General features: G+C 41.6%; 7 protein-coding genes across 23 annotated transcripts; 3 read left to right on the top strand and 4 right to left on the bottom strand.

Annotated features, from left to right (window-relative positions):
• Positions 1-15,524: 15,524 nt before the first annotated feature.
• On the bottom strand, positions 15,525-30,581 carry LOC115114379 (cytochrome P450 7B1). 2 transcript variants are annotated; one of them, XM_029642581.2, is made up of 6 exons: positions 30,306-30,581; positions 24,199-24,335; positions 23,359-23,958; positions 21,253-21,459; positions 19,983-20,161; positions 15,525-15,686 (listed from the first exon to the last, which is right to left on the bottom strand). In XM_029642581.2, the coding sequence occupies exons 1-6, from the start codon at positions 30,380-30,382 to the stop codon at positions 15,618-15,620; spliced, it is 1,269 nt and encodes a 422-aa protein (XP_029498441.1). In that variant the 5' UTR covers positions 30,383-30,581; the 3' UTR covers positions 15,525-15,617. The 2 variants fall into 2 exon arrangements, with proteins under 2 accessions (XP_029498441.1, XP_029498440.1); XM_029642580.2 differs by lacking the exon at positions 15,525-15,686 and adding an exon at positions 18,630-19,384 and having other exon boundaries at positions 30,306-30,577.
• On the top strand, positions 16,826-18,888 carry LOC115114380 (class E basic helix-loop-helix protein 22-like). The gene has a single exon (XM_029642582.2). It carries the CDS (start codon positions 16,910-16,912, stop codon positions 17,612-17,614), a length of 705 nt encoding a protein of 234 aa, XP_029498442.2. The 5' UTR covers positions 16,826-16,909; the 3' UTR covers positions 17,615-18,888.
• A 26,364-nt stretch (positions 30,582-56,945) lies between the features above and the next one.
• On the bottom strand, positions 56,946-63,675 carry LOC115114378 (armadillo repeat-containing protein 1-like). 3 transcript variants are annotated; one of them, XM_029642578.2, is made up of 8 exons: positions 63,189-63,675; positions 63,036-63,059; positions 62,692-62,860; positions 62,363-62,454; positions 61,597-61,786; positions 61,249-61,365; positions 59,949-60,023; positions 56,946-59,657 (listed from the first exon to the last, which is right to left on the bottom strand). In XM_029642578.2, exons 3-8 carry the CDS (start codon positions 62,851-62,853, stop codon positions 59,466-59,468), a joined length of 828 nt encoding a protein of 275 aa, XP_029498438.2. In that variant the 5' UTR covers positions 62,854-62,860; positions 63,036-63,059; positions 63,189-63,675; the 3' UTR covers positions 56,946-59,465. The 3 variants fall into 3 exon arrangements, with proteins under 3 accessions (XP_029498438.2, XP_064869481.1, XP_029498437.2); XM_065013409.1 differs by having other exon boundaries at positions 63,036-63,675; XM_029642577.2 differs by lacking the exons at positions 63,036-63,059; positions 63,189-63,675 and having other exon boundaries at positions 62,692-63,029.
• Positions 63,676-63,778: 103 nt separating this feature from the next.
• LOC115114377 (high affinity 3',5'-cyclic-AMP phosphodiesterase 7A) lies at positions 63,779-111,460 on the bottom strand. 14 transcript variants are annotated; one of them, XM_065013401.1, is made up of 14 exons: positions 111,346-111,460; positions 81,117-81,186; positions 80,180-80,269; positions 78,620-78,774; positions 78,440-78,503; positions 78,010-78,105; positions 77,765-77,865; positions 77,355-77,486; positions 75,657-75,748; positions 72,479-72,718; positions 66,463-66,607; positions 66,137-66,233; positions 65,927-66,007; positions 63,779-65,614 (listed from the first exon to the last, which is right to left on the bottom strand). In XM_065013401.1, the coding sequence occupies exons 1-14, from the start codon at positions 111,436-111,438 to the stop codon at positions 65,388-65,390; spliced, it is 1,683 nt and encodes a 560-aa protein (XP_064869473.1). In that variant the 5' UTR covers positions 111,439-111,460; the 3' UTR covers positions 63,779-65,387. The 14 variants fall into 14 exon arrangements, with proteins under 14 accessions (XP_064869473.1, XP_064869474.1, XP_064869475.1 ...); XM_065013402.1 differs by having other exon boundaries at positions 80,180-80,266; XM_065013403.1 differs by having other exon boundaries at positions 81,126-81,186.
• A 4,897-nt stretch (positions 111,461-116,357) lies between these two features.
• On the top strand, positions 116,358-123,576 carry LOC115113930 (dnaJ homolog subfamily C member 5-like). The gene is made up of 5 exons (XM_029641869.2): positions 116,358-116,480; positions 116,619-116,743; positions 121,713-121,926; positions 122,081-122,252; positions 123,124-123,576. The coding sequence occupies exons 2-5, from the start codon at positions 116,637-116,639 to the stop codon at positions 123,207-123,209; spliced, it is 579 nt and encodes a 192-aa protein (XP_029497729.2). The 5' UTR covers positions 116,358-116,480; positions 116,619-116,636; the 3' UTR covers positions 123,210-123,576.
• A 567-nt stretch (positions 123,577-124,143) lies between these two features.
• LOC115114375 (E3 ubiquitin-protein ligase TRIM63-like) lies at positions 124,144-134,145 on the top strand. The gene is made up of 9 exons (XM_029642566.2): positions 124,144-124,578; positions 124,929-125,104; positions 128,609-128,789; positions 129,118-129,213; positions 129,409-129,642; positions 129,937-129,959; positions 130,045-130,169; positions 130,407-130,798; positions 132,593-134,145. Exons 1-9 carry the CDS (start codon positions 124,411-124,413, stop codon positions 132,686-132,688), a joined length of 1,491 nt encoding a protein of 496 aa, XP_029498426.2. The 5' UTR covers positions 124,144-124,410; the 3' UTR covers positions 132,689-134,145.
• Positions 133,436-134,104, bottom strand: LOC115114376 (corticoliberin-1-like). Its single transcript, XM_029642567.2, has one exon. The coding sequence runs from the start codon at positions 133,949-133,951 to the stop codon at positions 133,436-133,438; it is 516 nt and encodes a 171-aa protein (XP_029498427.1). The 5' UTR covers positions 133,952-134,104.
• Positions 134,146-144,179: the final 10,034 nt, after the last annotated feature.

Genomic DNA, 144,179 nt, shown 5'->3' with positions numbered 1-144,179 from the left:
GTGGAGGTAAGATTTACATCCATCCTATGTTACACGACAATACATGTGCAAACTTTAATTGCTTTTCATATCTATTGACCGAGACCAAAACAGTGTAAGAGCCTTTTTATGTTTGCCTGGCCTAAAAAAGGCAGATACGTAGCTTTAGCTACTGTATGTTTATGCTCTTATTAAGAGTGCAGAACATGGATTTACCACCAGAGGACCAAACCACTGAGCAGGTCCATGTTGAGAACAATGATGTCACATAATGTATGCATACTATATGTATATGTTGTGGTTTAAATGCCTGACTGTAGCAGAATAGGAATATGCATCAAATTAACTGTCAATGCTCAAATCAAATTAAGAACAGGTGAAACATTTGACTCATAAGCTTTACAGTAGACATTATCATCATTAATTAGTGCTTTGATGTCTAAAAAGAAAGGGTTAGACACAAGTTCATAAAGAAACTGGATAAATTCCTGCTGATGTGGTCCCTGCTGAGGTTTTGTACAGTGTGTGTAGGTTAGTAATCCTTCTCACCCCCCCCCCCTTACTAGATTTAGATGCACTATTGTAAAGTGGCTGTTCCACTGGATGTCTTAAGGTGAACGCACCAATTTGTAAGTCGCTCTGGATAAGAGTGTCTGCTAAATGACTTAAATGTAAATGTAAATGTTTCCTGTCACTGTGGTTATCACAGCACAGTAGTACAGAGCAGAGTCTGTCACTACAGCAGAGGAGATCTCCAGATCCAAATGGTTTTTCTCTTCATTCAGTTTTGCAGATATTCAAGTGTTCAAAAGATCTACTTTCTTTATAAACTCTGATCCTGACTTTTTTTTTGCGTCACCGGGACGTTTGGGCACGCTGAACGTCTCGTGAGCGCGCGATTCTCACAGTTACACGCCTCATCGAAAGCAGGCTTCACGCTGAAGACGTAGAAACTGTTTCCATGGTTATAACTGCTTGGGAAGTGTGTATACGATGACGTTGAAGTGGTGGCAACTTTTTTCATTACAAGAGAGACTTTGGGAGAATGCATGCCCTGAGACTTCTGCTTTACATAGAGACAAAATTTAAACGGTTTTAGAAGCTTTAGAGTGTTTCCTATTCGATAATAATTTTTATATGCATATATTAGCAACTTTTGACAAAAATTTATCATGTTTTATATGGGTACCGAATTCCTCCAGAAGGGGCAGTATTCTGGGGTAGCCTTAACAGGTTTTAAGATGAGAATCCAGCACTGACCTACAAATGCTGAGAGGAGCAACAGTAATATGAGTGACATCCTGACACAGACAAGATAAACCAACTGAGAGACAAGACAGTGAGAGAGCTGAGTAGATCCTCTACAGAGACATCCTCATGGTTGCAGGTATACCCAGCCCATACCAGTGTTTATACCAGGGCTCCGGGCAGCCGAGCGGAAATGGAGGAAAACTCGCCTCCCTGCGGACCTGACATCCTTTCACTCCCTCCTCTCTACATTTTCCTCTTCTCTCTCTGCTGCTAAAGCCACTTTCTACCACTCTAAATTCCAAGCATCTGCCTCTAACCCTAGGAAGCTCTTTGCAACCTTCTCCTCCCTCCTGAATCCTCCTCCCCTCCCCCCCTCCCTCTCTGCAGATGACTTCGTCAACCATTTCGAAAAAGAAGGTCGACGACATCCGATCCTCGTTTGCTAAGTCAAACGACACCGCTGGTTCTGCTCACACTGCCCTACCCTGTGCTCTGACCTCTTTCTCCCCTCTCTCTCCAGATGAAATCTCGCGTCTTGTGACGGCGGGCCGCCCAACAACCTGCCCGCTTGACCCTATCCCCTCCTCTCTTCTCCAGACCATTTCCGGAGACCTTCTCCCTTACCTCACCTCGCTCATCAACTCATCCCTGACCGCTGGCTACGTCCCTTCCGTCTTCAAGAGAGCGAGAGTTGCACCCTTCTGAAAAAACCTACACTCGATCCCTCCGATGTCAACAACTACAGACCAGTATCCCTTCTTTCTTTTCTCTCCAAAACCCTTGAACGTGCCGTCCTTGGCCAGCTCTCCCGCTATCTCTCTCAGAATGACCTTCTTGATCCAAATCAGTCAGGTTTCAAGACTAGTCATTCAACTGAGACTGCTCTTCTCTGTATCACGGAGGCGCTCCGCACTGCTAAAGCTAACTCTCTCTCCTCTGCTCTCATCCTTCTAGACCTATCGGCTGCCTTCGATACTGTGAACCATCAGATCCTCCTCTCCACCCTCTCCGAGTTGGGCATCTCCGGCGCGGCCCACGCTTGGATTGCGTCCTACCTGACAGGTCGCTCCTACCAGGTGGCGTGGCGAGAATCCGTCTCCTCACCACGTGCTCTCACCACTGGTGTCCCCCAGGGCTCTGTTCTAGGCCCTCTCCTATTCTCGCTATACACCAAGTCACTTGGCTCTGTCATAACCTCACATGGTCTCTCCTATCATTGCTATGCAGACGACACACAATTAATCTTCTCCTTTCCCTCTTCTGATGACCAGGTGGCGAATCGCATCTCTGCATGTCTGGCAGACATATCAGTGTGGATGACGGATCACCACCTCAAGCTGAACCTCGGCAAGACGGAGCTGCTCTTCCTCCCGGGGAAGGACTGCCCGTTCCATGATCTCGCCATCACGGTTGACAACTCCACCGTGTCCTCCTCCCAGAGCGCTAAGAACCTTGGCGTGATCCTGGACAACACCCTGTCGTTCTCAAATAACATCAAGGCGGTGGCCCATTCCTGTAGGTTCATGCTCTACAACATCCGCAGAGTACGACCCTGCCTCACACAGGAAGCGGCGCAGGTCCTAATCCAGGCACTTGTCATCTCCCGTCTGGATTACTGCAACTCGCTGTTGGCTGGGCTCCCTGCCTGTGCCATTAAACCCCTACAACTCATCCAGAACGCCGCAGCCCGTCTGGTGTTCAACCTTCCCAAGTTCTCTCACGTCACCCCGCTCCTCCGCTCTCTCCACTGGCTTCCAGTTGAAGCTCGCATCCGCTACAAGACCATGGTGCTTGCCTACGGAGCTGTGAGGGGAACGGCACCTCAGTACCTCCAGGCTCTGATCAGGCCCTACACCCAAACAAGGGCACTGCGTTCATCCACCTCTGGCCTGCTCGCCTCCCTACCACTGAGGAAGTACAGTTCCCGCTCAGCCCAGTCAAAACTGTTCGCTGCTCTGGCCCCCCAATGGTGGAACAAACTCCCTCACGACGCCAGGACAGCGGAGTCAATCACCACCTTCCGGAGACACCTGAAACCCCACCTCTTTAAGGAATACCTAGGATAGGATAAAGTAATCCCTCTCACCCCCCTTAAAAGATTTAGATGCACTACTGTTCCACTGGATGTCATAAGGTGAATGCACCAATTTGTAAGTCGCTCTGGATAAGAGCGTCTGCTAAATGACTTAAATGTAATGTAAATGTAATGTTTGACTATGAGGCCCTTCCTCTGATAACTGGATATGTAACTCTTCTTCTATGGTTTGTGGTTAAGGGTTTTCAGTTCCTATTGGCCTCCTCCTCAGATTATTTTAGACGTAATTTCTATCTGGAAATGTCTAGGGAATGCTATTGTTTAATTTTCAATTTTTTAGATCTACAATACTATACCATGCTATACCATATGTACAATCTGCAAATAAAACTTATAATACAAATGTAATAATATTTGATCACTCTTGATAAGGATTAGGTTCATTTGTGTCAGACTGGCTTCTTTTTGTGTGACGAAGTTGTGTTTCCTGTCACTGTGGGCTCCAGGGCACAGGATTATCAATCAATCACATACATGTATATTTATAGAGCCCTTTTTACAACAGTTGTCACAAAGTGCTTATACAGAAACCGAGCCTAAAACCCCAGAGAGCGAGCAATGCAGATGTAGAGGCAAGGTTGTTAGGAAAAACTCTATAGAAAGGCAGGAAATTAGGAAAAAATCCAGAGAAGAACCAGGCTCTGAACAGTTCAGGGTTCCATAGCCGCAGGCAGAACAGCAGAAACTGGATCAGCAGCACGACCAGGTGGACTAGGGATGACGAGAGCCAGGAGTCTTCAGGCCATATAGTCCTGAGGCATGGTGCTAGGGTCAGTCCCCACATCACCAAGGCATATCAACAGGCCACTAACTTACTACCCTGAGACAATGCCAAGTATAGCCCACAAAGATCTCCCAACTGCACAAGCCAGAGAACAGGACGGATGGAAGAGCGCAAGAAAGCCCGTGACTCAGCCCCCCCATAATAGAGTCAGAGGTAGAGAATCCCAGTGGAGATAGCAGCTGGCTGGGCAGAGCAAGGGTGGGTCTTCACTCCAGTGCCTTGCTGTTCGCCTTCACACCCCTGGGCCAGACTACACTCAATCATAGGACCTACTGAAGAAATTAGTAGTCAGTAAAGACTTAAAGGTTGAGATCAAGTTTGTGTCTCAGATGGATCGGCAGACCATTCCATAAAAATGGAGCTCGCTAGGAGAAAGCCCTGTCTATAGCTGTTTGCTTAGAAATTCTAGTAACAATAACGAGTCCTGCATCTTCTGACCATTAGCGTACGTATAGGTATGTAAGGCGGAAGCAAATCGGTGAGATTGGTAGGATCATGTCCATGTATGCTTTTTAAGTTAGCAGTAAAACCCTGAAATCAGCCCTAGCCTTAACAGGAAGCCAGTGTAGGGACACTAGCACTGAAGTAATATGATCAAATTTTGGGGTTCTAGTCAAGATTCTAGAAGCCGTATTTAGCACTATCTGAAGTTTATTTAGTGCCTTATCCGGGTAGCCGGAGTGTAGAGCATTACAGTAGTCTAATCTTGAAGTGACAACAGCATGGAATAGCTTTTCTGGATCAAATTTGGACAAAACATTTCAGATTTATGCAACATTATGAAAATGAAAAAAGGCTGCTCTTGAATTTTTTTAAATATTTTCGTCGAAGGAGAGATGGGGGTCCAGAGTAATGCTGAGGTCCTTCACAGTTTTATTTGAGAAGACCGTACAGCCGTCGAGATTCAATTTCAGATCTGAGAGCAGATCTCTTTGTTTCTTGGGACCTCGAACAAGCATCACTGTTTTGTCTGAGTTTATAAGTAAAACATATTCCGCCATCCACTTCCTTGTGTCTGAAACACAGGCTTCAAGGATAGGACATTTTGATGTTTCACCATGTTTCATCGAAATGTACAGCTGTGTGTTATCTGCATAGCAGTGAAAGTTGACAGTGAGTTCCCGAATGACATCACCGAGAGGTAGCATATATAGTGAAAACAATAGTGGTCCTAGAGTGGAACTTTGAGGAACACCGAAACGTACCATTAATTTGTCAGAGGACAAACCATTCACAGACAAACTGATACCTTTCCGACAGATAGGATCTAAACAAGGCAAGTACTTGTCTGCGTAGACCAGTTATGGTTTCGAATCTTTCCAAAATAATATGGTGATAAGGTCTAGGAGCACGTTAATAGACACTGAGCCTTGGTCTGATGCCATTAAAATGTAATTTACCACTTTCACGAGTCCGTTCTCAGTACTATGATGGGGTCTAAAACCGGACTGGAGAATTTTGCATACCTTATTTGTCTTCAGGAAGGCAGTGAGTTGCTGACCAACAGCTTTTCAAAAATGTTTGAGAGGAATGGGAGATTTGATATAGGCCATTTGTTTTTTTTATTTTCTGTGTCAAGGTTTGGCTTTTTCAGGAGAGGCTTTATTACTGCCACTTTTAGTGAGTTTGGTACACATCCTGATGATAGGGAACTGTTTATTATGTTCAACATAGGAGGACCAAGCACAGGAAGTAGCTCTTTCAGTAGTTTAGTTGGAATAGAGTCCAGTAGACAGCTGGTAGGTTTAAAGGTCATTACTATTTTTGGGAATGATTTGAGAGATACAGGATTAAAAGACTTGAGTGTTTCCATTGATCCGAGGGCCTGGCAGTTACAGTATGTGTAGGCTCAGGACAACTGAGTTTTGGAGAAATAGCCAAATTCAATGATGGAGTCCGTAATTTGTTTTCTAAAGATCATGATCTTTTTATCAAAGAAGTTAATGAATTAATCACTGCTGAAGTGAAAGCCAACCTCGGGGAATGCTTGGGGAATGCTACTTTTTAGTTAACTTTGCTACAGTATGAAAAATACATTTTGGAATATTTTTATTCTCATTCAGGTTGGAAAAATAGGCTGATCGGGCAGCAGTTAGTGCTTTTCAATATTACACAGGACTGTCTTTCCAAGCTAGTCGGAAGACTTCCAATTTGGTGGAGCGCCATTTCCGTTAGAATTTTCTGTAAGCTTGCTTCAGGGCTCAGGCATTTTCTGTATACCAGGGAGCTAGTTTCTTGTGACATTTTTGTTTTGTTTTAGCTGTGACACTGCATCTAGGGTTTACGAAAGGTTACATTTAGAGCCCTGGCTAGGTGGTTAACTGATTATTTTACCCCAACGTCCTTGGGTAGGTGGAAGGAGTCTAGAAGGGCATCAAGGAATATTTGCGATGCCAGAGAATTTAATGCGCAGCTTTTGATAATCCTGCGGTCTAAGCATTTCATTATTTGTTGCAAACGTAATAAAATGGTGGTCTGATAGTCCAAAATTATGAGGAAAGTCATGCAGATCCACAATATCTATTCCACAGGACAAAACTAGATCCAGGGTATGATTGTGGCAATGCATAGGTCCCGAGACATGTTAGATAAAATCCACTGAGTCGATGATGGTCCGAAAGCGGTTAGGAGTGTGTCTGTGGACTTCTCCATGTGAGTATTGTTGTCACCAAAAATGTGAATATTATCTGCCATGACTAAAAGGTCCAATAGGAATTCAGGGAACTCAGTGAGGAACGCTGTATACGGCCCAGGGTGCCTGCAAACAGCACAGTGTGTCACGCCCTGGTCTAAGTATTTTGTGTTTTCTTCATGTATTGGGTCAGGCCAGGGTGTGGCATAGAGTTTTTGTATTGTGGTGTGTTTTGTCTTGGGATTTTGGAATGTGTGTATAGTGGGATTGTAGCTTAGTGGGGTGTTCTAGGAGAGTCTATGGCTGTCTGAAGTGGTTCTCAATCAGAGGCAGGTGTTTACCGTTGTCTCTGATTGGGAACCATATTTAGGCAGCCATATTCTTTGGTTGTATTGTGGGTGATTGTCCTGTGTGTCTTGATGTCCTGGTTAGAGGTTAGTAGACACTTATATAGGCTGTTTTCGGTTTTCGTTTTGTAGTGTTAGTGTTTTGTTGTGTGTTACGTTTGTTTATTAAAGATGAATCACAATAGACACGCTGCAGTTTGGTCCGACTCTCCTTCACCATTAGAAAGCCGTTACACAGTGGCTTGCAAAAGTATTTTGTATTTTGTGGGGTTTGTATCATTTGATTTACACAACATGCCTACCACTTTGAAGATGTAAAATATTTTTTCACAAACAGGAAAAAGACAAAAAAAACAGAACTTGAGAGTGCATAACTATTCACCCCCCAAGTCAATACTTTGTAGAGCCACCTTTTGCAGCAATTACAGCTGCAAGTCTCTTGTGGTATGTCTCTATAAGCATGGAACATCTATCCACTGGGATTTTTGCACATTCTTCAAGGCAAAACTGCTCCAGCTCCTTCAAGCTGGATGGGTTCCGCTGGTGTACAGCAATCTTTAAGTTATACCACAGATTCTCAATTGGATTGAGGTCTGGGCTTTCCAAGACATTTAAATGTTTCCCCTTAAACCACTCAAGTCTTGCTTCAGCAGTATGCTTAGGGTCATTGTCCTGCTGGAAGGTGAACCTCCATCCCAGTCTCAAATCTCTGGAAGACAAACAGGTTTCCCTCAAGAATTTCCTTGTATTTAGCGCCATCCATCATTCGTTCAATTCTGATCAGTTTCCCAGTCCTTGCAAATTAAAAACATCCCCACAGCATGATGCTGCCACCATCATGCTTCACTTTGGGGATGATTTTCACGGGGTGATTTGAGGTGTTGGGTTTGCACCAGACATAGCGTTTTCCTTGATGGCCAAAAAGCTCAATTTTAGTCTCATCTAACCAGAGTACCTTCTTCCATATATTTTGGGAGTCTCCCACATGCCTTTTAGCGAACACCAGAAAGAGGGCCATTTATATTCCAATTCCATCTTTTGGGAGGGGCAGAAAACAGTTTTCAAGCAGCAATTGAGTTGTGAGACTGCTGTGGAGCTCATCACTCCCCCTAACTGGGACAATTACTTGATGCCGGCTCATCTTTCTAGATAATTTACACACTGAAGCTATGTTGTGCTTGGTGACCTCTAACTGTTTCATCCTAACATCGTTGGTGCCGACGTGGATAACAATATACCTAAACTTTCTACACTTGCCAGTTTGAGCCCCAGCCAGCACCATCTTCAGATGAGCCTTTATGTCGGTAGCCCTGCCTCCTGGTAAACAGTGTAGGATCGTTGGATTATTATTTTTCAATCTATTCTTGCGGGTAATGCAGTCGCCAATGACTAGGGTTTTCAATTTTTGTGAGCTAATAGTGGGAGGCTTTGGCAGCTCAGACCCCGTAACAGGTGGAGGAGGGACCTAAGAAGGCATGGCCTTTGACACCGACTCGTTGCTTAATGGGGAAAAAAACGATTGAAAGTTTCTGTCGGCTGAATGTGTGACACCGTTTGAGCAGGATTTCTTTCCAGTAGTCTTGAGAAAATTGTTGGAGGGATAATTACCGCTATCTGTACTTACTGGTGGCACCGATGCTGTTTCATACTTTCCTACACTTAAACTGCCCTTGCCTAATGATTGAGTCTGAAGCTGAGATTGCAACTCTGTTATCCTCACCATAAGATGATTGTTCTGCTGCATTTTATGAGTACAGCGACTGCATTTAGAGGGCATAAAGTTAATCCTACGACTTAGCTTTTTTGTCTGGTGGAGGTCCTATAGAACCATGTCCAGAGAAACCTTCCGGGGTGAAAAAGTTTAATGAAAGAAGTTGAGGGAGGACGAGCAGAGTCTGTCACTTCAGCAAAGGAGATCTCCAGATCCACATGTTCCACATGATTCGCTGTAGTCAAAGAAAAGATAGCAGATGTTTGAAAATCCACAAACTGACAGGTCTGTATTCTGCTGAGCACCGGATGTTAGTTCCTGAAGTGGTCCAGTCCTCGGTCCTGGAGTGGGCCCACTCCTCCAGGCTTGCCTGCCTGCCTCCTCCAGGCTTGCCTGCGACAACGCTTTTGGTGACCTACCTTCGGCCCAGATGTTTCTCTGCCGCTGTCGTCGTACCTGGAAGAGAGCCCGGTCGGCCCCTCTCAAGAGCACCTTTAGGTATCGACGACAAGCGGATCGCCACCGGACCCCGGCTCCCCGTTATTGTCTCGGGCAGAAGGTACGGCTGTCCACCCGGGATCTGCTTCTCTGGGTGGAATCCCTCAAACTCTCCCCCCGGTTTATCGGCCTTTTCCCCATCTCCAAGGTCATTAGCCCCTCTGCTGTTCGTCTTCTGTTGGCCCGTACCCTTAGTATACATCACACTTTTCATGTTTCCAGAATTAAACCCATGTCTCACAGCCCTTTGTCTTGTTTTGTTGACGTTGAGTGAGAGATTGTTTTGCTGACACCACACTCCGAGTGCCCTCACCTCCTCCCTGTAGGCTGTCTCGACATTGTAATCAAGCCTACCACTGTTGTGTCGTCTGCAGACTTGATTATTGAGTTGGAGGCATGCATGGCCACGCAGTCATGGGTGAACAGAGACTACAAGAAGGGACTGAACACGCACCCTTGTGGGGTCCCATTATTGAGTATCATCAAAGAAAATATGTTTTTTCCTACATTCACCACCTGGGGGTGGCCCGTCAGGAAGTCCAGGACCCAATTGCACATGGCGGGGTTGAGACCCAGGGCCTCTAGCTTAATGATGAGCTTGGAAGGTACTATGGTGTTGAATGCTGAATGCTATAGTCAATGAACAGCATTCTTACATAGGTATACCTATTGTCCAGGGCAGAGTGCAGTGTCATGGTGATGGCATCGTCTGTGGATTTATTGGGGCAGTAAGCAAATTGAAGTGGGTCTAGGGTGACACGTAAGGTGGAGGTGATATGATCCTTGACTAGCATCTCAAAGCACTTCATGATGACAGAAGTGAGTATAATGGGGTGATAGTCATTTAATTCAGTTACCTTTGCCTTCTTGGGTACAGGAACAATGGTGGCCATCTTGAAGAATGTGGGAACAGCAGACTGGGATAGGGAGAGATTGAATATGTCCGTAAACACACCAGCCAGTTGGTCTGCGCATGCTCCGCGGACGCGGCTTGGGATGACGTCTGGGCCGGCAGCCTTGCGATGATTAACACATTTAATGTCTTACTCACGTCGGTAACGGAGAAGGAGAGCTCACAGTCCTTGGTAGCAGGCCTCGTTGGTGGAACTGTATTGTCCTCAAATCGGGAAAATAATGTGTTTAGTTTGTCTGGAATTAAGACGTCGGTGTCCGTGACGTGGCTGTTTGATACCATAGAAGAGTTTTAACGTAGATGGTGTAGTTGCAAGACAGAGTAACTCTGTCCCTTTCTGAAGCCACTTCTATATCAGTGTAGGGTGTTATTACCTGTTCAGAACTGAGACCTGTATGATTATAACACATATTGTCACGTTTGTTGTAAAGATGAGACCAAGGCGCAGCGTGAGTAGAGTTCCGCATGTTTTTAATAAAACCGGAACTCAGCAAAACAAAACAAACAAGCACAAATGAAACGTGAAGCTATAAGAATAGTGCAGACAGGCAACTAAACATAGACCAAGAACCCACAAACACCAAAGGGAAATGGCTACCTACATATGATCCCCAATCAGAGACAACAATAAACAGCTGCCTCTAATTGGTAACCATATCAGGCCACTATAAACATACAAATACTTAGACCTACAAAACCCTAAACATACAAAAACCCTAGACAATACAAACCCCTAGACAATACAAAACCCATAGACAACACAAAAACTAGCGTATCCACCCTAGTCACACCCTGACCTAAACAAAATATAAAGAAAACAGAGATATCTCAGGTCAGGGCGTGACACATATATTATGTTAATACTTTAAACCCACACGGAACATTTAATTAATTCCAAATGCAGTGTAAAGGTAAAAATGTTGTGCATTATATTTAAATTCTTTGATTTGAAAAAGAAATACACCTAAACATAATCACACTCAGTTTGAATGAAAATGTAGTTACCTATCAAGTCAAAGAAGAGTAAAAGTGAACAGAACAACATTGTAGATGGCAGGATGTATAGAATAATCACCAGCTGCTGATGAAAAGCACAGCATCAACTGGCTATGATCTTCATGGTAGTATCATGTCTTATCTTGAGGATTAATAATCTAATCTAATCAATAGATAGTATAGAATACAGTATATACATATGAGTTGAGTAATGCAAGATGTGTAAACATTATTAAAGTGGCATTATTCATAATCTGATCCTGAGTTTTATAGTCTAGCTCCACCTACTGACTATGTTGAAACAAATGTATTTTATATGTACATTTAATAGCAGTTTTAAAATGATTTATGCACTGAATACTCCACTTGATGGTGCTGTGGTCAAGCAAAATACATCAGATGCAGGTAAATCTATAACTGACAGGTGACAGGTCTGCATTCTGCTGAGTCAGTGAGTTAAGTGTCACTGGACATCACAGCACAGTAGTACAGAGCAGTCTCTCACTTCCACAGGGGAGATCTCCAGATCTGTACAGGTCTTTCTCTTTGTTCAGTATACCAGTGAGGTGAGAGTATGGAGGTTTAGCTCTCACTACAGTCCTAGAGGCATGGTGGATGAAGAGGAGGAAATGGGGAACTGATCCTGGATACTGTTTATACCACAGTACACTGTATGCTGAGGAGTAGTTGCAGGAAAGTTGAACATTTACTACCCTCCTCTCCATACACTTGGTTTGGCTGCACGGTCTGAAGACTGTCACCTGCTAATGTGAGGAGGTGATGGATAAATCACAAGGTAGATGTATTTGAAATTAGGAAAGATCTTGTTATTTACTCTAAAATCCCCCCCCAAAAACGATAAACTATACATTAGCCTAAAAAATGTAGTCAAAAGAATGACAGGTATACAGTCATTTACTAACCTGTCAGAGCAGAAAGTAAAATAACTGTGTAGAGAACTATCATATTGTAGCTGAAGTTTTATATATATATATATATATATATACATATATATATATACTGGAGTGAAGTCCAACACAGTATTTTAAAGGATAATTTATTTTCATGAACCTACAGTAGGACGCCTCACCCCTGCGCTAAAATATGCATTAGAGGAGTTTATTAGAGGGGTTTCCTGTCACTGTGGGCCTCAGGGCACAGTAGTACAGAGCAGAGTCTGTCACTTCAGCAGAGGAGATCTCCAGATCCACACAGGTTCTCTCTTTATTCAGATTAACAGACAGTCGAGGGTCATCAGGTTCAGCTCTAAATACAGAGGGCTTTAAGGTGACTGTAGTTTAGAGGATGAATTGCGGTGCTGATCTGTGATATTGACGATACCATTGAAGAGTCTACTGATCCAGAGTAGTTGCAAGACAGTGTAATACTGCTTACCTCCATGCCATGTTCTGTCTCTGAAGTTGGTTTTATGTCATTTTCATAACTGCCACCTGTAGTAAAGATTCAATTAAAATGTTCAGTTGACGGGAAATTATTACATACTATGTGTCATATTCAATACAAGGGAAAAGATCATCAGTTATTTACATGTCTTCTAGGAAGTGCTATTAACAAATGACACATGACAGTTACCTTGAATAAACTAAAAGTATGTAATGTCAGACTAATACTCACCAACAAGTGCAGAGAGGAGAAACACTGGCTAGAGAAACATGGTGATGGGTGTAACAGTGTGTTATCAGGAGGCAGAACTGAAGACATCCCACTGTTCCAGTCAGTTAGAGGAGAATCATCTCTCCATCTCTCATCGCAGCTCCACCTAGTCAGAAAATGGACCCACATTACATCAACATTATAATCTGTGATGAACAAATATGACTTAATTGATGAATAATCATGAACATGATCTCTGATTATTTGTATGTAGATTCTTGCCTGTTACATGGTGTTTACTAGTAGGAATGTATTACAGTCAGATTATTGTAGTGTTTCTGGGTTTCCTGACACTGTGGGTCTCAGATCACAGTAGTACAGTGAAGAGTCTGTCACTTCAGCAGAGGAGATCTCCAGATCCACACGTTCGGCCACTTTGTCAACATTAACGGTCAAAGCTGGTGTGTTGTTTTTCCAAGTTTGTAAGGAAGTAATTACACATTATCAATACTGTAACTACACATTATCATTATTGTTAAATTAATTTGACTTACCCACAAATTTAAAAAAAATAATAATAATAATAATAATAAAAGAGCAAGGTGGGGCCTCCTGAGTGGACAGGAGTCCCGTAGGGCGGCGCACAATTGGCCCAGCGTCATCCGGGTTAGGGGAGGGTTTGTCCAGGGGGCCTTTACTTGGCTCATCTCGCTCTAGTGACTCCTTTTGGAGGGCCGGACGCCTGCAGGCTGACTTCGGGCATCAGTTGAACAGTGTTTCCTCAGACACATTGGTGCAGCTGGCTTCTGGGTTAAGTGGGCGGGTGTTAAGAAGCACGGTTTGGTGGGTCATGTTTCGGAGGACGCATGACTCGACCGTCGCCTCCCGAGCCAGTTGGGGAGCTGCAGCGACGAGACAAGATTGAAATTGTGGCGCAAAAGGGGGTAAAATACAAAATATATATATATATATATAACAAGCTTACCATGCACTGAGGAAAGACCTTCATGCCATTTTGAGAGTCTCATTTTCATTCTCATACTAGCTCCTCCTCTAAACACAACACAACTTATTTTTCAGAGGATCATCTGAAGTGAATGAATAACAGGTATTCCCAAAGTATTTGGTTTCCATATTGATAATATGCTGGTGTATATGTGTATAGAATTTCCCCTATTATGCTAAATGTGTTTTTACTTACATCTTGGATCCATCAATGTTGAGGGATTTCCATCGCCTCCATCCGGATCGCCCTGCACCTCGTCCTCCGGGTCGACCTTGAGGCCCCTCCTTGTATGTTTATTGTTAGCACCTGTTAGTTAGTAATTAGTTGGGCCCGCCTGTTTCTTTGTGCGGGAATAATTATTGTAACCTTTGTGTATGAAGTAGACGAACGTGTTTGTTCCTGGTTGTGTATTCTGCTGTACTGTTTTCGTCCCCCGTGTTTGTTCCTGGTCGTGTATTCTGCTGTACTGTTTTCATCCCCCGTGTTTGTTCCTGGTCGTGTATTCTGCTATACTGTTTTCGTCCCCCGTGTTTGTTCCTGGTCGTGTATTCTGCTGTACTGTTTTCGTCCCCCGTGTTTGTTCCTGGTCGTGTATTCTGCTGTACTGTTTTCATCCCCCGTGTTTGTTCCTGGTCGTGTATTCTGCTGTACTGTTTTCGTCCCCCGTGTTTGGGGCATTTGTTTTTGAGCACCCAGTGTTTCGTGAGTGCATTAAATAGCACAGTATTGAACTCTCTGTTTCCTGCGTCTGACTCCACTCCCACGACACCCGGAGCGTTACAACAGCAGAGTCAGACAGCGGGAACCTCTGGATCATCAAGGGGTCTGATTTTTAATACTGATTTAAATTGAATTAAATTGAGATGGGCATCGAATCTCCCCAGGAATTCAATGGCATTAACTGATCCAAAAGTCACCTGCCTCGGCATATACTTTGGGAAGTCATTAGCTCCCTGCTTGTACCAGAACAGGTACGGGTTTGTATCAAGAGTATCAAATTGACAATCCATTGTGACCTGTTCTCCCTCAGTAGCGATCACATCTCCTGGTGGCTGAATGACTGAGTCTTCTTCTCTGCATTCTGGAAAATAATGTAATACACATTAGTATTAGGAGTGAATAAAAAAGTATGAAATTAATAGTAGTAAAGTATGAAATTAATAGTAGAACTATTGTACTAAAAAATATATGTTTGATAAAAGAAAGGAATGGGAGCAAAGGCAGTAAAAGAATATTGTACTAAAAAATATATGTTTGATAAAAGAAAGGAATGGGAGCAAAGGCAGTAAAAGAATAAGAAAAATATTATAATACCATAACAAAATGCAGCAAGAATCAGTACATTCCTCCTCCAGGGTTCCATGTCTGTTACTGTGAGATCCGTGGGAGAAGAGTAATATCACTCTGATGTAACTAGACAATGATGAGACGATGAAATCCTTGTCTCCTCCTCTTTCTGTGTGTCGTCAAACATTGAGAACCTTGTGACGTTGTCTGAACAACACTGTACCCTGAGTGTTTGTACAGTGACTGAATCTCCTGTTGTCACAGTGGGCCCCAGAGCACAGTAGTACAAAGCAGAGTCAGACAGCTGCAACCTCTGGATCGTCAAGGGGACAGAGCTAGAAGTGAAATTCAGTCTGGAATCAAACCTCTTCTTGAACTCATCACTATTGCTCCCTTCTGAATAACGATCTCTTCTCAGGACATACTGAGGAGAGTCCCTAGTTAACTGGATGTACCAGAAGAGATCAGCAGATGTACTACTGGTAGTGTAGTTACAGCTGAGTGTTACCAGTCCTCCTTCAAGGGCAGTAACATGTCCACTCTGCTGGTCAACAGCCTGCTCACCTTTGCAATCTGAAAAATGAATATCTTCAGGTTTTATAATACATAATAGGCTAAGGTTCTGAGAATGAGAATGTAGAAATGACAAGCACTATACCATACCAAAATAGCATGCAGCCAGGATAAGTAAAGTATTCCTAAGCCAAAGTTCCATTATGATTCATGTATAGAGGAAGAATAGACTGTTATAGACTTTATGTTCCATCCACTGTAGCTGAGAAGTCTCATAATTGTGGGGTTCTGCAGTATGGGAGGAGCTTATTGAATATTCAATTGTTTAGTTTAACTGCTAGAGGGATTCCTTGTTAAATGCTGCCTTTCTCCGGTTGATTTAGTTTGATATAATATATCATTATAAGATCACATTCTAAAAAAAATCGACATCATGCTTCCAATTCCATTACTTGGAAGCATGATTAGAAGCATGATTAGAAGCATGATTAGAAGCATGATTAGAAGCATGATTAGAAGCATGATTAGAAGCATGAAATATCACATTTTTTAATGTTTTTTTCTCCGTGTCATTTGAAAGTTCAAATTTTCAGTTGTTTTGGGCCTTGGAGAAAAATATTTTATGTTTAGGGCAAAATTGAGCTCATCTGACAAATAAAATGAAATCATACATCCACTCACTTGAGGATTTGCAACAAAATCAGGAAGAAGGCCACAGACCACAGTAGCCTGCTATGGACCAGTCCACTATAGACCTGTGCTATGCTGCCCAATACCACAATGAGTTAACTTTAAGATGCATTTAAAACAGTAGTCAAGTCAACTGATGATCGGTTTTATGATTGATACCAATGACTGACAGGGGATGCAATCATTATCTTCATCCCTGTCATCACAGTGTACATTAATATTAATGATGGTCAATGGCACCCCCATGTAGCCTATTACACATGGGTTGTTGTCTCTCCACTTGGTCCATAAAATAAACCTCTCACTCCTGTCTGGAGTTAATCAAGTAGAAAACTGCCTGCCTCATAATCCTGCGTCTCCTAATGTATTTTATTATCTCCTGAAGGTGAACCTCCGAGGGCGCACTTTACTGTATCATATTAAACCGCCACTGGACAAGTGTAACGTCAAAAAAGTGGCGCGCAGAATCCAGGGCAATCACAAGTGGTCGAGAAAGAGTGGGGGGTGGGACCACTGATTTAACAGGACTGCGCACACCAGAACTCTGTAGGAGAGAAGTTCTTCACAAAGGTCCAGCGTTTGGGCGCAAAAGGATGGATTCTTTCAGATCGGGCTCTAGCATAGGATTGTCTCCCTCTCCCAGAGATCGACAATCACCCATGAGTTTTGATCAGGAGCACTCACAACCGGGAACAATGGCCGGAGTTCAGGCGGGAACACTTGGCTTCCCATCTGAATCGCTGTGCGTAAAGTACGGGGAATTTTTAAAACACACCGCTGCCGCCGCAGCAGCCGCGGAGAGCAGTGGCGGGGAGCAGAGTCAGGATGATGACAGTGATGGCATTGGCAGGAGTGACATGGTGCTTTTTCCTGAGGAAAGGCTCATGGCATCAATGGCCAAATGTGACGCAGGTAAGAAACACAAAGAGCAGAAAGTGCTGCGGCTGAACATTAACGCCCGTGAGAGGAGGAGGATGCATGACCTGAACGACGCGCTCGATGAACTGAGGTCGGTGATCCCCTACGCGCACAGCCCGTCCGTACGGAAGTTATCCAAAATAGCCACTTTGCTCCTCGCCAAAAACTACATCCTCATGCAAGCGCAAGCACTTGAAGAGATGAGAAGACTTGTCACTTATCTTAACCATGGACCCGGTGTTACCGCGGCGAATACATCTGGTGCACCCGGATTAGGGCTCTATGACCAGCAGACAGGATACCCGTTCTCTGCTGGGACTCCAGACCCTTTCCATAGCAATGCAAATCTCTTTAATAAACACTTCAACCATAAACATTGAACAGTTGTGGCCGACGACACTAACAGGGGACTTCAAGCGTCATGCACACAACTGAATTGATGAATTGATGGGACCAGCGTGACTGACTGAGAAGTAACCACATTACCAAAATATGGATTCTTACTGTATATGATATTATATATTTCATGGTGATTATGTATCGAAATAGCTGTTGTTTTTGCAACGCCAAACGAAATGACAGCTCCATAACATGGTCAAAATGGTGAGGCTAATTTGTCTTTAACAAATTACAATGCAAGTCCAGTCTATTTATTTGACCATTATGTAGGCCTTTATTCAGTTTGATTCGATGATGTTCGATGAATAAATTGTATTGGTGATATAATAGAGATGTTATGGTCTATATTTCTGCATTATATTCCAAGTCGTGTATGTACAACCACACTTAACATCTGAAAGTCACAATTTATCAACAATTTATTTCCATCAATTTAAGATTGTTATTAATTGCCTGGTTTAAATTCCCCCTAAATACTATGTAAAAACTCAGCCATATAGCCTAACAAACATAAATGGGGTCTTTTCAGTAGCAAGAAAAACAACATGCTCAAACAAGGATCGGCAAGTCATAGCCACAGTGAGCTTGTCAAACAAAACAATTAGTCTTTGATCATAGTTGATAACCTTGCAGACTCCAATGACCCCATTAAAAGAATATAGGTCACTTTTAGATAATAAAAACATTTATGAATACAATTACAGCCATGTGCAGGACTGGTTTGTTAGGTTTTAATTTATTTGATTTTATGAATAGTAAATAGTAAGTATCCTGTTAGTGTCTTGAAATAGGAAAGACATTTGAATGTATAACTTTAAAATGGTCAGTTATTGTTATTATACGAATAAATATGTCATCAGAAATGTTTAGGGACACCACCATCTAATACATAAAGCTATAATCACATTGTGCTTTACCCTATAAAATAGTTTAACTATTTTATTCAACTACTGTACTGTAGGATACAGCTTATGTAATAATATAAGCAAGGCATAATAATAAACATTTGTATTTTATTTTAATAAAAGATATGGTAATCGTTTTTAACAGCAAAAACGGATAACTATATCTAATTATTGGCTCATTATGTCCTATGGAATAAAACAACAAAAGGTTCCTAGCTAGCAGATTCACTAGCCTTACCCACAGCTGGAGCTTGCCTATATAATACATTGACAAATTAGCAAGTCGATAACTTATCGTGTGAATAACCATAGAGTTAACATCAGTCTATGAGAAAATAGTCAAATACATGGGTGCGTCTCAAATGGCACCCTATTCCCAATATAGAGCAGTACTTATGACCCTATGGGCCCTGGTCTAAAATAGTGCACTATGTGGGGAATAAATAGGGTACCATTTGGGACGCAACCTATGAGAAAATAGTAAAAATCCATATGAGCTGCATGGGGCTCAGCCCTCTATTCTTCCTTTATACAGAGGTCCCCCTCTTCCTCTCTGGCCTGACGTGGTCTGTAGTGGATCTGGACGTCTGTGGCAGGGAGCAGGATACCCAGGCCGGCACGGCTAGAGTCCAGGGAACATGGCTCCTGCCCCTCCACCACCTCCATGTCAAAACGAAGCAGCAGCAGAGACAGGAACTGCTTTATCTCATTCACAGCAAAGTATCTTCCTGGGCACTTAGTGGAGCCCGAGCCAAATGGCATCCGGTAGTACTTCAGCTTCTGGCCGTCCTTATAGAAGTCCGTCTTTTCCTTTCTGTCTTCGACGTATCGGTCAAACTTGTACATCTGTTGGACGGGTAATAAATCATATGTTTCTAGTGCATTATTTTCAGGATTATTATTATTTGCCTGATCCCAGATCTTTTTATGCTCTTGCCAACTCCATTGATGTCATTGCCAAACCAAGTTCATGTTTGGCATGACAAGGAGTGACAAGGAGTTGGCATGATAACACAGACTGGCACTCAGGCTAATCTTATTTTCGACCTCCTATATTTTAAAGCTCCTTCACCCCAAAGGGGTGATTATAACAAAGGGTAATATTTCCTGTTTATTGCATATTCCAGGAAAGATTCCATTTTGTTCAGTCACCGATCATGGCAAGATTATCACCCATCACACCCTGATTACATTAGCATGCATGTTGTGACCTTCTGAAGGCCAGTGAGTGGATTCAATCACTCACAGTCCATGCATGCTTCTCATTAATCTAACCTGGGGACAAACACACACACATGCACGCACACACACAAATAGCAGGTGGTGTGGGTGGTGGAGGGAGGCACTACAGTAGAACATATACAACTCCCAGACTAGACTAGGCACAGTGAAGAAAGCCTACAGCTTTTCTAGAACGCCCACAGAATTCTGAGGTCTTCTTTACCTCTGGATTCTCATAGATCTCGGGGTCCATGTGCATGCTCTGGGGATACAGGGAGATGATATCTCCTTTCCTCACTCCGATGGAGCGCTCTCCCTCCAGCCGCAAGCTGAAGTCCTCCTGGGCCACACGGATGTTCATGGAGGCTGAAGACAGCCGCAGACTCTCGTTTATGGAGCTCTCTGAAAACAGAACACAGAATGCTTCAGTTAGTCACCATGGGTTTTTGTTTTATAGCTACCAACATTGGCCAGAATAAAACCCATGGCAATCTATTCTTTTTGTCTTTCTTTTTTTTTTTACCTTGAGTAGCCACAATACTACTGGTTCACTACATACATGTACTCACACAGAAGAGAAAGCTTGGAGACTTGAAGGCTATTAGTTAGCAATATGAACTGCTCTAGCAAAATGGCTATGGCTAAAGCACAAGCTGAGTAACCAAGTCATACATAGCTTTGTTTCCACATGTATCCATCAAGGAATCCTGACTAGCAGTGTTTCATTAAAACCATTACAATCTTAACCGAGACAAGACACTATAGGTCAAAAAAGAGAGAAGATTCCAAAATGTAACTAAGGACTCATCCAACCCCATATCACTTATAAAAACAAACAGATGTGAAATGGATATTTGACTGTCTTCCCCTGAGGAGATGAAATTGTCAGTAGTGTGTGTGTGAGAGAGAGAGAAGAGAGAGAGAGAGAGAGAGAGAGCCACAGCCAGCCTAGACTAGTGGCATTTGTCCCTGAGCATGCAGTTGTCAGAAGAGATGAGGCTACAGTCAGCATGGTGGGTGCAGCAGTGTGATCTAATGTGACAGGTACAGAGTCTGGAGGGATCCTTTGAAACTGGCTTCATTACTACAATCACAGACACTGGTTTGTTGGGGGGTGGGACAGGACGATTTGCCCTAAATTGTACACAGAGCCACACATAGAACACCTGCCACTATACAGTAGAAGTGTGATAAGAAGACGTATGGGTATATATGTATGCATAGTCAGCTATACAGAGGATTGGAAGGCCCTCTCAAAGCCACACTACCATAGACAACTGAACTATGTCTATACTAGTTGGGGCTGAGCCAAAAAGACCACTTAGTCAAATCAAGGAGGAATACATTTATACATTCTATCAGTCATAAAATGCTGAGGACAAATCGGACACTACGCAGACAGACCTAACAACAATACACCACAATTATAATCTACCCAGATAAAGTAGGCAACAATGATGAGCCAGATATAGCAGAATACAATGAAACCCTACCAAGATACAGTAGGCTGTCCAGCTGTTCTCGGGTGAAGGTGACGTCTCGGTTGTGATCTGCTTCTAGTCCGGAGACCTTCAGGACACAATGGATCTCCTCACGCACTACTGCAAGGGCCTCTGGGTGTGTCAACAGGTAATACATGGCCCAGAAGGTGGCTGGGACTGTGTTTCCCACCGACGCCCATAGAATGGCAAAATGATGAGCTGTGGCAGGTACAGAGAAGAGTGTCTATTAGTTAGGTTTGGGAGGTTCTGGTTGAAGTCAAAGTAGCACATGTTGTTATGTTGTAGGTGTATAGAGATGCAGCTACATGGTAATACCATATTGTTCCTACAGTTATTACTGTGTAGGTATAAGTGTATATGGTAAAGTTAAGGGTAATGTCGGGTATACACTACACAATTTCGCCACAATCTTTCCGTCCCAGACAAATTTTCATGATCGGGTGAAATCCTATGAACTTGGGCTAGGATCAGTACATCAGCAATAATTTCCTTTATTTTAGGGAATCAGACCTGCCTAATTATTACTTGAACATCTGTTTTGTGTTTAATAGGCTAAACTACACATTCTGTTAACATATGACCCCAAAGTGATCTGTCTTGCAATTTGAGGTCTACGACATTTCAGATTTACATATGATAATTTTTTACAAAGAAGTTTGGATGAGGTGAACTACTTTTTCAAAGTAATTTCATGTTTCTTTAGGGTAGCTTTAGTGTAGCTTAACCAGTGTTGTGTATTCATGGATGACAAGAGATGCCAGGCTTCACCAAAACATTTACCAGAAAAACAAACAAAGAAACATACAAAAGAATGTATCTTTCATCTCTCTGTGTTTCCTAAATGTACTTCAATTCCCAAGAGGCTGAATGTATCTCACTGGAATTAGAATCAAAACAGCACCCCTCTGTCTCAGTATGCGTAGCACATCTGTCTGATGCTTTCTGGTCAAAAAGAGTATGACATTGTTGCCGCCCATAGCATTGAATGCAAGGGAAGCCAACAAGCATTTGGCATCCTTTGATTATAAAAATTAATAAAAATTATAGCCAATCAGCGTTGAGGTAAACAGAGTGTGCGCAGCTGTGAATGGTCCTGGTGTACAAAAAAAAAGTGTCAAAGGAAGCCAGTTTGGATTTCTCTTCACACCAATCACATCACATCAAAAGCTAAATGTCATTGTCCCTTTCCTAAATTAGCCATGGATGTGGATAGGGATTTGGACTTGTGGTTTTACTTAATTCTCCGTACTGGCCAATGATTATAACAGCAATTCTGAACCAACCATAAATTCATAGATTGTGCCCCTGGTCTGAGAGGATGGAAGTTCAACATCTAGCTAGATATAGTAGCTTAATGTTAACAAGCTGGCCTGGCGCATCGTTGTCTATGAAAGGAAGTTCGGCTAGCGAGCAAGCATTTTAGCCAGGTAGCCTAGTACAACAAAAACTAAGAGCGTATACTGTACGACAGAGTCATAGACCGTTTAAGCAACATGAAAGACGAGGATGGCATTGGCGTTTTTCCTACTTGAAAGGGAGAAACCTGAACACACACACACACACACACACAGAAATCAGTGCCATGGACAGCCATATCCTATTAAGCTTACGTTGAATGGACTAAAACATTTTTTTTACCATCTTTTGGTTGTCACTGTTTTAGACTAATTATAGGTGAATAGATGATGTTGAATTATTGTAGTCGAAATGGTTCTCGAATAGTGAAGACAGCGCCTGTTTTCTTTGAGACTTGCGGTAACTCTCCATGGTTCTAAATCAATAGTTGTTTAGTAGTCTGAAAATGTCAGAATCATTAACTTGCTGGACCATGCTGTAGGTCATGTAACTGTTTGTTACATGCAATATGTTTTGTGGACTTCACCGGATAGATGTTGCTCTCCGGCTTTGTGATGAAACAAAGTTGTGGTTAAATTTGTTCTGCCATTATGTCTTCTTATTGTCTCGGCCTTAGGCCTATATATCACGGTGGCAAGGCATATTACTGAGATGGATTAACATATTCAAATGTAGGAAGTAAAGTACATCACAGAAACATATAAATAAGCCTAGGTACGACAGTATATCGGCTGTGTATACCTGCTTTATCTACGTCTCCCATGCAGTCATACTGTTCAAACAGTGCTGCTCTTTCCTTTATGAACCCAGACGTGTTGGACCATGTAGACATCCTCTGAGGGTGGAAGTAGTTGATGAGTTTATCCCGGATGGTTTTGGTTCCTCCCAGCAAAGAGATGGGGATCCTGGCGATGAGGAGGGGGAACATGTTGTCGAACTTGACAAAGTCCTGTCGGAGCATCACCATTCCGCTGTGTCTGTTGGTGTGGGCAGGTTTGCCATACATGGTCAGGAAAGTAGCCTCAAACATGACCGAATTGCAGAACTGGTACATACTTTCAGTCCTCCACTCGCTCTCCCCATCCAGGTAGTCTTTATGGAACACAAGCATGAGATTTCCCATCATGCTCTCTGTCAGGTTATCGAGGTTGTCGCCCTGCAGAAGGCGGAAGGACCTCTGGATGTGCTCGTCCATTCCGGGGAACTTGCCGCTCCTGACAGGGGGGTAGCCGAACGTCACGGGGGCCACTTGGTCAGAAAACTCATGGAAGTCCAGCTGTTTGCCATGTTTGATGACATACGGATACAGCAACGGGTTCATTATAAACGTCATGTATTTACCTGAGTGGAAATACGAGGACAGGATTGTATTTCAATAGACATGAAACACGTGTACTGTGTAAAACTTTACTGTTTTAAAAGAGCATTATCCCATAAGTCATAAGCATAAGTAATAAGCAAAGTAATAAGCACAATAGAATAGATAGATTTTGTCAACCATTTCAGTAATAACAAGAACATTGCTTATTTTTTCGAACTACACTATTTTAAAATGTATAATAAAACATTAGTATCCCTCACCAGCAATCAGCACAGTAAATACATCTCCATGTTTCTCCTTATGTGCTGCAAGAAATCCATGTGCATTCTTTCGAAACTCCAAAGCTTTCCCAAGGAATGGAATCCAACCATTTACAAGTGGAGGCTCCCCATCTCTCCTATAAAAGAGATTAACAACATGTCATATCATCAACAAAAATATGCATCGAAAATCTTTCAAATGAAATAAGAGATAAAGCATTGATCTACCGGTTTCAGATACAAATGAGATCTTATGGACAAAGGAACTGGTAACAGATACAAGGCGTATGCATGTGATTGAGCGTCTCCCAAACCTTCAAGCTGGACTCGTATCAGCTATCCCCAACATCTATTCTCTTTTAACACATACAGTATACAGTGTAACAGACAAATACAGCAGATGCTGGGTGGCAAGGTATAAAGGAAGAATTTAAAGACCGAGAATTGAGCACAGACACGACACAATAAAATGTATTCATAAAGCCCTTTTTACATCAGCCGATGTCACAGAGTGCTATACAGAAACCCAGCCTAAAACAACAAACAGCAAGCAATGCAGATGTACTGTAGAGGCACAGTGGCTAGGAAAAACTCCCAAGAAAGGCAGGAACCTAGGAAGAAACCTAGAGAGGAACCAGGCTCTGAGGGGTGGCCAGTCCTCTTCTGGCTGTGCCGAGTTGAGATTATAACACAGAGCATCATCTCAGGCAAAATGTTATGACAGAGCATGAATCACTCCCTTACAAATTGTATCCAACTCAAACAGCTATAAATAGCTGTAGGGTTGCAAAATTATTACAAATTCTGTGGTTTTCCAGAAATCCTGGTTGGATGATGCCAGATTTCCTGCTTATTCCCCCCTGATTCCAAGAAAACTCCAACTGGGATTTCGGGAAAACCAGTGATTTTTTTGGGAAAGTTCCCAGAATTTTGCAACCCTAACCCTTAAGTGAATACAGATGGAAGACAATTACAAAGAAGGCAACATGGGAGTTCTGCATAGCAATATAATCGCTTAGTGATTACAGGAAGAGTAGGCTGGTTATTTTCCCAGGGAAATGGAACACTGTACGTCTAACACTGCTCTGTTCTCTCACTGTCCATCCTACAGATCAAATTAAATATTACCTTCTAATCCATGTATGTGAGTGTGTGTGCCTGTGTGTGTCTGTGTGTGTGTGTGAGCATGCGCGTGTATGCGCATGCACGGGTGTGCAGTAAAAATCATCCATGCGTTAGCTTAAAGAAAGGAAGGGGCCGTTTTGACCCTGTCAACAGGACAGCAACACACACACTGGGCCCTTAAAACAAACACACACACGCACACAGGTCCTTCAGAACACATCAAATCAAAGTTTATTGGTTACATACACAGTTAGCAGGTGTTATAGCGGTGCAGGGAAACGTTTATGTACTAGCTCCTAACAATGCAGTCAAATGTCAAATGTACAAAACAAATACACAGAAAAAACGGCAAGAAATCAAGAATGGCGGACAAATTAACAACCCCAATTGCACTCTAGCAGTATCAAAACGCAATCTATACATATGTACACCGGGGGAATTTACACAAGATGAACTAAGAATGACATGTACAGCAGTACATATATTAGTTTGAGCTATGTCAAGAATCCAGTATATAAATAAATATGAAGTGTGAATAAACAGTGTAACTAAAATACAATGTACAGTAGTAGATATATTAGAATAAGCTATATCAGGGATAGAGTGTTTAAATACTGTGTAGCAGGATTACAAGATGATGTTATATTTATCAAATCAAATTGTATTAGTCACACGTGCCGAATACAACAACAGTAGACCTTACAGTGAAATGCTTACTTACAAGCCCCTAACCATGTCACGCTCGTTGTTAGAATAAACGGACCAAGGCGCAGCGTGCGTAGAGTTCCACATTTAATTATTGAAATTCACCAAAACAATACAGACACAAACGAAACGTGAAGTAATGGAGTACTCACAGGCACTACACAAAAACAAGATCCCACAAACAACAGGTGGGAAAAGGCTGCCTAAATATGATCCCCAATCAGAGACAACGATAGACAGCTGCCTCTGATTGGGAACCATACCAGGCCAGCATAGAAACGAAAAACTAGAATGCCTACCCTAATCACACCCTGACCTAACCAAATAGAGAAATAAAAGGATCTCTAAGGTCAGGGCGTGACAAACCAACAATGCAGTTTAAAAAATATGAATAAGAAATAAAAGTAACAAGTAGTTAAAGAGCTACAAAATAACAATAGCGAGACTATATACAAGGGGTACCGGTACAGAGTCAATGTGCGGGGGCACCGGTTAGTCAAAGTAATTGAGGTAATATGTACATGTAGGTAGAGTTATTAAAGTGACTATGCATAGATAATAAGAGATTAGCAGCGGCGTAAAAAAAAGGGGGGCGGGATGCAAATAGTCTGGGTAGCTATTTGATTAGATGTTCAGGAGTCTTGTGGCTTAGGGGTAGAAGCTGTTTAGAAGCCTCTTGGACCTAGACTTGGCGCTCCGGTACCGCTTGCCGTGCAGTAGAAGAGAGAACAGTCTATGACTAGGGTGGCTGGAGTCTTTGACAATTCTTAGGGCCTTCCTCTGACACCGCCTGGTATAGAGGTCCTGGATGGCAGGAAGCTTGGCCCCAGTGACGTACTGGACCGTACGCACTACCCTTTGTAGTGCCTTGCGGTCAGAGACCGAGCAGTTGCCGTAACAGGCAGTGATGCAACCAGTCAGGATGCTCTCGATGGTGCAGCTGTGGAACCTTTTGAGGATCTGAGGACTCATGCCAAATATTTTCAGTCTCCTGAGGGGGAATAGGTTTTGCCGTGCCTTCTTGCTTGGACCATGTTAGTTTGTTGGTGATGTGGACACCAAGGAACTTGAAGCTCTCAACCTGCTCCACTACAGCCCCGTCGATGAGAATGGGGGCGTGCTCGGTCCTCCGCTCGGTCCTCCTTTTCCTGTAGTCCACAATCATGAGGGGGCCCTGTGTTGAGGATCAGCGTGGCGGATGTGTTGTTACCTACCCTTACCACCTGGGGGCAGCCCATCAGGATCAGTCCAGGATCCAGTTGCAGAGGGAGGTGTTTAGTCCCAGTGTCCTTAGCTTATTGATGAGCTTTGAGGGCACTATGGTGTTGAATGCTGAGCTGTAGTCAATGAATAGCATTCTCACATACGTGGTCCTTTTGTCCAGGTGGGAAAAGGCACCAAATGGTTGTTTTATGAAATATAATAAGGTTCTTAGGACTCTCTCGCTCCCTTTCTGAGTTAACTGAGAGTAGTCTTTTGAAGCTTGGGCTGGCAACTGTTAAAGAGATGGTTTCCACTCTAGCTTCCTGCAGTTAGTCTGGGCGTAGGGTGAAGGAAAATGGGTTTTGCTAGAGATAGCATGAGCTGACAATGACTTGATCGATAAAAACCTAAAAGCTGGCATTCCATAGACAAACTAAGCCGGGTTGTGGGTAAAACACCATCCTGTATAGATAACCAAGGTAGCTTATGAGAGTTGGAACCAGTCTGACTAAGCATGTTTAGGTCCTATATAACATCGGCTTTTTCCTTATCAGTTAAGCACTCGGCAACGCACTTCAGAGTGTGGGGTCGACGGTTTCATTATTGCAATAATGAATCGATATTAAATAAAGATGATTGTTTGAAGAAATGACCAAGTCTCTCTCAGTACTGAATTTCCACAACAATACAGTGTGAAATGGGAAGTGACCAGTGGTTCAATGCCTTTACAACATCGGGGTGTGTTGGTGTGTGTGTGTGTTACATTACATTACAGACACACACTGAACACCCTTACATTATAATAACTCCACTCAAACGCTAAGCAAAGAACATCCTCTCTCCTTTTTTGTGGAAGATCTTGCAGTAGTGGACAGAAAACTGTAATACAAACTGAGCAGATTCAGAAAGCTATTATCAAATATTTGTTCAATGATTTTTGAAGCTTCAGGATATGGTTACCAGTCAGGGTTTATTTGACCAGTTCGAGGTTGAGCTGGCGAGACATTTGCTTATATAGTCTATAGCCACAGCGTGTGTACACAAGACTATTAGCATACAGTAACTGAGTTAGGGGAACAATGTTACCCGTCATCTTCTCCCATATTTACCCCATAGACACACAATGTCAGTGGGTCATTATGCTGATAAAATAGAGGCAGCATTGTAAGGTGCAGTATACAACAAAGTATTGTGTCACTGAAAACAAATACATAGACTAACTGTTACCATAGATTTCGACATCATTCCTGTCCTGTACTTGTTTTTGGAAACACAAAACACATAACGTCCTATGCAGGAAAATACTGTATCTAGAGCTGACGTGGTGCAGCACGGAGCACAGTGTCCTGTGTCACAAAATAATGCATGAGAATCAACAAAACAATACTAATCTGTGCAATGTCAGTGCTAAACTAACTCATGTGTGTGCTTATCCATCCAAGGGATACTATTCCATTTCTCCTGCTAGTGTGTGGAGAGCGCTGGTCATGAGAGACTATCTGCTATTTGTGAGGCCTCAAACTGACAAGTCTCAGCCCAGGCTTGCTTGTTGTTGTGCTTGTGCCCCCACCTAGTCCACACTGCCGCCTGCCTGCCTGCCTGTCTGCCTGCCAGCCTCTTGTCAGAAGCAATCAGGGAGGCTGATAGTGTCTGCCAGCAGTGAGCACATTTGGAGAGGACAGCATCAGAATAAGGGCCCCATGCGTCAGTAACAATATAACAACAGATGCCCACACTGCAGCAATGAGTGTTTATCAATTAGACCTGTCATTTGTTATACTTCACATTAAACAAAATAGGATGATACTGTATGTAGAATATGGAATCCCATTTACCTTTGCTGTTGAGGCCCTATTTGCTAGGAAGTTGCAACCCATTACTAAGTAATGTTGCAATCAGCTTGCAGGGGCAACAAAATGCAATCCATAACATGTTCCTCTTACTCAAGATTATCAACAGCAAGGTACTTCCCTTTTGCATAGATAAGAAGAGCCTGGTGGGGTGGGGAACACTGGAGATGATGACTATACTGGGTTCAAATACTAAATCATTTAAAATACTTTATCTGCCCTTGAATGAGCTTGTCTGGCACAATGTAACCAATAGAATAGTCCCAAAACTGTAAACCCCACCATCTGGCACTACAGGCAGTCTAGACTCTAGAGCAAATGCTCAAATAATTCAAAAGATTTCAAATAGTATTTGAACCCACCAGGTCTGATCCTCATTAACTGCCTCTCTGGGAGTTGACCAGCCATTGCAAACACTGCTGAAGGAAATTCCTTTAGAGACTGTGTTTGTGGCTGACCTACTTCTCACAGAGAACACAGTAGGTTTGCAGTCCTAAATGGCACCCTATTCCGTTTATAGTGCAATACTTTTGACAGGGCTCTGGTCAAAAGTAGTGCACTATAGGGGATAGGGAACCATTTGGGACGAAAGCGGAGTTTGCAGTCCCACGAACTCGCAGTAACAGCAGCAAATGGAATTTAACAAGACTTTCATAAAGGTATTTAAGATCATGAAAACTATGTTTATAGAGCAAACAACACTGAAGAAAAGGTAAAGGACTGTTTGTTTGGATATAGCTACACTCAGTGCATACATAGGCTACACTGTCATCGTATTTTTTAACAATGTAAGCCTTCAGTCTAATTGGGAAAACATTTCTCACTTATCTGGCCGTTGGCCAAAGCAGATTTTATCATTCCTAAAATAACGCATTTCATTTCAGCAAATTTGTACACGTCACATTTATGGTTGCTACATTGTTACAACATTGTCAAAACTTTTCACATGAAGATGCAGGTTATAATTTGTTGGCTACTGTAGCTGAAACTCAAATGAAGCAACAACAAGACGCTCACTCAAGAAATCTTCTTCATGTTTTTACACAACAGTTTGATAACCTTTGTGCAAATAATCTCCTGCATGAACGCTATACAAATAATGTTTGTGGTTTTAAGAACCTTGAACAACTATCAGCTCAATGTCTTTAGGCGAAAGTTATATTCCTAAACAGTAACGCGAACACCACAAACTTCAAATAAACTCGGAATTCATCCACCACTTGCCTTGTTCTGCTGAACCGCACGCTGATTAAGTAGAGTGCCAAAAAGCCAAACAACAAAGGTAAAACAAACTCTAACATTTCCTTGGGAGATGACAAGACGTTCCACAATAGGGAAAACTTCGGAAAGTTGTAAATCAATAGTTGTAATCGATAGTCGAAGTCAACTGCTCTCCTTCATATTGCCACAGTTCGGGTTTGGTCATGTGGGCGCGCTGTTTCTGACATGACCACTATCTAATTCTAACCAGACCTGTGTTATGCCGGACGATGTGGCTTTTATTACAGGAAGTACAGTAGTTCAAAGAGTTGAGTAATGAAGCAATGCTGTTGAGCAACAGTGTGAGAAAATAAATCAAACGTGACATTCAAAGCGCAGTTCAAGACATGTTCCAGATGAACAGTTTTTTTGCAGTCTCTAATTGGTAGCATTCATTCCATGCACACACACCCTTCTATCTTGTTGCTGCATGTGCTCAAACAATGTCTAAATAATTGTGGCTTAGGGCCCCTAACCTACCTGCCTTGCCTACTAATGTAAACACATTTTTAAATGAGCCATAATAGAAATGTCACCATCTATGCACAGTTACTGGAGGCTTGCCATCTGATGAAAATATCCCTTCCGTTTGACTCAGATGTATCTTAACTTTATATATGCTTTACTCTTGATTAACCTACAACTAAAATATTTCCTAGTTTGGTCAGATCTGTCCACAAGAGATTATACAGGCTTCAACCCTTCAACAAATACCATTGATTCACCACATACTGTGCAGTATCTCATCATTGATGTCTAAGTTGGTTGTGTTGTGCTGCATGTAAAATTGTAATATCCATTTCTCTATGAAGAAAGAATTACAGAGAATACAGAAGTGATGTCAACATCATACAGTTCAATGTATGATTAATGCATTTTGTGGCTAATACAAATAGAGAAGTATTTGCTGGAAAGGATGAGTGTATTGACGAATAGTGGAAGTCATAGTGGAATTCATAGGACAGAGACAGAGGCCATTACATTTTCCAAGAAAACTAACAGAATGAACCTCCAACTGACTAAAGGCCATGGTAAACTGTAAGGGCATAAACTGTTCATTTTAACAAAGTCCACACCTTCCTGAAATGCTTCTCTTGTAACACCATGTCTAGACAAACATCCTTGAAAACCTGAGAAAGAATGCTTTCCGTGCCGAAAATGTACACATATTTATAACCTTTATTTAACTAGGCAAGTAAGTTTAAGAACAAATTCTTATTTTCAATGACAGCCTAGCAACAGTGGGTTAACTGCCTGTTCTGGGGCAGAACGACAGATTTGTACCTTGTCAGCTCAGGGGTTTGAACTTGCAACCTTCCGGTTTCTAGTCCAACACTCTAACACTCTAACCACTAAGCTACCCTGCCGCCCATATCAAAAGAGCCTGTTCTCCATTGTCTCAAACAAACACCTAGATACAGATTATTAGGCCAACTAATATGGCCTACTAACTACTGTAACTAATCAGGGCAGGAGGTATGTCATCAGCACACCTCATATGATTAATATAATTCAGATTAAGGTTGCAAATAGGTTGCAATAAAGAAATTCACTGGTTTCCAAGAAATCATGGTTGAAAGATTCAGGATTTCCAGTTTATTCCCTCCTAATTCTGGAAACCCAGGGAATTAATTGAAAAACAAATTGCAACCCTAATCCAGATACCCAGTCTGCCCTACAGGCTCTATATTAGCATTATAATAAATAGCATTGATTTCAGACCATGTGCATTTATATAGTCTTATTAGAGGTAACATTGCCTGTGTCCCAAATGGCACCCTATTCCCTTTGTAGTTCACTACTTTTGACTAGGACTTTGTGTCCCACTTATCATGCTGTTTCCAGTTTCCAGGAAAGTGTCTTCTGTGCTGAGGGTGGTGAGGAGGGGTGTTGATGGTTTATTTCATTTAAGAATACATTTCTCCTCATTACAATCTGCAGTGATCTCATCTCTCTAAATATAAATTCTTCAATAATAGTCCTGTACAAACGTAAAACAATTGTGCAGATTCAATTTACATCTCTCTTTGTTTGCTATTTGCACAGTAGATTAAGTTAATACAAGAATAGCATGGAACATGTCCTGGCAAACAACATGACAAATTAGAACACATTCAACCACTGTTCATGTTGTTAGTGAGTAGTAATCTCTCGTCTAGTGGACAAATTCTCGTTGCCAGTGAAATGGCAAGAATCCGTCAAGAAAAAAACTATTTTCACACAACTTCAATACTGACAAAGTGACTTTATCGTGGCAGGTTAGGAGAATTAGGTTAAGGTTAGGAAAAGAGTTAACATGCTGACCCCCCCCCCCCCCCCCCCCGTCATGCCAACGAGCGTCTGCGTTGCCAAGCGCTAAAATAGAAGTCAGTTCTATTTGTGACGCTGAATGCGATGCAAGTCTCCTCATTGGTTTATAGAAGCAGATACCCACGTGCCATCTCCTCATTGGTTATACCCACGTGGGTGATTGAAAGATTAACTGAGTTTGGTCAGTTGTCATGGTAACTATGAAAGTTAAATGCAAATTACCATATAAAGTCCAAAGAAGAAAAAGCATGGAAGGAGGAGAGATGACTAGAAACGATTCGGTTGACCGTTTTATGTGTGGATTAATTGTCGAGTAGAGGACCTTGTGCATTTCAGGTAAAATAACAACTCAACGTTTATATCCCAAGACAAATTAGCAAGCAACTGCAAGCAAGCTAGCTAAATTGCCACAAATGTTTAATGCTTTTTGACCTGTACCCAAATTAATATAATTGGTTCAGAGTTTGTTTTGATATTTCAACCTGCGTGTCATGATCGAGTATGGTGTTGGGGGACAAAATCAATTTGCGCACGATGGCGCACGCACGCGGCCGGTTTGGGTACGGTGTTATTAGGGTTAGCGAAAATGCTCTCCAAATCTGCTACGAAAATCACTTCCGGACGTAGCTGTATCGAAGTGGCATGAAAAGAGTATGTCCCAGTCTGTCAAGGCTCACATAGAATTTGAAGTATTTTTAGAGAGTCTTAAACACAATGTTCTCTCTCCTAAAATGAGTCAGGTGTTAATAACACTGATACCTAAGCCTAAAAAAGAAGTGCTGCTCATCGATAACTGGCGTCCAATTTGTCGTCTTAATAATTACTATAAGATATTAGCCTTACTACTTGCAAAAATAATTAAAGAAGTCCTGGATGCAATCATTGACGAAACACAGTCTGGCTTTATGAGGAACATACATATTTCTAACGATATCAGACTAGTATTAGACATACTTGACTACTCAGACCTAATAACTGAGGATAGCTTCATATAATTTTTTGATTTTTATAAAACATTTGACACAGTAGAGCATCAGTTCCTCTTCCACTCCCTTGAGAGACTTGGCTTTGGGGATTTTTTCTGTAAGACTATTACGACTCTCTATACAAATGGTAACAGCTCTATCAAATTGAAATATGGCACCTCACCTAGATTTGAGTTAAAGAGAGGAATTAGGCAAGGTTGTCCTGTTTTTATTAATCACCCAACTTCTTACAAATTATTTAAAAAATAGTCCTGTACAAGGTATTTCCATAGCTGGTAAAGAAATTATCATAAGTCAGCTGGCAGACGATACTACACTTTTTCTGAAAGATGCTAACCAAATTCCCATATCGATAAATGTGATACAATCCTTTTCCAAAGCATCTGGTCTATATCTTGACATTAATAAATGTGAACTCATGACTGTCAAAGATTGTGTGACACCTTCATATTATGGTATTCCAGTAAAATAATAACTTACATATTTAGGCATAACCATTACAAAGGATCAGAAATCTAGAGGCTTACTAAATTTTAACCCTCATGTTTAAAAAATCCCAGAAGAAGCTAAATCAATGGCTACAGAGGGACTTATCTTTAAAAGGAAGAGTCCTAATAACCAAGGCTGAAGGTATCTCTAGACTAACATATGGTGCTCTATCTTTATATCTTGACAGTAAAATAAGCAAGTAGATATATCAGATTATTTTCAACTTTCTGTGGAGAAACCGTACCCATTACATTAGGAAAACTGTTGTAATGAACACTTATCAGAATGGTGGACTGAATTTTCTGGACTTTACTACCGTAAATCATACTTTTAAGATCAATTGGATAAAACAATTCCTAAGAAGACCCACTTCTATGTGGATTTTTATTCCTCATCATGTCTTCTCTACTTTTGGTGGCCTTAGCGTCATGTTTGTTTGCAATTCTAATATTGACAAAGATCCAGTGAAACTTTCTGCTTTTCATCGGCAGGTTTTCTTGTCAAGGTCCTTAATTTATAAGCATAATTTTTCTCCACACAAATATTATATATGGAATCATCGGGATATATTGTATAAAAATACTTCTTTGTTTTCAGAATATTGGTTCCAAAATAATATCCTATTGGTGAGCCAACTGGTAAATGCAGAGGGTCTTTTACTCAGTTGTAAGGAATTCTTATCACTTTACAAGGTCCCTGTAACACCTAAAGATTTTGCAATTGTTTTAGATGCCATTCCCTCAGGTGTTGCTTTATTATTCAGGAACATGTCAAGACCTGACCCTCAGAGGCTACCTTCCGTTGACCCTGCTGACTCATCAGTAGGAAAGATTTGTTTCTCTTTTTGTCCATTCAACAACAAAGCAATATGAACCTTGTTTCAATAGGATGTTTTATCTACACCTTATGTCATGCCTCATTGGAATGGATTTATTGATAATATCTGTTGGAAAAAAGTTTGGATGTTGCCACACACATACCTACTTGTTAATAAAATTAAGTAAGTTTCCTTTAAAATGATTCATAAATATTATCCTGCCAAACACTATATGAACAAGTTTAACCTTTTTGGGATAGGGGGCAGCATTTTCACTTTTGGATGAATAGCGTGCCCAGAGTGAACTGCCTCCTACTCTGTCCCAGATGCTAATATATGCATATTAGTAGTATTGGATAAAAAAACACTCTGAAGTTTCTAAAACTGTTTGAATGATGTCTGTGCGTATAACAGAACAGAACAGGTGAAAACCTGAGAAAAATCCAACCAGGAAGTGGGACATCTGAGGTTTGTAGTTTTTCAAAGCTTAGCCTACCGAATACACATTGAGATATGGATGAGGTTGCACTTCCTATCCTAGGGCTTCCACTAGATGTCAACCGTCTTTAGAAACTGGTTTGAGGATTCTACTATAAAGGAGGGGCTCATGAGACCTCTTTGAGTCAGTGGTCTGGCAGAGAGCCTCGGTCTCATGACGCGCGCTCCTGACAGAGTTACCTCTCGTTCCAATGCTTTTCTGAAGACAAAGGAATTCTCCGGTTGGAACATTATTGATGTTTTATGTTAAAAACATCCTAACGATTGATTCCATACATCGTTTGACATGTTTCTAAAGGACTGTAATCAAATCAAATAAAATGTATTTATATAGCCCTTCGTACATCAGCTGATATCTCAAAGTGTTGTACAGAAACCCAGCCTAAAACCCCAAACAGCAAGCAATGCAGGTGTAGAAGCACGGTGGCTAGGAAAAAATCCCTAGAAAGGCCAAAACCTAGGAAGAAACCTAGAGAGGAACCAGGCTATGTGGGGTGGCCAGTCCTCTTCTGGCTGTGCCAGGTGGAGATTATAACAGAACATGGCCAAGATGTTCAAATGTTCATAAATGACCAGCATGGTCAAATAATAATAATCACAGGCAGAACAGTTGAAACTGGAGCAGCAGCACAGCCAGGTGGACTGGGGACAGCAAGGAGTCATCATGTCAGGTAATCCTGAGGCATGATCCTAGGGCTCAGGTCCTCCGAGAGAGAGAAAGAAAGAGAGAAAGAGAGAATTAGAGAGACCATACTTAAATTCACAAAGGACACTGGATAGGACAGGAGAAGTACTCCAGATATAACAAACTGACCCTAGCCCCCCGACACATAAACTACTGCAGCATAAATACTGGAGGCAGAGACAGGAGGGGTCAGGAGACACTGTGGCCCCATCCGAGGACACCCCTGGACAGGGCCAAACAGGAAAGATATAACACCACCCACTTTGCCAAAGCACAGCCCCCACACCACTAGAGGGATATCTTCAACCACCAACTTACCATCCTGAGATAAGGCCGAGTATAGCCCACAAAGATCTCCGCCACGGCACAACCCAAGGGGGGGCGCCAACCCAATGGAACTTTTCGAGTTTTTGTCTGGACGAAATGCTCGCGCCTCATGAAGATGAATTACTGGGCTGAACACGCTAACAAGTGGCTATTTGGACATAAATGATGGAACTTTATGGAACAAATCAGTAATTTATTGCCGAACTGGGATTCCCGGGAGTGCCTTCTGATGAAGATCATCAAAGGTAAGTGAATATTTATGGTGTTGTTTCTAACTTTGTTGATTCCAAAATGGCTGTTTTGGGCTCTGAGCACCGTTCTCAGATTATGATTTTTCCGTAAGGTTTTTTGAAATCTGACACAGCAGTTGCTTTAAAACATCAACTCTAATTGCTCCTTTTGTAATGACCACCCAGAAACCGTGTTGCATCTTATTTGGCCAATAGTTTCCATTTACCACGGAGGAGACTTTGCTTCATTCCTTTGCAAAGGAAATGACAAACTTTCTCCAGATAATGCTACTTTTGGGTCACCGAGATTAGTGAGTAGTAAAATGAAAGTAAAAATGGTTTTCTCCAAAGATGATCATAGCTTTCAGAACATGTCACATCTTTTGGTTAGAACATTCTGTCCTGATACCCCTATACATTGTTCACTGAAGTCACTAGCAGTGGGCGTGGCTTGATAGCCTTGTTCACCAGCCAGGTCCACACTGTCATAGTGTCTAGAATCACATGAGGCTTCTGGCTCCTAAATATCTTATCCAAAAAGTATAACAACATTCAGAGGGGATACCATTGCTTATTTAGTATTACTTTGGGTGCCAGTGTTTGTATGTGTAAACCAACCCATAAATGGATGTGATCTCATATATAGAATATCTGATATCAAACAGTATAATTTGCTCCTCACATCTTCGGGCATAATTGAAAGCTACATGAAGCTCACAGTTTTGACGCCAGATGTCAGATTATTCTGATTACAAAATTTCACTCAGTCAGAGATCTGACAAGATGCTCATGTCTCCGCCATAACAATGGGGGTAGTTTTCCAAAAGACGGGAAGGCAGGCGACAGGCTTAGGTCTGCATATTAAGCCAATAGAAATGCATTGGGCTTATTCTTGAGAGATTTTGGCGAGAGTGAGCCCTCTCCCTTTGCCTCTTCCTCTCTAACACAGTGCCATGTTTTGATCACTATGGAATGTGGAAGCCCGTTCCCTCCACCCCAGAAAAGTATCTGACTACGAGTTATAAGTCATAATTATGAGATTTGTAAATCATAATTTTTACATAGTAAGTCTGGATCAGGGACATGGAAAAGGTCCTTTTACATTTTATCATGGTTGGATGACTTACAATAGTGAAGTATTAAATTATCTCAGGGGACAGTACCAGAGACTGTAAGGCTTTTGCCTGACTAGAAGTTTTCAGAAGTTATTTTTAAAATAATTATTTTCTATTTTGTTTAGGGTTCATCTAATCCCGACCTGACAGTGTTCCTTTTCAACTAATCTATTTTGTTTTCCAACCCTCAGGAGACTATGAGAAGGGAGTGGGCCACCTGACCAACACCATTGCTGTGTGTGGTTAACTCCGGCCCCTCCTCTAGGTGCTCCGCAGACCTACTCCTGTCTTTTAGATCCTGCTGAAACGGTCCACTGTCAGCCAGGTGAGTCTGCTCTCCCATGGAAAGGAAGGGCTGTTGTGGCACCTGACAGATTGTAAATTACTGTTTTGTATTACTGTTTTATGTAGTTACTATACAAGCATAAATTGTAAAGATTCAATTTACATACATTTACATTTACATTTAAGTCATTTAGCAGACGCTCTTATCCAGAGCGACTTACAAATTGGTGCATTCACCTTATGACATCCAGTGGAACAGCCACTTTACAATAGTGCATCTAAATCTTTTAAGGGGGGGTGAGAAGGATTACTTTATCCTATCCTAGGTATTCCTTAAAGAGGTGGGGTTTCAGGAGTCTCCGGAAGGTGGTGATTGACTCCGCTGTCCTGGCGTCGTGAGGGAGTTTGTTCCACCATTGGGGGGCCAGAGCAGCGAACAGTTTTGACTGGGCTGAGCGGGAACTGTACTTCCTCAGTGGTAGGGAGGCGAGCAGGCCAGAGGTGGATGAACGCAGTGCCCTTGTTTGGGTGTAGGGCCTGATCAGAGCCTGGAGGTACTGAGGTGCCGTTCCCCTCACAGCTCCGTAGGCAAGCACCATGGTCTTGTAGCGGATGCGAGCTTCAACTGGAAGCCAGTGGAGAGAGCGGAGGAGCGGGGTGACGTGAGAGAACTTGGGAAGGTTGAACACCAGACGGGCTGCGGCGTTCTGGATGAGTTGTAGGGGTTTAATGGCACAGGCAGGGAGCCCAGCCAACAGCGAGTTGCAGTAATCCAGACGGGAGATGACAAGTGCCTGGATTAGGACCTGCGCCGCTTCCTGTGTGAGGCAGGGTCGTACTCTGCGGATGTTGTAGAGCATGAACCTACAGGAACGGGCCACCGCCTTGATGTTAGTTGAGAACGACAGGGTGTTGTCCAGGATCACGCTAAGGTTCTTAGCGCTCTGGGAGGAGGACACAATGGAGTTGTCAACCGTGATGGCGAGATCATGGAACGGGCAGTCCTTCCCCGGGAGGAAGAGCAGCTCCGTCTTGCCGAGGTTCAGCTTGAGGTGGTGATCCGTCATCCACACTGATATGTCTGCCAGACATGCAGAGATGCGATTCGCCACCTGGTCATCAGAAGGGGGAAAGGAGAAGATTAATTGTGTGTCGTCTGCATAGCAATGATAGGAGAGACCATGTGAGGTTATGACAGAGCCAAGTGACTTGGTGTATAGCGAGAATAGGAGAGGGCCTAGAACAGAGCCCTGGGGACACCAGTGGTGAGAGCACGTGGTGAGGAGACAGATTCTCGCCACGCCACCTGGTAGGAGCGACCTGTCAGGTAGGACGCAATCAAGCGTGGGCCGCGCCGGAGATGCCCAACTCGGAGAGGGTGGAGAGGAGGATCTGATGGTTCACAGTATCGAAGGCAGCCGATAGGTCTAGAAGGATGAGAGCAGAGGAGAGAGAGTTAGCTTTAGCATTGCGGAGCGCCTCCGTGATACAGAGAAGAGCAGTCTCAGTTGAATGACTAGTCTTGAAACCTGACTGATTTGGATCAAGAAGGTCATTCTGAGAGAGATAGCGGGAGAGCTGGCCAAGGACGGCACGTTCAAGAGTTTTGGAGAGAAAAGAAAGAAGGGATACTGGTCTGTAGTTGTTGACATCGGAGGGATCGAGTGTAGGTTTTTTCAGAAGGGGTGCAACTCTCGCTCTCTTGAAGACGGAAGGGACGTAGCCAGCGGTCAGGGATGAGTTGATGAGCGAGGTGAGGTAAGGGAGAAGGTCTCCGGAAATGGTCTGGAGAAGAGAGGAGGGGATAGGGTCAAGCGGGCAGGTTGTTGGGCGGCCGGCCGTCACAAGACGCGAGATTTCATCTGGAGAGAGAGGGGAGAAAGAGGTCAGAGCACAGGGTAGGGCAGTGTGAGCAGAACCAGCGGTGTCGTTTGACTTAGCAAACGAGGATCGGATGTCGTCGACCTTCTTTTCAAAATGGTTGACGAAGTCATCTGCAGAGAGGGAGGAGGGGGGGGGGAGGAGGATTCAGGAGGGAGGAGAAGGTGGCAAAGAGCTTCCTAGGGTTAGAGGCAGATGCTTGGAATTTAGAGTGGTAGAAAGTGGCTTTAGCAGCAGAGACAGAAGAGGAAAATGTAGAGAGGAGGGAGTGAAAGGATGCCAGGTCCGCAGGGAGGCGAGTTTTCCTCCATTTCCGCTCGGCTGCCCGGAGCCCTGTTCATCTCTCTCTGTTTGCTATTTGTACCATAGATTATCATTCTATCCTCTTAATTTGAATATATTGTTTTTATATATTTAGAGTTTGAAAGTAGTGTTAGGTTAAAGCTCTTTGTGCATGAGAACAGTACAGTTAAAAATGACAAATTGTTACTGGCAGTCATTAGCAGCCGTCAGAATGTATGTTCCTTTTTCCTTCTTCCTTTTTGTCGGAATAAAACAGGATATAATGAGGACTAGATGAAATATGTCTCTCTGCCGATAGGTAGAGTGCATGTAATCGACAAAAATAACTGGTCTTGTGATATTTATAGCTATTTTTCTTTTCATTTCTTAAATGAGCATGAATTTATCATATTTATTTATATTATATTATATTTATTTAGAATTTATAATATTGTGCTGTTATTATTTCCTTTAATATGATCTATTATTGTTAATATTATTTTTAATATTATTTTTTTTCTGACTGTTTTCCATGGTATTTGGTTGGTTCTCTCTTAAAAAGCACCCCCATAGATATACAATAGAGCTATGGGGCTTTGAATGTGTGGTGGCAGTACTTAATTATGTCATCATGGGACTGCCCATATTTCCCTCTGGCCTGCGCCAACTGGCAGCCAAGGGTTTGCCTTAGGAAGCAAGTGTGCATCGTGAGTCAGGGAGATGGTCTGATGGTCTTAGTGACAACAGACCTAGATATGGGGGTGGGTTAGTGGGTGGAATATTAGGACAATTGAAGGTTTACACAGTTGCAGCTACAGTATGTTTAACAGTGAAAATATTATGGTACATGTGGACACTATGTGGACACTTAATCATCATGGTACTTTTTGATGGTAGGTTTACAAACATTGGTTGTGGTAAGTATAATTGAAACTTGGTTATGGTAAGTGGTGAAATAAGAATAGCCAGTTACAATTGTAATGGCTTAGCAGATCATAAAAAAATATCAATTTTTACCTATCTGAAAGGGAGAAATATATTTCTGTCATGGGCAAGGAAACTCAAAAGGAGTGATTATATTAATGATCAACTATTTTAATCCAATTGTGCAAACTGTGCAAACAGATCCTCAAGGAAGATGGATCCTTTTAAATATGCTATTGGACCAAAAAACAGATCTGGCTAATTCATCTGTATATGGGCCAAATAATGACGATCCACACTCCTTTGAAAATATATATAATAATCTATTGAGCTCACAAGCAACGAATGAATCTATTATTATGGTGGGAGATTATAATATGGTTTTAAGTACCTCATTCTTGCTGGCATCAAAAGTTTATGAGTATTAATAGGAGACCGAATGATCTGAAGGCTGAAGGAGCCTTCAGGAGGCTGAAGAAATTCGGCTTGTCACCAAAAGCACTCACAAACTTCTACAGATGCACAATCGAGAGCATCCTGGCGGGCTGTATCACCGCCTGGTACGGCAACTGCTCCGCCCTCAACCGTAAGGCTCTCCAGAGGGTAGTGAGGTCTGCACAACGCATCACCGGGGGCAAACTACCTGCCCTCCAGGACACCTACACCACCCGATGTTACAGGAAGGCCATAAAGATCATCAAGGACATCAACCACCCAAACCACTGCCTGTTTACCCCGCTATCATCCAGAAGGCGAGGTCAGTACAGGTGCATCAAAGCTGGGACCGAGAGACTGAAAAACAGCTTCTATCTCAAGGCCATCAGACTGTTAAACAGCAATCACTAACATTGAGTGGCTGCTGCCAACACACTGTCATTGACACTGACCCAACTCCAGCCACTTTACTAATGGGAATTGATGGGAAATGATGTAAATATATCACTAGCCACTTTAAACAATGCTACCTTATATAATGTTACTTACCCTACACTATTCATCTCATATGCATATGTATATACTGTACTCTAGATCATCGACTGCATTCTTATGTCACTAGCCACTTTAACTATGCCACTTTGTTTACTTTGTCTACATACTCATCTCATATGTATATACTGTACTCGATACCATCTACTGTATGCTGCTCTGTACCATCACTCATTCATATATCCTTATGTACATATTCCTTATCCCCTTACACTGTGTATAAGACAGTAGTTTTGGAATTGTTAGTTAGATTACTTGTTGGTTATCACTGCATTGTCGGAACTAGAAGCACAAGCATTTCGCTACACTCGCATTAACATCTGCTAACCATGTGTATGTGACAAATAAAATTTGATTTGATTTGATCAGACCATCATCTAATTGGCCTCCATGTAACTCTTACAGAATTTCCACGTGGATGGGGATATTGGAAATTTAATCAAAGCCTACTAGATGTCGATTTGTTCTTAACTAAGACAAAATCATTCATAATTGACTTTCTTCTGCATAACATAGGTACAGCATATCCCCGTATTGTATGTGACACTTTTAAATGTGCCTTTAGAGGCCATGCAATGAAATACTCATCTTTAAAGCAAAAGCAATTTAGGTCAAAGGAGATTAGACTAATAAAGGATATAGAGGAAATAACAGTGCAGGTAGATGGTAATGGAAACTGTACTATAGAGGCACAAAATAGGTTAGAGGAAAAACAAAAAGGATTGCAGGGACTTATACAAACACGATGAAGTGTAATGTTTTTTTTTTTAATAGAGCGAATATTCTCCTTAATAAATAAACAGAAATGCTACCACAAATTTACAGAAACTAGTTACAAATGACAGAGTCATCCATGGTTCACCAAATTATATTTTGAAAGAGGAAGCAAAATATTTCAAACATATGTATTCTTTTCAGTCTCCTCCATCTCCACTGAATGATGTTAACTGTAAGGATTTATTTCCTAATAATAATCATGTCAAATTAACACATTTACAGAAAGACCTGTGTGAAGGCCTACTTACAAGAGGAGGAACTTTTTGAGGCAATTAAATATTTTCAGTCTGGAAAAACATACAGACATACTTGGTATTCATATTTAAAAAATATATATTAACTTACTACAATCCATTTCAATAGAAAGTTTGCAAAAATAGATAAGATTATGCAACCATGGAGAAGTAAGTACTTGCCTATTTATGCAAAAATCACATTGATTATCTCTTTGGTCCTATCACAGTTTACCTACTAATGGCACTGCCTACACCAGACGACTCATTTTTTTAATCATATGAGCAAAACATATTTCACTTTATTTAGAATGCTAAGCCTGACAAACTCAAACATGCCTATTTATATCATGAATATGAGTTTGGGGGGCTACAATGATTACATATTAAAGTATTAAACCTCTCACGAAAAGCTTCACTCATACATAAGTTATACTTAAACCCCAAATGGTTTTCCAGTAGATTATTAAGTAAGGTTCATCCTTTGTTAAAAAAAATGCCTTTTTGTCTTTATACTGATAACAACTGCTCATTTCCGACTAATTGAAAATGACATTTTATTTAAATTATCGGCCTTACTTAAACAAACCATACAAAGCTGGTCACAATTTCAGTTTTATCTTCCAGAAGAAATAGAACAAATATTACAACAAATAGTATGGTTAAACTCAAAAATACTGATTAATTTAAAAAATATATGAAAAAAATTATGGATTAAAAAAATTGTATTATAGTCATTAATGATATTATGAATTGAATTGAAACGGTGGAGTTGTGTCACATATGCAGCTATCGAAAATATATGGGAACGTCTGCTCAATACAAACTTATAACCAAATGAAAAATGGAGGAGGCAAGTGGAAGAGGGAGAAGGTAGGGAATTTGTTTGTCTGCCATATATTATAGACCAAAACAGGCTGAAAGAAATTGGCATAAATAGAAAAATATATCCGTTTCAATTGAGGGCAAAAATGTTGACAGCTGCTCCATACTGTCCGGTCCTCTGGCAGTCTCTATGGGGGTGCCACAGGGTTCAATTCTCGGGCCGACTCTTTTCTCTGTATATATCAATGATGTTGCTCTTGCTGCGGGCGATTCCCTGATCCACCTCTACACAGACGACACCATTCTGTATACTTCCGGCCCGTCCTTGGACACTGTGCTATCTAACCTCCAAACGAGCTTCAATGCCATACAACACTCCTTCCGTGGCCTCCAACTGCTCTTAAACGCTAGTAAAACCAAATGCATGCTTTTCAACCGTTCGCTGCCTGCACCCGCACGCCCGACTAGCATCACCACCCTGGATGGTTCCGACCTAGAATATGTGGACACCTATAAGTACCTAGGTGTCTGGCTAGACTGTAAACTCTCCTTCCAGACTCATATCAAACATCTCCAATCTAAAATCAAATCTAGAGTTGGCTTTCTATTCCGCAACAAAGCCTCCTTCACTCACGCCGCCAAACTTACCCTAGTAAAACTGACTATCCTACCGATCCTCGACTTCGGCGATGTCATCTACAAAATAGCTTCCAACACTCTACTCAGCAAACTGGATGCAGTTTATCACAGTGCCATCCGTTTTGTTACTAAAGCACCTTACACCACCCACCACTGCGACCTGTATGCTCTAGTCGGCTGGCCCTCGCTACATATTTGTCGCCAGACCCACTGGCTCCAGGTCATCTACAAGTCCATGCTAGGTAAAGCTCCGCCTTATCTCAGTTCACTGGTCACGATGGCAACACCCACCCGTAGCAGGTGTATCTCACTGATCCTCCCTAAAGCCAACACCTCATTTGGCTGCCTTTTGGCCGTCACAGGCAGCAGAGAACTGGAACGAATTGCAAAAATCGCTGAAGTTGGAGACTTTTATCTCCCTCACCAACTTCAAACATTTGCTATCAGAGCAGCTAACCGATCACTGCAGCTGTACATAGTCTATCGGTAAATAGCCCACCCAATTTTACCTACCTCTTCCCCATACTGTTTATATTTATTTACTTTTCTGCTCTTTTGCACACCAATATCTCTACCTGTACATGACCATCTGATCATTTATCACTCCAGTGTTAATCTGCAAAATTGTAATTATTCGCCTACCTCCTCATGCCTTTTGCACACAATGTATATAGACTCTCTTTTTTTCTTCTTTTTTTTTCTTTTTTTTCTATTGTGTTATTGACTTGGTAATTGTTTACTCCATGTGTAACTCTGTGTTGTCTGTTCACACTGCTATGCTTTATCTTGGCCAGGTCGCAGTTGCAAATGAGAACTTGTTCTCAACTAGCCTACCTGGTTAAATAAAGGTGAAATAAAATTTTAAAAAATATAAAAAATAAACAGGTAGCAAAATACATGTGAAGAGATTTTTGATGTACCGATTCCAAGACACATGGTTTATGAACTGATAAAAAAACAACACTTGATTCAACACTTAGATGTTTAAATTTTTTATTATTACACAAAATTCTTGCCACCAACAGAATGCTATACTGTATATATGGGGCATACAACAATCTCAGCTCTATAGATTGTGCTGCGAAGAAACAGAATCACTAGATCCTTATTCTGGCACTGACCCTATGCAGCTTGTTTCAGGTCACAGGTTCAGAAATGGTTAAAAAAAATCATTAACTTCAAATTAACCTTACCAATAGCAGTGTTGGGCAATTTGGAAAGCCATAGTCAATCAATCAATAATATAATAATACTAATAGGAAAGGTTTTCATCTTTAGCTCACAATCTGTGGATTCTATGCGATTTAGAAAGGTTAAAAATGTAAAACATCACAGCACAATTGAAAAATATGGAAACCACACGAGGGTGGTCTATGGTGATAGGTGGGATGGGCTGAGAGTGTCTGAGGGGTGGGATTAAAGATCTTATGATTGGTAATGTATTATTGTTATGTGATGCTGTATATAAAAGTAACATATATGTCAAAGTATGTATATGTAGCTGAAAAGCTGTAAAAACAAAAAAAAGTGTCCTTCGAAGAGGGATGTTAGGGCAGTGCGGGGAGCAGGGACGTGACCATGGCACTTGGGTCCAAGAAAAAAAGCTGTCGGTCCAAACTACAAATGTCTGAGCTGCAGAGCTCTGGTTGGAGCTAACTACAATCTTGTGTCTGTCCCAATATAGTTTGCCCTGCATTCATGGTTGTCGGCTATCGTTGTTTTTGTAGTTTTTGCCCCAAGCACTACTCCACGTGCTTCCCTTGCTTGGTGTGATGGTGACTTCGGTAAGATATTTATTATGATTATGAAATGTAAAGTAAAGTAACTTAATGCTTTGTAGTCCAAGCTATTTAAAGTATTGATTGAGTGAAGCGCAAGCCACCATCTGGGTAGTCTTGGAAAACCAGACCAAGGCAACAGCAGTGATTAGGTTTGGGATTAATGACAGACTCTTTCGGTGACTTCAAAAAATTGTTCCGGGGAGGGTCCTCCTCAGACAGACAACTCTCCTAACAAATCACACGTTTGGGTGGGAGGGGCTTAAAATGCCGTCAGGAATTGAGGGGATTTGATTATCTGGCCCGGGTTACCCCGATGGCGAGAGTTTGCACCGAGTGAAAAGTGATTGCATTTCTTTTGGATTTGCCTCTTGGACATAAGCCAGGTGCCCCATTCAAAGCCCATTGCAAAGTTGGCTCAAAACACAAGTGACGTAGCCTAGGCTAAATTAAGCATGTGGAGTATTGAGTAAGATTCTGTGTTTTCACATGCAAAAGTGATTGCTTTAGATAAAAACACTTTAGCTGCCTTCCCAATGAAAATTAGTTTGAACATTTTAACATATATTTTATTTAATATACAGTACCAGTCAAAAGTTTGGACACACCTGCTCATTCAAGGGTTTTTCTTTCGTTTTACTATTTTCTACATTGTAGAACAATATTGAAGATATCAAAACTATGAAAGAACATATATGAAATCATGTAGTAACCAAAAATGTTTATTTATGTTATATTTGAGATTATTCAAAGTAGCCACCCTTTGCCTTGATGACAGTTTGGCACACTCTAAATATATACAATATATTTGTATGTGTTTAACACTTTTTTGGTTATTACATTATTCCATATGTGTTATGTCATAGTTTTGATGTCTTCACTATTATTCTACGATGTAGAAAAGGGTACAAATGAAGTAAAACCCTTGAATGAGTTGGTGTGACCAAACTTTGACCGGTACTGTAGGTATGCTTCTGGATGATGCACCATGCTGCCTTGTTGACAACATGACAGAGCAGCCCAGATTATTGTTCGATCTGAGAAGGGCACTCCTCCCTCACCATGTTTGCCTGTTAACGCCACGGGCCACAGACCCGGGCACCACAGCTCAGGTTAATAGTACTCCCTCATTGTGCTGGGACAGTGTTTCTAAACTCCAGTCCTCCAGTACCCCCAACCATACTAATGTACGTTGTAGCCCCGGACAAATACACCTCATTCAACTCATCAAGGGCTTGATGATTAGTTTACAAGTGAAATCAGGTGTGCTTGTCTGGGGCTACAATACAAATGTGTACTGTTGGGGGTACTCGAGGATTGGAGTTGGGAAACGCTTTGCTAGGACAATTGGATGAGGCAGTGACGTAGGAAGGTCGGATGTCCCAACTCCGCCCTTTCCAAACTGACGTTCTTTACGTACAGACATGTAAGCCGAAATATTGGTTAATTGTGGGAGTCAACCTGTCTGTCTAGAGCAGCCTTTCCCAAATTCGGTCCTGGGGACCCCAGAAGGTGCTCATTTTTGTTTTTGCCCTAGCACTACGCAGCTGATTCAAATAATTCAAGCTTAATGATGAGTTGATCATTTGAATCAGCTGTGTAGTGCTTTGGCAAAAACTAAATGTGCACTCATTGGAGTCCCCAGGATTAAGTTTTGGAAACGCTGTTCTGGAGACCGGGTATGTATTATTGATTGATAACTGTTGGTACTGGCACACAAACAAACAAAAGGTGACAGTGATTTTAATCTTGTAACTTAAAGAGAAACTTACACTGAGTATACAAAACATTGAGGACACCTGCTCTTTCCATGACAGACTGACCAGGTGAATCCAGGTGAAAGCTATGATCCCTTATTGATGTCACTTGTTAAATCCACTTCAATCAGTGTAGATGAAGGGGCGGACACAGGTTAAAGAAGGATTTTTAAGCCTTGACAATTTCTCGGATTGTGTACTGATTGTGTACTGTTTTTCATGCTCAACAGTTTCCCGTGTGCATCAAGAATGGTCCACCCCCCAAAGGATATCCAGCCAACTTGACACAACTATGGGAGGCATTGGTGTCTACATGAGCCAGTGTCTCATGTAGGTCCATGCTGAGATGAATTGATGTTGTTCTGAAAGCAAAAGGTTGGGTTGCAACTCAATATTAGGAAGGTGTTCTCAGGGTATATATTTTATGAAACATACTAATTATAACCTGTTTCTTGACCACAGGGGCTTTTTCTAGGACAATAATTACTGTAACCTTTAGGACAATTTCTCCATCACAGGTCCCCATGTGTACAGTAAGGGTATATCGTTAACATAACTTGTGATGGTTTAAATGTTCCGATTAGGCATGACAAATCAATTACCTATTGACATTATACTTCACACAAACATTTCATATGCATTGAATGTAGGATTTTCACCATTGTGTAGTAAGATGTATCTTAAAAAGTATTGACTCGAGCAAATATGATGTAACAATACTGGATGGGTAGCGCAAGCAGGTTTTTTATTAATTAATTTATTTTATTTCACCTTTATTTAACCAGGTAGGCTAGTTGAGAACAAGTTCTCATTTGCAACTGCGACCTGGCCAAGATAAAGCATAGCAGTGTGAACAGACAACACAGAGTTACACATGGAGTAAACAATTAACAAGTCAATAACAAAATAGAAAAAAAAATTTAAAAAATAAAAAAAGAGAGTCTATATACATTGTGTGCAAAAGGCATGAGGAGGTAGGCAAATAATTACAATTTTGCAGATTAACACTGGAGTGATAAATGATCAGATGGTCATGTACAGGTAGAGATATTGGTGTGCAAAAGAGCAGAAAAGTAAATAAATAAAAACAGTATGGGGATGAAGTAGGTAAAAATGGGTGGGCTATTTACCGATAGACTATGTACAGCTGCAGCGATCGGTTAGCTGCTCAGATAGCAGATGTTTGAAGTTGGTGATGGAGATGAAAGTCTCCAACTTCAGCGATTTTTGCAATTCGTTCCAGTCACAGGCAGCAGAGAACTGGGACGAAAGGCGGCCAAATGAGGTGTTGGCTTTAGGGATGATCAGTGAGATACACCTGCTGGAGCGCGTGCTACGGATGGGTGTTGCCATCGTGACCAGTGAACTGAGATAGGTGAGCTTCCTCCATCTTTAAGGGAAACACTGAGGGTGGAATTTCAGAGTCTCCGACTAGGTCGAGGTGAAGTCAAGGATAGTTCACTCAGGCCGTTTACCATTGTCTACTTAAGAGGGTGGATCTCCCCATACATAGACACCCAATGTGATATCAGCTGGGTCTGGTCTACTTAGTTCATTGACATTTAAAAAAAAAATGTTTACCTTTATTTAACTAGGCAAGTCAGTTAAGAACAAATTCTTATTTTCAATGACGGCCTAGGAACAGTGGGTTAACTGCCTGTTCAGGGGCAGAACAACAGATTTGTACCTTGTCGGCTCGGGGGTTTGAACTTGCAACCTTCCGGTTACTAGTCCAACGCTCTAACCACTAGGCTACGCTGCCGACATCCACTGAAACAGAAAAAATGAGGGAGTGGTATGTCTCGCTTCATCTTCCGTCTCTGGTGAAGCTCTTGATTCACCTGGCTTGACCAAGAGGTTATGCGATGGGGTCCAGCTGAGGTCACTATGAAGGAGATGGGAGACCACGCACCTAGGGAGACCACGTCAGTTGATACTTAAAGGGATACTTTGGGATTTTGGCAATGAGGCCCTTTATCTACTTCCCCAGAGTCAGATGAACTCATGGATACCATTTTTATGTCTCTGCCTGCAGTTTGAAGGAAGTTGCTAGCTAGCGCAATTGCTAACTAGCGTTAGTGCAATGACTGGAGGCTAACATTAGTTAGCATTGGCTAGCGAAACTACCTCTAACTTTCTTCACACTTAACACCGAGACATAAAAATGCATCCACAACTTCATCTGACTCTGGGGAAGTAGTTCAATTAGTTTAAAGTATCCCTTTAAAGCATAGTCTACCTTGGTCAGTAGAGCATTACTTGGCCTCTACTTTGGCTATGTCACGCCCTGACCTTAGAGAACCGTTTTATTTCTCTATTTGGTTAGGTCAGTGTGTGATTTGGGTGAGCATTCTATGTTTTCAATTTCTTTGTTTTTGGCCGAGTGTGGTTCCCAATCAGAGGCAGCTGTCTATCGTTGTCTCTGATTGGGAATCATACTTAGGCAGCCTTTTCCCCACCTAATGTTGTGGGTAATTATTTATTTTCTGTGAGTGTTTGTGTGCGCCACAGTTGCGTCACGGTCGGTTTCTGTTTACCTGTTTTTTCGTGAAGGTTTCACTTTATTAAAGATGTGGAATTACATGCACGCTGCGCCTTGGCTCATCTATGACAGGGAGTTTGAAGACAGTGAACGTGATAGGCTGGCAGACTTCTTCCTGGCCTCAGCAATGGTTGCCCCAAAGGCTGCCCCAAGAGGTGAAGGAGAGCAGAGGGATCTGATAGGTGCTCACCGCTCCTGCAATAGAAGTGTTGAATACAGAATAAAGCATCTCTCATGGTGATTGGATGTCAAATAAATCCTTGCCAATAGTTTAGAAGAGCTTATGTTGCTAGGCTAGTCCCATATATGTACGTCCAATCACCCACATCTACTAATCATAGACCAGTGGGTCAATCTGAAGTTACAGAAAGGATGAGGGGGATTGGTCATTTGCCATCAGAGTAGGAGTGCTGATCTAGGATCAGGTCCACTCTCTATATAATAGTATTGTAGTATTCATTATGATCTTACCTTTTGCAAATGCTTAGTCTGGATTGTTGTCTTGGGTCAAATTGGACCCCTATATTAATAAAATATTATCAGTACTGTAAATCCATATGTACATGTACTAGCTAGCTATCATTGTAGTAGTATCTAATATAGGATACATGTATTAACTGTATAGATTCATTTCATGACCATGAGCTCCTACATGCGCTCCAGTATTAAAGTTGCCATCCAGCGGTCACCACTATTCCTCCAGCCACATCTGGAACTCCAAGAAAGACAGGCTGGCGGACAGACACACACAAAGGGCCAGCTCTAGCTTTTTGGGGACCCAAAGCGAGATTTGGTTGGAGGAGGGGTCCACCCCCCCCCTCCCCACACACACACACACCTCCCCACCACCAAGCGGGGGGAATTGGCCGGTTGCCAGCTGGACAGTGTTTCCTCCGACACATTGGTTCGGCCGGCTTCTGGGTTAAGCGAGCAGTGTGTCAAGAAGCAGTGCGGCTTGGCAGGGTTGTGTTTCGGAGGACACGTGGCTCTCGACCTTCTCCTCTCCCGAGTCCATAGGGGAGTTGCAGCGATGGGACAAGACTGTAACTACCAATTGGATACCAAGAAAAAGGGGTAAAAGGACAACAAAATAAATTGCATAACCATGCTAGTTAATTGTTTCAATGGACCTTCCAAAGGTGAAATTACATGTCCTATTGGTTGTGAAGGTTAGGTAGCTTAGCTAGCTAATCTCGATCCCACTCCATGGGGGTCTAGAATTTTATGAAGTAAACGACTGACTGTGTTTTGGGTCACCAAAAAACCCGCTTGGATGCATTTAAGATGCATTAGTTTGTATCCATGAAGCTTCCCATGTCAGCCCAATTGATCAATAAGGAATAACCCTATGTCAAGGAGGTCTTGATTCATTTTTTTCGTATGTAGAGCCTTGAAGAACACAGAATTCTCTGCAATGTACGTATAAACACCATTTATATTGCTCAATGACACTAATATCTCCCAATGCCTTAAACCGAGGAGAAAATTTAAGTTGATCAACTCAAGCAGACTGGCCATAATGTCAACCTGTGCATGAGAGGAAGCAAAGCTTGCCAAGCAGCCTTTGCTAACGTTTCATCGTAATAAAATATATTTCTCATCATAACGGATTATTTAGTAATAATAATAACAACTTTCTCGTTATGAACGTGATCTTTCTCATAATAACGAGGTAATGGATTATTTTCTTATACCAAGTTATTTAATTGTTTTGTAATAATGTGATCTTATCTTGTAATAAAATAATAATCAGCAATACACCACCATACTCATAAATCGTTTTCAGATTATTATTTTTTTGGGGGGGTGGGGGCAGGAACGGGCTTCCGTAGATCACACATCTCATCCACGATTCCTTCTACAAGAAGAAAAAAAGTCATTATTTGAAGGGGGCCAAGGACCCATGATGCCAGTCAGAGTTTAATGAAGGTGAATTTGGTCTCCTTGGTGAGGCCGCAAGCAGCAGCGTTGCCATCTGTCACCATAATTGCATGGCAGCCGGCATCTCTGGAGAGTCATGATGGTACAGATTGGGCTCTGGCCTCCAGTCGGACCACATGCACGGAGCCAGATGGTGGTGGGCACACACACGCACACACACTCGCTTATTTTGAGTCTTTAGAGTGTACAACCATACCCCTTAGGAGCCTCACTCCTCCGTACACCCAAGCTGTTCCTCCTCCTACATACACAGACAGACAGGCCTCCTAGCTGGCATGGGTTCTGCCATGAAAGATGATTCACACATCGCTATAATCAACGTTGTTGTTTGCTTTGCATTTCTCCCAAGGCCTGGATGTACTGAATATTTAATCTGTTGTTTATTTAATGTGAGTTTCAAATCATTTTAAATGATTGTGACTTGTTTACTACTACCTACAGATGTACACTGAGTGCACAAAACATTATGAACACCTGCTCTTTCCATGACATAGACTGACCAGGGGAATCCAGCTGAAAGCTATGATCCCTTATTGATTTCACTTGTTAAATCCACTTCACTCAGTGTAGATGAAGGGGAGGAGATAGGATAAAGACGATTTTTTAAGCCTTGAGACATTTGATAAATTAACGGGGTATGGTAGTAGGTTTGTGTCAAGAACTGCAACACTGCTGGGTTTTTCACACTCAACAGTTTCCCTTGTGTATCAAGAATGGTCCACCACCCAAAGGGCATCCAGCCAACTTGGCACAACTGTGGGAAGCTTTGGAGTCAACATGGGCCAGCATCCCTGTGGAGGGAGGGTGTTCTTGACGTGAGGAAGGTGTTCTTAATGATTTGTACACTCAGTGTATACCTTCACAATAGGAGAACGCTCCGGTCATCATGTCCTAGACATTGTGTTGGAATGTGTTCGTGAGTGAAAAGGCCAAGATGTTCATATTTAACGTTGGCCTTTTTTATTACAGTTCTATATGCATTAGCCTTTTGTGTGATTAGAATTATTTTTTGGTCTTAATTCATTTGAGATTTTATGAGTTAAGTCAGTCAACTGCCTTAATGTTGCTGGACCCCAGGAAGAGTAGCTGCTGCCTGTCATTGTAAATAAGAATGTGTTCTTAACTGACTTGCCTAGTTAAATCAAAATAAATAATAAATAGAGAGGTGATATGTGAGAGCTGTGTTTGTTTTGATTCATATTGGTGTTTTTTTTTTGTATTGACATTTAGTTGTATTACATGTTATTGTGTAAGTTCATATTGTAAGTTAGACCCTGGTCTCAATGGTGACCCACCCTGTATAAATAAAAGTTATTATCTGGAATGTGAAACATGTTGACAATGGCCACGGAAAGATACAGAAATCCTGGAATAGTGTCAAAAAACCCTTTACACCTCTATTAGTCAGTCACAGGCTGTTAGAAAACAGCTGGCCATCACTGACAATAACTGCTTTCGAATGACTCCCACCCAAAACTACATCTTGGCTTGGCTCAGGTCCAATGACACTTATGGCCAAATTGATGAGGTTGAGAGGTATAAAGATTCTGGCCTCTAGTAAAATGGCCATGGGGGGTGGCTAGCTCTTGGAACAAAATGTAAATGTATACAAGTGATGCAATTTAATGCACAGTTTTACAGTACCATCTGCAAATATTTGCATTCCATTGTACTCTGGGTAAAATGAAGCATCAGCTTCACTAAGGCTATTCTAAGTAAGCCAAAACCAATCTGTTAACTATGAACTGCCTGGATGATGGCATGGTACTATAGTCCATTAACACACACTTACTGTAGTCACCTCAGCAGAGTCCACACTCTCTCTATAGCCTATTGACTGTCTTTGGTTCAGACACAGTAATGACTAAATAAACACACTCTGCAAGACCTGAATGGTAATCGTTTGTGTGTGTGTGTGTGTGCGTGCGTGCGTGCGTCCGTGTGTGTGTGTGTTCCATGCATGTTGCAGTGTGTTGCCGCCACACATGGCGAGCCCAGCTGGTTGTGGGAGGAGTGCCATATGGGTTGGGACTTCATTGGTCTGTTCTCTCTGCTTCTTCTACATAGGCTCCCCTCAAGATGAAACCAGGCATGAATGACCTTCAATGTGTCATGATCCTCAGTTTACAACATTAGCGTCCAACAGACAAGCTACAAAAAAAGACCTGTATGTAAATTTGGATTAATCTGCCCAACACAATAGAGGCCGGTGTTCAGTATTTGGACGTTCAGATACAGGATCACATGTTGATCTTATCACTCAGATCTAAATGGTTGTTGTAAAGAATCAACTTCAGGGGGGAAAGATGTAATACTCTGAAAAACGGTTTATCACAACAAATCTGGAGCGCAGGAGATTAAATATACAGCAAAGCTAATGAGCCATTCATTTTCCAAATAGCGATAATTACCTAATTACCTCAACTAATGATAATGACTTTAATGATTCAACATTTTGGTTAATTGATCTTGATTGATTGCATACCACCAAACAGGGAAAGGGGATAAACAAGGTAATTTAAGGAAGTGCAGGTCATGGCTATGATGGCATTCATAGCATTGCTAAAACATAAATATTTCAAATTTTAGGCTACTTCACCCCCTCTCATATTTGCATGGTGATATATTATTTAGATACTCTGAGCTATGTGCTCCCCATACTCTAGCCCCTCTTGAAGGACACACTTGCTGTGTCAGCAACAAATCATCTACAACCTCTATTGAGATTTCAGTATGGCCATTATCATTTGCTTGTTCCACCCACAGCAAGTTCAGACAGGCTCTGAGAGTTAATACCAATAATGGTGTTAGTGGTTCTCATTCAAAATAATGTTGCATGTACTCACCGTAAGTACTATTCTATTTAGCATAGCTATATCAACGTCCTGTGGCCTCTCTCATGCCACCTCCCTCTTGTCCCTAAACCCCCCCTGTGGTAGTTTCTGTGTTGCTAGGTAACAGCTTTCAGTAGGTCTTGGCACAGGTCTCTCTTATGCCCCTCTGACGACAAAAGTATTCTCCTCTAGTAACTATGAATAGAGGGTACTAAGAGGAAGCCTAATACATAACAGCATTCATGCACACAACATATTGTATTGTATGGGAATAGCTATTGTCAGGGGGTAAATTGCCACCTTCTTTTTTAACATATCATGGCTCTGCATGTTTCTTTCTGCTCTTTTTACTGTAATATCACAAGATTAACTGAAGTATTATATTCTACTGTTATTTATGGATCATTTTGCATGACTTTTAAAACAAAATGTATTAACATTACAAAATAAAAGAGAATATATATAGGCACAGTCTATATGATCAAGCATTTCTCAGTTCATTCACCTCAAGCGGCTTGGTGGCAAACTGCAGTGGTGATGCAACACTGACACCTTATGTCTATTTCATTGTATTTCAGATGAAGAGGTAAGGTCCTGAATACAAGGGTAAAAAGCAGAGGCTTCCTTTTTGATTGTTCTTACAGTATGCATGGAGTGTGCTGCTGAATCGTTTGCCCATTGTTGCAATGTGAATAAAAGGGTCGCTATGGGGACGACAGCAGGCAGATTCCCAAAGGGAATCCCATTGATGCTGTCACATGGGACTTCGCTTCCTCTGCATTTTCATTGGGATTGTCAGTCAGTTACAGTCTGCCAAGACGACGACGGCATTGCTCTTTTCTGTCTGTCTTGCAACTGTTTCACATCTACTTCAATAAACTATCAACCCAACAACATCAAGACTTGTTGTGTGGACATAGCTGTCTGGAAGTGCAAGTTGAAACACGTTTGTCTTCCAGTTGAGCAGGTTGCAGTTGAGCAGCTTCCATGAGCGCTGGGATTGCAGCAAGTCAGTGGCGAGAGCTGTAGTCTAAACCTATAAATGAGGGCCTTGGCCAAGACAGACAATAGCATAATCCTCAGTTCTGTTCTCCTCTGCAGGGCCCCTCTAGTTTCAGATGTGGGAGGTTGGACATTTGCCAAGCCTATTGGCAAATGTAATAGCAAGAAGAACATGCATTATGGGAAGGAGCTCTAAGACAAGGCCCTTTAGTAATGTCCCAGGGGACCAACATTATGTTTCTCTCCACTTTTATGGGAATGGAATCACAAGTGAATTATACTGTACAGTACATTAGAGGGAAGCCAAGTCAGTTGGTTTGACTCTCTTTCGATACTGATAAGAGCATTAGTTATCTACTATACAGAACACTAACACTAAATGAAAGTGATAGACACTTCTCAGAGAAGGACACCAGTTAGTCAGTAAAAGGGACATTTCATTCATTGAAAGCAAACATGGTCAACATCTTTCATCATTTATTTTGTTGAATAAACGGTCATGTCCTCCATTTGAGGCAGTACCCTATCCCATCAGTGTCAATAAAAATGAACAATTACATATTTCATATAATAACATTGTTTTTTAATATTATTTGATGTAACTCTTAGGAATCATAACTCACATCAAAAACACAATGGCCCACAACCCTACAGACAAACTGACAGCAAACATACCTGTGATGCACATACATACTGTACATAACATTCCTGTGCGATAGGTGTTCATTCTGTATTGGTGGAAAGAAACAACTCCAGCATAAATAGGTTGTAATGTTAAAAGAGCAATTCACTTTTCAACCTCATTCATTATCTACAGCACCAAACCAGTGTCTACGTGTCTGAAAACAGTGTTTCTATTATCTATGGTTAAAAAGATAAGGTCCTATAAAATGCTTCTTTGTGACATCACAGTGCAGGATAAAAAGGTTTTATTTATTATTTTAAGTGATTTTCAAAATCTGCAATGAGTTTCTAGCCAGAGAGAGGGTATTTTATTGCCGGTAGACACTGGTACTGTGCTGGAGATAATGAAAATGAGGTTGAAAAGTAGTGGAATTACCCATTAATAGTCAGCAGGGAAAGGAAATATTTCATGTTTGGGGGGTAATTTAAAATGCATGGATTATGTGATAGAAATGTCACCTGAGTCAAATAAAGCTGACAAACAAAAGGCTGACTTAAATCATGATAGTTTACCTAATAATGGTTTCTGAACAAAAAGCATGTCAATGACAAGACAAATATATTTACATATTTCTTTGTGAATGACTTCATTGGCAACCAATGCACAGTATTGATGAGTGTGAACTAGAGTATTCGCAAATAAGATGCATGCTGCCCTGGCATGATGAACACAATCTAGACAGGTGTGATTGTACGAGATGGGAGTCTTTACAGGATGAAACAACACAAATACATGAGTGGACAACAGGACATTGCTTGACAATTCTATACAAAGACCCCCCCCCCCCACACAGACAGATATTGACTTTCAAGAAACACTTTCAAAAGGTAACCTCTTTTGAAAGTTCTCCCACTGAGAGGTTGTTACCTGTAAAATGAGGTTGTAAATGAGGTTGTTACCTATAAAATAGGTGGTCCAAACTGAATACTTCTTATGCTGAGATTTACTTTGAACAGTAATAAGCTCATAATAATAAACATTTCCCATTCATACACTAACATGCACTGATAGCATAGCTATTTCAGAGGCTGGGCAATTGATCCACTATATAGACTGAACCAAAATATTCAGAATTCTATACTTACAGACAACCCTAAACTATGGCAGCATCCACTTGAGCTCCCTTTAATGACAGGTTAAGGACACTGCTGGCCAATCCATCTCCAATGAAATCTAACCACGTTTGTTTCCATCAACATGTATTCAGAGATGATTAATGTTAGGCTTAGCCTAATCTTGGTTAAACCAGAACTTAAATCTCATGTAATTTGGTCAGATGCTTAACCATTTCTGTTTATGTAGTCTGTCCACGAGAGATTACGTTTAGCCTTGTATTATTTTTAACGCTGTTAAATCATACAAGACATTGGGGAAATGGCAGAGGCTGTCCCTAAAAGAGGAACAATGCTCTTCCTTAGGAAAGATATTCTAATATTGTCCTTCGAATGAGTAATACTTAACATGAAACAAGCTAATAATGCATGACACCACGTTGTTAGAGAATACCACAGTGGTCAGACTGTAAAATCTCCATGCTGTTTCTGGAGAGAAAACGGTCTCAACCAGCCACCCAGTCCTGTAAACATATCTCATAACTCACGACAGATTCCATTAATGATTTCAGTAGGCATTGGAATTGAAGAGTACCTAGATTGGAGTTTATCCAATGTCTACATCAGTAACCTTTGGAATATATCAAAGCAGGGAGCCTTACAGGCAGAATACATTTCAGATCTAAAGCTGACAGTCAGTCACAAGGGTCTACATGTAAACAGAATGAAACGAAAGGCACGATAACTGAACACACGTTGATTACTGCATATTCTGGAAAACCCATTGCTAAAAAAGGGGAGGATGAGTCAGTTCTTGGTCTAAAAAGTCAGATAAAAAGGCAGGGAGAAAAAGACCCTTAATGCAAACACGCTTTCAGATCCTTAAAAAAAAGTGCTCTAAATACAGGAAATTATTTTTGTGGTAACGTTTGGACCCTTTCTGATGGATCAAGTCGTAATGCTGCCACAATAATGCTCCTCACAACAAGACAATTTGGTTTTCAAAACATTTACATGAAAAGAATAGTCTAGCTCTCAATCAGAACCCTAAAGATAAGAAATAAGAATCAATTCCGGAAGCCAGTCCTCTCCCTTAATGGCTTGGTGATTCTGTATGGTGCAAGGTGGGTGTGAGATTGTGAGTTTGTTGTTACACATTGCCTTTGGCAGTCCAGCTCTTTGGCAGCTGGGAGCCTGATTCTGTATCTGTAGTATCTGAAGAGGTGTGGGTGGTCTGGGAGTGTCACCAGTAGAACGAGCGGGACAGGAAGTTAGCTGCAGTGCCTAGCCAGCTTGCTCCATCCTGCCCTGTGCCCACACAGGTCACAGCCTTGTCTGGCTCATGGGACAGGCTCTCCTCCTCTGGAAGGTAGTCTGGAAGAGCCACATTCTGCTCCACTGCTACCGAACCATCCTCTGGGAATGGGATGATTACCTGAACAGCAAAAGGAAGTGTTCAATTCAATGTGCAGCATAAGGTAGATGACATTCTTGCATACAAGGTCAAAGAGCATGGTATTTGAATTTAGATTCGAATTAGATACCCAACTCCTTTCCGTAAGCTTTATCCTTGAGATAAGATAATTCCTTGATAATATTTGTAGACCAAAACAGATCTTCTCCGGGAAATCCATTGCAACAGAAAGTATATAAAACATTGATTCAACCAAGGCTGTTGTTAAGACAACAGAAACAAAACACTGGGAGTTCATTCAGAAATACAAACCTCTTCTCCATCCTCTCCCCTGACCACCTGTTGAGCTTTCATTACTTCAGTTGAGGCGATGGCAGAACCCAGAGCCTACAGAGGAAGCAGAGGTTTAAATGAATACCAACAACACATCAGCCATTATTCCCTCGTCCATCCCCTCTCCAGAATGTTCTAACAGAACAGCAGGTTGTCTGCCACCTTAATCTCTCGTGGACTAATCTAACGAAGCAGGCGTAAAAGAAACGCATCAGCAAAGTTGACTTCTTACTGGTCCTGGCGAGAGAAAAAGAACTGTCGGGGGAGGTTCTCTTCTGCACTGTTCAACAATCCAGTAAATGTGGAGGAGTTAAGATGGAGTGTCGCCTTGTTAACGCAGAAATACTGGTTCAGGTCCAAAAGCAGAAGGCACATCACAGGCTCTCTTTCATTTCCCCTGAAAACCGGATGCGTCAGGTTTCCGAGCACGCTGAGGGTGCACGTGGACAGGCGTTTAACGAGGAGCAACTGCTGGATATATAATTTGGACAAATCAAGACTTTGCGGGTGTGAACCTACACCTGGCATCTTCCAGAAGGGGACTTTTGGCCCAGACACCTGCCCAAGACTTGCAGAGAGAGTTGGGTTGACCTACCAAAGGGGAGCCATTCTGGTTCTGCCACTCACTCAAGGTTTATGTCTTTTTTATTGAACCTTTATTTCGACAGGGAGTCATGCTGAGACCAAGGTCTGTTTCGCAGATGAGCCCTATATACACATCAAAACATCTATATACCCTGTGCACATCAATATATACATTAATACACTAAAAGCAAAACACAATCATAGAAAACATACATTCTTCAGTAAAAAGGTCCTCCATCCGTCTTGTTGAATTGCCCTAGAAGCACCAACTCATCCAATTTTAGAGAGCCTTGAAGATTTTTCCATAAGTAAGGTGCAAAAAAAATCTAAAAGCAGATTTACCTAACTCAGTGGAGTTCGAAGGGATCTCCAGAGTTAGCCATCCCTGAGACTGGTTCTGGTATCTCGTACGTCTATAAGTTAACAATGAAGTAAGGTACTGCGGAAGTTCATGCAGAAGGGCTTTATAAACAAAAAGAGTACAATGCATCTATCTACGTGACTTCAAGGAGGGTGAGCCTACTTCCTGAGACAGAATGCAGTGATGTGCCTTCATACCTCTCCCCCCAGAACCTAAAAGAGTAGCTGCGAGATTTTGGTTCTGGGTTGCCTAGATTAGACAGACACGCCTCTGGCCTCCATTGCCTCCCTAGAACATGCTGTTGGCTAATAGGACAGACAGGATGCGACTCACCTCTGCCTTCAGGTCTGAGCGGATTCTGACGATGCACCGCTTAATGCCCATCTGGAATGTAAAGCTGATGACGCCTCGGATCTTCAACAAGGACTCTTCACAAAGGCTCCTCCGGCTCTGGAGGAGATTAATGGGAATAACTGTATAAACTCACTTTACCCCTTATAGTGGACTACAAGAACTGTCACCTGAGCTAATAGCTACTTATTGACGCATGATGTATTACAGAACCCATAATGCTCTGTGTAACATATCCGGTTTCATCTTAGTAATTATGTTACTGGAGCTAACATGACAGTGTCCCGTCTCCTTATTGATACACTTATTGGTCAGTTTTGGGGCACTCACAGAGTCATCCAAGCCATGTATGTGGAGGACCACTGTTTTGGCCCGCTTGTTGGTGGATCCCAGGAAGAACTGGTCCTTGCGTCTGCAAGAGGGCCCCTCCTCAGGCGTGTCTGTATCCTCACCGTTAGAAGCATGGAGGAGTTCATAGATTTCTGAGGCCAGCATCTTAGTCTCTCCTGGGGTGGTTGTCCTAAGGGGGGGGGTATAGATTTTTAGATGACTAAAATCTTTAGTCTCAACAGTATTAATGTACAGGAACTGAATTGTGAGACCCAATTAAATTACAAATACAGTTTTGCAGCACTTACAAAAATACCTTCTAGCTCTGGCTCAGAATGTTTGTTTCTCTACTTATTATTTATTTAACTAGGCAATTCAGTTAAGAACAAATTCTTATTTATAATGACGGAAGCAAAAGGCCTCCTGCAGGTTCGGGATTAAAAATATATATATTGAACAAAACACATCATGACAAGAGTGACACCACAACACTACATAAAGAGAGACCCAAGACGACAACATAGCGTGGCAGCAACACATGACAACACAGCATGGTAGCAACACCACATGACAACACGGTAGCAACCCAACTGGGTCTAAGAAGATGAGCTATGTAGTGTTTGACATGAGTTTAGGACCAGTGGATTTTTGCAAAGAACAGTTGCAAAGAATACCAAATATGTTCTATTTGACAAATATATCAACAGACAAGATGAGTGAGACTACACAATCATGATCTGGGCTTTCGCAAGGGTCAAATACTCACTTTTGCATGACATTCTGAAGACTTAACATCATCCCCAGCTCTGCCTTCATTTTCTCCCTGTTTTGACGACATTCTGCGAGGTAGCGAACAGCCTGAAGGGGACACAAGAAACACAAGAGAATACATTCACCAACAGCAAAATGACATCCTCACTTACAAGGTTAAGGAGCATGGTATTTGAATTAAGATTACGATTAGACACCCAACAACCATTTATTTGTTGTTGGGTGTAAGTAGCTAGTACACAGACTTCAAAGCAGCCCAGTCACTTCAGTAACCAGGTGCATTGACTTTTAGAATGCAATGCATCCACTACAGGGGGGCTTTACCAGGAGTGCTGAGTAGACAACCTGGGGATTGGGATGGTCCAGAAAAAGGATGAGTCCCGGTAAGCAACCTTGGTCTTGAACAATAGCTCTTCTGTTCATAGGATCTGCAGCAAGATCCCTCAACTGGTTCACCACAGCCAAAGCGTCTGGCTCCCTACTCATGATGCCTCTTACAGACCCATACAAGACAATCGACAGAGAGAGAGAAGATATGGAGGGGATGACATTCAGAAACAAGTCATCAACTTTCGCTATTAAATGTATTAGCTAGCTCAATAGTAATTTCAATACTATACTGTAAACACAGTATGTAGCTAACGTTAGCTAGCAACACAGCCGTTTACCTTCAAATAAATGCCTCTTCAGACCTGCACAATGTGCACACAGCGGACAAGAAAGACAGGATGAACAAAATCCAACGGGTAAAATAACACAAATGTAGCTAGACGCTTTTATTTTCTGTTATTATTACATTACAAAATGTGGTATTCAGTTACCGACAAACTGGACAGGACTGTTCCAAGCGGCCACTCTGCAATATAAACGTCTCCGATTGGACGTTGGGGGCGACATGCCCACTTCACAAGCCATTCAGCTGCATTGTTCTTAGACCTGGTGCGTGATGTCAGATGATGCCCCGGCATGCTGATTTAAGATCAGTTGTAACACGGATCCTCAATGCACTGATCCTAGATCTGTATTGTCAGACCTCTACAAAGTGATATTTTTAAACAAAACACAGATCAGAGAGAAAGCTTAGTTATCTGTGATGTAATCATTAGTCTAAATAGTTGCAAAACGTTCTCAACTATAACGAGTTTCTTTTGGACAAATTCAGGTAGGTCCCATAGATATCCTATTAAATTACTAACATTTAATTATGTCTAGGTCCCTCCTGATTTAGTTCCGTTTGATTTAGTTGAAGAAACGTTTTGTAACAGAGTTGGCCTAATGAATATGCCCCAACATCTTTAATAAGACATTAAATATTTTCTCGAATTTGCAAAACACCACAGAGAATATAACATTATTTGTAGAACTGTAAAGAACGACTGAGACTGCTTAAAAGAGAGGAAAAGAAAGCAAGCACGTGTGACAAGTTGTTTTAATGAAAATGTAACTGCAACTGGCAAGTATCAAAATATCAATTTGGCAAAGCTTTTCACAAAATAGTTTGCCACGCAAGTTTCTAGCCAAAAACGACTTACATAAAAATGGTAAACAGTTATATCAAACAGTCTTTCAGTTACCAGAAAATACATTTTTTTTTGCCATAATGAAAAGCACCGGTTTTCATTCAATGTACTGAACGTCCAACCAGAGACACGATCGTGCCGTGTATAGAATCAAAAAAACAATACCAAAAATAAATTAAATATGGAATGTTTCATGTTGACTGAGTCACTGACCAATCTACTAATGCCTAGTAATTTCCTTCCACATCAGAGGCAAACAGTCGGACAATGCATTGAGAATACATGATCCACCTTATTAATAAACAACTGGTTTGTTCACTTAGTTTTGTGCATAGCTTAAAAGGCATCCGTTGCCAGTCTTAAATGTTGCCTGTTTGCATTTTAGAAAGGGCTTCAACTCTCTAAAATAACATTGTATGTCATGGCACAGCTCTACCAGAGGCAGACCTCCCAATTTCTCTTAATAAGTAGTCATGCTGTTTATACCTTCAACACACGTAACTCTGGTCATCCGTTACTAATATGGAAGAGTGGTTATTCAAGTGTTGAAAGAATGTTACGGTCATAGAAATAGAATCTATATTCTATTTCTATGGTTAAGGCCACATGCATTCCCCCATCCCCTAACAAAACACCAGACTATGGTTAAATCCCCAACACCATACAGGTAAAGAAAGAAACTGATTTCATACCACATCCAATATACTTTTTTTTTCTTCACACAATTAGTCTCTGAGCTGACTGAGTCTTGGGTCATAAAGACATGTTATAGTTCACAGTGCAAGTAGCAACAAACGGACCAAAACAGTCGTTTCAGGGCATTTGGTGTGTTGATCTGCAATCAGATGTTTGTTCAGTGTGTACAGGACAACTATTTCATGTGAGTGGTTATTCACATACAGTATGTACTTTTTTTTTTTACAGAACCAATGTTTAATTTGTAAAATACAACACAAAGTAGATGCTTGTAAAGAGGCAGCAGTGAAGTGGGCTCTTCACATTATTTATTGTAATGAGGAAGTATTACTAAGTCTGAAATAGAGAAACCCACAGAAGCTTGTCTCAATCACTCAACATGAACCTCTCTCTGAATACAAGGTTTCCTCACTTTAAAAACATTAAAACAAATTGTTTGCAGATGGCGCTATAATCAGAAGGGTATTTTTTAAATCATTCCCTTCAGGTCTCTATTCAAAGGGTGGCATGTCAAATTAGGGATGTCAGAGCAGAACTACGGTAAAAATAAATAAAATATGAAAAGAAAATGGAAAGAAAATACAGCAGAAGCAACATGAGGTATCTATGTATTGCTCTATGTTGTTAAAGTAAAGGGTCCAAATGTAATAAATTAAGTTAAATTATGTGAAAAACAAAAACAGTGGTTAACCTAGATGGGGAGCATGTGGCTGAGGTGCTGTGGTGCGGGGAGTGATGGGTAATGTAGTTTTTGTCCGGTGAGGAGATTCTCTTCGCTTCCTGACGCTTCACTCTCTTGGCGAGTCATGACCGTTTACTTCCCTGAGGTAATTCTTTGGAGTTTGAGTCCTTGGCAGCAGAAGTCCTCTGTTCCTCTGAGGCCCTACTAGTGTTAGCCTCCTGCTTGTCTCTACCCTCCTTCCAGCCTTGCTTGTTCAGGCTCAGGTGGCCCATCATGGTCTGGGACAGCCGTGTGTCGGAGAAGCGTGACCATTCCACAAACAGAGGCTCCACCACGTACGTCATAAAGCCTGCAGGGGAAGGAGACATCTCTCATTCAGAGCAAGTTCTGACTAATAAATCACAAAATGCTGCTAAAGTCAGGAGGAGAAAAACCCAACCACAAGCAAATGTACAAATATTAAGTAGGACACATTTTAAATCATTACAAGTACAGTAAATAGCCTTGTCCGAGCCAGAATGGCCCAGAGGGCAGGAAGATCTATTGTTTCTGTAGCGTGAGTCAGCTTGACGTACACCCCCTGGACAGGAAACCAAATCATAATCAAATCTAAATGAATCATATGCTTATAGTGGACTTAGATTAAGAGGGGTAACTTTACCAATCTGTATATTGGCAACTGAGTTGGATTGCCTGTCACAGAGTGGGGTTACTTCAAGATGATGTTTCCTCTCAATGTCACCTGATGAAAAGAAGTATTGGTTAATACTCATTATATAAACCTTACTGTCACACATAGGTGCACTCTTAATAAACACCTGGATTAATATTAAATGGGATTAGCCCAGTACAGAGTTTCATGATATAGTACCTTGATGGAAGAACTCCTCTGTCACTTTCTCGCTCCACAGTTTGCTGAGTTTCCACGGTCGGCAGGGGTTGCAGATGTCCGCACACTTCAGAGCTATCTTTACAGGGTCAATGGGGAAAACAGAGCGGAGACTCAGGAAAAGGACAACATATCGCTCAGTCTGTCTCGCTCGCTCCCTTTCCTCCATCAGCCTCAACCGCATGGACGACTCACTTTTAGCAACACTTCATTGCCTCTGAGATGATCTCAATGCCACAACAGTGGAAAAGGGTGATGGATAACACAGTTATGAATGCTCTTTTTGTTATTTGGCACACATTGCTCACCTGAAGGATAAAGTGCCGATGTCTTCCGTTAGTGAGGCAGAGGTCTCTCTTGTCCAAGTGTGTCCTGAACTCTGACAGATAGTTATTCTGCCTGCTGATGTCCGTGGCCAGAATCAGGGATCCAAGCCGCTCCTCCATGTTCAATCTAAATGACAACAGCATCCAATCAATATTCATTAGCACATACTAATGAAGCTGAGTCATTTTCATAAACATAAAAGGTAAAGCCTTTTTTTACTGCAATGTTCCAATGGCAATGGGTGATTACACTGAAGTCTGAAGATGCATTTAAATGTGCTAAATCGGGGACTCCATAGTTAGTATTTCATGAACTAAATGTCTTAGTGGATGTAGATGGAGTTAAATATAGACTAGATCTGACAGCGAACAAGGGTTATGCCTAATGAATGGATTAAATTATACTTTGGAAAGAACCCTAGCTCTTCACTAATATACCTCACTAGATAAAATCAATTTAATAAAGTTAAAGAAAACATGATGAAAAACTCCAAGGACTTAAACCTATTCATATTTTTCTACCAAGTTGTGGCAAATGAACTGCTGCAAGAAGTACCGAACACAACAATAAGTCTATGCTAGCAGTAATCACATGGATCTGATAAAACAAAAATCAACCACGTTACATAAAGATTCTAATCCAATCAAAATGTTTTCATGGCATGCAACAAAAAAATCCAGTCACAGAGGATGTCCTGTCTCCAGTAACAAAACAAAAACATCTCTCCTACAGGTGCAATATATACAGTGCTTTCGAAAAACATGTTTCTCGAAAACAGGTTTATAGAAACTTTTCCAAATGTATTAAAAGTAAGTACATAAGTATTCAGACCCTTTGCTATGACACTCAAAATTCAGCTCAGATGTATCCTGTTTCCATTGATCATCCTTGAGATGTTTCTACAACTTGATTGGAGTCCACCTGTGGTAAATTCAATTGATTAGAAATACTTTGGAAAGGCACACAGCTGTCTAGATAAGGTTCCACAGTTGACAGTGCATGTCAGAGGAAAAACCAAGCCAAGAAAGAATTGTCCATAAACCTCAGATACAGGACTGTGGGTCCGCAAGAACGAAGTGGCCGCCATCATTCTTAAATGGAAGAAGTTCGGAAACACAAACTCTTCCTAGAGCTGGCCGCCCGTCCAAACTGAGCAATCGGGGGAGAAGGGCCTTGGTCAGGGAGGTGACCAAGAACCTGATGGCCACTCTGACAGAGCTCTAGAGTTCCTCTGTGGAGATGGGATAATCTTCCAGAAGGACAACCATCTCTGCAGCACTCCACCAATCAGGCCTTTATGGTAGAGTGACCAGATGTAAGCCACTCCTCAGTAAAAAGCACATGACAGCCCACATGGAGTTTGCCAAAAGGCACCTAAAGACTCTCAGACCATGAGAAACAATATTCTCTGGTCTGAAGAAACCAAGATTGAACTCTTTGGCTTGAATTACCAAGTGTCACGTCTGGAGGAAACCTGGCACCATCCCTACGGTGAAGCATGGTGGTGTCAGCATCATGCGGTGGGGATGTTTTTCAGCAACAGGGACTGGGAGACTAGTCAGGATCGAGGGAAAGATGAACAGAGCAAAGTCCAGAGATCATTGATGAAAACCTGCTCCAGAGAGGTCAGGACCTCAGATTGGAGCAAAGGTTCACCTTCCAACAGGACAACAACTCTAAGCACACAGCCAAGACATTGCAGGAGTGGCTTCGGGACAAGTCTCGGAATGTCCCGGACTCGAACACGACCAAACATCTCTGGAGAGACCTGAAAATTGCTGTGCAGCAACGTTCCCCATTTAACCTGACAAACCTTGAGAGGATCTGCAGAGAAAAATGGGACAAATTCCCAAATAAATCAAATGCAATTTTATTGGTCACGTACACATACAGTACCAGTCAAAAGTTTGGACACACCTACTCATTCAATGATTTTTCTTTATTTTGACTATTTTCTACATTGTAGAATAATAGTGAAGACATCAAACCTATGAAATAACACAAAAGTATTCAACAAATCAAAATATATTTTAAACTCTTCAAAGTAGCCTCCCTTTGCCTGGATGACAGGTTCAATGTCCATTGCTCGTGTTTCTTGGCCAAAGCAAGTCGTTTTATTGGTGTCCTTTAGTAGTGGTTTCTTTGCAGGAATTCAACCATGAAGGCCTGATTCAAGCGGCCTCCTCTGAACAGTTGATGTTGAGATGTGTCTGTTACTTGAATTAATGAGATAGCGTGCAGGCCAGGCAGCAGGCTGTTAGCCAGCCTGTCAGCTTAGTAGAGTCTGCCACTAGTACAGGCAGTGTAGTCAGCTCAGCTATCCCCATTGAGACCGTGGCTGTGCCTCTATTTAGGTTGGGCAAAACTAAACATGGCGGTGTTCGCCTTAGCAATCTCACTGGAATAAAGACCCCCTCCATTCCTGTCATTATTGAAAGAGATTGTGATATCTCACATCTCAAAATAGGGCTACTTAATGTTAGATCCTTCACTTCCAAGGCAGTTAAAGTCAATGAACTAATGACTGATCATAATCTTGATGTGATTGGCCTGACTGAAACATGGCTTAAACCTGATGAATTTACTGTGGTAAATGAGGCCTCTCCTCCTGGTTACACTAGTGACCATATTCCCCGCGCATCCCGCAAAGGTGGAGGTGTTGCTAACATTACGATAGCAAATTTCAATTTACAAAAAAAAAAAAGAAAACGACTGCATTTTCGTCTTTTGAGCTTCTAGTCATGAAATCTATGCAGCCTACTCAATCACTTTTTATAGCTACTGTTTACAGGCCTCCTGGGTCGTATACAGCGTTCCTCACAGAGTTCTCTGAATTTTATCGGATCTTGTAGTCATGGCAGATAATATTCACATTTTTGTTGACTTTAATATTCACATGGAAAAGTCCACAGACCCACTCCAAAAGGCTTTTGGAGCCATCATCGACTCAGTGGGTTGTCCAACATGTCTCCGACCTACTCACTGCCACAGCCATACCTAGTTTTGTCCCGTGGACTAAATATTGTGGATCTTAATGTTTTCCTCATAATCCTGGACTATCGGCCACCATTTTATTACGTTTGCAATTGCAACAAATAATCTGCTCCGACCCCAACCAAGGATCATCAACAGCTGTGCTATAAATTCTCAGACAACCCAAAGATTCCTAGATGCCCTTCCAGACTCCCTCCACCTACCCAAGGACGTTTAACCTTGCATAATACCCTAGATGCTGTCGCACCCCTAAAAACATTTGTCATAAGAAACTAGCTCCATGGTATACAGAAAATACCCGAGCCCTGAAGCAAGCTTCCAGAAAATTGGAACGGAAATGGCAAGACACCAACCTGGAAGACTTCCGACTAGCTTGGAAAGACAGTACCGTGCAGTATCAAAGAGCCCTCACTGCTGCTACACCAAACTGGAAGTCTTCCGACTAGCTTGGAAAGACAGTACCGTGCAGTATCAAAGAGCCCTCACTGCTGCTACACCAAACTGGAAGTCTTCCGACTAGCTTGGAAAGACAGTACCGTGCAGTATCAAAGAGCCCTCACTGCTGCTACACCAAACTGGAAGTCTTCCGACTAGCTTGGAAAGACAGTACCGTACAGTATCGTAGAGCCCTCACTGCTGCTACACCAAACTGGAAGACTTCCGACTAGCTTGGAAAGACAGTACCGTACAGTATCAAAGAGCCCTCACTGCTGCTACACCAAACTGGAAGACTTCCGACTAGCTTGGAAAGACAGTACCGTACAGTATCAAAGAGCCCTCACTGCTGCTACACCAAACTGAAAGACAGTACCGTGCAGTATCAAAGAGCCCTCACTGCTGCTACACCAAACTGAAAGACAGTACCGTACAGTATCGTAGAGCCCTCACTGCTGCTCAATCATCCTATTTTTACAACTTAATTGGGGAAATAAGAACAATCCAAAATGTATTTTTGATACTGTCGCAAAGCTAACTAAAAAGCAGCATTCCCCAAGAGAGGATGGCTTTCACTTCAGCAGTGAAATTCTTTTTTTTTTTTTTTTTTTTTTTTTGAAGAAAAGATCATGATCATTAGAAGGCAAATTACGGACTCCTCTTTAAATCTACGTATTTCTCCCAAACTCAGTTGTCCTGAGTCTGCACAACACTGCCAGGACCCAGGATCAAGGAAGAGACTCAAGTGTTTTAATACAACATCTCTTGACACATTGATGAAAATACAGTTGAAGTCTGAAGTTTATTTACACCTTAGCCAAATACATTTAAAAACTCAGTTTTTCCTTATTCCTGATATTTAATCCTAGTAAAAATGCCCTGTCTTAGGATCACCACTTCATTTTAAGAATGTGAAATGTCAAAATAATAGTTTAGAGAATGATTTATTTCAGCTATTTTCACATATATGCATATAATTGGTAGATTTGGATAGAAGACAGTCTAACGTTTCTAAAACTGTTTGAATAAAGTCTGAGTATAACAGAACTGATTTGGCAGGCGAAACCCCGTGCACAATCCATCTTGGGAAAACATTGGTCAATCTGTTTTCCATTGGTTTTCTATGGCAAGGCCGTTTTAATAGAAATATGCTTGCAGTTCCGATAGCTTCCACTAGATGTCAACAGTCTTTAGAAATTGGTTGATGTTTTTCTTTAGAGAAATGAAGTAGCCCTGTTATTTTCCTGTGTCACTCCAGGTGCACTCTAATAATTTTGTGCGCACGACTTGGAACATGCTTTCTTTGTTTTCGTCCGGTATTGAACACAGTTTATCCCGTCTTAAATGTTATTGATTATTTATGTTAAGGAATACCTACAGTTGTATTACGAAAGTTGTTTGAAATATTTGGACAAAGATTACAGGTAATTTATGTGAGATTTTCTAGTCATGTAGCGCGAGTTGGAACCGGTGTCATTCTGGATCAAACGCGCCAAATAAATTGGCATTTTGGATATATAACGACGGAATTAATCGAACAAAAAGGACCATTTGTGATGTTTATGGGACATATTGTAGTGCCAACAGAAGAAGCTCGTCAAAGGTAAGGCATGAATTATATCTTTAATTCTGAGTTTTGTGTCGCGCCTGGCAGGTTGAATTTTGATTGCCTGTCTTTGTTTGATGGGGTGCTGTCCTAAGATAATAGCACAGTTTGCTTTCGCCGTAAAGCCTTTTTGAAATCTGACACTGCCGCTCGATTAACAAGTGTAGCTTTAATTTGGTGCATCTTTTACCAAATAATGTGATCTTCTGTATACCACCCCTACCTTGTCACAACACAACTGGTTTTCTCAAACGCCTTAAGAAAATAAATTCCAAAGTATCTTTTAACAAGGCACACCTGTTAATTTAAATGCATTCCAGGTGACTACCTCATGAAGCTGGTTTAGAGAAAGCCAAGAGTGTGCAAAGCTGTCATCAAGGCAAAGGGTGGCTACTTTGAAGAATCTCAAATATAAAATATATTTTGATTTGTTTAACACTTTTTTGGTTACTACATGATTCCATATGTGTTATTTCATAGTTTTGATGTCTTCACTACTAAAACCCTTGAATGAGTAGGTGTTCAAACTTTTGGTTGGTACTGTATATAGCAGATGTTATTGCGAGTGTAGAGATATTATTGGGTTCCTAGCTCCAACATTGCAGTAGTATCTAACAATTCACAACAATACACACAAATCTAAAAGTAAATTAATGGAATTGAAGAAATATATAAATATTAGGATGAGCCATGTCGGGGTGGCATTGGACTAAAATACAGTAGAATATAATACAATATATACATATGAGATGAGTAAAGCAGTATGTAAACATTATTAAAGTGACTAGTGTTCCATTATTAACATGGCCAGTGATGTCATGTATATAGGGCAGTTGCCTCAAAGGTGCAGGGTTGAGTAACCGGGTGGTAGCCGGCTTGTGTTGGCTATTTAACAGTGATGGCCTTGAGATATAAGCTGTTTTTCAATCTCTTGGTCCAAGCTTTGATGCACCCGTACTGACCTTGCCTTCTGGATGATAAGAGGGTGTACAGGCTGTGGCGCGAGCGGTTGAAGTCCTTGATGATCCTTTTGGCCTTCCTGTGACATCGGGTGCTGTAGGTGTCCTGGAGGGCAGGCAGTGTGCCCCCGGTGAGGCGTTAGGCTTACCACACCACCCTCTGGAGAGCTCTGCAGGTTGCTGGCGATGCAGTTGCCGTTCCAGGCGATGATACAGCCCAACAGGATGCTCTCAGTTGTGCATCTGTAAAAGTTTGTGAGGGTTTTAGGTGACAAGCCAAATTTCTTCAGCCTCTTGACGTTAAATAGGGGCTGTTGCGCCTTCTTCAACAAACTGTATGTATGGGTGGACCATTTCTGATTGTTAGTGATGTGTACGCTGAGGAACTTCTCCGCTTCAGTCCCGTCGATGTAGATAGGGGCGTGCTCCCTCTGCTGTTTCCTAAAGTCCACTATCAGCTCCTTTGTTTTGTTGATGTTGAGAGGTTATTTTCCAGAGCCTTCACCTCCTCCCTGTAGGCTGTCTCATCATTGTTGGTAATCAGGCCTACTACTGTGGTGTCGTCTGCAAACTTGATTATTGATTTGGAGGCGTGCATGGCCACGCTGTCATGGGTGAACAGGGACTACAGGACGGGGCTGAGCACGCACCTTTCTGGGGCCCCAGTGTTGAGGATCAGCAAAGTGGAGTTGTTTCCTACCTTCACTGCCTGGGGGCGGCCCGTCACGAAGTCCAAGACCCAGTTACATGGGGCAGGGTTCAGGCCCAGGGCCCCGAGCGTAATAATGAGCTTGGAGGGTACTATGGTGTTGAAGGCTGAGCTATAGTCAAGGATCAGCATTCTTACATAGGTATTCCTCCAGATGGGATAGGGCAGTGTGCAGTGCAATGGTGATTTCATCGTCTGTGGATCTATTGGGGCGGTAAGCAAATTGGGTCTAGAGTGTCAGGTAAGGTAGAGGTGATATGATCCTTAACTTGCCTCTCAACGCACTTCATGATGCCAGAAGTGAGTGCTTCGGGGCAATAGTCATTTAGTTCAGTTACCTTTGCTCTCTTGGGTACAGGAACTATGGTTTACATCTTGAAGCAAGTGGGGACAGCAGACTGGGATAGGGAGAGATTGAATATATCTGTAAACACTCCAACCAGCTGGTCTGCGCATGCTCTGAGGACGCAGCTAGGGATGGGCCGACAGCCTTGCGAGGGTTAACGCTTAAATGTCTTACTCACATCGGCCATGGAGAACGAGAGCCCACAGTCCTTGGGAGCGAGCTGCGTCATTGGCAGTGTTTTATCCTCAGGGTGAAAAAGAGCATGACGTCGGTGTCCGTGACGTGGATGGTTTCCCCTTTGTAATCCGTGATTGTCTGTAGACCCTACTACATACGTCTCGTGTCTAGGCCGTTGATTTTCGACTCTACTTTGTCTCTATACTGACGTTTTGCCTGATTGATTGCCTTACGGAGGAAATAATTATACTGTTTGTATTCAATCATATTCCCAGTCACCTTGCAATGGTTAAATGCGGTGGTTCACACTTTCAGTTTTGCGCGAATGCTGCCATCTATCCACAGTTTCTGATTTGGAAAGGTTTTTATAGTCACATTGGGAACAACATCCCCATACACTTCCTGATGAACTCAGTCACCTTGTCCATGTATATGTCAAAGTTATTCTCAGAGGCTACCCAGAACATATCTGCGTGATCAAAATGCATTCCGATTGATCAGACCAGTGTTAAATAGACCTTAGCACGAGTACTTCCTGTTTGAGTTTCTGCCTATAGGAAGGGAGGAGCAAAATGGAGTCGTCATCTGATTTTCCGAAGAGAGGGCGGGGGAGGGCCTTGTAGGCATCTCGAAAGGGGGAGTAGCAGTGGTCAAGTGTTTTTTCAGAGCAGGTACTACAGTCAATGTGTTGATAGAACTTCGGTAGCACTCTCCTCAAATTTGCTTGGTTAAAATCCCCAGCTACAATAAATGCGGCATAAAGTCTTTGCATAAAGTCCAGTGTAGTTCCTTGAGGGCCATCGTGGTATTGGCTTGAAGGAAAATATACACGGCTGTGACTATAACCAAAGAGAATTCTCTTGGGAGGTAATACGGTCGGCATTTGATTGTGAGGTACTCTAGGTCAGGTGAACAAAAGTACTTGAGTTTCTGTATGTTATCAATCACACCATGAGTAGTTAATCATGATACATACACCACCGCCTTTCTTCTTCCCGGAGAGTTCTTTATTCCTGTCTGCGCGATGTACTGAGAACCCAGCTGGCTATATGGACGAGGACAGTATATCCTGAGAGAGCCATGATTCCATTAAACAGAGTATGTTACAGTTCCTGATGTGTCCCCGGGAAGGAGATCCTCGCCCTGAGCACGTCTACTTTATTGTTCAAAGACTGAACGTTAGCGAGTAATACACTCGGAAGCGGTGGATGGTGTGCACGCCTCCTGAGTCTGACTAGAAGTCCACTCCAAATACCTCTCTCCGCTGGCGGTGTCTTGGAGCAGCGTCTGGGATAAGTTCAATTTCCCTGGGAGCTACGAATAAAGAATCAAATTCGGGAAAGTCGTGTTCCTGGTCGTAATGCTGGTGAGTTACCACCGTTCTGATATCCAACAGTTCTTGTTGGGTTCCCGAGTGGCGCAGCAGTCTAAGGCACTGCATCTCAGTGCAAGAGGGGTCACTACATTTACATTTCCGGCTTTATGTAATAACACGTAAAAATGTTCTATGCTAATATTGTAAGAAGAAAAATACTGCAAAATTGCTGAGGAGCAAGAAGCAGTGTTGCCATGTCTGTCGGCACCATCTTCCTTGTCCAAGCATGTAGCGTTATACCCAAGAAGACTAGAGGCTTTAATCGCTGCCAAAGGTGCGTCAACAAAGTACTGAGTAAAGGCTCTGAATACTTATGTAAATGAGATATCAGGTTTTTATTTTTTATAAAATTAGCAAACATTTCGAAAAACCTGTTTTTGCTTTGTTATTATGGGGTATTGTGTGTAGATTGATGAGGGGAAAATACGATTTAGTCGATTTTAGAATAAGGCTATAACCTAACAAAATGTGGAAAAAGCCAAAGGGTCTGAATACTTTCCGAAGGCACTGTATAGAATTGCCCGGAGGGCACAAATAAAGAATGTTATAGAAGATGCCCTGTCTCTGAACTGACCTGTCTTCAGTGGGAAGGTGGGACAAGAGTGCTGACTCTCGGAGCAGGCCCACAGCAGACTTCCAGTGGTGATTCTCCAAAACTGAGCTATTCTACAATGGAAAACACAACCCAAAAAATACTCAGAGTATTAAAGAGGTAATTATATTGTACATGGGCTAGATGATGTCTGATGCCAACCATTAAGATGTATTTTAAAGTCATTCAACATTTTATGGACAACTATATCAGCATCGTATCCATCAAAGAGACTAAAATAATGATGAGTAGAGAGTAGGGCTAACCACATTTAGCTGACTGGTCGATTGTTTGGTCGATAGGCTGATGGTCGGCCGAGATTTCTTTAGTCGAGCAGTCACAATTAATACATTTTTTCATGGTACACAAGACACCTGTCTGAGTGGTCTAATAAATTGCAGAGGCCACAGGGATGGCACAGTCCATCACTCTAAGACATGTGATACTGCAATTGTATATGTCAAAATAATGGTGCAATCTAAATCAAATATATATATTTTTTAAATGCACTTTCTTCCGGGTTGGATATGGTAGCTGCCCGCCGTTCTGAAACAGAATCTTTAGTGCGCTGTAGAATTGGCGCCTTTCCCTATGTTGCTATGTGCATAACAGCAAAATTAGCATATTGGGGTTGAGAACAATGCAGCAGGGGTAGCAGCAGAGGCGAGGAAACAGCCCTTGCCTTAAGCCCTATTCGGACACGATTAGTTTTACTGGGGTTGGTCGGGTAATGTAATTATGTGCACAAAACATCTGTTATTTTAGTCCCGCCGAATCTGCCATGTCAGTAATTTGTACATGGTAGGAGAGTAACAATTCCAACCACAATAACCTACTGTTTTTTGGCAAACTCCAAGGTCCACTGATAATACTAGTGCCGTGTGAATCAACATCCCTGTGTGTTGCTCACGGTTTGAGCAAGAAAACAATAACTGATTTCATAAATTGAACATAGTGCTGTGTATAGCCTAAATATGAAGGGCCTACATGTATCAACTTTCACAGTGAATGCCTTTGTTTATATGTTTTGTGCGTATGAATTGAATATTGCCAAATGTATCAGTAAAAAATATTGTGCCTATTTAATGTAACCCTTGCTGTTAATTGATCGCAAAGCAGCATACAACTGACCTAAAGTTTTGGAAATGATAAGTTCACATTCTCATCCATAGCCTTAGAACGCATCTCAAATGCTGTAGGCTGGGGGACATTTTGGACGTCTACTGCGGATCGCTAAAATATCCTAATGATTATGATCATACTTCCTCTATTCAAATATTATTGCGACACTACTGTATACCAAAGACGGTTTGGTATGGTTTAGAAACTTGGGAACCAAGCTCAAGTTATCAGTGTAGCCCAATTATTGCCTAACACAGCGTGACCATCGGGCTCTTTCTTGAGTCATTTGCGTGTCTTAATTATTTAATAAATAAACAGTGTGCTTAAAGCGTCAGACAAGCTCAGCGCATATGTAGTTGGTTTTATTCAAAACACAGGGTGTGTCTGTATATATATGGAAAAATAAGTTTAAACGTTTAGACCAATCGAGTGGTCGAAAGAACAGGACGACTCTCGTGGAGTGGAGTAGTACGTTATTGATCCCAGTTTGGAAAATTGGTTTTATCACCACAAGCGTCAACATTGAGCCCAGAGGCTATTTTCAGTAAAGGGCCTTACCTTGTACAGTGCTGCTAGATAATGGTTTGTTTTTATGAGGAAAGGCTGGTTGACACCTGGATGGTCCAGATCATGGGTGGCAGCAGCCAGCAGACCCAGCAGGAGATCACAGGAAGTCATCGTCTCAGCAAGCTGCAAAACACAGAACCCTCCTCAGACTCCTCATGAAGAGGTAAAGTTGGAACAAACTTCTCCAGGTGTACTTGTAGGTTATACTTTTTTTGGTCCACACATTTTGAAGGCTACAGCACTTACAAAAACCTACACATCTTTCTACAAAATAAAACACTACAAAAAATAAACACAATTTCAAAAGAAATGTGAAAAGCTTAAGAGTATTGATCTGTTTTGAGGACATTCAGTTGTAGATTAGTTATTTGTTAGTGGTTAACAGTGTAATTTCCCCTCACCTTGGGCTCCTGCAGGTAACAATACATGGCCTGAGTCACGTCCGCAGCGTGGACTGCATTGTGGTAGGGGTTCAGGCTGCGGTAGTCCTCTTGAATCATGACTAACAACAACAACAACATTACGTATTCATTTCACTTGGGGAGAGTTTCAACTATGCATTACCACTTCATTCAAGTATACAATATTGGGTTTAAATAAACCCATGTCCCAGTGCAATACGGTGTATTTAATTTAATTTCAATACCTAAAAATCTTCTAAGTTTAACCATGTCCAACTGAAAGAGCTCAATTAACCCATAACTGTTGAATAAGTGAAAGGTCAGGTTGACGAGGCTGTTCCCTGTAAGTAAGCAGAACAGAAACAATGAATCAACAAATGCATAATAACACTGCAGTTTGTAATAACAGATAAAGGAAGGGACACATGATGTAATAGTCCTCCTTAATCTAAAGCTGAACTCTAACCACATCTACTTAGTCTGACTAGCAAAACACCATCCACAATAAAATCACGTCATTCTCCATCCACATTTATAGAAAACTATTATGTGATTGAACATTTTCCAAATGAAAATAGAGCAATACATGTCAGGGTGAGAAAATAAAGCAGGCATGCATTGCATTTACAATTCTTAAACAGTAGAGGGCAACAATCACCTAGGAAAACACCTTACCGTTTGTAAGCCTATCAAAAAGGAACATGTCAAAGTTCCAGTTTCCAACCTTCTCCAGCATTAACTGAAATACATGAAGAATTATATTGGGTTACAATTATCACCTGACCAATTTTTACTCAGTGATACTACAATACTTACATATTTAGGAAGTATTGTGCTGGATAGATTGCCACTAACCTTGGCTTGACCTGTGTAGTCATCATCAAGGATGTAGCCTAGTGGGTTGGAGGCTGGGATGCCGCGGATGAACCGTGACGAGTGGAGGTACCGCTGAAAGCTCAGCAGCCTGCGGACATTCCTGGCAGACACAGGCCCCGCAGACTGGGGTCGGGCTGTGGAAACAAAAGCACAGGATGATTAGCTATGGTTGAAATGTACTCACTTTGCACTAAAGCTAGGCCGAGTTTATATAGCTAACAACTTAATTCATTTCCAGGTAAGAGTAACATGATGCTTTGTTGCATTATTTTTCAAGTCGCTTTCAAGAGATGTCCATCTCCACAACCGCCAGAAGTTCGCTTACCACCTTTTTTTCCCATAGCTAAGTAATATTTCAAGTTGCAGTTGGCTAGCTAACTACTTCACATGCGTTGGTGTTATGATTTTAAAAATATTTTTAAAAAACGAAATCAGTTGGCTTTTGGAGCTCTAGAACACTGAAAGGTTTTCAAACAGTTCTATTACAGAATTCCATTCTCCGTATGTGCACACAACTCTAATCTACACTCTGTACTAAAAGCAGAGCACAGCATATCATTCAGGACAAAGTGAAAAAACACGTTAAAAAAAAAGTAAATAACATTAGGGTTAATACTGTACTGTAATAACCTCAATATAGAACAGATGCATTCCACGAAAGTTAGAATGATAACCTGTTAACTGTGAAACGTTTTGAAAAGACGTGGGGTTAAGTGTCAAGAGTCCCAAGTCAATTCAAACAGTGAGTAGCATTGACAGAGGACAAACACCAAAGAGGATTTGAGCCCGCCATGCCGTGGCCACCCCCCACCACTGTGACTAGTGCAAAGAGGTGTGAGTGTGCAGACATGCTGCTGACACAGCAGCCCATTCTCCAGCCAGCTGGCAGCCCACCAGTCGGAGTACTGCATTGTCAACGCACACTCACCAACCATGGCACACTAGCAAGCCTCAAACAGCCTTTTGCAGCAAACCTGCATTCTAGAAAACTCTTGGAAAGATCAAGGCATTAACAAACAAAGCCAGGATTAATGTCTAATAGGCGATGGTCCCAAAACATTCTAAAATGCAATATTGATGGCTGGAAAGTTTTACACAGTCAGCAAACACATATGATCACGTCAATAGGACAGCCAGCTAGATGGCTTCCATTGATCAATTTGTTAGAGAGACTTTGTACAATGGTCTTTTCATAGACCTTCTCAGAAGATCCAATTTGACAAGTGAATAATATCAAATGCTTTAATTTCATTAATTCAAGCACATGACCGTTTTAAATGTCATATTAGTTGAAATTATATAATCATATCCACTACAGTATGTGGATGTGAATCTTGCCTACATTTAGATGAGGGATTGTTGAGTGTCCACTTCACATCTGCCATTTAATTCATAAGTCAAGTTATCATACAGGGTTACTTCAAATCATAAGAGTTACAAGCAACAAATCATGGGTTGTAAAATGGTTCAGCTTCTTTACTGATAGAAGGGGTTTAAGTGGTGGTCACACAATGAATGGGAGTTTTGGTTCATACTTACAGTGCAAAGTTCGGAAATCGACATACAAGTAAGGATGGGACCCTCTTGGTTCCGGTTCAAACCCCACTTGGCTTCTGACTCTCACATCTCCTAGAAGGAATGGGAAAACACAGTCCTCAAGGTACTGGCAATAAAGAGGTGTTTCATTTAATAAAGCATTGGGCCTGCAGAGACTGAACTGTGTCTCAAATAGCTCCTTATTCCCAGGACCCATAGGGCTCTGGGACCCATAGGGCTCTGGTCAAAAGTAGTGCACAACATAGGGGATAGGGTGCCCTTTGGGAGGCTGAGGCAACACAGACACAACTGAAGAGGAAGCATGGCTGTGACACATTAGTATTCACACTGGTGTCAGTGAGTTGAATAGAGAGGCAGGCTTCTCTATTCAGACTAGATCAAAACAGACTCTGCAGTTATATTAGATAGAGTTGGGTAGTTATCTAGTTGGGAGACATCTTACATTCCTCGCCTGTGATATAAAACATCTTAAGAACTGTTAGCCATACTGACTAAGAAAGAGTACGTGTTAAAGAGCCTGTATTCATAAGAGACAGGATCGTAAAACAGAAACACATACCCTTTCTTAGTATGTCTAAAGTACTATTAGACCTTATATTTACATTTTTAGAAGACGCTCTTATCCAGAGCAACTTTCAGGAGCAATTAGGGTTAAGGGCCTTGCTCAAGGGCACATCGACAGAGCATTGTCGGCTCGGGGATTCTAACCAGCAACCTTTCAGTTACTGGCCCAATGCTCTAACCACTAGGCTACCAGCCACCTTGCTGGGTAAGATTACCCATAGGACAGCAATAGAGCTATTGCTTATCTACTAATTAACATGCATCAAAACATTACTTAAATCATATGGGTGGTGAAAAGGGTCATACGATATGTTTCAATATATATGGATTGAGAAAAATCAAGTGAATATCATACCATACGTACCGAGCATCCGAATGTAGAGAGCTGTTTGATTCTCACTGTCATAAGAGATCGCCCCTCGTCTCTGAAAGGACACAAGGAAGGGATCATTAAGGCCTCAGACACACCAATAGAGTTTGCTGGCCGAGTGCGCACCGATTTTACATGTAGAATCGTGTGAAGAATTTCGCAGTCAGACTACAGTGGGTGGTCTTACAAAAGCATTTACGACGCACATTTCACAGAGTTGGTAACATAATACGCAGTAAAAACAGAAACATTGAACGAACCGAACCGCCTCTCCTCCCCTAGTGACTGCTCTGCGGCACTTCTACTGTAACAGTCAGGGGAGGTGAGGGGTGCCCTTCTGCTGTGTCACATGCAGCTGTAGCCATGTGACAGTGGAGGACATTAAAGCCCTCTGCAGGACCCAGTCATTCTTTACACTTCAGGGGTCATGCAGAGCTCCCTGCAGTGAGAGAGAGGACCCTGGAGCACACAGTTTCTTCCAAACACCAGCAAGTTTGGTAAATGAACAGAAATGCACTGTTATTCCGTGTTACTATTTCTTCCAACTCAACAAAACATTCAGATATTTTATTTCAACTCTGTTGTCCCAATTCAGTTATCCATCTCGTCAAACTCTCAAGACAAACTCACAATTAAATGTGCCTCTTCTTGGTAAAGTACGTATTTAAAAGGATCTGTGATAGATTCCCAGTACTGTTGTCCAAACCCTTGACCAAGCAAGCTCAGTTTCAGCTAATGAAGCTAAAACACAGCTGGCCTGTGGGAAATTGCTCACCCAGAGAATGCGGTCTAATTAGCAGCAACAGGATGGGTTTCAGTATTGGCCACTGGGAAAATCACACAAACCACATTGAGCAAAGAGAACCACTCCAATGTCACCACTCACTTTCCCACCACCCAAAGACACCTCAATGATTTTGGACATAGTCTTTAATGATAAAAGCTCTCAAATGATGGAACCCTAACAGGTCCCCACTGGTGTCCTAAACCATAAACAACAAAAACTACAACATGACAAAACTTTTAACAGTATTTATTTATTTATGCTCCTCCCCTCCCCCTCCCTTCCTCTATTTTTCTGCTCTTCCCCTCGCCTTCTGATGCAAATGCTCTCTCAGCTCACCGGGGTGTCCCCAGATGGCATAAAATTCGAACTATGACGTCAATCTGCTCAACATATTTGCATAATTGATATTTCTCCATCAGCCAAGCCCTAGCCGCATAAGCGCTGTTGAATGCAAAGGCTTAAGACATATGCCATACCGGCTTCTCTGGCCAGTGGCTGTACTTATACAGTCTTGCATGTGACTTTGCACTGAGTTTAGATTACAAGACCTGAAATGTGTGGTACTTGTAGACAATGTTTCCTCATTTTTTTCAGCACTGAGTACAATTCAAGTCTGCTGAATGCAAACGTGAAGGTTATAAAAATTCTATGCAACTTCTGGCGTGCATTTTATGTGAACACAGACTGTACCCGCTTTAAGTTACAGTTATAACCATGGCCAAGTAGGCTACTGTGGCTATTGGATCATAATGTAGGCCTATCAGAGTGCCCTAACATTTAAAAGAAATGGAGAAAATGCATCCCATAACATTTTAACATGGAAATAGCTGTTCAATCATTCAGCCTACAGTAGCAGCCAATGTGTGGTGTTCAATGTAGACCTCGATTCCGTGAGACTTTTGGAAAAAATAAGCAGGGCTTGACAACCTGTTTTTAGTCCACTTGTCTTTTAGACAAGGAAGTGACTGAAGATTTGTTGTTTGATGAAAGAAACCACTTTACAAATTATTATTATTATTATTATTATTATTATTATTATTATTATTATTATTATTATTATTATTCCCGTAGCATTATTACAGTGAATCAGACAAACTATGCTACCCCCTGCCTATTGGCTACTTAGCTTATTCAAGCCTGTCTCAAAATACAACACTGCCCTTTTAAGACAGAAAAACATTTCTTTACCTAACTCGTTTTTTAAAGATGGCTAGAAATGCACACGTTAAGTGCTCTGTTCGGAAGCAACCAGTCCCCCATTTATGACTAGAAATGATCTATAACTGGGCTACTAACTCACTTATTATCAAAGAATATAAACAAATGTGCACACGTGGCTACATGCAGATCTCAAAACAAGCGCATCTACTTGCGACCACTCATGCTGTAAACACAGTCCAGTTCAAAGGAATGGCACAGATCCATATACTGTATGGCAATGGTCTATTTGCATATAGAGATACTGCAGCTCTGATTGGTTATGCTGCACTGGTCTGTAGAATCATGCCTGTCAATGCAATAGAATCCTTCTCCGGTGCGTTCAGCCTACAAGAAAATCCCTTGCATACTAACTAAGTCTTGCATAGTTAATTTTGTTTCTGTGTGTTTTATTGAAAGTGGCTAATATTGGCAATATTGGCAATTCCCACAGTAGAAGAAAACGTTGTTAGGTGTTAACTAAAGGGGAAATTTAGAAGGTTGCGTGAAATTCAATCTTGTGCAGAGCGGCTGAGGGTACTTTAAAGATATGTACATATATTTTTTAGTATCCATTAATGAATGTACAGAAATTGTATTCTTTCTCTAAACAGTACTTACAGTCCAGAGCACACAGTAAGTTTCAAATGAGACCAAAGACTGGTTTTGTAGCATCTACAGACTCATCATTGTAGTGTCTTAAAGAAGTCATGGGTAAGGCCAAAATCGCATTTCCCAACTTTAATTTGTTATTTTTCAATAGTTATTTTGGATTCAGATTTTAAAAAGGTATGCCAAATGCATCCTTCCACTAACTGACCTCTCTATGGATTTCATTTCAGGAAGATCCTAAACATCATAAATATCTTTGGGCCAACCTCGTTTGGAATGGCCCAGCTGACAGACGACACAAAACTGTGGTGGAGGGTCATCAAGCGCTTCTACGCTATATGAAACCAACTGACCATGAGTAGCAGGCAACCAGCACAGCAATGAACTAGAATCAACCATGTTAGTGCATGTATGGACAAGCCTGTGTTGTGTGCTTAGTTTAGGGCATCACACGTACTGTAATTTGTTACTTTAACCCTTTACACTCGTGGGAATTGGCCTATATGGATAGGGCTAAATTGAAAGTATGAAAAGTATATGCATAACCATGGTAGCAATTAAAAGGCAACAGTTTGGAGATAATTGGGAAATGATTAGATCAAAAGGTGAGAACACAACAGTTCAACTGACAAGACTGAATCCAAACATTAAACTGTTGATTTTATGTGCATTTTACATTTACTGTACTTTGTTGATAACGAAATCTGAGAATACTCTGGATACATTCAGTAACACGATAAGACTACACATGTAAAATGTGGGCTAGGTACAACATAAGACAAAAACATGACACGGGTTGGAGTGTGCTAAGATCCTAAGCAATTTAAATCAATTTTTATGACACAAAGAAAAATCTTCAACTATATTTTACCAAATGGGGCTATCTTCTGTATACCACCCCCTACCTTGTCACAACACAACTGATTGTCTCAAACACATTAAGGAAAGAAAATCCACAAATTAACTTTCAACAAGGTACACCTGTTAAGTGAAAAGTACCTCATGAAGCTGGTTGAGAGAATGCCAAGAGTGTGCAAAGCGGTCATCAAATATAAAATATATTTTGAATTGTTTAACACTTTTTGGGTCACTACATGATTCCATGTGTTATTTCATAGGTTTGATGTCTTCACTATTATTCTTCATCACGCAAACACACACAGTGTATTTGGAAAGAATTCAGACCCATTGACCTTTTCCACATTTTGTTACGTTACAGCCTTACTCTAAAATGTATTAAATAGTTTTTTTTCCTTCATCAATCTACACACAATAGCCCAGAATGACAAAGCAAAAACTGTTTCTTGAATTTTGTGCAAAACATTACAACTGAAATACCTTATTTACATAAGTTTTCAGAGCCGTTACTCAGTACTTTGTTGAAGCACCGTTGGCAGCGATTACAGCCTCCAGTCGTCTTGGGTATGACACTACAAGCTTGGCACACCTGTATTTGGGGAGTTTTTCCCATTCTGATCTGCAGATCCTCTCAAGCTCTGTCAGGTTAGATGGGGAGCGTCAATGCACGGCATTTTCAGGTCTCTGCAGAGATGTTCGATCGGGCTCTGGCTGGGCCACTCAAGGACATTGAGACTTTTCCCGAAGCCACTCCTGCATTGTCTTGGCTGTGTGCTTAGGGTTGTTGTCCTGTTGAAAGATGCCACTGAAAAACATCACCAAATGTATGATTTTACCACCACCATGGGATGGTGCAAGGATTCCTCCAGACATGACATTCAGGCCAAAGACTTCAATCTTGTTTTCATCAGACCTGAGAATATTGTTTCTCATGGTCAGAGTCCTTTAGGTGCCTTTTGACTATGAAGGCCTGATTGGTGAAGTGCTGAAGAGATGGTTGTCCTTCTGGAAGATTCTCCCATCTCCACAGAGGAACTCTAAAGCTCTGTCAAGAGTGACCATCGCATTCTTTGTCACCTCCCTGACAAAGGCCCTTCTTCCCCGATTGCTCAGTTTGGCAGGCAGCAGCTCTAGGAAGCGTCTTGGTGGATACAAACTTATTCTATTTAAGAATGATGGAGGCCACTGTGTTCTTGGGGACCTTCAATGCTGTAAAACGTTTTTGGTACCCTTCCCCAGATCTGTGCCTCGACACAATCCTGTCTCGGAGCTCTATGGATAATTCCTTCGACCTCATGGCTTGGTTGTTGCTCTGACAGGCACTGTCAACTGCGGGACCTTATATAGCCTGGTGTGTTCCTTTCCAAATCATGTCCAATCAATTGAATTTACCACAGGTGGACCTATCAAGTTGTAGAAACATCTCAAGTATGATCAATGTTAACAGGATGCACCTGAGCTCAATTTCAAGTCTCATAGCAAAGGGTCTGAATACTTACGTAAGTAAGGTATTTCGGTTTTAATACATTTGCTAAAATTTCTAAAAACTTGTTTTTGCTTTGTCATTATGGGGTATTGTGTGTAGATTGATGAGGAAAAACATTTATTTAATACATTTTATAATAAGGCTCTAACGTAACAAAATGCTGAAAAAATCTAAGGGTCTGAATACTTTCCGAAGGCACTGTGTGTGTGTGTGTGTGTGTGTGTGTGTGTATGTGCATATATACAGTGGGGCAAAAAAGTATTTAGTCAGCCACCAATTGTGCAAGTTCTCCCACTTACAAAGATGAGAGGCCTGTAATTTTCATCATAGGGACACTAACTATGACAGACAAAATGAGAAAGAAAAATCCAGAAAATCACATTGTAGGATTTTTAATGAATTTATTTGCAAAATACTTTTGTTATTGACTAAATACTTATTTTCCACCATAATTTGCAAATAAATGTATAAAAAATCCTACAATGTGATTTTCTTGATTTTTTTCTTCTCATTTTGTCTGTCATGGCCCCATTCATTCTTTCCTTTGAAGTGTTTACCTATGATGAAAATTACAGGTGCTTGTTTGTAGGTGACCAAATACTTATTTTCCACCATAATTTTAGTCCCTGTGATTTTTCCAGAAAGCCTCATCTGGATCATTTTTAAGTGGGAGAACTTGCACAATTGGTGGCTGACTAAATACTTTTTTGCCCCACTGTATGGCCGATTCATGGCCCGATTTCAAGTTTTCATAACAATCGGTAATCTGCCTTTTTGGATCCCGATTATGGCCGATTACATTGCAATCCATGAGGAAACTGCGTGGCAGGCTGACCACCTGTTACGCGAGTGCAGCGTCAAAAGGACCTTGTGGCTGCAAGGAGCCAAGGTAAGTTGCTAGCTAGCATTAAACTTATTTTATACAAATGTTCACATAATCGCTAGTTAAATACACATGGTTGATGATATTACTAGGTTAACTAGCTTGTCCTGCGTTGCATATGATCAATGCGGTGCCTGTTAATTTATCATCGAATCACAGCCTACTTCGCCAAATGGATGATGATTTAACAAAAGCGCATTCGCAAAAAAGCACAATCGTTGCACAAATGTACCTAACCATAAACATCAATGCCTTTCTTAAAATCAATACACAGAAGTCTATTTTTTTAAACCTGCATATTTAGTTAAAAGAAATTCATGTTAGCAGGCAAAATTAACTAGGGAAATTGTATCACTTCTCTTGCTTTCAAGCAGAGTCAGGGTATATGCAACAGTTTGGGACGCCTGGCCCGTTGCTAACTGTGTGACCGTAATTAATTTGCCTGAATTTTACATAATTATGACATAACATTGAAGGTTGTGCAATGTAACAGCAATATTTAGACTTAGGGATGCCACCTGTTTGATAAAATAAGGAACGGTTCCGTATTTCACTGAAAGAATAAACGTTTTGTTTTCGAAATGATAGTTTCTGGATTTGACCATATTAATGATTAACGTATTTCTGTGTTTATTATAATTAAGTCTATGATTTGATATTTAATAGAGCAGTCTGACTGAGCGGTGGTAGGTAGCAACATGCTCGTAAGTATTCATTCAAACAGCACTTTATTGCGTTTACCAGCAGCTCATAGCAATGCCTGATTCACAGCGCTGTTTATGACTTCAAGCCTATCAACTCCCGAGATTAGGCTGGCAATACTAAAGTGCCTATAAGAACATCCAATAGTCAAAGGTATATGAAATACAAAATGGTAGAGAGAAATAGTTAACGCGTCATAATTCCTGGAAAAACTAACCTAAAACATCTTAACTGGGAATATTGAAGAACTGGGAATATTGAACCACCAGCTTTCATATGTTCTGAGCAAGGAACTTAAACATTTGCTTTTTTACATGACACATATTGCACTTTTACACACACACACTTATTTTGTTTAGCTCTCCTGGCTGTGACATTGATGAACTTGCGCAAGCACATTTGTAGTTGATTCATTTGGAGCACAACCCTGCATCCTCGCCATCACACAATTACTGTTGTTCATGCAATCCAAAAACAGCCCATTATAAATTGCAAGCTGGGTCAGGTGGGCATGATTTGAAAGCTTGTTCTATTGCCAACATGACTAGCTAAGTTATAAAATACGATCTTACAGTGTTAGGCTTTCAAAAGGCAATTCTGACAAATAGATCATAATTATGGTGCTCATAGAAAGGGGTCATGAGTGCATTCAGTTGTGCCGCGGCACATTTTCTTCACAACAACCCATGGTATTTATGACGCCATGTCATCTTGTAACTAACTGTACACCACACATAGTGATCATAAACATTGACACTGTATATGACATGAGTTTTATGACATGAAATGTGAAGTGCACATTTTGACTCATGGATGTTTGGCTTGCTTGTATATGACATCAAAGAGGTATTCAATCCTCAACGTCTCATCTTACAAAATACATAGTGATCTTAATTTATAGCATTTCCCTCATTCCCAATTAACAGAAGGGATGGGGCAAATCAGAATGGATGTCAGTCAAAACCCATACAGCGTATAGCATGTTACTGTACAGCCACCACATTCCACTTAGTACCCCAATCTGCCATTTTCAACCTGTATACGGGTAGCAGTGTAAAGGGTTCAACAGTCAGTTGTATGAACTATGAGACAAGAAAACGTGCCAAAGATTTTGTTGACACATCAAAGCATGTCTATTCCGCTTGATTATCTTTGAGAAGAGAAGCCTTGCCAAAGTTTGACAGTGTTATTGTTAATACTGGCTGCTCCCTGTGTCTGTTAGCGGAGTGTTATCCAATTGTGTTTATGTGGCAGCTAATGATACAGTATGCTGACACAGATTGGACATTGTACTACTTCACTATTCTTTTATTGAGTGAGAGTAATCTATTCCATCATAATGTATGGGGCTGAATCAGTGTCAAATCAAATCAAATTGTATATTTGCCACATACACATGGTTAGCAGATGTTAATGCGAGTGTAGCTAAATGCTTGTGCTTCTAGTTCCGACAGTGCAGTAATATCTAACAAGTAATCTAACAAATTCACAACGACTACCTTATATATACACACACACACACACACACACACAATGCAAGGGGATAGAATAAGAATATGTACATATAATTATATGGATGTGTGATGGCCGTGCGGCATAGGCAAGATGCAATAGATGATATAAAATACAGTATATACACATGAGATAAGTAATGTAGGATATGTAAACATTATTAAAGTGGCATTATTTAAAGTGACTAGTGATACCATTATTAAAAACATTTATTAAAGCGGCCAGTGATTTGAGTCTACGTTAGTGATGGCTGTTTAACAGTCTGATGGCCTTGAGATAGAAGCTGTTTTTCAGTCTCTTGGTCCCAGCTTTGATGTACCTGTACTGGATGATAGCAGGGTTCACAGTGAGGGATTTAGGTGACAAGTCATATTTCTTCAGCCTCCTGAGGTTGAAGAGGAGCTGCTGTGCCTTCTTCACCATGCTGTCTGTGTGGGTGGACCATTTCAGTTTGTCCATGATGTGTACACCGAGGAACTTAAAATGTTCCACCTTCTCCAGGACTGTCCCGTCAATGTGGATAGGGGGGTGCTCACTCTGCTGGTTCCTGAAGTCCACAATAATCTCCTTTGTTTTGTTGACGTCGAGTGAGAGGTTATTTTCCTGACACCACACTCCGAGGGCCCTCACCTCCTCCCTGTAGGCAGTCTTGTCGTTGTTGGTAATCAAGCCTACTGCTGTAGTGTAATCTGCAAACTTGATGATGGAGTTGGAGGCGTGCATGGCCACGCAGTCATGGGTGACAGGGATTACAGGAGAGGGCTGAGAACACACCCTTGTGGGGCCCCAGTGTTGAGTATCAGCGGGGTGGAGATGTTGTTTCCTACCTTCACCACCTGGGGGTGGCCTGTCAGGAAGTCCAGGACCCAGCTGCACAGGGCCGGGTCGAGACCCAGGGTCTCAAGCTTAATGATGAGTTTGGAGGGTACTATGGTGTTGAATACTGAGCTGTAGTCAATGAACAGCATTCTTACATAGTTATTCCTCCTGTCCAGATGGAATAGGGCAGTGTGAAGTGTGACGGCGATTGCATCGTCTGTGGACCTATTGGGGCGGTAAGCAAATTGGAGTGGGTCTATGGTATCAGGTAAGGTGGAGGTGATATGATCCTTGACTATTCTCTCAAAGCACTTCATGATGACAGAAGTGAGTGCTATAGGGCGATAGTCATTTAGTTTCCTTAGTTTTTTGGGAACAGGAACAATGGTGGCCATCTTGAAGCATGTGGGAACAGCAGACTGGGATAGGGATTCATTGAATATGTCCATAAATGCACCAGCCAGCTGGTCTGCGGATGCTCTGAGGACGCGGCTAGGGATGCCATCTGGGCCAGCAGCTTTCGAAGGGTTAACATGTTTAAATGTTTTACTCACGTCAGCCGCGTTGCAGGAGAGCCCACAGTCTTTGGTAGTGGGGCATGTCGGCGGCACTGTATTGTCCTCAAAGTGCGCAAAGAAGTTGTTTAATTTGTCTGGGAGAGAGACGTCGATGTCCGACTCATCCTATCTCTAGTTTATCATCCTCAATTCAACCCAGATAGTGGCAATTGCACAAACAGCAGAGTCGTAGTTTATGGGCAGACACAATACTACTACATTACATACATTTGAAGGGTCTAGGCTTTTGTTTAAAAAAGCTAATCTAATATGAACTAAACAGACAAAGCAGTATTTAAAACCTTGGTTTGAAGGCGCCAGTGTTTACACAAACAACGCCAGTGTTCACACAAATCAGTTCTGTTTATGGCAGCCAGAGCCCTGGTATATCAGGCTCTCACAGGGACGGAGGCTGTTAGACAACCAACCTTACCATGCCCATATGTGCTTCACACAAGCTATCCAGACAAGCAACTGGCATCTTGTCACATGGAGCTATGAGGGCTGTGTCAGGCCCAGCGTGCGTCACTACCGGCTTGCCTCGCTGCACTCCAAACACTGTGGCGTCTGTCAGGCTGGGACGGACATATGCCTCCATCCCTCATGCCACTCGTTCCTATTAAAATGCTTGACATTCAATGCTACATTCACAAGTCAACACATGACTGCTGCTCACGATTCTGGGCCCGTATCCACAAAGCATCTCAGAAAAGGTCCTATAATATTACCGTTAAATCAACACACTCGTCACTAACATTTAACAACGCTTTGGCAGTTTGGCATCCAAAAACTTGCCGATAATGTTGCATAAAACATTTGAAGGGTCTATAATTTTCATTCAACACAAAGTTAACATTGGCACCTAGACACTTTTAATTGCCCAACTTCTAGGCATATTTTTTAACAACCTGTTATTGTGCTCCAAAGGCATAACGTATGTTCACTTGTGAATGAAATAACATGTTGGTTAATTAAATAACTGAACAAAAATGTGTGGTTATAAGTATTTCGGCATATCCTGTGAAATAGGGCTAATGTGAAATCATTGTCAAAAGCATGTAGGTCGAGATTATATATGGATTGATCATATATAAAATATCAAAGCAACTGTATGTGACACAGTAGCCACTGACACCTCATGAGGTCTCCTAAATATCTGTCGACTAGGTGGGACTCTTATAACCAAAGGGGCTTCATGCATAGCTTTTATTTTTACCCATAAGAGTAGGAATAAAATACTTTCTGCTCAGACGATTGCTCTCAATGCAAGTGGACTGGCTTCAGAATTCAGTCAATCTCAGTACGTCATCATGATTGATTCCATGGTTGTCAAAATTAAACTCAGACATTTGGTATTGATACAACATCCTTTAAAACATCACACAGTGGTACAGTGTTGTGAAAACCCAGCAAGTTTGGTGAATGAACAGAAAGGCAATGGTAATTCCTTGTTACCCATCATTTCTTCCAACTCAACATCACATTCAGATATTTGATTTCAACTCTGTTCCATCCATCACAAAACTCCTAAGACAAGCTACAAATGGCCTGTGCTATCAAGACCTCATCTTTTAAGCCACCAATAAAATAAGCCAACAAAGAACTGCAATGTGCACTATGTGTAGTATATGTTATGTCTTGTGAAATGGATGATATGTTTATGATTCTACTCTACTGCTAAATCAATAAACCTATAAACCAACTACTACTTCTGCTACTAATATTACAATAGGGTAAATCCATTTGAATTCAATAACATCTTCACAGCATCCCTTTTGATATAAACAAAACTTTCCATATATGATTGCCCATGGAAGAAGTGGTCAGAAAGTGAGTTTTTCGGACCTGAATGCCAAAACATTCAGGCGATAAAGGTGCTCAAAGTTGACCCATTTTGCATACCCCACCATACCATGGAGACATCCATGTCTTCATCACTGGAAAATAGAAACGGTTGAGATTGATATAATTTAAAAGCTTACAAACAGGGTTGTCAAACTGTTATTTTACAATTTATGTCATTTATTAAGCTTAATTGTCAATTATCAAAAAATGCGTAGTCTCATTTTTCATATTCTCATAAATTGTAGTTTAGAAATAATCTGAGGTTTTCGTTTTGTGCCCGCCATCAGTTGAGACATAACATGCTCTTGAAAACAGGGTGCGTGTCATTTCAATCATAGAAATATAATCCATAGAATGGACCTATCCCTTCAGACCACTGTAATTTGGTGCGCAAAATGGGTCAACTTTGAGCACCTTTATCGCCTGAATGTTTTGGCATTCAGGTCTAAAAGTTACTTTCTGACCACTTCATCCATGGGCAAACATGCATGGAAATGTTTGTTTAAATCAAAAAGGATGCTGTGAAGATGTTATGGAATTCATATGGATTTATCCTACTACAACAACTAGAACTACCACTTCTTACATACACAAAAATCACTGTCTTTAACTTTGACCTATAATTAAGATGGTAGTCAAACTCTCAATACAAACTCACATTTAAATGTGCCTCTTTTTAGTAAAGTACGTATTTAAAGGTATTTAAAAAGGGATCTGTGAAGATTCCCAGTACTGTTGTCCAAACCCTTGACCAAGCTCAGTTTCAGCTAATGAAGCTAAAACACAGCTGGCCTGTGGGAAATTGCTCACCCAGAGAATGCGGTCTAATTAGCAGCAACAGGATGGGTTTCAGTATTGGCCACTGGGAAAATCACACAAACCACATTGAGCAAAGAGAACCACTCCAATGTCACCACTCACTTTCCCACCACCCAAAGACACCTCAATGATTTTGGACAGAGCTTTGGTCATGAAAAACCCAAATCATGATGGAACCTTAACAGGTCCTCACTGGTGTCCTAAACTAAAAACACTTGACAAAACTACTCATAACAATATTTTACTTCAATCCAATGTGGTATTCTGCTTACGCTGTATCATTACCAAGTCTGAACTGTTCCTGATGAAACCAGCCAAAATAAAAAACACCCTCAAACTATCAGTCCCTGAAAATAGCAGACATACTCTACACACCATCACAACGTGAGCTCATAGTAACTCACCACACCTCCTTTCCTAGTAAGGCAGTAAACAGACACACAGTCATCAGTCTGTGCTAGAGATATCCTTTTCAAAGTCAAATCAACTCAGTGTTGATAAAGAGGCAGTTTACCTAGTAGTCCAAACTGACTGTCTGCTAGTGTCAGAGGACCTACCTTGTGGGAAATCCACCTTGTTAGAATCATAACTAAGGACCAGATCAGTACAATTCCCATTGGACCGTGTGGCCGAGGATCATACTCCCTCTCCCTGGATGTACATTCGTGTTTCTGTGTCGTGGGTCCAGCCCGGATAAATATTAGCAGACAGGCAGACGAAGGACAGCTCAAGGCCCAGGCAGGCAGAAGGGGACAGACAGAGAGTAAGCAGAGCCTTGTGCAGCTGTCTTAGCTCCAGCGCTAGCTACCTATCACCTGACTGACTGCCCAGTCCTAACACTCCAGGGACTGCCTGACAGACTGACTGGCTGACTGACTGCCAGTCGACCGAAGGGCTGGTGTGAGGGGCACACACCACGCTCTCTCCCTTCAGCCCCATATGGACTGATGGTGTTGCACTGTGGCAACGGCCAAACACCATCATAAACACTGACACAGAGAAGGGGGGGGTAGAGAGGACAAGGTGTACCAACATTACTACACCTCAATGTCACGTTATTCATGACGTAAGGGTTTGAGAATCCAAAAAGGTCAGAAGGAGATGACTGCATAGCCTGGCTTCAACAGTATGTGTCACTTGCTAAAGGCATGGCGGTTTGGAGAGTTGTCATACAGTACATATGAATTGTCAATATGGGACACACAATGGCAGAGATATCCTTTTAGTCAAATCAACTGTGTTGATAAGAAGGCAGTGATACCTAGTAGTCCAAACGAACTGTGTGCTGGGGTCAAATGACCTACCTTCTAGGAAATCCCCCTTGTTAGAATCACAACCAAGGACCAGATCGGTACAATTCCCATTGGACCTCCCAGCAGAGGATCATACCAGTGTTCTTTCCCTGCACTTAAGGTACACATATTTGAGTTTGCCATAGCAACACGAGTCCTACAATGTAAAAAACGTGGGTTCTGCTGCCAAGATGAAGACAAAAGGTTTATACTATGAGAAATGATCTCTGATAATAAGCCCAAATTAAACATGAGGGGAATGAGATCACTGACGTTCCCAAGTCTTTGTTCTACTATGCACTTAACGTCATCAGAACAATGTGGCTCCTTTTGCAACATAAACTTAGAGAAAGAATCAGTTATACCATTAACATAAGTTACAATCTTACACAATACAAGTCAGTCTGGCCGATTATTGTAGGAAGAGAGACAAAGGGAAAAGTTTGAGACGCTCTGGGTCTGTAGCCTTGAATAAATGCTGTCCCAAAACAGGGTTAGGTATGCCCTCATACTCAGGCAGCGCACAGCCCGAATTAGACCCTCAACATACGTCGACATCACAGCTGATAAGTGTGGTGAACGGGGACCAGAAATAGACCACCATCAGGCACGGGCCTCAAACCAACGGCACAGGAAGTCTTGGGAAATTGTCATCCTCAATGCAGCAACAGAGTCCCTGCAAGGACAGCTACGCAAATGATTCCACTCTAAAAATGGAGCTAACAGGACGCTTGGGATGTTTCCTGATTATTCCCTCGACTTCAGTGTCATTGAAAGGCCACGAATACACTAGTGGTGAAGACGGTTCTGATTTCTCTACGATAAATGCCTACTCCTAGAAAATATTAAAATGACAAACAGACCTCAATGTTAAACATGTCATATTTCAAAAGGTTAGTTACTCTCATTTTTTATTTAAAAAGATTGCAGACATTTGAAAGCAGGCCTAAATATCAACCAAATGTCAGTTGTAAAGTTAACTACCTCTTTTCCATTTGGTGGAAATGGGAGTATAAAAACTAAATGTGCAGTGTCCTAAAAACGGGTGCATGCAGAGCAACTGTGTCAAATAAGCTCTTTCATAGATAATCCACTTAAGAGATACAGCGGATTCAGAAAATATTTAGACCCCTTGACTTTTTCCACATTGTTACGTTACAGCCTTATTCTAACAATTCCCCATAATTTTCAAATGTATTAAAAATAAACTGAAATATGACATTTACATAAGTATTCAGACACTTTACTCAGTCCTTTGTTGAAGCACCTTTGGCAGCGATTACAGCCTTGAGTATTCTTGGCTAGGACGCTAAATGTGTATGTGACCAATAACATTGTATTTTATTTATTTGGGAAGTTTGTCCCATTCTTCTCTGCAGATCCTCTCAAGCTCTGTCAGGTTGGGTGGGGAGCGTCACTGCACAGCTATTTTCAGGTCTCTCCAGAGGTGTTAGATCGGGTTCAAGTCCGGGCTCTGGCTAGGCCACTCAAGGACATTCAGAGACTTGTCCTGAAGCCACTCCTGCGGTGTCTTGGCTGTGTGCTTAGGGTTGTTGTCCTGTTGGAAGGTCAATCTTCGCCCCAGTGAGGTCCTGAATACTCTGGAGCAGGTATTCATCAACAATCTCTCTGTACTTTGCTCTGTTCATCTTTCCCTCGATCAGGACTAGTCTCCCAGTAACTGCCACTGAAAAACATCCCCACAGCATGATGCTGCCACCACCATGCTTCACCGTAGGGATGGTGCCAGGTTTCCTCCAGACGTGACGCTTGGCATTCTGGCCAAAGAGTTCAATCTTGGTTTCATAAGACCTGAGAATATTGTTTCTCATGGTCTGAGAGTCCTTTAGGTGCCTTTTGGCAAACTCCAAGCGGGCTGTCATGTGCCTTTTATTGAGGAGTGGCTGCCGTCTGGCCACTCTACCATAAAGGCCTGATTGGTGGAGTGCTGCAGAGATGGTTGTCCTTCTGGAACGTTCTCCTATCTCCACAGAGGAACTCTGGAGCTGTCAGTGACCATCGGCCCTTCTCCCCGATTGTTCAGTTTGGCTAGGCGGCCAGCTTTAGGAAGAGTCTTGGTGGTTCCAAACTTCCATTTAAAAATGGAGGCCACAGGGTTCTTGGGGACCTTCAATGCTGCAGAAATCTTTTGGCACCCTTCCCCAGATCATCTGTGCCTCAACACAATCCTGTGTTGGAGCCCAAGGACAATTCCTTTGACCTCATGGCTTTGTTTTATATAGACAGGTGTGTGCCTTTCATGTCCAAATCATGTCCAATCAATTGAATTTACCACAGGTGGATTCCAATCAAGTCGTAGAAACATCTCAAGGATGATCAATGGAAACAGGATGCACCTGAGCTCAATTTCGAGTCTCATAGCAAAGGGTCTGAATACATATGTAAATAAGGTGTAATAAATTTGCAAACATTTCTAAAAACCTGTTTTTGCTTTATCATTGTTGGGTATTTTGTGTAGATTTTTGAGGATTTGTTGTTATTTAATCCATACTTTCTAAAGGCACTGTACACATTGGAAAGCAAAACCAAATACCATCTGTGCCTAGTGGCGGTCCCGCAACTAAGGAGCCGATTAAGATTGAGTGGGCAACCTGGTCTCATAGACTAAATTTAATATAGGAAAGGTAACTCTTGGACATTCAAATTAGTATGATATGTTACGTTTAGCATGGTTACATAAGACAGAAGGTTACTTAAGGCAAAAAATGAAAGGAGGATGGTTGGTCGGGTTGATGGTTTTTCGCTTTGTCATTATGGGGTACTGTGAGTAGATTGAGGATTTAAAAACCTTTTTTTATCCATTTTAGAATAAGGCTGTAACGTAGCAAAAATGTGGATAAAGTCAAGGGGTCTGAATACTTTCCCGAACGCACTATAGATAATATTCCACATAATACTTTCCAGTTGAATAATGTGATGACAGCAAGCTCTCTCATACTGGACATGTCTCTGTCTACATCCCAAATGGCACCCCTTTGCACTACTTTTGAACAGGGCCCAAAGAGCTGTGGTCAATACTGCACTATATGGAGAACAGGGTGCCATTTTTCAACATAGCTTCTGTTCCATAGTCACGTGTGATGATGATAAAGCCATCAGAGTGCTGGAAACAGCATAACACAGGTTTGTTTGTTTTTCCAGCTCATCATGTTTCTGGCGGGTTGGGGAGAGCTACAATAATATATTAAGACGTGTCCTAGGCGCTCCCATTCAAGGATTTACAAGGCATTTCTTTCTGAAATCATCTGTGAGCTTTGAAGAGGAGACTAGTTTGAAAGCATGTGTGAGCTGGATTGAAAGAAGACTGGTTTGAACTGTAATTCCGGTTTGGCATGACACAAACAAGCAAATGAAACTGGTTGAAAAAGAAGGTCAGAAGATAAACATTTCTTTATCAAAGGACAGATTATTAGGACGAAACCTGGGCTTGCGTTAGGTATCAGTTCAACCTTCCTTTAGGCCTCAAAGCTGTCAAAATATGCAAATTCAGACTTCATGCAAACTAAAGTTGACCATATATTCAAATCTGACAGGACACTCGTCCACAAACAGTATGACAGGTAAATTTACCTGAAGCTCGAACAAGGCTATCCTATCAAGCACTGGCCCGTGGAACACATACTGTAACATGTAGTGTACCGTCATCTCCCCCCTATTTTGCATAGAACCTTAGGATGTAGGCCGACAAAACTAAAATGACAATTGCGCTGAAAGGTGAAATAACCTATGCAAAAGCTGAAATGACCAATATCAATGTATATTTTCAAAAGAACTTAGCTCTGGGATGGGCAACTGGCGACCCTAGGGTGTTGGCCCGTGGACACATTTCCAACCATATGTTTGTTTGTTTATTTAACTCTTCCAGGCAGAGTTGCAAAGAAAAAGCCATATCTCAGACTAGCCAATAAAAATAAAAGATTAAGATGGGCAAAAGAACACAGACACTGGACAGAGGAACTCTTGCCTACAAGGCAAGCATCCCGGAGTCGCCTCTTCACTGTTGACGTTGAGACTGGTGTTTTGCGGGTACTATTTAGTGAAGCTGCCAGTTGAGGACTTGTGAGACATCTGTTTCTCAAACTAGATACTCAAATGTAATTGTCCTCTTGCTCAATTGCGCACCGGGGACTCCTACTCCTCTTTCTACTCTGCTTAGAACCAGCTGGAGCTGTTCTGTGAAGGGAATAGTACACAGCGTTGTACGAGATCTTCAGTTTCTTGGCAAATTCTCGCATGGAATAGCCTTAATTTCTTAGAACAAGAAAAGACTGACGAGTTTCAGGAGAAAGTCTTTGTTTCTGGCCAATTTGAGTCTAATCGAACCCACAAATGCTGATGCTCCAGATACTCAACTAGTCTAAAGAAGGCCAGTAATTATTGCTTCTTTAATCAGGACAACAGTTGTCAACTGTGCTAACGTAACAGTTTTCAGCTGTGCTAACACAATTGCAAAAGGGTTTTCTAATGATCAACTAGCCTTTTAAAATGATAAACTTGGATTAGCTAACACAACGTGCCATTGGAACACAAGAGTGATGGTTGCTGATAATGGGCCTCTGTACGTCTATGTAGATATTCCATTAAAAAAAAGATATATATATATATATATATATTTATTTATTTTTTTAAATCGGCCATTTCCAGCGACAATAGTCATTTACAGCAATGTCTACACTGTATTTCTGTATATTGTACCTGTATTTCAAGGCCTACCTTCACACTCAGTGCCTCTTTGCTAGAAATCAAAAGAAATCAGCCAAGACCTTAGAAAAAAAATTGTAGACCTCCACAAGTCTGATTCATCTTTGGGAGCAATTTCCAAATGCCTGAAGGTACCACGTCCATCTGTACAAACAATAATACGCAAATATAAACACCATGGGATCACGCAGCCGCATTCCGTCTCCTAGAGATGAACATACTTTGATGTGAAAAGTGCAAATCAATCCCAGAACAACAGCAAAGGACCTTGTCAAGATGTTGGAGGAAACGGGTACAAAAGTATCTATTTCCACAGTAAAGAGAGTCCTACATCGACATAACCTGAGAGGCCACTCAGCACGGAAGAAGCCACTAGTCCAAAAACCACCATAAAAAAAGCCAGACTAAGGTTTGACACTGCAACATGGTGACAAAGATCGTACTTTTTGGAGAAATGTCCTCTGGTCTGATGAAACAAAAATAGAACTGTTTGGCCATCATGACCATCGTTATGTTTGGAGGATAAAGGAGGAGGCTTGTAAGTCGAAGAACATCATCCCAACCGTGACGCACAGGGGTGGCAGCATCATGTTGTGGGGGTGCTTTGCTGCAGGAAGGACTGGTGCAATTCACAAAATAGATGACATCATGAGGTACGAAAATTATGTGGATATATTGAAGCAACATCTCAAGACATCAGTACTACCACATAAGACAAGCGTCGGAGCCGGTGTAGTATGATTCAATCTTAGCCCTGTATTGACACTTTGCCTGTTTGATGGTTCATCGCAAGGCATAGCAGGATTTCTTGCGGGGCGTCCCGCACCTTGAAAGTGGCAGCTCTACCCTTTAGCTCAGTGCGAATGTTGCCAGTAATCCATGGCTTCTGGTTGGGGTATGTACGTACAGTCACTGTGGGGATGACGTCCTCGATGCACTTATTGATAAAGCCAGTGACTGATGTGTACTCCTCAACGCCATCGGAAGAATCCCAGAACATGTTCCAGTCCTGTAGTTTAGCATCTGCTTCAACTGACCACTTTTTTATAGACCGAGTCACTGGTGCCTCCTGCTTTAATTTTTGCTTGTAAGCAGGAATCAGGAGGCTAGAGTTGTGGTCGGATTTACCAAATAGAGGGCGAGGGAGAGCTTTGTACGTGTATCTGTGTGTTGAGTACAGGTGATCTAGATTTTTATTCCCTCTGGTTGCACATTTAACATGTTGATAGAAAGTTGGTAGAACTTATTTAAGTTTCCCTGCATTAAAGTCTTCGGCCACTAGGAGTGACGCCTCTGGGTGAGTGGTTTCCTGTTTGCTTATTTCCTTTCCTTTCCTCAGCTGACTGAGTGCGGTCTTAGTTCCAGCATGTGTCTGTGGTGGTAAATAAACAACCACGAAAAGTATAGCTGAAAATTCTCTAGGCAAGTAGTGTGGCCTGCAATGTATCCCAATATACTCTACTTCAGGCAAGCAAAATCTAGAGACTTCCTTAGATTTCGTGCACCAACTGTTGTTTACAAATATGCACAGACCACCCCCCGTCCCCCGTCTTACCGGAGTGTGCTGTTCTATCTTGCTGGTGCAGCGTATATCCCGGTAGCTGAATATCCATGTTGTCATTCAGCCACGATTCCGTGAAACATAGGATATTACAGTTTGATGTCCTGTTGGTAGGATATTCGTGATCGTACCTCGTCTAATTTATTGTCCAATGATTTCACATTGGTGAGTAGTATTGACGGTAACGGCAGCTTTCCACTCACCTTCTCCAGGTCCTGACCAGGCATCCAGCTCATTGTCCTCTGTACCTGCATCGCTTCCTCTTGCAAATAACGGGGTTATCAGCTCTGTGGCGTGTTTGGAGAATGTCTTGTGTGTCCTCCTCTAATCCGAGGTGAGTGATCGCTGTCCTGATATCCAGAAGCTCTTTTTTTTGCCGTAAGATACGGTTGCAGAAACATTATGTACAAAATAAGTTTTTAAAAATAACGCAAAAAAAACCCCACATAATAGCACAATTGGCTGGGCGCCGTAAAACTGCTGCCGTTTCTTCCGGCGCCATTTTTCCTTCACATTATGAGGTATTGTTCACCTACTCTGCATCTCACAAAGACACGGTTGGAACCAAAAATCTCAAATTTGGACTCATCAGACCAAAGGACAGATTTCCACCAGTCTAATGTCCATTGCTCATGTTTCTTGGCCCAAGCAAGTCTCTTCTTCTTATTGGTGTCTTTTAGTAGTGGTCTCTCTGTAGCAATTTGGCAGGTAGCCTAGTGGTTAGAGCTTTGGGCCAGTAACTGAAAGGTTGCTAGATCGAATCCCTGAGCTGACAAGGTACAAATCTGTTGTTCTGCCCCTGAATAAGGCAGTTAACCCACTGTTAAGAATTTGTTCTTAACTGAATTGCCTGGTTAAATGTAAAGAAGAAAATTTGACCACGAAGGCCTGATTCAAGCAGTCTCCTCTGAACAGTTTATGTTGAGATGTGTCTCTTACTTGAACTCTGTGAAGCATTTATGTGGGCTGCAATCTGAGGTGCAGTTAAATCGAATGAACTTATCCTCTGCAGCAGAGGTAACTCTGGGTCTTCCTTTCCTGTGGCGGTCCTCACAAGAGCCAGTTTCATCATAGCGCTTGATGGTTTTTGGGACAGCACTTGAAGAAACTGTCAAAGTTCTTGACCTTTTCTGGATTGACTGACATTCATGTCTTAAAGTAATGATGGATTGTCGTTTCTCTTTGCATATTTGAGCTGTTCTTGCCACAATATGAACTTGGTGTTTTACCAAATAATGCTATCTTCTATGTACCACCCCTACCTTGGCACAACACAACACAACTGATTGGCTCAAACGCATTAAGGAGGAAAGAAATTCCACAAATTAACTTCTATCAAGGCACAACTACTAATTGAAATGCATTCCAGTGACTACCTCATGAAGCTGGTTGAGAAAACGCTAAGAGTGTGCAAAGCTGTCATCAAGGCAAATGGTGGCTACTTTGAAGAATGTTTAACACTTTTTTGGTTACACTTTTGTCTACACTGTTATTCCACAATGTAGAAAATAGTAACATGGAATGAGTAGGTGTGTCCAAACTATTGACTTGGACTGTAGCTTTTTTTGGGGGGGGGGCTCAGTCAGGGTCTCAATTTCAAAATGTTCAATTCAGATGACTGATTGTCAGTCAGATCAGATGCCTTTGATGTGGTTCAACTATGGACACACAATCACACAGTCACAGGGGCTTTGGCTGTCATGTTTAAACAGGCTCCCTAGTCCTACCCACATCACTCATGCAGCATCTTGACACCTCTTGACGTCACTGGCTCATTCAACAGCAGTCTCCTTATCTCCATCATCCTGTATTATTCATAAGGTCTAAACATCTGAGCAAAGTTTAGTATGCACACACCTTAGACAGCCATATCTATTAACTACAAGCTAGTCTGATGAGTACATGGCTACATGACTAGACAGCTAAAACAGATTATTCACTTCCCACAGCAGATGACACATTCTTGCGTGCTTCTGAAAAAATGCATAGCATCTGCGTCACTGAGCAACTCAGGAAATACCTGGACTGTAATCTTCATTATGCTGTAGCTGTACAGTAAGTCCATTGCAGCGAATGACTCGGTGTTGGAGGTGCCTTGACATTTAAAATCTGAATTGTATCCATCAATCAAGCAGACAGACCAATCAGGTTTATTAGTCTGGGCTATTACTCTAGGGCAAGTAAACCTTGCATTGCTCAGGTTTATCCCATATCAGTTCTAGTGGGCTGGCTGACTACAGCGATGTAACTAATAAAGCTAAAAGAGGAGGAAGGTACAGGACAGATGAACTCTCCCTGTCCCAAAAACACATTCGATCTCTAAACTGTAAAAGAAACAAGAGCTAAAATTGTTCTAAGGTGCTTCACAAATTCAAAGTATCCCCATGAATTGTGGCACTTCAGTGTGAAAAGCAGCTTGAGCATCTCCGCATTCCTTCCAGTGTGTTACCTGTAGTAAATCCCACTTCAGAGGGTGTGTGTGTCTACACTGGATGGGCCCTTCTCTTAATGGAACAGACCATGAGGTCTGGCTCATGGAGGGCCATAAAAGACAATCAGCAATATAGGGGAAAGGCAAACAGTCTGGACTGGAGCATTGTGAGGGGTTCATAAACTAATCACAGACCCTTTACTGGCCTCTCACAGAACACAGAGTGATGCAGGGGAGTTGGAGGTGAAGTGTGAGGTAAGGACCATCATGTCATATCTACCTCCTGAATAGTTCCATTTGCAATCTTATTATGTAAACATATAACAATTTAACCTCACTTTGATCAAGTATGAATATGAAGAGAATATCTCTAATAACAGAAAACAACTTTACACAATGATGAGGTCTTCAACTAAAAGAATGAAACACCTCAGAAACTTTTAAAGGGATACTTCGGGATTTTGGCCATGAAGCCCTTTATCTACTTCACCAGAGTCATGTGAACTTGTGGATACCATTTTTATGTCTCTGTGTCCAGTATGAAGGAAGTTAGAGGTAGTTTAGCATTAGCGCTAGCATTAGCGCAATGACAGCAAGTCTATGGGTATCTGCATGTTAGCAGATGCTAACGCTAGGAAAGAAACAAATCAAGTATAGTCTACGGTTTTCTTTCAATAAAAGTAGTAAAACAGCTGCTTGTTAATGACTAACTACATTTTACCTAATAATTAAGTGTATTAAACATCTGTGTGATGTGATCAATCCATTTATTCCAGTTCAGAATTAAATTATTTATTGTATTTTAACAGCAACAGTTCCAACCTAGACAGGTATGTAAGAGTGTTTTTAAATGGGGAAAAATAAACATGAAAAGATTTATGGGTATTTCAGTGTTATTTGTTTTTGTCTATATTGCATTTTTTTAGGCATAAGCTTGGGTCCCAGGAAAACACAGAATTTCTCATTTGGGTCCCAGGCTGAAAAAGTTTAAGAACCTCTGGTCAAAGGTATTTGAAATACAAATGGTAGAGAGAGAAATAGTGCTATAATTCCTATAATAACTACAACTTCTTAACTGGGATAATTGAATTCTTATAATAAAAAGAACCACTAGCATTGACATGTTCTGAGCAAGGAGCTTTTGTTCATGGCAGATATTGCACTTTTACTTTCTTCTCCAACACTTTTTTTCCATTATTTAAACCAAATTGAACATGTTTCATTATTTATTTGAGACTAAATTGATGTTATGTATTATATTAAGTTAAAATGTAAGTGTCCATTCAGTATTGTTGTAATTGTCATTATTACAAAAAAACAACACACACACACACACACACACACACACACACGGGCAAAAAAGTATTTAGTCAGCCACCAATTGTGCAAGTTCTCCCACTTAAAAATATGAGAGGACTGTAATTTTCATCATAGGTACACTTCAACTATGACAGACAAAATGAGAAGGAAAAAAATCCAGGAAATCACATTGTAGGATTTTTTATGAATTTCTCTCATTTTGTCTGTCATAGTTGACATGTCCCTATGATAAAAAAAAATGACAGGCCTCTCATCTTTTTAAGTGGGAGAACTTGCACAATTGGTGGCAATTTTGTATCTTTACAACCACCTTAAAGTGGAACTGACAGCATTTTAGCAACATGGAATCTTATTCAAATATGTTCATATACACCCCCAGAAAGAACATTACACTTTTTATATTTTCTGACAAGCAAGCACTTCGATACGGTCATTTTATTACATATATAGTGAGGGAAAAAAGTTTTGATCCCCTGCTGATTTTGTACATTTGCCCACTGACAAAGAAATGATCAGTCTATAATTTTAATGGTAGATTTATTTGAACAGTGAGACAGAATAACAAAAACATCCAGAAAAACACATATAAAAAATGTTATAAATTAATTTGCATTTTAATAAGGGAAATAAGTATTTGATCACCTCTCAATCAGAAAGATTTCTGGCTCCCAGGTGTCTTTTATACAGGTAACGAGCTGAGATTAGGAGCACACTCTTAAATGGAGTGCTCCTAATCTCAGTTTGTTACCTGTATAAAAGACACCTGTCCACAGAAGCAATCAATCAGATTCCAAACTCTCCACCATGGCCAAGAGTTCTCCAAGGATGTTAGGGACAAGATTGTCGACCTACACACGACTGGAATGGGCTACAAGACCATCGCCAAGCAGCTTGGTGAGAAGGTGACAACAGTTGGTGCGATTATTCGCAAATGGAAGAAACACAAAAGAACTGTCAATCTCCCTCGGCCTGGGGCTCCATGCAAGATCTCACCTCATGGAGTTGCAATGATCATGAGAACGGTGAGGAATCAGCCCAGAACTACACAGGAGGATCTTGTCAATGATCTCAAGGCAGCTGTGACCATTGTAACCAAGAAAACAATTGGTAACACACTACGCCGTGAAGGACTGAAATCCTGCAGCGCCCGCAAGGTCCCCCTACTCAAGAAAGCACATATACATGCCCGTCTGAAGTTTGCCAATTAACATCTGAATGATTCAGAGGACAACTGGGTGAAAGAGTTGTGGTCAGATGAGACCAAAATGGAGCTCTTTGGCATTAACTCAATTCGCCGTGTTTGGAGGAGATGGAATGCTGCCTATGACCCCAAGAACACCATCCCCACCGTCAAACATGGAGGTGGAAAAATTATGCTTTGGGGGTGTTTTTCTGCTAAGGGGACATGACAACTTCACTGCATCAAAGGGATGATGGATGGGGCCATGTACTGTCAAATATTGGGTGAGAACCGCCTTCCCTCAGGCAGGGCATTGAAAATGGGTCGTGGATGGGTATTCCAGCATGACAATGACCCAAAACATTCAGCCAAGGCAACAAAAAGGAGTGGCTCAAGAAGAAGCACATTAAGTAGCCTAGCCAGTCTACAGACCTTAATCCCATGGGGGGGCGGCAGCCTAGTGGTTAGAGCGTTGGACTAGTAACCGGAAGGTTGCAAGTTCAAACCCCTGAGCTGACAAGATACAAATCTGTCGTTCTGCCCCTGAACGGGCAGTTAACCCACTGTTCCTAGGCCGTCATTGAAAATAAGAATTTGTTCTTAACTGACTTGCCTAGTTAAATAAAGGTAAATAAAAAAAATAGAAAACCTGTGGAGGTAGCTGAAGGTTCGAGTTGCCAAACGTCAGCCTCGAAACCTTAATGACTTGGGGAAGATCTGCAAAGACAGTGGGACAAAATCCCTCCTGAGATGTGTGCAAACCTGGTGGACAACTACAAGAAACGTCTGACCTCTGATTGCCAACAAGGGTTTTGCCACCAAGCACGAAGTCATGTTTTGCAGAGGGGTCATATACTTATTTCCCTCATTAAAATGCAAATCAATTTAACATTTTTGATATGCGTTTTTCTGGATTTTTTTGTTGTTATTCTGTCTCTCACTGTTCAAATAAACCTACCATTACATTTATAGACGGATCATTTCTTTGTCAGTGTGCAAACGTACAAAATCAGCAGGGGATCAAAACCTTTTTTCCCCTCACTGTACGCATTTGCATGAAAATTCTATAGCAATATAGAGTGGGAAAGCGATTAATAGACACTGCAGTAAATAAAACTGAATAAAAACATGTCTCGTCCAAGACCGGAGTTTACGCAGACCTGTGCGCCATAGCCAGTCAGAGCTACAGTAGGCCTTTATACAAACAAGCCATTTGCCACACAGGCCTTCCATCATTCACTTTGAACTGGACTGTGTGTTTACAGGCAGTTGCAACAGCGCAACTTTAGATCATTAGAATGCATTCACTAAATGTCACAAAATACACCTGAATGGATTTCTGCAAATACCACGGGAGTCCTCTTACATTGGGGAACTTTACAGTCCTATTGATCAAACAACTGAAAAGGTAGGCTCTCTCTCCCGCAGTTATGCACATCAACATCAATAACTAATGCCAGCCAGAGCAAGATGTGCTAAAATCTAACAAAGGAACATAAGATAAACCCTCTCCAACTTTCAGCTAGTAGGCTGTCAATGCTGCACTGATAAGCAACGGGGAATTGTAGCCTACTCATCCTTCTGCAGCTTGCCTGCCAATGCACGCTTGTCCCAACCAAGTACCCAAGCGAACTGGACTTCAGGAAAAGGCAAAGGAAGCACCCCCCTATCCACATCAACAGGACAGCAGTGGAGAAGGTGGAAAGTTAAGTTCCTCGGTGTACATATCCCCGACAGACTGAAATGATCCACGCACACAGACAGTGTGGCGAAGAAGGCACAACAGCACCTCTTCAACCTCAGGAGGCTGAAAAAATGTGGCTTGTCACCAAAAACCCTCTAACTTTTACAATTGAGAGCATCCTTTCGGGCTGTATCACTGCCTGGTACGGCAACTGCACCACACACACAACTGCAGGGCTCTCCAGAGGGTGGTGCGTTCTGCACAACACATCACCATGGGCAAACTACCTGCCGTCTAGGACAACACCTGATGTCACAGGAAGATCATCAAGGATAACAACCACCCGAGCCACTACCTGTTCTCCCCGCTTCCATCCAGAAGGAGAGGTCAGCACAGGTGCATCCAAGCTGGGACAGAGAGATTGAAAAACAGCTTCTATCTCAAGGCCATCAGATATTTAAACAGCCACCACTAGCATAGAGAGGTGGCTGCCTACCTACAGACTTGATATCAATGGCCACTTTAATAAATGTATCACTAGTCATTTTAATAATGCCACTTTAAGAATGTTTACATATCTTGCATGACTCATCTCATATGTACAGTTGAAGTCAGAAGTTTACATACACCTTAGCCAACTACATTTAAACTCACTTTTTCACAATTCCTGACATTTAATCCTAGTAAAAATTACCTGTTTTAGGTCAGTTAGGATCACCACTTCATTTTAAGAATGTGAAATGTCAGAATAATAGCAGAGAGAATGATGTATTTCAGCTTTTATTTTTTTTCCCATTGCATTCCCAGTGGGTCAGAAGTTTACATACACTCAATTAGTATTTGGTAGCATTGCCTTTAAAATTGGTTAACTTGGGTCAAATGTATCAGGTAGACTTCCACAAGCTTCCCACAATAAGTTGGGTGAATTTTGGCCCATTCCTCCTGACAGAGCTGGTGTAACTGAGTCAGGTTTGTAGGCCTCCTTGCCCGCCACGCTTTTTCAGTTCTGCCCACAAATTTTCTATAGGATTGAAGTCATGGCTTTGTGTTGGCCACTCCAATACTTTGACTTTGTTGTCCTTAAGCCATTTTGCCACAACTTTGTAAGTATGCTTGGGGTCATTGTCCATTTGGAAGATCCATTTGCGACCAAGCCTTACCTTCCTGATGGATGTCTTGAGATGTTGCGTCAATATATCTACATAATTTTCCTACCTCATGATGCCATCTATTTTGTGAAGTGCACCAGTCCCTCCTGCAGCAAAGCACCCCCACAACATGATGCTGCCACCCCCATGCTTCACAGTTGGGATGGTGTTCTTCAGCTTGCATGCCTCCCCCTTTATCCTCCAAACATAACGATGGTCATTATGGCCAAACAGTTCTATTTTTGTTTCATCAGACCAGAGGACATTTCCCCAAAAAGTACGATCTTGTCCCCATGTGCAGTTGCAAATCGTAGTCTGGCTTTTTTATGGCAGTTTTGGAGCAGTGGCTTCTTCCTTGCTGAGCGGCTTTTCAGGTTATGCCGATATAGGACTCGTTTTATTGTGGATATAGATACTTTTTGTACCCGTTTCCTCCAGCATCTTCACAAGGTCCTTTGCTGCTGTTCTGGGATTGATTTGCACTTTTCGCGGTATGACGGCCGAGTGGTCCCACTTTGTTTATACTTGCATACTATTGTTTGTACAGTTGAATTTGGTACCTTCAGGCATTTGGAAATTGCTCCCAAGGATGAACCAGACTACAATTTTTTTCTGAGGTCTTGGCTGATTTCTTTTGATTTTCCCATGATGTCAAGCAAAGAAGCACTGAGTTTGAAGGTAGGCCTTGAAATACATCCATGGGTACACCTCCAATTGACTCAAATGATGTCAATTGGCCTATCAGAAGCTTCTAAAGCCATGACATCATTTTCAGGAATTTTCAAGATGTTTAAAGGCACAGTCAACTTAGTGTATGTAAACTTCTGACCCACTGGAATTGTGAAACAGTGAATTATAAGTGAAATAATCAGTCTGTAAACAATTGTTGGGAAAATGACTAGTGTTATGCACAAAGAAGATGTCCTAACAGACTTTCCAAAACTATAGCTTGTTAAGAAGAAATTCATGGAGTGGTTGAAAAACAAGTTGTAATGACTCCAACCTAAGTGTATGTAAACTTCCGTCTGCATATACTGTATCCTTCAGTATCTATTCTATTGTATATAGCCGCTGTCTATTGCATCTTAGCCGCTCTGTCACTGCGCATCCATATCTTTTTATATATTCTTATCCCATTTCTTTACTAGATTATGTGTATTAGGTTTCGTTGTGGAATTGTTAGATATTAGCTTTTGTTGTGAAGTTGTTAGATATTACCTGTTAGATACTGCTTCACTGTCGGATCTAGAAGCATTTCGCTACACTCGCAATAACATCTGTTAACCATGTGTATTTGACCAATAAAATGTGATTTGGACTAGTTAAAAAGTTTACTGTGCCATCTTTACAAGTTATCCAGAGCTGTTGGAGCCATACAGAAACACTTGTCAAAAACTGTCTTTAACGCATGGCATGGAAAACAAGGCCTCTACTGTGCAATGTTGTCAACAGTCCAGACCAGAGCACATGGAATATTGTGGTTCACTTTGGAACAGATGAGCTATGTTGGTTCACTTCAATAAGCTTCAATGGATCAAAACCTCTAAGCATTACAGATAAAGGGGGGGGGGGGGCTTAAGACATTAGTACAATAATATCACGGTAATGTTTTCATTGGTCACATTATTAGGGATGAGGGTTTTGTCACACAGGTCAAGTCAGGCATCTCACTGATCTAAGAGACTATGATAAAGATGTATAAAGATGATAGATCAGTCCACTGTGAGCTTTCCTGTGGAAGGGTCAACTTGATCAAAATGATGCGATAACAACTGTGATAACAATTAATTTGGGGGCCACTAAAAATGTAAACAGGTAAAGGAATATGGCTACTTTGTTTCCATCAAAATATATACCTATACAAATATTTCCTGGCAGCAAGCACAACCCCAACCTTGACTTGATAGCTGAAAATGAAAGCCTCAAATTGTTTTTGTTTATTCCCTAGATCGCTATTTTCCTTGCACTTACCTTGGCCAGCTGTCTTGGGGCAGGTCCACCAAAAAAATAAGAATTGGAGCTGAAGCTAATGGCTCCCCTGCGGCTGAGAACATGTTTAGGAACCGGCCTGTCTAGAGGCAAAACCGGTAACTGATAACATACTTCCATTGAACAGTCAAAGCTCTGTCCAGCTCAAATTGCAATAAAAAAGCAACATAAAACTCATATAAAAAATTGCATTTAAGCTGCTGGCACAACTGAAAATGTGGTAATTCCAATAACAGTTCCACTTCCCTTTATTTGTGTCGAATAGAGTTATTGAGTGTTGAAGAAATGGGTTGTTCACTTTTTTTGATGCATCAAACTTGCACGGCACGTTGTCGATAGCAATCCAACTGCTCTAATATTGTGTTCCAATATCCATATTTTATCCATTTGGATTTTTCCCCATTATTCCCCTACTGAACTCAAATCCGGGCCTGAAAACGGAAAGGCCTCTTTCTTTTTGGTATCTCTGTAATAAATTGCTTCCTCATATTTAACAATATATCCTTGTTTAATGGGGACTGTGCACGCCAAAGCAATCAAAAACAGACGATGAAAACCTAGACGGAAAAAAATATTCCGAAAATAAGAGCCGTCATCTACAATGTTATATAAAAAGGAAATGTACAACTAAATGTGTATTTATTCTGTCCCTGCTTGAAGTGGTGGTGGTAGAGAAAGTATTCCGCATGCATTCAGTCCATTTTCACCGCGTTGCTGGCATAGATTACCGTAGCGCACAGACTGTCCATGTAGCATCACGGGGTTAATATGGGTTCTTCATGACCGTACACTCCGAAAAAAAATATTTACCATGGGTCCAATAATTAACAGTAACAACAAAGGCTTCAACGCCACCGGAGTCCGTGTATTTCCTTTCGCTGACTCTACCCTCTTCCCAAACATAAATTCCCACCAGAGGTAGGTGGAGCTGTCGACTATCTGATGCGCCCTGTCTGAAACGTCCAATTGTATTTATCTATGGAATGTTACCCTCTTTGTGATTGGATGAAGAGGAACTGTTCATATAATACATATAAATCTATTGGCAGCATGGAAAGCGCAGCGCTCTCTCGTCCCATTTTGTCACTGTAGTACAGTGGTTCCCAACCAGGGGTACTAGGACCCCGTATTTGATTGAGTAGGTCTTGTTTGTTTAATTACTATCACAGATTATCCTATCCCCAGATGACCCTGTCACAGATATAATGTATTTATACGCTACATTGGTTTTCTTATAATAAAATACCAATTATACAGTGTAAACTATTTATTTAACCTTTATTTAACAAGGCAAGTCAGTTAAGAACAAATTCTTATTTACAATGACTGCCTACCCTGGCCAAACCCTAACCCGGGCGACGCAGGACCAATTGTGCACAGCCCTAAACTACAAGTAACATGATTAGTGGATTATTGCAGAGATAACTGCTGTATCAATGGAGAACAGAATGTAAATGTGGCTTATATTGTCAAGATATGTGTAAACCTACTTTGAAAGAAATCTAAGTCAGTTATATGTTAGTCTGGACACATTTTAGTTGAAAACTATTGTTTTTACTTGATGTGTGTCTTTATTGCATTGTCGTTCTACATTGTTCAGATTCTAAAGGAAGTCTAGAGGACAGCCTAGATGGAGTAGGGGTGAGGAGTATAGGCAAACCTTCTTAAAGGGGCAATCCGCAGATGAATCAATAACAAAGCAGACACCCCACCTCTGTTTTGGTAAAAAGCTGAGGGATGAGCCTGGAGAAATGTAACCATTCTTAAATTCATAGACAGAGCTATTGATGCAAGGACTGACCATCCAATATATCAAAATTATAATTTTAAATGTGTTGAGGCTATACAGGGTTTGTTTACATTTAAATTGTTTACAAACATTGGAGTAAAACAAGCTTATATTTAGGGTTCTGATGGTGTACGTCAGTTGAACTAAGCTCCAGCAGGTGTATCTCACTGATCATCCCGACTAGCATCACCACCCTGGATGGTTCCGACCTTGAATATGTGGACATCTATAAGTACCTAGGTGTCTGGCTAGACTGCAAACTCTCCTTCCAGACTCACATCATACATCTCCAATCGAAAATCAAATCAAGTCGGCTTTCTATTCCGCAACAAAGCCTCCTTCACTCACGCCGCCAAGCTTACCCTAGTAAAACTGACTATCCTACCGATCCTCGACTTCGGCGATGTCATCTACAAAATGGCTTCCAACACTCTACTCAGCAAACTGGATGCAGTTTATCACAGTGCCATCCGTTTTGTCACCAAAGCACCTTATACCACCCATCACTGCGACTTGTATGCTCTAGTCGGCTGGCCCTCGCTATTCGTCGCCAGACCCACTGGCTCCAGGTCATCTACAAGTCCATGCTAGGTAAAGCTCCGCCTTATCTCAGTTCACTGGTCACGATGGCAACACCCATCCGTAGCACGCGCTCCAGCAGGTGTATCTCACTGATCATCTCTAAAGCCAACACCTCATTTGGCCGCCTTTCGTTCCAGTACTCTGCTGCCTGTGACTGGAACGAACTGCAAAAATCACTGAAGTTGGAGACTTTTATCTCCCTCACCAACTTCAAACATCAGCTATCCGAGCGGCTAACCGATCGCTGCAGCTGTACATAGTCTATTGGTAAATAGCCCACCCATTTTCACCTACCTCATTCCCATACTGTTTTATACTGTTTTTTTATTTATTTACTTTTCTGCTCTTTTGCACACCAATATCTCTACCTGTACATGACCATCTGATCATTTATCACTCCAGTGTTAATCTGCAAAATTGTATTATTCGCCTACCTCCTCATGCCTTTTGCACACATTGTATATAGACTGCCCATTTTTTTCTACTGTGTTATTGACTTGTTAATTGTTTACTCCATGTGTAACTCTGTGTTGTCTGTTCACACTGCTATGCTTTATCTTGGCCAGGTCGCAGTTGCAAATGAGAACTTGTTATCAACTAGCCTACCTGGTTAAATAAAGGTGAAATAAAAAATAAAAAAATCCCTAAATCCAACACCTCATTTGGCCGCCTTTCGTTCCAGTTCTCTGCTGCCTGTGACTGGAACGAATTGCAAAAATCGCTGAAGTTGGAGACTTTTATCTCCCTCACCAACTTCAAACATCTGCTATCTGAGCAGCTAACCGATCGCTGCAGCTGTACATAGTCTATCGGTAAATAGCCCACCCAATTTTACCTACCTCATCCCCATACTGTTTATATGTATTTACTTTTCTGCTCTTTTGCACACCAATATCTCTACCTGTACATGACCATCTGATCATTTATCACTCCAGTGTTAATCTGCAAAATTGTAATTATTTGCCTACCTCCTCATGCCTTTTGCACACAATGTATATAGACTCTTTTTTTTCTACTGTGTTATTGACTTGTTAATTGTTTACTCCATGTGTAACTCTGTGTTGTCTGTTCACACTGCTATGCTTTATCTTGGCCAGGTCGCAGTTGCAAATGAGAACTTGTTCTCAACTAGCCTACCTGGTTAAATAAAGGTGTAATAAAAAAATAAAAATAAAAATGAGTCATTTATAAGTTAAATTCTTCAAGAATCCCGAGTGGCGCAGCGGTCTATGGCACTGCATCTCAGTGCTAGAGGCGTCACTACAGACCCTGGTTAGATTCCAGACTGTATCACAACCGGCCATGATTGAGAGTTCCATAGGGCACAATTGGCCCAGCATCGTCCAGGTTTGGCCGGGGTAGGCCATCGTTGTAAATAAGAATTTGTCCTTAACTGACTTGCCTAAATAAAGGTTAAATAAATAAACAAAAAAAATCAAGGAGTATATATAATTAATTCATAAATCCAGACATGGATGCGGCATCTGCAGATAGGCCCTTTAAACAAATATGTCATTTGCAGAGAGTAATTTGACTAAAGCCCTTAACACAGGAAACATGCCCGACGGAACATAAAACACGTTGTCCCCTTCCTAAATGGCACCCTATCCCCTATATAGTGTACTACTTCTGAGCCCTGGATTTGAGAGAGAGAAAAAGCCTCATCAAACCATGAGCTCTTGATAGGATAGGGGAGGTATTATTTGGTAAAATAACGTTGTGCTAGTGTATGTGTGTGTGTGCGTGCCTGCCTGCGAGCGAGAGAGAGTGTTCCAGTCCAAAAGTAGGTCATGCATGGGAGCTCCAGGCCTGCAAAGGCAAGCTATTGGACAAGGATTTACATCTGCTGCCTAACTAAGTCACAGTGCTGATGCGGCAACATGAACTCACCGCATACAGTACAGACCTTATGGCAGCTAGCTTGTGTCAAGACAGATAGAGGAATCAAAGAGAAAAATAACACCAACCTTGTAGGTACTCCATTTCACAAGCAAAATGTTGTTTCACGTTTTTGAAGGATTCTTTTAAATGGATGTAAGATGTGTTTACACGAATACACTTTTCTACATCATTTCATGTTCTCTGTGATTGTAGCTGAAGCTTTACTACACCTATTATTCCAACGGCCAAGTAAAAGGGTATTCATTTCACTTAATGACTTCCCCAACGCAGTGTTTTCACCACAGACTGACTAGTCCCAGCGTAGACATGCTTTTCGTCAGCGGGACCCCTGAGGAGCCAGCCAGGAAGCCACTAATACAGCACAGGTGAGTCTTCCATCAGGGTGTTTCCCAGGAGGCCTACACTCGTCTGTCTGTCTGTCTGTCTGTGCGTGTGTGCGCGTAGAGGTGACCTCTAATCAGAATCAATGACAGGGTTTTTTTTCTCCCAAAGGAAACTTTGTCAGAGGACAGTTCGTAAAACAGGAAGGACTAACTATTCACTCCTCCTGTCATATGTTCACTTTATCAGCCATATGCCTTGTGTTCTCAAATTTGATACTTTATGTCAAATCAAATCGAAACACATTTTATTTGTCACATGCGCCGAACACCGTGAAATGCTTACTTACAAGCCCTTAACCAACAATGCAGTTTTAATACAAATAAGAGTTAAGAAAAAATGTACAAAATAAACTAAAGTAAATAAGTTACACAATAAAATTCAAATAACAACAACTGGGGTACCAGGACTAAGTCAATGTGTGGGGGTACTGGTTAGTCCAGGTAATTGAGGTAATATGTACATGTAGGTAGGGCTAAAGTGACTATGCATAGATAATAAACAGAGAGTAGCAGCAGCGTCACAGCAAATAGTCTGGGTAGCTATTTGATTAATTGTTCAGCAGTCTTATGGTTTTGGGGTAGGAGCTGTTAAGCTGTAACTGGCATTACATTATATGTACAACATTATATGGCATTACATTTTTTCCAAGTTATTCAGTGCCTCCAGACTGCAGTACTGTAACAGTACACTAAACATTCCTGTGAGTTTGTCACCACCCTGCGATGAAAATATGCTATTACATAAATCAGTGACAGTAAGCTACAACAAACCTTTGCAAACTGGAAAAAGTAGTATTCACAACGATCCTCCCCTACCCATTTCCATGAACTACTGTATGTGGCACTATTTCCTATGAAATTGTGAATGTAGGCCCTACCTTAAAATAATTTCATTTTGAACAGAAATCACAATATTTTTCCTCAATAAGAGTTACTGTCACGGCTGGCTGAAGGACTGGACCAAGGTGCCACCCCTACCCAGGAGTTGTCAAGCCTACATTCAGTCACACAATTCAAGCAGCAGACTGTGTTGGCTGATACCTGATCAAGGCTACACAGGAGTGTATAGCAGGCCCATTGGTGGCCCGTGAAACTCAATCCCGCTAGTTTCTGAAGGTTTTATTTCACTGCGTCTCAGGTTTAGTCTCACAAACAGTAGCTAGCATTCCACTGCAACTCCATCATTACCATACACCTCACCAGGTAGACAGAGAACTTTAACTGAGGACTATAATACTGTAAAGAAGTAAGATGGCTACTGCAGCATAATATTAGAACAAGGAAGCCAGGTATCTATTTTGGACCTTTGGATGATAATTTCTTGATTGTGCATTTCTTTGCTGTCAAGTAAGAGTTACATGGTTTGACTGAGTGTATTTTTTGTCATAGTTGTATTGGTTTGAATCTAATTGACCCTCTTTCTCCAGCAGGTAAATGGTTGTAGGATGTCCGAACCAAGGCAGCGCTCCCTGTCCACCTCGGGAGAGTCTCTGTATCAAGTTCTGGGGCTAGAGAAAGGCTGTAACCAAGATGACATCAAGAAGTCCTACAGGTGGGAATTGACAACAAAGGCACCAGCAGTTCACATTGATCTATCTATCTATCTATCTATCACATCTACACTGACTGTACAAAGCATTAATTAAGAATAAAATAAAATAACATTTATCACATGCGTAAAATACAACAGGTGTAGACCTTAAAATGAAATGCTTACCAACAATGAAGAAAATATTTACTAAATAAACAAATGTAAAGAATAAAATAAAAAGTAACAAAATAAAATAACAATAACGGGGCTATATACAGGGGGTACCGGTACATTTTACATTTACATTTAAGTCATTTAGCAGACGCTCTTATCCAGAGCGACTTACAAATTGGTGCGTTCACCTTAAGAAATCCAGTGGAACAGCCACTTTACAATAGTGCATCTAAATCTTTTAGGGGGGTGAGAAGGATTACTTTATCCTATCCTAGGTATTCCTGAAAGAGGTGGGGTTTCAGGTGTCTCCGGAAGGTGGTGATTGACTCCGCTGTCCTGGCGTCGTGAGGGAGTTTGTTCCACCATTGGGGGGCCAGAGCAGCGAACAGTTTTGACTGGGCTGCGCGGGAACTGTACTTCCTCAGTGGTAGGGAGGCGAGCAGGCCAGAGGTGGATGAACGCAGTGCCCTTGTTTGGGTGTAGGGCCTGATCAGAGCCTGGAGGTACTGAGGTGCCGTTCCCCTCACAGCTCCGTAGGCAAGCACCATGGTCTTGTAGCGGATGCGAGCTTCAACTGGAAGCCAGTGGAGAGAGCGGAGGAGCGGGGTGACGTGAGAGAACTTGGGAAGGTTGAACACCAGACGGGCTGCGGCGTTCTGGATGAGTTGTAGGGGTTTAATGGCACAGGCAGGGAGCCCAGCCAACAGCGAGTTGCAGTAATCCAGACGGGAGATGACAAGTGCCTGGATTAGGACCTGCGCTGCTTCCTGTGTGAGGCAGGGTCGTACTCTGCGGATGTTGTAGAGCATGAACCTACAGGAACGGGCCACCGCCTTGATGTTAGTTGAGAACGACAGGGTGTTGTCCAGGATCACGCCAAGGTTCTTAGCGCTCTGGGAGGAGGACACAATGGAGTTGTCAACCGTGATGGCGAGATCATGGAACGGGCAGTCCTTCCCCGGGAGGAAGAGCAGCTCCGTCTTGCCGAGGTTCAGCTTGAGGTGGTGATCCGTCATCCACACTGATATGTCTGCCAGACATGCAGAGATGCGATTCGCCACCTGGTCATCAGAAGGGGGAAAGGAGAAGATTAATTGTGTGTCGTCTGCATAGCAATGATAGGAGAGACCATGTGAGGTTATGACAGAGCCAAGTGACTTGGTGTATAGCGAGAATAGGAGAGGGCCGCCGAGAGTATCGAAGGCAGCCGATAGGTCTAGAAGGATGAGAGCAGAGGAGAGAGAGTTAGCTTTAGCAGTGCGGAGGGCCTCCGTGATACAGAGAAGAGCAGTCTCAGTTGAATGACTAGTCTTGAAACCTGACTGATTTGGATCAAGAAGGTCATTCTGAGAGCGATAGCGGGAGAGCTGGCCAAGGAGCGAGGTGAGGTAAGGGAGAAGGTCTCCGGAAATGGTCTGGAGAAGAGAGGAGGGAATAGGGTCAAGCGGGCAGGTTGTTGGGCGGCCGGCCGTCACAAGACGCGAGATTTCATCTGGAGAGAGGGGAGAAAGAGGTCAGAGCACAGGGTAGGGCAGTGTGAGCAGAACCAGCGGTGTCGTTTGACTTAGCTAACGAGGATTGGATGTCGTCGACCTTCTTTTCAAAATGGTTGACGAAGTCATCTGCAGAGAGGGAGGAGGGGGGGAGGGGGAGGAGGATTCAGGAGGGAGGAGAAGGTGGCAAAGAGCTTCCTAGGGTTAGAGGCAGATGCTTGGACTTTAGAGTGGTAGAAAGTGGCTTTAGCAGCAGAGACAGAAGAGGAAAATGTAGAGAGGAGGGAGTGAAAGGATGCCAGGTCCGCAGGGAGGCGAGTTTTCCTCCATTTCCGCTCGGCTGCCCGGAGCCCTGTTCTGGTACCGAGTCATTGTGCGGGGTGACATGTTAGTCAAGGTAATTTGTACATGTAGGTACGGGTAAAGTGACTATGGGGGTTAGGGTAATTAAATAGTCTGGGTGGCCATTTGATGAATTGTTCAGCGGTCTTATGGCTTGGGGGTAAAAGCTGTTAAGGAACCTTTTGGACCTAGAATTGGCGCTCCGGGACCACTTGCCGTGCGGTAGCAGAAAGAACAGTCTATGACTAGGGTGGCTGTAGTCTTTGACAATTTAATGACCCTTCCTCTGACACTGCCTAGTATATAGGTCCTAGATGGCAGGAATATTGGCCCCAGCGATGTACTGGGCCGTACTTACTACCCTGGGTAGCGCCTTATGGTCGGATGCCGAGCAGTTGCCATACCAGGTGGTGATGCAACCGGTCAGAATGCTCCCGATGTTGCAGCTGTAGAACTTTTTGAGGATCTGGGGACCCATGCCAAATATTTTCAGTCTCCTTAGGGGGAAAAGCTGTTGTCGTGCCGTCTTTACGACTGTCTTGGTGTGTTTGGACCATGATAGTTTGTTGGTGATGTGGATGCCAAGGAACTTGAAACTCTCGACCCGATCCACTACAGCCCCGTCGATGTGAATGGGGCGTGTTCGGCCCTCCTTTTCCTGTAGTCCACAATCACTATCTATCACATCTATATCTATCACTATGACATCGACACTCAGTTGCCAGTGTATTAGGTACACCACCCTGTTCACGAAAATGGTTAGCTTCTACAGACAGTGAGTCACATGGCTGTGGCTTGCTATACAAAGCAGGCAGACAAGCATTCAGTTTCTGTAAGATTGAACATTCAAATGGGCAAGATGAGTGACCTAAGCGACTTTGAGCGTGGTATGATCATCGGTGCCAGGCGTGCTGCTTCCATTATCTCAGAAACGTGCTGCCTCCTGGGCTTTTCTCGCACGACAGTGTCTAGGGTTTACAGAGAATGGTGCGACAAACAAAAAACATCCAGTCAGCGGCAGTCCTGTTGGGCGAATACAACTTGGTGATGAGAGCTTGAAGAAGAATGGCAAGAATCGTGCAAGATAACAAGCAGGCCACAAATAGGCAAATAACAGCACAGTACAACAGTGGTGTGCAGAACGGCATCTCGAAGCGCACAACTTACCGGTCCTTGTCGAAGATGGCCTAATGCAGCAGACGACCACACTGGGATCCACTCCTATCAGATGAAAACAAGAAGAGGTGGCTCCAGTGGGCACGCGATCACCAACACTGGAGAATTGAGGAGTGGAAAAACATTGCCTGGTCCGACGAATCCCATTTCCTGTTGCGTCAAGCTGATGGCAGAGTCAGGATTTGGCGTAAACTGCATAAGTCCATGGCCCCATCCTGCCTGGTGTCAACGGTACAGGCTGGTGGCGGTGATGTAATGGTGTGGTTCATGTATTCCTGGCACATGTTAGGTCCCTTGATACCAATTGAGAAACTTTTCCAACCCCCAAAGAATTCAGGATGTTCTGGAGGCAAAGGGGGGTCCAACCTTTGGTGTACCCAATAAACTATCACATCTACACTGAGTATTAAGAACACCTGCTCTTTCTATGACAGACTGACCAGGTGAATCCAGGTGAAATCTATGATCCCTTATTGATGTCACTTGTTAAATCCTCTTCAATCAATGTAGATTAAGAGGAGGAGACAGATTAAAGAAGGATTTTTAAGCCCTGAGACAATATACATGGATTGTGTGAATGTGCATAGACAAAAATATGTAAGCACCATTGAATAGATTTTGGTAGTAGGTGCCAGGCGCACCGGTTTGTGACAATAACTGCACAATGATACACCGTGTGTATCAAGAATGGTCCACCACCCAAAGGGCATCCAGCCAACTTGACACAACACACACACACACACACACACACACACACACACACACACACACACATTCGAGTCAACATGGGCCAGCTTCCCTGTGGAATGCTGTCGACACCTTGTAAAGTCCATGCCCCAATGAATTGAGGCTGTTCTTAGGGCAAAAGGGGGGTTGCAACTGAATATTAGGAAGGTGTTCTTAATGTTTTGTACACTCAGTTTATAGGTATCATATACTGTATTCCACATGAGATGTTGGGAAGAAATTATGTTATAATGTAGACACTCGTACCAGGAAGAATCACATTTTCCATTGCAGTGCTAGGAATATGGAACCAAATACTACACTTTTAACTAAATGTAGTACACTAAGTGAATTTGTTCAAATACTTATGACAACTTCAAATTGGGGTCTAAATACATAAAGTTCTTCCATTTCTAAACGGTAAACAGATATGTATGAACATACCCTCAAATAAAAGGTGACATTCTGTGATGTCGCTTCATAAAAAACATTTGATCTCAAATCCAAAATGCTGGAGTATAGAGCCAAATTAAAAGTTTTATCTTCACTGTCCAAATAAATACATAGGGGAGTGTTATGCCCCTATGACCTATTTTGTTGGTACCTGACATGATATTATTAAATGCAGACACGAATAACCCCTAATGATATTCATGTTTTATATTCTCTGAACTGTATTCATTCAGTATCTTGAATGAATTAGCCATTTTTATGAACATCACTATCTTTGAAGTAGTTTATAATACAAAAAACATCAATTTTAGTAGCATGTTCGCTCAACTCATCAGACACCACATCTCCTCTCTGTTGTCTTCTGCCAGACACTAGATGGGGCAGTGGACTCAGCTCCAGCAGAGCTGATCAATTGGTACATTAACTAACCTATACAAACAAGGGTGTGTCTAGATATGTCAATGAAATACTAGCCAACAGACAATACAACCTTTATCTTTGCACATTATCTCTCATCCAGTTTCTGAAACCACAAGCGAGAGGTTCACCAAGTTCTGCTGTCCATTTTCTACCCTGATTTTTGATATTATTGTGTGTTCATTGATTTACTTTTGAACGCCTTTCAGAAAATTAGCTCTGAGATACCACCCGGACAAGAACCCTGACAACCCAGAGACGGCAGAGAAATTCAAGGAGCTCAATAGCGCAAATTCCATTCTGTCAGACATCACAAAGAGAAACATCTATGACAGCTACGGCTCCCTTGGCCTTTACGTGGCCCAGCAGTTCGGAGAGGAGAATGTCAACACTTACTTCATGCTCTCTACCTGGTGGGCTAAGGTGAGCCGTCACAATCATACAGAGTCCCTGGATGATTTGCTGTGAGTCCCTGCATGTGTGTGTGGTTGTCTGTGTGTACATCTGTGTGTGCATTAGTTGATGATTGCATGTTGGTTTCTTTGTGTTGTGTTAACCTATATCTATCTCCTGTCAGGGTCTCTTTGCCCTGTGTGGCGTGATAACGGGGTGCTACTGCTGCTTCTGCCTGTGCTGCTGCTGTAACTGCTGCTGTGGGAAGCTGAAGCCCATGCCTCCTGGAGAGGGAACAGACAGCTATGTCTCCCCTGAAGACCTGGAGGAGGAGATCCAATACGACATGGAGAGTGGTGAGGGGACACACTCAGTGAGGGCACACACACACACACACACACACACTCATAAGCACACACAGGCTCACACACACAAGCATTTCACACTTGAGGAGGGCAAGGGGCAAAGGGAACAACAACTCATATAGTTAAAGTGTACGGCTTGCAAGCACCAGTAGACAGATGGTCCCGTTACACCACTAACACACTTCACAAGAAGGAACTGATGACCAAGGCCCACATGGTAAGGTGAGCTTACTTTACACCATCATGGAGGGAAGTGAAAGTTCATGACTACCGCCCACATACACAACAATGTATGACCAGACTTAAGAAACTCATAGCTACCCTAGCCGCTACAATTTCAACAGCACAATATTCATATAACATCCATTTAGGTACAGCTGATAGAGAAAAAATCTCTGTTTATAAATTACAATTCTCACTGTGAATGTTAGTTCATTACATGTTCAAAAATGTATGGGAAGTAGTGTAGCCAGATAAATAGCTAATTGTTTTTGGACAACTCATCAATTATGGGAAGTTAAGGAGTAATTATGTACAATGTGTAAATGTCTCCCCGCAGTTTCAACAACAAGTAGATGTGCTAGATTTGTGTTGATGCGATACATCCTTCTTGTGCCAGTCAGAACCATTTCCTATAACCTCTTAGGAAAATAATAGATGAACAAATCATTTCTAAACATACCTTTACATCTTCTGCAAACAACAAACAAACTAAAACATACCGTTAAATAGTTTAACATCAATGTGTCCCTGAACAGAATGAGAGGAAATACCACAATAAGAAGGACAAATGTATCTATGCTGATCATCTGATATTGTAGGGATTCTCTATGTCATTATTCACACTGTTGTTTAATCCTAGATGTGGACACTCCGGTTGTGCACCAGCCAACTAATGCCAGTGAGAAGACACGGTTGATTGGGGATGGGCACCGAAGCTACACCTGAACCTGGATGTCTATAAACAGTAGCGGCACTAGACTACATAAACACTACACAGCCTATTTCTATGTCAATGGCTGTTCCCACACTCAAACCCAACTGCATTGTCTGAAAATCACTGCTTTTGGTTGTCTTTATTCACTTTTCTTGATTTCAGTTTTGGGGTTTTCATTGAATGTAGTTGATGTCATTGATCCCCTGTAAAACCAATCCATCATCTCCCATTCACTGAACTAAACACTCTGGAGGGCATTGGTTTACTTGTCACCTACAGTAGACTGCAGACAGCTCAGTGTGGAAAGATGACGTGTCCGTATAAAATACAACTAATGTATTTTGTCAAAATTAAATGTATGATTTTATCTATCTATACAGTCAACATGAAATGGTATTGGATTATTTTGGTATGAGTGTGATATATATTTGTTTTAAGTCTTCATCCTGAGGAAAGGTTCTGAGTCAATGTGGGACTGCGGCATTACTTACAGTGTCAGCGTAGTGTAATTCCTTAATTTGTTCCGCAATAGATCATGTTTGTCATTGGGAGGTGGACTGGAGTCTTTCAACATTTTGCAGATGTAGGCTAACTTGCATGTTTTCGACAAAAGCATTCTTGCATTATAGTGCAATTTTTTGAGATTGACAACTCTAAACATAAAATGAAGTCCGCTAATCAACAGTCAAAGCAGGGACTTGCCTGTGTTTGTTAGAAAGGCTCCACCCGGGGTGAAGTCTAGACACAGCTCTAGGATCATTTCCCCTCCCCCAATCCTAACCTTAACCATTAGTGGGGGAAATGCAAAACTGACGCAAGATCAGCGGCTAGCGGCTATTTCAGCCTACTCTTTTTAGTGGAGGTATGGGCCTACCCCTTCCTGTTTCAGAGGTGGTAACAGCTGGACTCCCTAACCCTTCTCATGACATTTTCATATATGGGCAAGTAAGCATGACAACCATTGACGTGGGGGTTTCTATAAACAGCCTGTGACACTCAGTGGATTGCCAGCTAGGGAGCAACGTGATCCGTTAGAAGAAACTTTGAGGACAGCAACGAGCGCCTGAGCAGGCCCAGTGACTCTGCATTGTTCAAAAGGAGTAGACATCTTTGATATTTGCCAAGTTACTTCTTTAGGGATTGGGGGACCATTGGGGGACCATTTGTTGGTATCCCTAAAGACCAGTAGTGTTTTTGTTTTTCCACTGTGCAATGAGTATCTCTCTGGGGTATTCACATTCCACAAAGCAAGACAGCACCATGGACAGCTTGGAGAAACAGCTCATTTGCCCTATCTGTTTGGAGATGTTTACCAAACCGGTGGTCATTCTCCCTTGTCAACACAACCTTTGTCGAAAATGTGCCCAAGATATTTTCCAGGTAGGTTGGTTATTATACAGCTGAACTTTTCACTTTTAACCTTTACTGTTGTCTCTTGATAGGCTATGTAAAGTTACAAAACAATTATAGTGAAGGTAGTGAAGGTATTGCTCATCCTTCAATTGTCACTGTTTAATTACCACTTATTTGGTCATGTTAAAAAGAAACAAAAAGTGTTTTGTCATCATGTATACCTCTTGAAACCATGCCATTTCCAGATTCACCTAGAACACAAGTTCAGTAACCAATGCAAATACTACTCACCTATATCAGACAACAGTAGGCCTATATTTTTTTAAATCCATGACCGGCTTTATCTAACGCCATTACTGCTGTCCTGATCTGTGTAGGCCTCAAACCCTTATCTATCGACCAGAGGAACCACTGTGACTTCAGGGGGGCGTTTCCGCTGCCCATCCTGCAGACATGAGGTGGTCCTGGACAGGCATGGTGTCTATGGCCTCCAGAGGAACCTGCTGGTGGAGAATATCATTGATATGTACAAACAGGAACAGGAGTCCTCAAGGTGAGGAAAAAAAGGCCTAATTAGAGAAGACAATGGGCCTAAAACAATGGGTCTAAAATAATGAGCCTAAGACAGGCAGAATATCATTGATATATACAGGAGTCCTCAAGGTTAGACACTACAGGCCTATTTAAAATGATTGCGGCAGACAATCTAGTCAAAGGCACTCAGTAGTAGTCCCATGTATGTCTGGCCCATTAGACATACAGAAAACCCCCACACCAACAAATCTGGGCTTCAATAAGACTACATATTATCCAAAACAACATATAGAATGAATCTGAATACTACTGATGGGAAATGGAAAATGAAAGGAGAATATACAGAATGTACAAAACATTAAGAACACCTGCTCTTTCCATAACATATCTGAATCCAGGTGAAAACTGTGATCCCTTATTGATGTCACTTGTTAAAATTCACTTCAATAAGTGTAGAGGAAGGGGAGGAGACAGGTTAAAGAATAGTTTTTTAAGCCTTGAGACAATTGAGACATGGATTGTGTATTTGTGCTATTCAGAGGGTGAATGGGCAAGACAAATGTTCTAAGTGCCTGGTAGTAGGTGCCAGGTGTACCGGTTTGCGTTAAGAACTGCAACGCTGCTGGGGTTTTCACGCTCAACAGTTTCCCCTGTGTATCAACAATGGTCAATTTCAGTTTAATCCACCAGAAAAAAAACGGACCAAATAATACAACAAATATTGTGGTTAAACTCAAATATACTTTTTTTTTTTAAAGCATTCATTTTTTATTCACTTTTTTTTTTTTAAGGAACAATCTTTGTAAATAATATCATGAATAGGACTGGTGGAGTTAAGTCACACATGCAGCTAACATATGGAAATGTCTGCTCTACCCAAAATTACAAGTAACTAATTGCAGCATTAGGGCAAAAATGGAAGAGGAAAGTGGAAGGAGGAAAAAGTAGGGAACTGTCGACCCTGCATTAAAGACCATAAAATCGTGATGAATAAATAAGCCGACCAGTTTCATTGAAGGACCAAAACAATGAAATTTACATACAACTTAGCCAAATACATTTAAACTCCGTTTTCACAATTCCTGACATTTAATCCTAGTACAAAATCCCTGTTTTAGGTCAGTTAGGATCACTACTTAATTTTAAGAATGTGAAATGTCAGAATAATAGCAGAGAGAATTATTTATTTCAGCTTATATTTCTTTCATCACATTCCTAGTGGGTCAGAACTTTACATAGACTCAATCAGTATTTGGTAGCATTGCCTTTAAATTGTTTAACTTGGGTCAAACGTTCCCAGGTAGCCTTCCACAAGCTTCCCACAATAAGTTGGGTGAATTTTGGCCAATTTCTCCTGACAGAGCTGGTGTAACTGAATCAGGTTTGTAGGCCTCCTTGCTCGCACACGCTTTTTCAGTTCTGCCCACAAATTTTCTATAGGATTGAGGTCAGGGCTTTGGGATGGCCACTCCAATACCTTGACTTGATGACGTCTCTGGAAAGACATCATTAGACACTCTAATCAAATAAAATCAAATAAAATGTATTTATATAGCCCTTCGTACATCAGCTGATATCTCAAAGTGCTGTACAGAAACCCAGCCTAAAACCCCAAACAGCAAGCAATGCAGGTGTTGAAGCACGTTGGCTAGGAAAAACTCCATAGAAAGGCCAAAACCTAGGAAGAAACCTAGAGAGGAACCAGGCTTTGAGGGGTGGCCAGTCCTCTTCTGGCTGTGCCGGGTGGAGATTATAACAGAACATGGCCAAGATGTTCAAACGTTCATAAAGGACCAGCATGGTCAAATAATAGGTCTGGGACAGGTAGCACGTCCGGTGAACAGGTCAGGATTCCATAGCCGCAGGCAGAACAGTTGAAACTGGAGCAGCAGCACGGCCAGGTGGACTGGGGACAGCAAGGAGTCATCATGCCAGGTAGTCCTGAGGCATGGTCCTGGGGTTCAGGTCCTCCGAGAGAGAGAAAGAAAGAGAGAAAGAGAGAATTAGAGAGAGCATACTTAAATTCACACAGGACACCGGATAAGACAGGAGAAGTACTCCAGATATAGCAAACTGACCCAAGCCCCCCGACACATAAACTACTGCAGCATAAATACTAATGTACATGTCCTCTTTCTCAGTTGTGCACTGGGACCTCCCACTCCTCTTTCTATTCTGGTTAGAGCCAGTTTACGCTGTTCTGTGAAGGGAGTAGTACACAGCATTGTACGAGATCTTCAGTTTCTTGGCTATTTCTCGCATGGAATAGCCTTAATTTCTCAGAACAAGAATAGACATGAGTTTCAGAAGTCCATTTTGAGCCTGTAATCGAACCCACAAATGTTGATGCTCCAGATACTCATCTAATCTAAAGAAGACCAGTATTATTGCTTCTTTAATCAGGACAGTTTTCAGCTGTGCTAACATAATTGCAAAAAGGTTTTCTAATGATCAACTAGCCTTTTAAATTGATAAACTTGGATTAGCTAACACAATGTGCCATTGGAACACAGGAGTGATGGTTGCTGATAATGGGCCTCTGTAACCCGTTTCCAGCTACAATAGTCATTTACAACAATAACAATGTCTACACTGTATTTCTGATCAATTTGATGTTATTTTAATGGACAAAAAAATGTGCTTTTCTTTCAAAAACAAGGATATTTCTAAGTGACCCCAAACTTTTGAACGGCAGTGTATGTTTTCAAAATACAACTTCTGTCACTAAATATACACTGTAGACTCCCTACAGAATATGTATCTACAGTATCTACATGTAATTTACTTACTGTAACTACATTAATGGTAGTCTCTGGAAAGACGTCATCTGCTCTTGCTATTTTTGCGTAATCAACGTCATGTTATTGAGTATATTGCAGCGACAAGTTGAATACAATTTTCACATGGACACGTTGTTTGAATCGGTGTGAAAAGCACCGCTCTGGGTACCAACAGTGTGGTAATCAATTAACAATGATTTACATAACACAAGTGGACTATTAAAAACAGTTATTCCAAATGTTAACATACTCTTGGTTGCCAAATAAACATAAATTACAAAGTAATGGCTATTCTGACTTGCCAACATTCCACGAGGAGAAAGTCTGTCTGTACTACATTGTTTTATTTACTTTTAAGTGACATTATTATGGCTTAAAGAGAGACACTTAGTCTTTGAGTCTCCAAGACATCGTTTTTGTGACTTTCTAGTGTGACGGACGTTACTGTGCTTGTTTAACAGTATAGCTTCCTCGCTCACAAACCCAGGTTAACTCGGTTAAACCAGGGCTGTTGAGTTTTTAAAAGGTCACAGGGAAGTCTTTGCCAAATGTGTAGTGTTACACTCTTAGAAAAAAGGGTTCCAAAAGGGTTCACGGCTGTCCCCATAGGAGAACCCTTTTTGGTTCCGGGTAGAATCCTTTTTGGTTCCAGGTAAAACTCTTTTTTTTCCTAAGAGTGTATTAATCTGGATCCCCTAAGTATGACTGTAACCTGTACTGTAGCCCTCTGGTTCAATCTGCAGCAGCAAGCCTGAGCCTGAGCCTGCCAGGTGTGACCAGCCCATGTGTGAGGAGCATGAGGATGAGAAGATAAACATCTACTGTGTGACGTGTGGCGTGCCCACCTGCTCTCTCTGCAAGGTGTTCGGAGCCCACAAAGACTGTGATGTGGCCCCAATCAACACTGTGTTCAATAAGCAAAAGGTTAACTTATTTATTTTACATATACTGTCTCTCTTTTTAATAACGATGCTTTACAGGTATAAACTCTTAGCATTTTTTTTCTATCTAGAATCTAGGTAGAACCCTTTTGAGTTCCATGTAAAAACCCTTTACACAGAGGGTTCTACATGGAACCCAAAATACTTCTACCTGGAACCAAAAAGGGTTCTTCAAATGGTTCTGTTATGAGGACAGCTGAAGAGCCCTTTTAGGTTCTAGATTTTTTTTAATGAACAGAGTATCAGAGTTGGTACATACAACGTCCTTCTTTGTAAAATAATGATGAACCTCCTCTGTGTGTGTGTTTCAGACTGAGTTGACTGACTGTATAGCCATGCTAGTGGGGAACAACGACAGGATTCAAGGCATCATGAGTCAACTGGATGAGACCTGTAAGACCGTTGAGGTGAAGCCTTCAATCTTTTCTCCTTTCTTATGTTTCATCTATAACAGCATTTCCACATTGTATAAAACTGCAATAATATTGATGGTAAAAAATGTATTCTTTATTTTTACTCACCCTAATTTTGACTTCTGACAATATCTATGACCCAGTTATCTGTCGCCTCGACCTTACAGTACAATCATGGCTGTCTTCCAGGAGAATGGCAGGAGGCAGAAATCCAATGTGTGTGAAAGTTTTGATCACCTTTATGCCATCCTGGAGGAGCGGAAAGGGGACATGACCCTGAAGATCAACGCAGAGCAACAGGAGAAACTGGACTATATAAACGGCCTCATGAGGAAGTATAGAGAGCACCTGGAGAACATGGCAAAGATCGTGGAGACAGGGATACAGACAATGGAGGAGTCAGAGATGGCTACTTTCCTGCAGGTGATGACACACTTTTTTTGTCCAGAAGGGACAAGAATGGCCTTTATCTACAAAGATAACAAATTACTACCACATAAAATAGGCGTCTGAAATTCTGCATCAGTGACATATCAATATTATATAAAGTTATGTACTATGTCTAAATCAAAAAGTGTTAACATGCTATTACAAACATCTTGTCTTCTGAGATGTCTTCAGAGATTTCTTCCCAGAAGACATGTTGTGCAATGTATTCTAATGTTTCACATCAGAGCTTTCTGAGAAATAATTCCTTTCTCACCTTTGCTCCCACAGACTGCAAAGCCTCTTCTACAAAAGTGAGTACACATACCCGTTTGCCAGTTTTAGTCTGTAGGGCTGATCTGTAGAACAGTGTACCTTTGATCTCCCTTTGTCCACCAGGCTCATTGCAGGCACTAACATCTCCAACCTGGACAAAGTGGAGCGTGGCTATGACAACATGGATCACTACGCAGCCAACTTTGAGCGGGAGAGGAGGGCACTGCACACCATAGACTTTGTGAAAGGTAGGGAGTATAATGAGTATTATGAGTACACCACCGCCAGTACACTCTCGTCACCTCCCTTGGCATTTCAATGTTCTTTCACAATGTGACCAAAATCACTTCTTCCAGGGCCGTAGAGACTGTTAACTGATGACATACAGTAAATAACAAGAACAAGATCAAATAAAAACTCAGTAGAAGCACTTTCCCATTATACAATATAAACCAATCTTATTTTGAAATCAAATTATTGTTCAGATGATGAAGATGATGATGAGTTTGAGTTTGAAGATGGAGAAGAGGAAGTAGAAGTGAGTGGAGTGACAGGGGTGACCCGTACAGATGTCTCTCCTGCTGCTGCAGTGGCGGCAACGGTTGGGGCCAACCCTCCAAAGCCCCAGCTGACATCACCCCCACCCCTGCCTCAGAGACCTACTGAAACCCTAGGCGACACCGCTACACTGGCCACTCCACAGGCCCCCGCCCATGCAACAACCCCGGTACAATTCCCATCCTTAAACCCAACCCCAACTGCCAGCGCACAGGCCCGCGCCACAACCCCAGTCTACTTCCCAACTTCAACCACAACACCAGTTCAGTTCCCAAACACAGCCCCGGTCAACTTCCCATCAGCAGAGCCACCGACACAGGTGAGAGAAACATTTGTGACACACTACAGCCTAGCCGGGAGATTTACTGCAAATGTCTCAACATAATAAATTATATAATAATAACAATACATGAGCCGTGGCTAACTCCATTCTAGCAGCCGTCTTGTAAGGGCCTTTAAAGAGAGTGTGTATTTCTCAAGTAAACCCCTAGCGCAGTGACAGTCGAGTTCACATTTGAGTTTGGGCGGCAGGTAGTCTAGTGGTTAAGAGCGTTGGGTCAGTAACCGAAAGGTCACTGGTTTGAATCCACGAGCCAAGTAGGTAAACAAATCTGCCGATGTGCCCTTGAGCAAAGCACTTGCACTTGCAAAGCTGAATTGCTCCTTGTAAGTCGCTCTGGATAAGAGTGTCTGCTAAAGAAAATCTAAAATGAATATTGCTTGACTTTAATCTCCTGCCCTCTGTATGAGGAAAAAATGGTTGTTGAAAACCAGTCTGTATCAGAATATTCCAGTCATTGTTTAAAGCAGCTGTGCTCTGCTCAGCTCTGAGTTAGCCTGCATGGAACCTGGCCTGTGTTACAGAAGGGGCTTTCACCTCAGCAGGAGGCTTTAATGATGAGACACCTGCCTGCTCTCTGGTTGCCGGGGCACTGCGTGTGAGGGGTGATGCAGGGAGGGGGAGGCTGCTGTTTTCATTGGGATAATTATCAGCCACTCTGTTACATGTCATCACCATTGAGTTCATTTACATGTGGAGTGCTAATTTGAATGAGCATATAGTTCACACCAACATAATCAGGTGGATTCAAATTAGAAGTGAAAAGCCACCTGGAACAGTTTGCATTCATTCCAGAGGGGAAAAAATAGGCTTGGATGGCCTACTGATTCATAGAGGCGATTATCATAAAGGGTCTTTGTGTGTGTGTGTGTGTGTGTGTGTGTGTGTGTGTGTGTGTGTGTGTGTGTGTGTGTGTGTGTGTGTGTGTGTGTGTGTGTGTGTGTGTGTGTGTGTGTGTGTGTGTGTGTGTGTGTGCGTGCATAACCCATCACCTCATGTTGCATACAAGAATTCTTATAATCCTGAAGAAATAAAGCTGGGTTATTTTGTTTCTTCACAGGAATTATTTGTCTTTGTCACAGTTGCGGCTTTGTTTATTGAACTGCATCAGCTTTGGAGACTGATAAAGTCTACAATTATTGAGCTTTTGGGTCGGATATGTTTATTTTTCCTTTGGGCACTGACTAATACTTAAGCAGTCAATCTATAACACTTAAAAGGTTACCTTTAAATTGAAAACATGAGATGCTTCAATTCAGTGCAATGTTCTTTTATCAGGTCAAATTGCTGTCTGCTATTGTGTACTCTGAGGTTATTGTATCGGTATGATTATGGTAATTCAGGACATCATGTTGATTGATACAGGAAATCATGTGGGCGTGGTTGTGGGTGGCTATGTGTGTGGTGAGATAAATATATATTTTAGAGTCAATTTGTATTTCGTATCTCATAGTAGCTCTTTAGACTACAAAATATTTGATTTCCTTAATGAAATTTGTGTTAATTAGTGCTTTGGATTATGAAAAAAACTATATTTTCCACTCAGAATGTCAGAATTGTTCCTTTGTTTTAGTTCATTTGCATGGACATGTCGACATTTTATAGATTCTGTATTCTGTCCAAATAAGACTTTACTTGTTCAATATACATTGCGAGTAATTTGATCCCATTTAGAATCGCCATTCTGAACAATTTACTATATATTATTTGAGTAGCTTCGCAATAGTTCAGTGACACAAGGGACATCTAATGGTTTTGCTCTATTTTTCACAGATGTCCTCTGAATCGGGATCAACTCAGCCAAACACAGATGACAAAGATGGACCCAAACACGTCTTCTCCTTTTCTTGGCTGAACAACCAGAAGTAGATTATCATTTTACCTCAAAACCGTACTGAAATTGTTGTAATACTCCATTGTCTTGATTGAGTCAGCATCCTGCTGCAGGAACGGTTTAAATAAGTACTCTGTTACCGTTGAATAACTGTAATTTATCTGTAAATGCTCTCTAGCACTTGCAGTATATTCGTCATACTGTGAAAACAAACGTCATTGGGCTGATCTCTGACTTGAGAAAACTGTGCTTAATTTGGCACACCTTTGCGCAATAGATTTCCGCGCCAGTCAGAAGAACAGCCAGAATGTATTTATACACTCAATTTAGGCTACACAGCAAGCAATAAATGTAACTTTTCAACTTTTTTATTACAAATATAAATATTAGACGTTCTCTTGCACAACAAATGTGATTGGTTGCTCATATTGTATTTTATTATCAAACTTTAACCAGTTGTACAATGAGAGGGAATATCAGAAAGAGAGGATGAATGTGTGACTAACAGTATATACAAAACATGTTATGCTTGAATATAAATTAAGACAAAGGATATTTGTTCAGTGTCAGCATGTCAACGGGCTATGTTTGCTTCTCATCAAACAATGTAATAACTATACAGCGAATTACAACTCGATTTTACAGCTCTCGTTTAAATAAATACAAATGATAAATAAAATAACGAAAGTTAACCAATTAAAGAGTAATACAGAAATGGAATAGTACCGTACACTTTGTGCAAGATGTAAACAAATTATTTGGCAAATGTGTTTCTAACACTTTCATTTCCCGAATATGTCCATCATTTTTCGGTTACTATTTGCCTGCTGTGCTAATTGCTCGGCTCGAGCCATTTCTAGAACTTCCCTCAGCAGGTGGAACGTCAGGTCCAAAGAGATCGGTGGCTCTTCGCCCGGCCCGGACCTCTTTCCTCTTTCCATGGAATCACCCATCTGGTTAGCGTAGCTGTTCAGAAACCGATTGATGTCACCGACTTTACCTTGCAGAAGGCGCTGCGTGAGCTGAAGTTGTAAAGCCCTGTTGACCGTTGTTGAGGGCGCAGCAGCTCCAGGAGATGTGTTCGGCGAGGAGGACTGGAGGGCATTTTGATTGGAGTTGTCTAGCTGAATTAAGTACTCCTCTCCTAGTCGCAGAAGAATGGGGAGTTGCTGTTGCAGCTCTGCCTGTAGATTGTGGGATGGATGGACCGCCCACGGGGTTTCAATAGCTCTACATTCATAGCGAGGTTGGAAGGCACCAAGTAGAGCCACCGCGAAAACGAAAACATTCACCTTCATCTCAGGAGATTGGGAGGAATCTGAGAATGAAATGTAGGTTAATTTGTATCATAATTAAAGTGAAGATGCATGTTAAGTAGCCTAGGCTGGGAGTGTCCCTTTGACAAAAAGTTGTATTTTCATATGCCGCAAAGACTGATTTTGTATTTTACATGTATTTTATTTGCATTGAAAACAATAAAAGCGGTTGCTTATGTTGTAATTGCTTATTTAACTATAATATGTTATTTAATTACTTTTCAATTCCATTTTATGTTAACTATGTCCACCTCATCGAATAATATTATTCAATACTGTATAAAAGTATTAAGTACTGCATTTTATGGTAAATATGCTACATTTCTATCAGTAATTAAATGATCTGCACACAACACCACAACTATTTTCTTAAATTAAACAAAAAATTTAAGTGGTTGTCAAATACCTGAGTTTAACTGTGACAGAAGATGTTTCTGTGAAGTTGCTATGAAAAGGATATCTCTTCTACAATAATTGTGCCTTCCAATGAACCTGCAACAGTGCGTTTTCAAAACAGCATCGAAACAAGACTTATATATCATAGACCTGAGACCATCATCGCGCTCTGACATGAATCATGATGGTCTGCGCAAGCGCTAATGTAAAGAAGTCAAGGCCACACCTGAATATGAATGGGGAGCATCCCTCAGTCCACAATGGTCCCAGAATGGGGTTAATATCAGATGAGTCATAAAGTAATTGGGATGTGTTGTTCTCTAGAGTGCCATTGTTCAACTAACTATTGATGTGGCCTTGCTCCTGAATGAATGAAAAAATGATATGGACAGTGGTACAGGGATAATAGTCAAATGCAATCATCATCTTCACCACCACTATTATCACCACCACCAGCATCATTGTGATACAGATTTTTACCCATTATAAAGCAAGGAATTCGGTTTGAATGACTCAATACGGTTTGTTCCAAAGTGGATGCAAAGTATTACATTCTGAACAAATGCAACATGTTTCACGAGCAGACATAAAATATCCCAAAAAAGTTCCATGTGCACAAAAATAAAATGTCTCTTTAATTATGTGCACACATTTGTTTACATCCCTGCTAGTGAGCATTTCTCCTTTCCCAAGATAATCCATCCACCTGACAAGTCTGGCATATCAAGAAGATAATTAAACAGCACGATCCTTACACAGGTGCACCTTGTGCTGGGGACAATAAAAGGCCACTCTAAAATGTGCAGTTTTGTCACACAAAACAATGCTATAGATTTCTCAAGTTGAGGGAACGTGCAATTGGCATGCTGACTGCAGGAATGTCCTATGCCCTCCCAGGCCCACCCATGGCTGCGCCCCTGCCCAGTCATGTGAAATCCATTGATTAGGGCACAATGAACTTACTTCAATTGACTGATTTCCTTATATGAACTGTAACTCAGTAAAATTGTTAAAATTGTTGCATGTTGCGTTAATATTTTTGTTCAGTATATTTTAAACAGGTGATTCGATTTGGCAGGGCTCAATGCAACGGCAAAGGTCCAGGTACACGTACCAGCCTGCCAAGCTGGCAAGCGAGGTGGGTGGCTTGCACTTATAGAATACAGAAAAGACCCTTGTGGCCTTTTCCAACTGCAATTATTTGGATTGACTCATTAACATTTCACACAGGACAACCTGATATATCAGAACAGATTACGAGGTAGAAGTTGCGTTTGAGGGAGAAAATAAAGCAATTTCCCAAGTATTTCCCCGAACCATATTATCGCCTAATAAAGAGTAGGTTATAAATATAGTTGATTCATATATAATGAAATATATGACCTTATAGCCTAGGTCTCAATCTGTTCACATCTGTATGTTTACCTGACTGCACATACAGAGATGAGGAGATGAGCAACATCCAAGGCATTATAAAGGTATGGACGGGCCGCTCCTGTAGCCAACTGCTCCTATAGCCAAATTCACCCTTGGGTTTTTTCTGCAAAAAACATGCAAAGAAAACCACCTAAGAAAACCAGAACCGCAGATAACAGGGAGTTAGAAAGAAGCACTAGGCCTACTTCTTTGCTAGAAGAACAGCTACTGGGGTTAGGCTATATCAGCTGATCATTGCTAATTTAGGGTAAACAGCGAGTTAGCTAGGCTATGCTGTCAAAACAGGCTAACTACTATAGTATTTACTGACAAACAGTCAAACTGCAGCTGCCCACTTCCCTATCCCTGACTGTGAGACAAAACATTCTAACAATTCAAAGTAACCTACTGGTGATAGTCATTTCCAACTCACTGCCTCAAGCCAAGTCTGAGACCAAAAGGCTCATTAACAGCTTCTACCCCCAAGCCATAAGACTGCTGAACAATTCATCAAATAGCTAACTACTATGGTATTTACTGACAAACAGTCAAACCGCAGTTGCCCCTTCCCCTGTCCCCAACTGTGAGACAAAACACTCAGGGACCCCTACCACTGCTGCTACTAGCTGTTTATTATCTATGCATAGTCACTTTACCCCTGTACCCCCGCACACTGACTCGGTACGAGTACCCCCTGTATACAGGTATAGCCTCTTTATTGTTATTTTATTGTGTTACTTTTTATTATTTTTTACTTTAGTTTATTAGGTAAATATTTTATTTACTCTTCTTGAACTGCACTGTTGGTTAAGGGCCTGTAAGTAAGCATTTCACAGTAATGTCTACACTTGTTGTATTCTGCGCATGTGACAAATATAGGTTTGATGTGATGCTTGTCCAGTCGTCGCGCTTGTGGTGGAAGAAGGGAGGAGGAGGGGACTTTTTAAAAGATTAATACGTTCTTGAGAAATGATCTAGTTTGATAGGCAATTCCATACATTTAACATTACAAGAGAGAATTGAGACTAAAAATAAAAATAAAAGTTGCCTAATTAGTTCAAAAGAGCATTTTTTTTAATAGGAGGGCAAAAGGGGAGGTGCTCCAGAACCCCTAGCGCTTTATCTGCGCACATGCCTGGTTATGGGTTTAGGTCAGCCTAAAACCCTGGCATTATGCCAATAATGCACAAAGTGTAGGTGTATGAAGTTGACATTTGAATGAACAGTCCACTGGACTGTAGAAGTGGGAGAGCATGGCAAACCCTTTTCATGCTTACATAAAAAAAACATTATTTGAGCTCAGGCTATGTAAGACACATTTTCACTAAGAATTATGTTATAAAAAAATTAGGTCATACATCCCTTCAAGGGCTAAGTTTCACTGAGATCATAATTAGAGCTGTTAAATGTTTCTCTTCCTACAATAAATAGGTCCAGGGTGCGTCCCAAACGACACCTTATTATCTATACTTCTTTTGTTCGGGATCTGGATATCCATGTTCTATCAAATAAAATAAAATGAATCATATAAAATTGTATTTGTCACATGCGCTGAATACAACAGGTATTCCTTACCATGAAATGCTTACTTATAAGCCCTTAATTAACCAACAATGCAGTTTTAAAAAATGGAGTTAAGAAAATATTTACCATGACTGTTGACTACAGACTATTGATTCAGCAGTTAGAGTCATATTAAAGATTAATTGGAAAAATGACTAGAGATACAAACAGTTGTTCAAACAAAATGTTCCACTGGGTCCAGGAATGGAAATAGACAGGAATATCGTTAGTCAAGGCAAGTGTATTTGTCATAAGCACAGGATACACATGATAACCAGTACAATGAAATGCTTACTTGCAGGTTTTACATTTACATTTAAGTCATTTAGCAGACGCTCTTATCCAGAGCGACTTACAAATTGGTGCGTTCACCTTATGACATCCAGTGGATCAGCCACTTTACAATAGTGCATCTAAATCTTTTAAGGGGGGGGGGGGTGAGAAGGATTACTTTATCCTATCCTAGGTATTCCTTAAAGAGGTGGGGTTTCAGGTGTCTCCGGAAGGTGGTGATTGACTCCGCTGTCCTGGCGTCGTGAGGGAGTTTGTTCCACCATTGGGGGGCCAGAGCAGCGAACAGTTTTGACTGGGCTGAGCGGGAACTGTACTTCCTCAGTGGTAGGGAGGCGAGCAGGCCAGAGGTGGATGAACGCAGTGCCCTTGTTTGGGTGTAGGGCCTGATCAGAGCCTGGAGGTACTGAGGTGCCGTTCCCCTCACAGCTCCGTAGGCAAGCACCATGGTCTTGTAGCGGATGCGAGCTTCAACTGGAAGCCAGTGGAGAGAGCGGAGGAGCGGGGTGACGTGAGAGAACTTGGGAAGGTTGAACACCAGACGGGCTGCGGCGTTCTGGATGAGTTGTAGGGGTTTAATGGCACAGGCAGGGAGCCCAGCCAACAGCGAGTTGCAGTAATCCAGACGGGAGATGACAAGTGCCTGGATTAGGACCTGCGCCGCTTCCTGTGTGAGGCAGGGTCGTACTCTGCGGATGTTGTAGAGCATGAACCTACAGGAACGGGCCACCGCCTTGATGTTTCACCTCTCAACAACGCAACTTAATTAACAAGAAAATAAATAAGCTCAATGGAATAAAAGCCATCTCCAGAGCAAGCTCATTATAAAGTTCTGTTCCCATTTTCCCAGAATTATCCAGTGAATGAACCATGATGGGAGGAATTCTATAGGGACAGTATATTGAGGTTATAGTCTTTGAAATGCATTCCTGTCGGACAGGGTTAGGAGGAGGATGCACACAGGCATGCACGCACACATACCTCTGAGATGGCACTCCACCAATCAGGCCTTTGTGGTAGAGTGGCCAGATGGAAGGCACATGACAGCCCGCTTGGAGTTTGCCAAAAGGCACCTAAAGGACTCTCTGACCATGAGAAACAAGATTCTCTGGTCTAATGAAACCAAGATGAAACTCTTTGGCTTGAATGCCAAGCGTCGCTTCTGGAGGAAACCTGGCACCATCCCCACCTGGTGAACCATGGTGGTGGCAGCATCATGCAGTGGGGATGTTTTCAGCGGCAGGGATTGGAAGACTAGTCAGGATCGAGGCAAAGATGAACTGAGCAAAGTACAGAGAGATCCTTGATGAAAACCTGCTCCAGAGGACAGGACAACGACCCTAAGCACACAACGCAGCAGTGACTTCAGGACAAGTCTCTGAATGTCCTTGAGTGGCCCAGCCAGAGCCCGGATTTCAACACGAACGAACATCTCTGGAGAGACCTGAAATTAGCTGTGCAGCAAGAATGGGAGAAACTCCCCAAATACAGGTGTGCCAAGCTTTTTGCATCATGCCCAAGAAGACTCGAGGATGTAATCGCTGCCGAAGGTGCTTCAACAAAGTACTGAGTAAAGGGTCTGAATGCTTATGTAAAAAAAAAAAAAAAATCCTGTTTTTACTTTGTCATTATGGGGTATTGTGTATAGATTGATCAGGGGGGGAAACAATTGAATCAATTTTAGAATTAGGCTGTAACCTAACAAAATGTGGAAAAAGTCAAGGGGTCTGAATACATCCCGAAGGCACTGTATGTGTAGCTAGCCTAGTGAGGATTACAAGATAGATAAGACGTGTATTTGGGTATTTCTAATCCTCTCACAAGATTAACAAACAGCTTTTAAAACACCTGTTTGATATTGAGAGATTCAACAATATATGGAAATGTGTCCTTTTTTTTGCTCTGTACTATAATGTGTGAATAAATATTGATTTTATGCAACATGGTCAGAATATAAAAAATATTGCAGTCAATTCATCTTTTGTATGTTCCTCATCAATTTTTCAGTTGTGCGATTTATCCACAGGCAGTATACATAATGTTTTATTGAAGACTTTATTTTTGTCATCCGATGGCTTTAATTTCAATCATTTACATGCGATCGGAATCATAAGTGTTGTTAACGACGAAACATACATATACATCAACAGCTGCTGGTAGGAAAATGGATGAGCCCCTAAGTCCCTGAAGAGGTCATTAGTGGAGCTCATCTGTATGGTGAAATTCAAGACTACGTCCCAAATGGCACCTTATATTCCCTATTTAGTGCACTTCTTTTGACCCAGGGCCCATAGTCATTTGTGACATATCCTATGTTTGCATAAATATAGCTATTTAGGGTAAACAAGGTATAGTGATTGCATGAATAGGCCTTTATGTATAGGCCTATGAATAATTTGTCCTTTTATTTAATGATCAGATTTTAATGATGGTAAAAAAAAATCTATGCTTTCTGCCCGTTTCCTCTCCTGTGTCTGATGCTGTGTGTGGTGTGCTGCCTTATCCCTGCCACTCTTTGACCTTTATCGGCCAATGAGTGACTGATGATGACAAAACGCCCAAGCTCGCTCTCATTGATTTGATATTTCTAATTGTAATGGACCTCACAAGCTTAAATAGCTCCACGATTGGGTGATCAAAGACATCACTTGAGATGCAATACAGGCATTCGTGCACTTGTAACTGAGGACAGACTTTGCCATACAGAATACACCATACACATGTATTAACAGAGTTCCCCTATGGAATACATACAGTATAATATACACTAACGTATCCAGAACAACATATAGAATGAATCTGAAACTACTGATGGGAAATGTAATTAAAGGAGAATATACACAATGTACTAAACATTAAGAACACAAGCTCTTTCCATGACTTAGACTGACCAGGTGAATCCAAGTGAAAGCTATGGTCCCTTATTAATGTAACTTGTTAAATCCACTTCAATCCGAGTAGATCAGGGGTTCCCAAACTAGGGGTCACGGCCCCATGTGGGGGTCGCCTGATATGAAAACGGGGTCACGGGAGAATAAAAAAAAAAAAGGTTATATATACAGTTGAAGTCAGAAGTTAACATGCACCTTAGCCAAATACATATAAACTCAGTTTTTCATAATTCCTGATATTTAATCCAAGTAAAAATTCCCTGTCTTAGGTCAGTTAGGATCACCACTTTATTTTAAGAATGTGAAATATCTGAATAATAGCAGAGAGAATGATTTATTTCAGCTTTTATTTCTTTCATCGCATTCCCAGTTGGTCAGAAGTTAACTTACACTGAATTAGTATTTGGTAGCATTGCCTTTAAATTGTTTAACTTGGGCCAATTCTTTTTTATAAAACACAAATATCACATTTACATAAGTATTCAGACCCTTACTCAGTACTTTGTTGAAGCACCTTCGGCAGTGATTGCACCCTCGAGTCATCTTCAGTATGACACTATAAGGTTCGGCACACCTGTATTTGGGGAGTTTCTCTCATTCTTCTCTGCAGATCCTCTCAAGCTCTGTCAGGTTGGATGGGGAGCGTTGCTGCACAGCTATTTTCAGGTCTCTCCAGAGATGTTCGATCAGGTTCAAGTCCAGGCTCTGGCTGGGCCACTCAAGAACATTCAGAGACTTGTCCCAAAGCCACTCCTGCGTTGTCTTGGCTGTGTGCTTAGGGTCGTTGTCATGTTGGAAGGTCAACCTTTGCCCCATCCAGACTAGTCTCCCAGTCCCTGCCGCTGAAAAACATCCCCACAGCATGATGCTGCCACTACCATGCTTCACCGTAGGGATGGTGCCAGGTTTCCTCCAGATGTGATGGTTGGCATTCAGGCCAAAGAGTTCAATCGTAGTTTCATCAGATCAGATCATCTTGTTTCTCATGGTCTTTAGTCCTTTAGGTGCCTTTTGGCAAATTCCGAGCATTTTGTCATGTGCCTTTTACTGAGGAGTGGCTTCTGTCTGGCCACTCTACCATAAAGGCCTGATTGGTGGAGTGCTGCAGAGATGGTTGTCCTTCTCGAAGGTTCTCCCATCTCCACAGAGGAACTCTGGAGCTCTGTCAGAGTGACCATCAGGTTCTTGTTCACCTCCCTGACCAAGGCCCTTCTCCCCCGATTGCTCAGTTTGGCTTGGTGACCAGCTCTAGGAAGAGTCTTGGTGGTTCCAAACTTTTTCCATTTAAGAATGATGGAGACCACTGTGTTCTTGGGGACTTTCAATGCTGCAGACATTTTTTGGTACCCATCACCAGATCTGTGCCTCGACACAATCCTTCCTTGGATTGTTTCGATCTCATGGCTTGGTTTTTTCTCTGACATGCACTTTCAACTGTGGGACCTTATATCATGTCTGATCAATTGAATTTCCCCAGGTGGACTCCAATCAAGGTTCGAATACTTATGCAAATAAGGTATTTCTGTTTTTAAAATGTATAAATGAGCAAAAACCTGTTTTCACTTCTTCATCACGGGGTTTTGTGTTTAGATTAATGAGGAAAAATAATAATTGTATCTATTTTAGAATAAGGCTGTAACGTAACTTAACAGGGAAGGGAAGGGGTCTGAATACTTTCCAAATGCACTGTGTGGAGATATGGGATCAGAGCATGACAATGGTTATTGAGTGGGAGTGTTGGAAAGATTTTTCAAATTGAGAGAGGAGCTGTTGTCATTCGCAATGGAAGTAAACAAAAACAGACTTTGTTGACTTTCTGTTTAATAAAAAGAAAATGTGTCTCAATGTAAACAGACATATTTGGGAAACTGAATGAACTGAACGCAAGCATGCAGGGGAAATACAAAAATATTATACAGATGAGTGACCGAATCAGTGAAATCCATTTGACTGTAATCCTGACTTAGTTGGCATTCCGGCAAGTGAAACTGAACAGCTGATCGAGCTGTAGACAACGTCACTATGGAGGACTTTTGGTTCCTGACTCAAAGGGAATAATGTACGTTCTCCCTCCGAGCATTAAAACTCATGTTACACTGATACAGTGCTCTCGTCTGTATAAAAAACAAATATCGATCCAGGTTGGATGTGACAGGAGAGATGAGGTGCACACTGTCAGCCCCGCCCCCTGACTTTGAGAAGTTCTGATGCGAGATGCATCCAGTACAACCATCTCATTAGTAGTGGTTCGATAAGAGAAAATATGTCAAAGTAATTTGCAATTGACTGTCATAGGCCCACAGTAAAAATATATTACGGTGAGTTGAGAAAACAATCAGAAATACTGTTTGAATGTTTTGCAATTGACTGATATCCCCAATTAAAAATGTAAGCATTGGCTGTTAACTACATGTTTTTTTCACATGGTTGTGGTCATGAGAATTTTCAGATATCAAAATGGGGTCGCGGGCCGAAACGTTTGGGAATCCCTGGTGTAAATGAAGGGGAGGAGACAGGTTAAAGAAGGATGGTCCATCCCAATGGACATCCAGCCAACTTGACACAACTGTGGGAAGCATTGGAGTCAACATGGGCCAACATCCCTGTGGAAAGCTTTTGACACCTTGTATAGTCCATGCCTCGACAAATTGAGGCTGTTCTGAGGGAAAAAGGTGGTGCAGCTCAGTATTAGGAAGGTGTTTCTGATGTTTGATATTCTCAGTGTAGGCTACAGCAATATGTAAAATAATGCTAAGCAGTACCCAATTTACTGAGCATCATAAATGTTTTAACAATCTAAGACATTCATTCTTTCTGCATTCAAATACGGTTATTTTTTTTCAATGGATAAATTAGGACGTCTCAGAAAAGTGTATTAAACCAAACCCCTTGTCTTACAACCTACTTTGGCCAGGAGTCTAATTTAGATGAACACAACCAAAGGTTCCTGATGTTGGTAAATTGATGCACAGGTCCCTTCATAAGACATACAGTGGCTTGATTTACACAACATGCCTACGACTTTGAAGATGCAAAATATTTTTTATTGTGAAACCAACAAGAAATAAGACACAAAAACAGAAACCTTGACACTTAGATTGCACAAAGGTGGACTTTATTTAACTAATTATGTGACTTCTGAGGGTAATTGTTTCCATCAGATCTTATTTAGGGGCTTCATAGCAAAGGGAGTGAATACACTTTTCAGTTTTTTTCTTATTTTTTTCATTATTTTTTGAAACAAGTAATTTTTTTCATTTCACTTCACCAATTTGGACTATTTTGTGTATGTCCATTACATGAAATTCAAATAAAAATCCATTTAAATTACAGGTTGTAATGCAACAAAATAGGAAAAACACCTTGACAAAGCTAAAATTATAGAATGTTCCGGGGAAATGATTTTTGTTACTACCCACCGTGTTGAGGTGCTGGTGGATACAGTTATCCACCAGCACGTTTCATACCCTTTTCTTATTTATTTGTTGCTCATAATTGCATTTCCAAAGGTGGCGGTGGCAATGTCAGGGGAAAACATAGGGTGGATCCCGAATGGCACCCTATTCCCTATATAGTGCACTACTTTTGATCACGTCCATAAAAATAGATGTGCATGTCTTCACCAGGGATTGGTACCCTCCGAGCGTGTGGAA

Source organism: Oncorhynchus nerka, linkage group LG9b (assembly GCF_034236695.1).
Source record: "Oncorhynchus nerka isolate Pitt River linkage group LG9b, Oner_Uvic_2.0, whole genome shotgun sequence".
Classification (NCBI taxonomy): Eukaryota; Metazoa; Chordata; class Actinopteri; order Salmoniformes; family Salmonidae; genus Oncorhynchus; species Oncorhynchus nerka.
This window is presented reverse-complemented; position numbering and strand designations above follow the sequence as displayed.

What these genes read in the sequence shown, in the direction of transcription:
- LOC115114380 (XM_029642582.2), top strand. Translation starts at nt 16,910, where the DNA reads ATGGATTCTTTCAGATCGGGCTCTAGCATAGGATTGTCTCCCTCTCCC.
- LOC115114379 (XM_029642580.2), bottom strand. Translation starts at nt 30,382, where the DNA reads ATGTTAGAGTTTGTTTTACCTTTGTTGTTTGGCTTTTTGGCACTCTAC. An exon ending in GTGCGGTTCAGCAGAACAAG is followed by an intron (nt 24,336 to 30,305) that starts GCAAGTGGTGGA and finishes TCTCTTTTATAG; the next exon opens with GAGAGATGGGGAGCCTCCAC. An exon ending in GGACAGCCTACTGTATCTTG is followed by an intron (nt 20,162 to 21,252) that starts GTAGGGTTTCAT and finishes TTCTGTTTTCAG; the next exon opens with AGAGCTCCATAAACGAGAGT.
- LOC115114378 (XM_065013409.1), bottom strand. Translation starts at nt 62,853, where the DNA reads ATGAGTAGGGAGCCAGACGCTTTGGCTGTGGTGAACCAGTTGAGGGAT. An exon ending in TTGTCTACTCAGCACTCCTG is followed by an intron (nt 62,455 to 62,691) that starts GTAAAGCCCCCC and finishes TGTCCCCTTCAG; the next exon opens with GCTGTTCGCTACCTCGCAGA. An exon ending in TACATGGCTTGGATGACTCT is followed by an intron (nt 61,366 to 61,596) that starts GTGAGTGCCCCA and finishes AATCTCCTCCAG; the next exon opens with AGCCGGAGGAGCCTTTGTGA.
- LOC115114377 (XM_065013397.1), bottom strand. Translation starts at nt 110,655, where the DNA reads ATGGAAGTATGTTATCAGTTACCGGTTTTGCCTCTAGACAGGCCGGTT. An exon ending in ACTACACAGGTCAAGCCAAG is followed by an intron (nt 78,504 to 78,619) that starts GTTAGTGGCAAT and finishes CATGTATTTCAG; the next exon opens with TTAATGCTGGAGAAGGTTGG. An exon ending in CTTATCATCCAGAAGGCAAG is followed by an intron (nt 66,608 to 72,478) that starts GTCAGTACGGGT and finishes GTTGTCATTTAG; the next exon opens with ATTGAACATGGAGGAGCGGC.
- LOC115113930 (XM_029641869.2), top strand. Translation starts at nt 116,637, where the DNA reads ATGTCCGAACCAAGGCAGCGCTCCCTGTCCACCTCGGGAGAGTCTCTG. An exon ending in GACATCAAGAAGTCCTACAG is followed by an intron (nt 116,744 to 121,712) that starts GTGGGAATTGAC and finishes AACGCCTTTCAG; the next exon opens with AAAATTAGCTCTGAGATACC. An exon ending in CCAATACGACATGGAGAGTG is followed by an intron (nt 122,253 to 123,123) that starts GTGAGGGGACAC and finishes GTTTAATCCTAG; the next exon opens with ATGTGGACACTCCGGTTGTG.
- LOC115114375 (XM_029642566.2), top strand. Translation starts at nt 124,411, where the DNA reads ATGAGTATCTCTCTGGGGTATTCACATTCCACAAAGCAAGACAGCACC. An exon ending in GCAAAGCCTCTTCTACAAAA is followed by an intron (nt 129,960 to 130,044) that starts GTGAGTACACAT and finishes TTTGTCCACCAG; the next exon opens with GCTCATTGCAGGCACTAACA. An exon ending in CAGCAGAGCCACCGACACAG is followed by an intron (nt 130,799 to 132,592) that starts GTGAGAGAAACA and finishes TATTTTTCACAG; the next exon opens with ATGTCCTCTGAATCGGGATC.
- LOC115114376 (XM_029642567.2), bottom strand. Translation starts at nt 133,951, where the DNA reads ATGAAGGTGAATGTTTTCGTTTTCGCGGTGGCTCTACTTGGTGCCTTC.